The 141429-nt window shown below is 35.9% G+C and overlaps 5 protein-coding genes across 6 annotated transcripts; 2 read left to right on the forward strand and 3 right to left on the reverse strand.

Annotated features, from left to right (window-relative positions):
* The first annotated feature begins 2771 nt into the window (after positions 1 to 2771).
* On the forward strand, positions 2772 to 66682 carry LOC147066486 (NFX1-type zinc finger-containing protein 1-like). Its single transcript, XM_085956206.1, has 23 exons — positions 2772 to 2954; positions 4694 to 4935; positions 6276 to 6447; positions 10651 to 10659; positions 12247 to 12417; positions 13688 to 14665; positions 28596 to 28743; positions 28975 to 29058; positions 30568 to 30839; positions 32700 to 32843; positions 33040 to 33214; positions 36356 to 36498; positions 37094 to 37245; positions 40549 to 40726; positions 41532 to 41657; positions 41796 to 41897; positions 45576 to 45804; positions 46273 to 46392; positions 55554 to 55602; positions 56562 to 56673; positions 58601 to 58818; positions 59861 to 60153; positions 62528 to 66682. Exons 1-23 carry the CDS (start codon positions 2772 to 2774, stop codon positions 63298 to 63300), a joined length of 5073 nt encoding a protein of 1690 aa, XP_085812332.1. The 3' UTR covers positions 63301 to 66682.
* LOC147066487 (uncharacterized) lies at positions 46702 to 47826 on the reverse strand. The gene is made up of 2 exons (XM_085955444.1): positions 47356 to 47826; positions 46702 to 47319 (listed from the first exon to the last, which is right to left on the reverse strand). The coding sequence occupies exons 1-2, from the start codon at positions 47467 to 47469 to the stop codon at positions 46891 to 46893; spliced, it is 543 nt and encodes a 180-aa protein (XP_085811570.1). The 5' UTR covers positions 47470 to 47826; the 3' UTR covers positions 46702 to 46890.
* On the reverse strand, positions 54340 to 55459 carry LOC147066488 (uncharacterized). Its single transcript, XM_085955443.1, has 2 exons — positions 54989 to 55459; positions 54340 to 54952 (listed from the first exon to the last, which is right to left on the reverse strand). Exons 1-2 carry the CDS (start codon positions 55100 to 55102, stop codon positions 54524 to 54526), a joined length of 543 nt encoding a protein of 180 aa, XP_085811569.1. The 5' UTR covers positions 55103 to 55459; the 3' UTR covers positions 54340 to 54523.
* A 6088-nt stretch (positions 66683 to 72770) lies between the features above and the next one.
* Positions 72771 to 137103, forward strand: LOC147066489 (NFX1-type zinc finger-containing protein 1-like). 2 transcript variants are annotated; one of them, XM_085955490.1, is made up of 25 exons: positions 72771 to 72986; positions 84527 to 84575; positions 86462 to 87231; positions 94895 to 95139; positions 96395 to 96632; positions 97719 to 97889; positions 99416 to 100501; positions 100587 to 100742; positions 102501 to 102648; positions 105616 to 105699; positions 107392 to 107663; positions 108604 to 108747; positions 109837 to 110011; positions 111027 to 111169; positions 111880 to 112031; positions 116371 to 116554; positions 119316 to 119441; positions 119880 to 119981; positions 122439 to 122597; positions 122819 to 123047; positions 123506 to 123674; positions 126599 to 126710; positions 129560 to 129777; positions 131496 to 131788; positions 134324 to 137103. In XM_085955490.1, exons 2-25 carry the CDS (start codon positions 84536 to 84538, stop codon positions 135079 to 135081), a joined length of 6174 nt encoding a protein of 2057 aa, XP_085811616.1. In that variant the 5' UTR covers positions 72771 to 72986; positions 84527 to 84535; the 3' UTR covers positions 135082 to 137103. The 2 variants fall into 2 exon arrangements, with proteins under 2 accessions (XP_085811616.1, XP_085811617.1); XM_085955491.1 differs by lacking the exon at positions 72771 to 72986 and adding an exon at positions 83388 to 83799 and having other exon boundaries at positions 84022 to 84575.
* LOC147066490 (uncharacterized) lies at positions 77080 to 77499 on the reverse strand. The gene has a single exon (XM_085956207.1). It carries the CDS (start codon positions 77497 to 77499, stop codon positions 77080 to 77082), a length of 420 nt encoding a protein of 139 aa, XP_085812333.1.
* Positions 137104 to 141429: the final 4326 nt, after the last annotated feature.

Consider the following 141429-nt stretch of genomic DNA (forward strand, 5'->3'; position numbering starts at 1 on the left):
TAAATCCGTGTTATTATTTTACACTGCTGTCGGCAGTACTCCTGTTGGTACTTGCATGCGATGATCGAAGGAAGTAAAGAGGAAGATCAGTGCCACTCAGCCGGCCATTGTAAAGCACTACAATATGTCGATGGGTGGCATTGATCTTTGCGATCGGATAATTGCTTATTACAGGACTGCGATGAAGACATGCAAATGGCCTGTGAGGGTTTTTAACCACTTTGTGGACTTGGCGGTAGTAAACTGTTGGCTAATGTATATGCGGAATTGTAAACTAGAAAATGTACCCCGAAAGGATATTATGGGACTGTTGTCGTACTGAATCAGATTAGCGAAAGCTATGATTCGGTATGAAGATCGGGTAGCCAACATTTTAACACTGCCAGCACGAGGTCGGCCAAGAAACATGTCGACATCGCAGGTAGACACAGAGCCACCAGCTCGCAGGAGAACGGTTTTCCCCCAACCGATCGCTGAGGTACGTTTGGACAGCGTTGGCCACCATTCAGCATCCGTGTGCAGATACCCTGGATGCAAGTCCCGCACCAGTTATATTTGCATAAAATGCAATATATACGTGTGCACAAAATTTTGCTTTGAGCTGTATCACACAGTATAGGATGCAGCTCAAAGCAATTTTAAAGTAGATATTTAGGGTTTTATTTCATAATTTTAACTAATTTTAAGTGTAAATATATTTAATTATCCTATTTATAATGTTTTTGTATTGTTTTTATTGTGTAATGTTCTATTAAAATTGACCATTCCTATGACAAGTTGTTTTCTTTACCTTCCCTAAGTTTATAGAGTAGGTAATATTCATCTGCAGTGTGACCTGGTAGCATATATAGTACATTAGGATCGGACATGGTTGAAACGAAATGAATTGGGATGTCTATATAATATCGACATTGTCATAATTATAACTACAGTCGAACTCGGTTATTACAATCTCGGACATAGCGAGATCTCGGATGTAATGAGGAAACAGTCGTTGACATTTTGTATATGATTTTCTCCATACATTTTTATTCACTGTTATAACGAGATACTTATCGGATATACCGAGCTAAAATACTGGTAATGTGTTGATCGTTTAAAGACATTTCGACCCTAAGCAATAAAATCCGATCGGACAGGATGCCGCTGGGGACAGATTACGTTTATGACACTAGTTAAGTGTCTAATTGTTGTTTTCGCCGACAATAAAAATACCTATTCTCTGATATAACGAGTACCGCTTATAACGAGCAAATTCAGCCGGTCCAACCTTCCTAGTAATAACCAAGTACAACTGTATATTCCTTATTTTGTTTAATAATAATTCGAATGGCATTTGTTTTGCTATTCATTTCATATCATTCTTTTATTCCACCTCTAGTAGAAATTCGATGTAATTGTCAATTGTACAAGATTAAACTCAATCTTATAAACATTACTACTATAAATGAATTTTACTGTAGAAAAATATTTATATTAATTCGTATTGACAACGTAAAAAAATCTGGTTCATTGACTGGACAGGATACCTTGTATTGCCACTGTAAAAAAAACTACGGTAAACAAAATGTAAAAATCATAAACACTTTAAATCAAATCAAATAGACATGTTAGAATTGTAAATATTTTATGGGGGTAATATTAATTGTAAATATTTTTACATAGGTAAGTAAATATATAATAAATTTAAATGCATTTTTAAAAAGCTTATGATTTTTAATATGTGGCGACACACAATATTTTATTTTATATTTTATTGCCATCTGGTTGCGATCGACGAAAGTTTTTAGTAACACATTTTTAGAAATTCATGGTAGATGCCTGTAGATGCCTTTAGATGGCGTTGAAGTCACATTTGATCGTAAATTGAGGCAAAGAATTCGCCTTAAGTTGTTTTATAATGGCTTTAGTTAATACTAAGCGTTGGGTTCATTTTAAGTAAACAAAATATATTGCCGGGGCGCAAACGATTTCAGTGAGGATGACGTATACGTTGCATAGTGCCTGTATTATCGCCGATTGGGAATGTGGGCATGTCGGTTTATGGTTTGCATTACAATAAGTGAGCGATAATATTAAAAACCTATGAAGAAAAAATATGATTTACGATGTTGAACGATGTTTCATAGCAATGCAAGCAGTGCAGTGCACTTGCATGATGTTAGACCAGCCGCCGCTGGTTACATGTAGGTGTAATTTTTTTTCTAATACTGTCTTTAATTAATTTCATTTTAGGTTTACCATATCATCTAAGAAAAAAAATGGATAACATCCCAAATAAGAATTTGTGGAATAGAAATAAAAGGAATCTCACAAATGGTGTGCGAAAATCGCAAAGCGAAAACCACCACAATGTATCTCGGAAACTTTTTCTTCAGAGAATTGAAAATAATCTTATTGAAGTCCCGCAAAAGGTTCCTACACCCGTGAGTTATCAGAAACGAGGGTCTCATGTAATGAGTTTTAAGCGGCTTCTAAATATAGCCAACATGGATGCCAATCATACGTTGCTAACTCTGTTGCAATATTCAAAACAATTCCAAAGCTTGCTTACAGAAGATTCGGGACCGGATCATATTGTTTTAATAGTGAAGTGCTTGTCTAAGATATCCCAGTTGTGTTTTACTGAGAGTAAACATTCCATTTTGAAAATGGCGTTCGGCTGCAGCTTTAGCGACACGTTGCTTAAATATATTTTACATCTACCGTACGCTGAATCGAAAAATCGGAATACACTCTTTTGGTGCAACAAAGCTGAATTTTTTGATAATATGCTGCATCTATGTCGGGGTCTCATCGAAGTTACGTGCCTGCCGGTGGACACCAGAGTGTTTATAGATGTGGTTGGTTTGTGTATCAAAGGGTTGAAAAACATCGATAAGGAGTCTGAAGATGACACAAATGCTTATAAAGATTTGAAAGGATCTCTTGCCACCATAAAGAAGACATACACGGTGAGGCAATCTGATTTAATAGCTACATAACAGTTTAAAACTATTAATTCAATTATTTTTTATAGCTACACAACAATTTTTAGAATACAAACATTTGTAACAAAATACATAACTTAACACAAACAATATCTCTTCAAAATCAATTCAAATACATATATTTTACTTGCTAGACGATGCCTCTAACTACTAAACTATCGATCCAACTATCTTTCTTGCAGATATTTCTTTATACCTTTGATAATTGAGAATGTTTTTAAGTTCTGTCACGACAGCCAGTCAGTGCAACTCGACGCGACGGCCAGTTGGTAAGCATAACCACACGCAGTGAGTGTAGATTTTGTACTGTTTGAGTATGAGTAAAGCGTCAATTATATTGAGCTACTTTACAAGCTGTTTGTTTGTTGAATTTAAAAGCGGGCGATTCGATTGTGATGATGACACACAAAATTTTCCACTCGCTCAGAAGCCAACTAGTTAGCGAGTTGAAACCGTCATTTTCGGTACTAATTTAACAGGACGTATTGAGTAGTTCGTTTTTTTACCAGGAGGTCGCTACCATCGCTCTACTGCGCAGACGCAGTAGGCCCACACACCAGCATGTAGCGCGTAAAGTTGACCGGGTTTCAACTTTTGTCGGCAGATTATTTATAATCTGCTTGTTAGCTTGTTCGATGATGACACTGGGTGAGTTTACAACCAGATTGTAAATTCGCCAGCAAGCAGCTCGTAAAGCAGCTCAATGTCATTGACGCTTAAGGGAAGGTAAGGTACGCACAGGAGCAAGAGGGATCACTGTAAGTCGGAAATGTCTGACTGTTGCGTCGAGTTGCAGCGACTGGCCGGCTGATGGGCGAGCAAGCTAAGTAATAATCGTTATTAAATTTAATTCGCAGAGGACTCTAGATTACACCAAATTTTTGGTGACAAATCATGTACCTACTTGAGGTTTTCCAATGGAGTAGGTACATTTAATTCCCGGTTTTACATATTTCTTTCCCACAATTTATGTCTGAAATATTCAATATTCAATTTAAATTAAAAACCTAATTTCTTTACAACATATTCTATTCAATCCATGCCAAACATTGAAATGAATTGCAGATGCATGCATGCTGTGCGTTTCTATTTATGTCTATCTATCTCTGTGGAGCCCTAAACGAAAGTAGTTTTAAAGTTTTATAAATAACTTTGTAAAAATTCAATATTGTTATGTAGTTAGGTTATTGATGATATTATTAACAATGGTTTCAGGCCACAAACCCATTGTGAGAATGATAAAGTTCAACTTGTGGAGTGAGGTTTTATTTATAATATTGAACATTTAAAAAAAACCTTTGTTAAGTGTGTGCAGATCATAAATGTATTTGAGTAGTCAATTTTGTAAATAAAATAAATGTTGGTAAGTATGCAAATATTTACCATTTTTTACATAATATATTGTCATCAAAATATTATGCCATAAAAAAGTTCCTTTTTAAGGACCAAAATCTACTTACTAGAAAATATATGTGCAGAGGTTGGAAACATTTGTGTAGACAATTTTTTTGCAAGTGCACTCCTCAGATGAAATTGTTGTATCACTGCTGTCAGATTTGTTTCACTGCCACTGATCACATTACCTTCACGTGTACATTTTCCTGAATAACGGCTTATTGATGACATTCTTTGCTTCAGAACTTTATGGTGCTATTGGTTGTTGAATTGTAATTTATGTATCTAATAACTAAATTACTTTTTAGGAAGTGAACATGAAAGACTTGGATGACTTTCGCTACATAGCCATTATTCCGACAAGATTAGAACTGATAACTCGCGAGTTCGTTTTCTTGAGACCCATTATCGTAAACGGGGCGTATCCCAGCGTAGAGCATTACTTGGATGTCCAATTCCGGTTGCTGCGTGAGGATTTTGTTTCTCCTCTCCGTGAAGGTATTATTGATTACATGGAAGATCCTACCGCTAGGAAGTACAATAATATTAGGTGAGCTTTTTTCCTTCATTATTTCTCTATTTCTTTTAAGTTCGTCACAACTAGATTCAAATTCAAATTTTATTTATTTCTACATAATATAGTGAACATTACAAATTATTATTTTAAGACGTTCACAACATGACATTTAGAAACAAAGAAATATTATTAAAACAGTATTATATAAAAAAAGAAATATGTAGATCAGTACCTATTAAGTTATTAAACGGTAGGAAAGTGTAAATTTAAAAAAAGGAAGTACACCGAATGAGCTAAGCAGACCCTATTTTAAGAATTTATAAAACAACATCCACCTATACTCATCCTCACGTAGGTGGAATATATCAACATCCGAAGCGATTTGGTTGAACAGAATTATTGGCCTCTCAATTGGCATCACCAATGGCAGGTTAGTTCTGATGCTCCCGATTTCTAAGATAGTTATCAGGGACACACAAGTCAATACTACCAAGAATGGTAGAGTTCTCATTTACACCACGTATAAGTCGAAAAAAATACATGGCCAAATATTGGATAGGACACAGCTTAGCAGTCGAGGCACATGGGCGCGAATCCGAAGGACCGTGGGTTCGAATCCCACTGGGTGTCATATTTTTCAAAAAAGATTTTTTCTATTTATTAAATATTTCTCACAGGTATTATCAATAAAGCATGTTACATTTTTAAATCTTGTGAATTATTCATTGAATAAAAAAAAAATTCATTGTATCTTTGTTTCCTCATTCAGAGGTCTGTGATCTCTAATGAATTGAGTGATGCCAATTTTAGTCATGATGTCCGACCATTATTGATAACACGATATTTGGTCACTATATACAGTTGGCCCTTGATTTACCGGGTTTGTATTAACCGAGTAGCAGATTAACCGTTGTCAGAACGATTAAATTCGCAGTGCAATAGTCCAATTATGTGTAGCGTTTTTATGCATTGCGGAATGTCTGAAACTCTGCTTAAACCAAATGCTGCCTGTTTAATGTTTGTATTCTGGCAGTACTCTTTTACAGTAGCTGCATCATAGCTCCTTATGAAGGCTCAGAGCAACCATATACTAAGCTTTGAGAACAGATATTTGCGGTGGATACTGGGTGGGCGGTATAAACTTTTAAAGTTACAAGGGGTTGAGAGCGAACTATGCAGACTCTTATCACATTAAGAGTGAAAAAGCAATGTTGGACCAAACTCACTTTCAACATCACTTTCATAGTTTGGCTCTGTCTATTTTGTGTTGCAGGTGTTCATCTATGTTTTTAATTATGAAATTTTATTGTATACTTACACTTTATTTTTAGGTTCTATCAAAATGTCAAATTTATAAAATATTCATTCACAAGGGATAATGTCGGCGTAATGGTAAACTTTGACGGGAAATGGACAAGTAATAAAAATTACCGCAACCGCAAAACTGGGAGAGGACGCAAGATGTATAATTCCAAGAGGTTCTTGTATGGCTCTCTGCTCTGCTTCACAGACGATAGTTTCCAGAATATCATTTTCTCCACCGTTGTCAACAGGGATGACTTGGATTCAGGAATGGTAACAAATATTTATAATATACGCCTATCTGAAAATTTAATTTTAACTGAATACTAAAATCTGAGGAAAATGGTGTTACCTTACCTATCTTCTAGAGCAGCGGTTCTCAAACTTTTTTAAAATTTCCTGCGTGGCGGTCCCTTTAAAAATTGTTCGATGGCTCGCGGAGCCCTTTAATAAAAAAAGAAAATCGCCACGTATAATCTATTTCGAGATTGCGTCTTGATTGTAAGTAGTGTAGAAAAGGCCATATCATACTCATAGGTGATTGCGAATGGAATCAGCACTCTTACAGCCGTCTTTGCAACATCAGCATAGGACTGTGCCATTTCTCATCATTACAACACATTTCACTAAAATTGCACCCCCATCATTTATCAAATCAATAAACTGTTCTCCGAAGGCAGGTCACTAATGGAGAATACAAACGGGTTCTTGATAAAAAACAATAGTATTTTTCAAATTCTCTTTTTTGCATAACTCAGGAAACAAACAAAAGTTAAGTGCATTTGATTTAATGAAGTTAACTGCTGTAATCACATGGTTGAGAACATTACGCGATTTTTCTGGCTGGAGATGCTTGTAGCTTGGCGGGCTGCCGACGCGGGTTTTTCTCGCTGAAGATGCTTGCGGCTTGGCAGGCTGCCGACATGGTTTTTCTGGCTGGAGATGCTAGTTGTTCGACGTCCGAGGCAAGAGAGAGCATTCCGCGCGCATCAAAATGTGATACGCGGCGTCATGGCACTGTTGTTGGTCTCCGTTGTGAATCTCCCTGTTTTACCAACGGGTTGACTAGTGGCGGCGCTATCTCGTGTGGCCGTTTTCGACAGACCGCGTCTCTGTGTTTTGGCGGGAGCGCGGAAGAATTTTAAAGTCAGAAATTTCAGTGGAGGTGCGAAGAGTGGACGTATGCTGTGGTGTTTTGGGAAAGTTGACGGTTCGGTCCGCTCTTTGAGATGGTCTCCTGTGGGCGGCTTTCATCTGGTATCAATAGTACAATGTGTGCCAATAATATTTGGAGATTTTTGCTTAACCAAAGTTTGAAACCCAGAACGGCAACCAAGCATTGCTTACAAAACCCAAGAAATGTTACATGCTATAATTATAAAAATAAAAATAGTATAAATAATATGCGTTCATTTTTCGCGGTCCTACCGAAACCGCTTCCCCACTGCGACCCAGTTTGAGAACCGCTGTTCTAGAGGAATATCCATCCCCTGTTAGTCATTGTAGTGGCGAAGTGTGGAGGTAAGCTTAAGCGATCCGGCAAAAATAGCGCACACTTTGTCGGTCATACTTAAATATATGTTTTGATTGAACTTAAATTCAATTAAACCCTGCCTAAACCAAAATATGTAGATTAAAAATATTCTTCTATCTATAAAAAATCTAATTAAATATTCAATGGTATAATTTTAGTTATTTTATAGATGGAAGAATATTTTTTATCTCTTAACCCATTCCAGACAGAATTAATTTTTCAGGATCACTTAAAAAGGCACACTGATTACTAAAATTGATATAACTCATGTATTATTCATTCAATTCAAATAAATCTTTTAAATATTTATAGGTTTTGAATTTTTCTATTAAGTATTTACATTTTAAGTAAACTTTGTGTATAAGTGGAATGAAAAAAACATGTCAAATATAATTTTTTGGGTTTTTTAGTCTTTTTTTATACAAAATGACATAGATAAAAAGTCCATGATAGAAGTTAATAATAAAAGGAAGATATACTAAAACTGGAGCTAAATATAATACTCTTCAAGATATTTAGAAGATGGATGGCCATTTTATGTTTTTTACTGTCTCAAACACCTCATACCTAGCAAACTGATCATTATTTTGACAAATTTAAATAAAAATAGATTTTATAAATCAAATATTTCTAAAAAAATATATTGGACTGCATATAACTAACGTCATAAAATGATAGCTACATATATTATTAAGTTAAGGGGGATGCTTATACTATCAGAGGCGAAAAGAGGCACCTAACGGAAAAATACGAAGCTTGCAATTTGAGATTTTTTTTTGATAATTTACAATTTCAACTGTAGTAATTAATAATTATGTATCCGAAAACACTAAAAAGATTTTTAATTTTTTTTTTAATTTAAAGATAAACTGGAAATTGTAAAAAAATTTAATAAAATGTGAATTCGTTGTAGGGTCAAATCTTATTATTACATTATATTTTATGGCCATATTTATCATTAAAATTTAGTTTATTAAGTTTTAGATTTTTTGTCGTTTAGATTTTTGACTAATTCATCGTTTTAATATTTTTTATATATATTTTAAAAATATCGATTTTTATAAAAATATAAATGTGTATAACTTGAAATCCTTTTTATTTATATCAAATTTTATTTTAGGCATGGTCACAATATTGAAGCTCGAGTTGATATAAATAAAAAGGATTTCAAGTTATACACATTTATCTCTATATATATAAAAATCTCGTGTCACGATGTTTGTGGTCGAACTCCTCCGAAATGGCTCGACCGATTTTTATGGTTTTTTTTATGTATATTTGTTAGGTATGAGAATAGGTCAACAAGTATATTTTATACCGCTAGGTGATTAAGGTATCTCTATCCAGAAAAATTTTCTTTTATTTTTTTGACAATTTTTTTTTTGTATTTTTTTTATTATTTGGCATAAAAAAATACCTATAACCTCAAATTTTCACTTTCCTACCCCCATCCTCCCATTTTTTAATCGCGATTTTATTATTTTTGTATGAACAAATTTAACCGTCGTTCGTATTTCAAACAGAACGAAATTATTTATGTGGTTGAATAACAGATGGCACTACGTCCAAGAAGAATTCAAGAGAAGCGTCGCGTCATTTTGACATTTCATTCGGCAAATCACAACGCAGTGCGTGCAAAATTTTGTACGATTTATTTTAATTTATCTATTTTTATGTGCGTGTATTACAGTGCACAATGCCAGCAAGACGCAAGGGGGGCCATTTGGGCCGTCGAACGAATAAAGCAACAAACATGCGAAATAGTAGAGTAGAAAGAACAGACGAACAAATCCAACAAGATAACAAAAACGTGCGTGTAAGCATGTCGCAATTGCGTGCATCTCAATCACAAGAGGCACGAGCTGAACGAAATCAACAACGACAATTGGAACGGAGCCAAGCGCGCCGGTTCGTAGTTAACACACGCAGAGCAAATGACCGACAACGCCAACAAGTACATCGAACATTTACATCCGCTTCGTTCCTTCGTCTCGCATTCGAGTACGAGCCAGATATTGAAAATTCCGCTCATCCGAAAGTACTGATTGGTGCTATGGACAAAGAATGTCCCCATTGTCATGCGCTCAAATTCAAACATGAGTCAGCCGGGATGTGTTGCGCATCAGGAAAAGTGCAACTACCAGAAATTGAGATACCACCAGAACCATTGAATAGCTTGCTCATTGGCACGGTTCCAGATTCAAACCTGTTCCTGTGGGTCTATTCTATGCTTATCGACCGCTAAAGTGATAAAGTAAAAAATATTATCAAACTTAGGGTAGGTTTGTATCAAAATATTAGCACTTATTGTAACAATTACACGAAGCCGGTTTTTATTGTTGCAATAAGTGCTATATTTTAACAGCACCTATCTTGCTGCTGTTAAAATATCGCACTTATTGCAACAATAAAAACCGGCTTCGTGTAATTGTTACAATAAGTGCTAATATTTTGATACAAACCTACCCTAAGTTTGATACTATTTATCAATTTAGTGTTCGATAAGTATAGAATAGACCCACTGAAGTCCATTCGCACATTCAATTCATGCTTCCAAATGACTTCGTCCGGAGCAACAGAAATAGTTCACAATACTGCGGCAAATGGTCAACAATTCCATTCTACGTTCAAAAACAAAGGTCAAGTATACCACAAAGTAGGCTCATTGCTGCTAATGCCAAACGAACCACATACATTTTTACAAATCTACTTCATTGGCGGTGAGGACATCAATCGTGTGGATGCACGTTGCGGCTACAATAGCCTCAATTCGCCTAATGCCAGGCGCATCGTCGGCAAACTGGACGCCCTGTTGAATGAGCACAATGAATTATTGAAATTCTTCAAAGCACACATGCACGAATTGTAAAGTGACAATCACGCTATTGTCATCAATCCTGATAAAACACCAGCTGGAGAGCACGTACGTCGATTCAATGCGACTGTTGTTGACGACATTGCTGGAATCATGGTTGGCGACCGCACATCGACGCGAGAAATCGTGATTCGAAGAAGAAACAATAATCTGGAGTTCATCGCTGACACACACCGTTCATAGGACGTTCTCCAATATCCGTTTATTTTCTGGAAGGGACAAGACGGATATTGCATAAACATTAAACAACGAGATCCTGTCACAGGTAATTCATTCATTATGAACATCATTACTCATTTTGAATTGAGAAAATGAAAGGTTGATGTTTTTTTGTTTTTATTGGTGGTCATCGTCTACAGTGCTCTATTCCTCCTTCTGTCATAGATCCCATCCCCACACACTTACGATACATTCGTTACTTTTTATTTAACAACCAAAATATTCACTAGAAATAATTTATATGGCAGAACAACGTTTGCCTGGTCAGCTAGTATTTTTATAAAAATCGATGTTTTTAAAAATAAATATAAAAAATATTAAAACGATGAATTAGTCAAAAATCTAAAACTTAATAAACTAAATTATAATGATAATTATGACCGTAAAATATAATGCAGTAATAAGATTTGACCTTGCGACGAATTCACATTTTATTACATTTTTTTACAATTGTAAGTTTATCTTTAAGTTTAAAAAAAAATAAAAAATCTTTTTAATGTTTTCGGATACATAATTATTAATTAATACAGTTGAAATTGTAAATTATCAAAAAAAAATCTAGAATTGCAAGCTTCGTATATTTCCGCTAGGTTCTCTGCTGGCATGCGTCTCCCCCTTAATTCAACTTTAAAAAAATCAAAATATGATTATTTTTTTTTTGATTTTCATCATGTCCTGGATCCTGTAACACCGGCGCCGATAGGGCGCGATGGGTTAATAAATTATTATGGTTTAGTTTCGATAGGGTTTAATTGAATTTAAAAAATTAACCAACACCATCTGCAATTTGTTGTCTTAGTTCAATGAATACAAATAAGTATGACTGACTGACCGAGTTTAGTGTGTACTATTTATCTCCACAGCCCTTAACCACTGAACCATTGAATAGCTGTGTTACCACTATGGTAAACCCTCTATTTAAAAAAAACTTACCTGTTCACTGTGATGTTGAATAAAATCAATACTCACAGGACTTTATATTGTGTATTAACTTTATTTATATGGTGTTTGCTTTGGAATTTTTTGAATAATTGATGTTTCCAGCCAATTAAAGGCGTTACACCAGTGGATTTTAAGGTTTCTCGCAGAACTACGTATGTTGGGAGTCAGGTTGTGTGATCGAAGTAGCGAATGAAAAATACAATGATTACATTTGATGCTCGAAGTATTTTTGATTCATTTTGTAGCTAAAACACTAGATGGCGTTGGTAATGTAGTGTCACTGTTGGCGTGAGTGGCCTCCTTTTTCTTTCACTGTCTATAAAATCTGGATTATTCTGCAGTAGTGAGTGGCCATACCAGTCATGTCATTCCATACATACCGCAAAGAAAGACAGTTCTATATCAACAAAACAATACATGCATTTGACTGAGCCTTTTATTACATTATTAACTTTTCGTCAATTGTTTACAGGTAACAGTAGCCATGGATGGGATTTCCCCGTCAAGCGATATGTTTAAAAAGACTTATTTAATGGTGGAGAGTGAAATTTATTTCTTACCCTATCAGTATATCCTGAAAACATTAAAAGACAGATCCCTTCTCGAGAAATTTCCAATGAAAAAATACATTATTGATGTTAAGGTAAGATAATTGAAAATAAACAGTTATCACATGTAAACTAACAGCCAACTCATTAGTAACTTTATCTAGTTTTGTAGACGTTTACAAAACAATATACAAAAAATAACGGCAGTTAGTTTCAATGTCGGTAATGTCCATATTCTGCCATTTTGAGACTTCCGTCAAACACATTATTTAGGACTTCAAAATAAATAGAATATTTTCATTTTGAAAACATATTACTTAGTAAACAATTTGAAATAGCGAATAGCAAAATAAAATGTCCTTAACCCTTTCACTAGGTACCACGGCAATTTGAAAAAGTACTTTGTCAAATACCACACTGTTTTATACCATTTTTTGGAGTTTTGTTAAAATAATAATCTTTCTTAAAAATAAGAAGAAAGTTACAGTTACAATTATTACAGTTACAAATAAATTCCCTCACTAAATACTATGGAATGGTGTTTTGTAAAAAGGGCGAATTAACCAAAATGCTATTTTACAGGAGGATTTTCAACTTTTGACATTTATTTATTAATTACCTGTGGATGTTTATAAATGTTTATAACTTTGAAAGAATACTGTTTTTATGATAGATAGATAGATAGATATTTTAAAAGGCCTAATATGTCACATTCGCTTTTTATTCGTGCTAAGTGGATATTTGCCCTCACGATTATCATTTTTAAGTACTTTCCTGTGGAGATACAAATTCACAAGAAAGCAAGCTAGTGAGGTAGATATTGTTTTTTCATTAAACTCTCGATTTCGCCCTTTTTACAAAACACTGAAGATTTCTTATTTTAGAGAAAAATATATCTAAAAATTCTTAATTATATATAACATTTATTACAAATTGTCTTTTGCCATTTTCGGGTATCCTAATATGGCAAATATTAAATATTTCAGAATAAAAAAATATCAACTTTATCAATGCCTGCTGCACTATCTGATGTCATAATTGAGAATGCATCACACAATACCCCATATTTTACTCATAACATATACTATGACATGGCTCAAGTATTAAAATAATGAGAACAATAAGATACTTGTTTCACGTGTGCTCCAGTTTATCAAGGACAATAAACATCAAAAATACCCACGCCCACCAAATTGAGCTACGGGCGCGATACCCGAGAGATGCAGGTTCGATTCCTGCGGGGTCTTACTTTTTTCAAAATTATGTATGTTCAATAATTAGAATGTTACATTCTTAAATCTTGTGTATTAATTGTTGAAAAAAAAAATAGTTAATTATTCTAATAAAGATTTTCATTTCTTCTAGGCGTGTGAAGTGATCCCGAAATGTTTGTCTAAATCGTCTAATTACAGTTTGCTAGATGTCGAATCAAACTCTTTACAAATAAGTGTTCTAGATGACAACTGGCCGTCCGTTGAAACATTGGGTCTTGACGATTCCCAATATGGGGCATTCAAAATGGCACTCACCAGAGAATTCGTAACTATCCAAGGCCCGCCGGGTACTGGCAAAACTTTTCTCGCTCTGAAAGTGGCCGAGACACTTCTACAAAATGACGAATGCATGAAAAAGTCTCCAATGTTAATCGTATGCTATACCAATCATGCGTTGGATCAATTTCTCGAAGGTATTTTACAAGCTTTCAATAAAATACCTGGCTGGGATGATCCCAATCAATTTAAATTGGTGCGTATCGGCGGTCAATCAAAAAGCGAAGTCTTGAGTCAGTATAATTTGAACAGCCTGCGGCGTAACAGCAACAATTTTAGATTTAGAAGAAATCTCATAGAAATATCCGTGGCTCTAAACACCTTCCAGTCAACAATCGATTTCATCGATAATCGTGAAGGAATTTTAAATGTTGCTCAGTTCTCCGAACATTTAAATTTTGATATAAATAAATTTCTCCACAATTACACATATGAAAGTCACAGCGGAAGTTGTCCAATTGTTTCGTGGCTTTTGATGCACGACGATAATAACCGAGTTTCTGGATCGTCTTGGGCCAAGACTCGCAACGATGAATCTGATGAAGACAATGACAGCGATGATTACGAGGAGCAAAGTGATTATGTGCACCGGCCTATGATCGATGACGATTGTGATTTGTTTAAATTAAAAAATACCGATAATTTCTATTATCCCAAGACTTTATCTGACCAATTGGAACGGTGCACGCAAGAATATGATGATATGTTAAAAGACAGGGAGATTTCGTCTGAAAGTCTCCATAATCAATTATATCACATAAAAAAACTTCAAATAGATTTGGATATACTGAAGGTTGGAAATTTCATTTATTGCATAATTTTTGAAATTTTGGAATTTTCATCAGTGATCTGTTAACAATTGTAAACACTAATTTCAAGGCAGATAATGATATGTATAATCATTATGAATTAATATTTTAATTACCAACTTTTTGAATGGACATTGATTTTATTTAGATTTTTAATCCTATTAAGTCATGAGCTACAATCAATTTCTCATTTGCACTCCCTTTAAAAGTTTACAGTGCACAAGTTAGGACTAAAGCGCATTGGAAATGGCGCCCGTGGCATATTATGTTAGACTGAATAGGATTCATACAGTTACATCTTTTTTATTTTAATCCTGGTTGGTGGAATTTAATGTACCTCAGTTAGAATAAAATTATTATGTTATAATAAAGAATCTGACATTCTTAAAACCTTGTGTGTACCTTCCATATTCAATAAAAAAAAAAAATTTCATTACCTACAGTAGTTCTGCCATGTAAAAACCATTTTATTTATTAACAAATAATTCATCTAACTGGCGATATGGTATTTGCAGCTTCAATTGAAAACTTCTTGGACTACATCAGAAGCGTCAATGACAGTTCCAAGTGAGCCACCAGAATATTACTCCTGCAAAGAAAGGTGGATGCTTTATCGGCAATGGATAAATGCTCTGAAGGATCCGCTAAATGAAGCTCTCATGGCAAAGATGGTAGGTCTTATTGAACCTTTTACTTTATACCCTTAGGATTTGCTATCCCAAGAGTCTGAAATTTTCGTTTGGTCTACATCAGGGGTAGTCAACCTTTTTATACCTACCGCCCACTTCTGTATCTCTGTTAGTAGTAAAATTTTCTAACTGCTCACCGGCTCCACAGTAATGGTGATTTATAAAGTAGGGAAATAACTTTACTTAATAAAATATATAAAACAGTTACAGCAAGTTATAGCATATAATAATAATTACTTACCAAATACTTAATGTCGAACTTTCGCTAAGTTCAATCAATATCAATAAACTGAATATCACTTTCCACATATTTGGATATAAAACAGGCATAATGTGAACTAAACTTATGCGAGGGCGATACAAATAGTATATTTTCTGAAATTTAAATTGTCACGGGGAATTTCATGAAAACATGAAAATGTTTTTAACCCGATCGCCGCGGATGGGACATATGTTGTTTTCTACATAAGCTCTGATACTGGGCGGATGTCGTAACTGTTGATATCGAAAATTGAAATGTCGGTAAAGTAGGAAATACTTCACGCATAGTATTGATTTTTGTATTGAAAGATGCTCTGATTCGTGTTCGTACCGCCATATCAATAACTTTGTCAAAAATATGTTGTTTTAATTTCATAAACATCGATCTTTCGAACCCCCTCGATCTATCGAGATTCGCCGGTACGATTGCATCAGTTCAAATCTACGCGGTATTTTTCGCGGCTGCGCAGTAGGTATACAAAATATATTTCATTCGAGTTGAGTGTGCGCCGAGTATTTACCGTGTAAAGTTAAATTCACCGCGATTTTTACATCATGTGCGGGAATACGAAAAAGACAACCAAAAAACGAAAAGAAATTTGTCGTAATATTTCTAAAAATGTACTTGAACTTGTGTTCAGGATTATGTCATTTATTACTCATGTGTAGACACCGGACATCTGGAGTCCTTTTTTTTTTGGGACGGACTCGAATATTACAACATTTTTTAATTAAAAAATGCGTTAATAATTTATGGAACCTATGTTTTTCAGAAAAATAAGTTGTACGATGTAGTAGGTACAATGAAATATGAAATAAATGATATTGATAATATGTGCAAGAGACTTTATCGATACTTAATTATATAGAAACGCTGCTATTAGTAGATATACTATACTATTTAGAGAATTTAATGAAGCGCTTACGTATAGAGTGGAAGAATTAGGTGTTAATAGTAATATCTATAATATTTAATAATATTCCACTTTTTATATACCTATTATTGAAATCAAAGTTTAAAATTTCCACTAAACTACTTCTATTTTCACTATCAAATAACAAATCAAACTTGCTCCCATGATGAGAAGGACCGGACAGCTAGTGTATTATTAAAATCGTACCAAATCTGAATGATTTCGTATATTATGTTGATACTACGAAAATATATAATAAAAAACATATTATTATATTATTGTAAAACCAATTCAACGAGGATTCAAATCAATGCTTATCAGCTCGGAGTAAGGACAGATTTTTACACAATGCACAACAGCGGTCACTTGAGAATATCAAGATACGTCTGTTATATTTACCATAACTACTTAAGTACTTAAGCCAAACTAGTAATTATTTTTGTATACTTCACATATAATACGTTTCTTGTGATACGAGAATGCAACAGCTGGATTTAGGGATGGGTAAAATGGAGAATATCGGACCTACGTGGTTAATGAAACCATTTAGAAAAAGTTTCGTACGAAAGATACTTCAAATCGTACTTTTGTGTTTCAAGCAAGTGGTTGGACATGTTGAGATATTCAATTTTAATATATAGGTACTGATGTTGTAATGTTTTTTTTGACATTTTGATAGGCCATTTTCAAACACTTTATATTCATCATGCAAAATATGTAAGTATATGCGTTTTCTGTTAATTGCTACTCCCTAATACTATAAATTATATATCATAGTATTATTTCAATGAATTGTTTCGGAAGTTATCAAAATGATACAATCATAATTAGTCGACATTGACACATTGTGTATATATAGTACCTAATACCATTGATAATAAATTATTTTATCAAGAAATATTAGATATAAATAGGTATAACACAGTTGCAGTGCCTACCATTTCTTAACAAGTTGACCTTCCCTAATAGCTCATTGCTTTATCCAATCTGGGAGTTCACACATGAAACTATAATTTGATGTTATAGTAATATGGTAGAAAAAACAAAAAAAACTAAACCTGCGCGCTTGTTAACTGATCTACGTATTTTCTTAAAATCCGACATCACTTCAGTTTTGACGATTATGGATAATAGCTTAAAATTGTTGATTTGTTTTGTATTTAGTGAGTAGGTATATTTCGTGATATTTCACATTAGCTGGTTCCATTGTTTACGGGAAATGACGATTTAACGGGCTTACATATTGAATGTATTAATAGTATGTAAGATATTCATTACGGGTTTTCACAAACACTTCAGATAATCAAAATTAGTTATTTACTTGATCCTTTATTAATAGGTAAGAAGGTTTTCACATTCTTTTATTATATTAAATTACTATATAAACGAAAATTAGCTTTTTTCGATGTCAATGTGCATTTACGATCGGTGAGTGCGCATAGTCCACGAAGAAGGCATACGCCGGGTCGTAAATAATGACTTAAATAGAATACCTAGTACAAAACATAAATCAATTAGAATTTATTGATTAATGTTTTTGCCACTCGTACCCGTTCGATATAGGGACCATTATACCACGTTTTCCTCTAGAAGGTATATAAGGTACTTTTAAACACTTTTGAACTGATTTTTTGTCCACAAAATCGCTTTATATTGAGACGTCACACAACTATCACAACTTACGATGGTTATTGTACATTTTGCATTTTTGTTTATTGTTATTAAATCTTAGTTGATATTATTCTTTTGACTTATTAACCTAAAAATAACAATAATGGATGAAATATAATATTCCTAAAAATTATAATATGGCACATACAATATATAATTGTCAAGCCTCGATAGCGAAAGCTGCGTGACTATCAAATGCACTATTTAAACCTGCTATTAATATTGTTTTAAAAGCACATTGCATTGTTATTTTTTTAAGATTATCCTTTGCTTTGTAATTTTATTCTTGTAAATCCACGGTAAACATAAATTTATATACAATATTGGTATATACTACAGCTGATGATGATACATACTATCGTATGGAAAATAACTCATTCTTAACACGTTGATCGCCATGGGGGTCACCGGTGACCGGCATTGGATTACGTTCAGGGGGCCATGGGGGTCACCGGTGACCGGCAAAGAAGACCTGCCTTAGAGTTGTTCTACAGCGCCGGTGGGCACGCTCGCAGTGCATTTTTCGATACGCGGTGACCGGCATGGCCCTTCTGTATATTACTGCCACTTGGCCTGAAAATATGTCTTCCCAGTCACAAAATATAGGCTCACTAATGTAAAGAATGTACATAATGAAAAAAAAAGTTTTCCTTTTAAATTGTAAATGTGTTTTTATTGATATAAAAATAAAAATTAAATAGATTATAAAAATGTAAGTTATAAAAAATATGTAAATAATAAAAAAATAGAATAACAAAAATGATTATAAGGTATGTATACGTATATTTCCAGTTTATGTGTATCCAGGTATTATACTACCCAATTTGAAAACTTTTATTCCGTATTTGTGCCTTTTCTGTTTATTATACTATCTAAATCTAAATATAATTCGACCGCGAAATGGCACCATGCTCTCGTCAACACATATGGACAGGTGACCGGCGAAATGGCCGGCACGGCGCAATAGAATAAATTAACTTGTTGGCGCCGCGACGGACACATGTGGCCGGCACATCATAAAAACCAATATTTACGTAGAAAAATCATGAAAATGAAAAAAAAACATTATATTTTTTCATAACCTATCAAATAATACCTTAAAAACAAATAATCATTTTTTAACTATTTTATGTAAAACTAGTTGGCGATCAATGTGTTAAGTAGTGGACTTTTTGTATTCATCATGCGATTGAAAACAATAAAACCACATTCAAAATATGTCATTGGTAGGGAACCTTTTTTAATATCTGAGGTAGGTGAATTTTAAACACAGAAAATTTTTCAGTGATGAATTTGCGCTATTTCATAATGTATATAAATCAGTCATTTAATAAATAAGGACAAATATCACCAACAAGTTAGTTCAAGTAAACAACGACTCCCACGTTATCTATACTTACTTAATTGACTTTTTATGCAATAATATGTACCTACCTATATTTTGTAATGTTATTCAATTGAAAATGTCCATTAGGATAAAATCGGTTAAATATCAAAATTATGAAATAAATGTGGAAAAAGTACGAAAGTACATATAAAGTGTTTTAATGAAATATGTATCTAGGTACCAGTCGTTTTATGTGATGAATAGTTCTTTACACTTTATAATATCTAAGTATTTAAATCAAATACATAATATAATCATATATCAGATAATTACTTTTTAATTACAACATTTAAATATAAAAATATAATGCTAATTTTGTCGAATGGCCATCTAATCGGCGCGCCTTTAGCGTACAATGTATTAAATGGGACGGCAGGACTTTTTTAACGTTACACACCTACAAACTTACCTGTAGAATGAACAAAAATGGAACTACGAACTACCATAGGACGCCATTTTGAAAATTTCATTCGAATGTCAGATTTTGTCCAGTTACGAATCTTGATTGCGTAGTTTTCGACAATGGCTCCATTTTTTTTTGTAGTACTTATTCCACTTTTAATCAATAAATTAGGACCGGTTTCGTCAACCTCAGAGGGACATTTTCAACTGAATCTTCCCTTGTTCAGTTGAAAATGTCCCTCTGATGCGAACGAAACCGGTCCTAATTTATTGATTAAAAGTGGAATAAGTACTACAAAAAAATGCGTTTTATTAAATTAAACAACAATAAATATTAACGTAATACAATGACTAAGTGAAAATCTGAAGCAATATTATATTGCAAAACCTTTAGAAGAATGCAATTACGGCTTACGCAATACATAATATTATAATAGTAGGTTCAAACGAATATTTTCAGGGATGTTTCGCATCTACAGATGTACGCCACTGGTATTTTGAAGATGAAATTTCTTACGATCGATTTGATGAAATTCTTCAATGTCAATAGTTTATAATCAAATAGACCAGTTTGGGCAGAGCATCCTCAAAATACTTAAATATCTAAAGAAATAAACAAGTAGGTATGTGACTTTTTTATCGATATGTAGGTACGGTATTGTTGCTTGGTAATACTAATAGGTATCAATATGATACACTTAGAACATAAAACGGGTCAGCGGACAAAATCTTTCAATATTTGTATTTATATTAGTGGTAGGTACGCAAAAGCTATTCGATATTTAATTATGAAAAAACATATTCTACACGCATTTTATAAAAACGGTTTACCATTACTTACCTGCAATAAAACAAACCATCAATTTTGTAATGCGACCTTTTTAATTACAGTTTGCGAATTTGAATTCGTTTGAGTCGCCCGCACGTCGCGTTAAAATATTGGCAAGACGATTATTTTAATTACAATAATTACCATCACACCTGTAGGCCTATTCTTAACAATTATCACTTTAGCACATTTACGATGTTACCATTGGTCCAAGTTAACACATTTGTTATTCAGGCACACTGTCAGATATTATCACTTTAGCGGCAGTTAACTTTCATATCCGGTTTAAACGGCTAACTACGGCGTGAAGTACGTACGTTATTTGCTGGTATATTATCTATGATTTTCTGACTTCGGTTAAAATCGGTCATGCTCGTGCCGCGTTGTCTCTGGTACCCGAACGGCGCGAGCTTTGTTTATATAAATGTCAAACGTCAAACGTAACCAAACTTAACCTACAATTTTGCCACTCATGTCAATTGCATAAAATATAGATAATATACGTAAAGTCAATTGTCAACCGGACAAAGATTTTGACGGTAAGAATATATAATTTAAATATTACAATATTGTTTGTGTGTATGGAACAGTAGGTATATTATTTTCTTTGGGATTATTATGCAACTATAGTACAAAACTTTTTTATATTCCAGCACGTAAAATATCAAGGCGTCATCCTGTGGAAGAAGCCGAGAGCACACCATTGCAACCCCGGCCTAGAGGTAATAGTTAAATATTGTTTGTTTCATATTTGTTTATATAAAAAATATTGAAGAAAACCTTGGTGTAGGAAAATGATTGAAAAAACACCGCAAACATACAGCTTGTCTTATATTTTTTCCATCAATGTTGCCGGCCATGAATAGGGATGTTTCCAACCTTTTATTGGAGAATAACCAGACGAAAGTACTATTACCATACAATAATTATATAATATCTATATATTTTAATTATATCAAAATAGCATTCACCTAGACTAGGTCATCATGACTAATTGACTGCATTCATACTTGCTTTACACTAATATAATATTATGTATGCAGTATGTAAACAAACAATATTTATTTAGTAAGTAAGTAGTACATACGCCTGCCATATCTATACTTAATACATGTGGCCCTCGACTTTCACACGTAATTAGTTCCTCAGAAAGTGTACATTAAAATATTATTTATTTATCAATGGGTGTAATAAAGTTAACGGGTGTTTCTTTAGAAACTTGTTAAATATATATAAATAGTCGAATACCACCCTTTTATATATTTGAGAAGGTGACAGGGAACGGAGGAGAGAGTAGCAACTGCGTGGTAGATTACAGTTTTTGCATTATCAACAAGAATCTACATTGTAAGAAATGTACGAAATAACGAATTATTTTAAAGTCGAGGGCCACCCTACTACGATATCAAAAGAGAGTATTGTATCAGGAGAAATTATGTATATGTGTTGTAAAAAAAATAATCCAAGTATAAAACCATTACTAACAATTTTTATTAATGTTAATATAATACAATATAATTATTATATATAAAAGTATAAAACAGAATAAGTACATAATAGTATGTGCATTATGATAAATTTGGCATATTTCAGTCATTTGTCGATAATATATTGGATAAAAGGTTAGTTATTTATTACGCCGCATTTATTTAATTAATTATTGGCACCAAAATATCTGTTGACAATTCTCTGTTGAGCAGAATACGCCTGCCTTATCCTATTGGCATTCCAAGTGTCAGTATATACAAATTCAGATGGGACAGGGTCATCTACAAGTTAGATTCGGTATCCTGAAAAAAAAGAGATTTGTTAGCACAATACATGACATACTCAATCCAATGTCACATCTATTTAAGTACCTATTGTTTTCATTTACTTGAACTTAAATTACCTAAATTCTTGTATCACGTTGTGCAGAATACAATATGCATATATTTTTTTTATTTTTGTTGCTTTTTGTTCGCTCGTAGGCATCTAAATTTTGTTTTAAGTACACCGTTGAGTCTCTCTACCATATTCGTTGAACAGTGGGTTTCTCAACCGCATAACCTAATTTGCCTGAAATGTTTTTAGATCAGTCAATACCAAGAAAACCAAAAGGAAACAAGAGAATAACGAAGATGACCGAGAGAGAAGACGAAAGCTGCAACCGACTACATTATCTGCTTCACGTTCGTCAGCTGAATGCAGAACTAAGATTTCAATGATCACAATCTGTTTTTTGAATATGTTTTCGATTAAATAAATTTGAAACGTTATACATTGTTGTTTCATTAAATACCCACTCATAACTATGCAAAATTTTGATTCCTTTGATGTCTACGGAATACGGGTAAATGTAAAACGAAACGAAAATGTTTGTTACTGGCAGTGCCAGTGGCGAAGGGTGGAGGTAGGCTGTTAAGATCCGCCATAAATAGTGCACACTAAACTTTAAGTTAAAACTCTTTCGTTATGCAATCGTTCCATTTCCAATTTGACCAGTGATTCGTTAAATAATAAATGTCATCTCATAAGCAACAATAACGACCTCGACACGTTCGCTACCAGTCGAATTTGAATAAAAATGGGGGCCCTGAAAAGGGCCTTTTGTACGACGATAGATGGATTATTGCATGTAATCATAGACGATAAGATTTTTTTTCACGCCTTCTCAGTCTTCTTGGGCAAGAGCACCGCCTGGATATTGGGCAGCACTCCACCCTGGGCTATAGTGACGCCGGAGAGCAGCTTGTTCAGCTCCTCGTTGCGGATGGCGAGCTGCAAATGACGAGGGATGATGCTGGTTTTCTTGTTGTCCAACATTAGCTGCATCTCCTTCGTATATCATATATACGTTTGAATACAGGCTAAATTATTTGGCACATACATGTGGAACGGTGTCGAATGAGTTATTGAGCGCTGAAAATGAGCCTGTCCATTAGATACTGGTATAGTGATTGTGTTAATCGTCACCAAAATAGATGTCAACAATTCGTTGACGAGTAGCATATGCCTCCCTTAATCTATTTTGATTCCGCGTCTCATTATACACGAATTCCGATAGGACAGGCTCATCAACAGGTTCTAGATTCGGTATCCTGAAAAAGAAAGAATAAGAGATGTGTTAGCACATGACAGACTCAGTCCAATGTCACATCTATTTAAGTAATGTTTTCATTTACTTGAAACTTCAATAATTACCTATAATGTTGCATCATGTTATGCAGAATACAACACGCATATATTATCTTGGTTGCCTTCTCAGGTTTATAATGGAGGGCTCTATCCCCTCGAAGTCATCTAAATTTTGCTTTCAACACACCGTTCAGTCTCTCTATGACATTCCTTGTTGAGCAGTGGGCAGCCGTATAGCGAGCTTCAGGTGAATCTACCTCGGCACGTAGAATCGGAATGAGCATATATTTTTCTACCGCATACCCTGAATCACCTGAAATGTTTTTTGGATCAATCAATAACAAGAGGAAATGAAGAAGGACAATGAACAATGACAATCTGTTAATTTTAATATGTTTTCGACTGAAATCAGGATTTAAATAAATTTGAAATGTTTGTTAAGATCCGCCATAAATAGTGCACACTAGTAAAGTTCGACATACCCAAGAGAACAAAATTTCCAACTCTTTCGTTGTGCAATCGTTCCATTTCCACTTTGACCATCGATTGATTGAATATAAATTGGTCATGAACACTGCCTGGGAATCTTGCACTCACTGCCAGAATGTTCATGTCCATATCACATACCTGCATAAAAATAAATGTCGTGTTAATGAATTGTTTGTTTGAGTTATTCGTAATGAAAGTATGGTACTGTTCGGTTAAAGCGGATACAGCGGAAAACACATTTTGAAAATAGCCGATAAACTGGATTATTTGTTAGGTTAACCTAACCTAACCGAACCCAACCTAAACTAATCCAAACTGACAAATAATCCAGTTTATCCAGCTGTATCCGCTTTAACCGAACAGTACCGAAAGTATTAAACAACATAGTAAAATTAATGATTTGTTACCAATTGCACATTTACAGTAAAATTTCCACGGTAATTTTTAAATGATTCTGTCTCCAAGTGTGGCGGGAAAATGCGCACATGAGTGCAGTCAATGCATCCGATGATGCCTGGGAAATGAGCCTTTTCTTGGAATCTGAAATAAAAACAAAGTTTTACCGACACATAATATTGCAGTTCAATCATTATTTGCTTTTTTACTCATAATGTGTATGTTGTTGGTACTCTAGTTATATGTAAAATTGTATAAATTGGTCAGAGGGTATCAACACGACACTAAAAATAATGCATTGGTTGGTAAGTACCTACCTCCTTTGAATTCTGTCACGAGAGTCAGCACTGTTCGGAAACTTCAGGTAAGTACTGCCAAGCACTGATATTATAGCATCGGATACATTTCCAATGCATCTGCTCACTGATGGCTGGCTCATTGTGCAGAAGAAGTCTTGGCCAACCCCTTTTTGGTAACCTCCCTCTGCGTAAAAACGCAAAGTAGCCAAAACCTAAAATTCAAGTAAAGGAAACAAGTTTTTTCAATAACATAATATTCAAATCTTGTTAATCTGTCGTGGTGAATGCTTAATGATGAAGTAGGTAGGTATTTACATGTGCTGTTGTCAAACTGAGTAAATGTATCTTACCCATGTTATCTTCCGCTGTCATAAAGTAGGGTTAAGTATAGCTACTAAATGTCGAAGTAATTTGTGACTTTAATTACCTGAATTTGGACAGGAATTCCTTTGGGTATGCCTCTCATCAACACGGAGTCCAATTTGGTCACTATCTCGATCACCATTTCTTTCGACAGTCTGTATAATTGTCGAAAGAACGTGTCCGTTACATCAAAAGGATTCTGACTATCGCGTATCCTCCTTCGCTCTATATTCAGCGCGCGTATCTCTTGTACACGCTGTCTTCTTACTTCCTCGGCGTGCAAATGAATCGCAAGAATAAATGCCATTGCGGTAGAATGTAGAAAAAAGATAAAAAAATATTACGAACGTTATTTGACATCCGCGAAACGAACATCTATGATTCTAACCATAGAATCCGTAGAACCGAACCACAAATTGTGGTTTGAAACTTTGCATATTATCTTGCATCTCAATTTTCAATATGTAAAATTGACATATTTTCTCTCGTTCTCGCAGTAGCACGGCACATCGAGGTGCCGCTAACTTTGACAGGGATATCGGTTAACTTTCTTACGCAAATGACCGCGAGAATAGCAAATGTGTTAATTTTGATAATTTTATCATAATTAGCCGTTTTAACCTTTTAACACATCCGTTTGGATACGTTAGAATAGCCCCGCTGAGCTGCCAGAAAAAACAACTGACTAATTGTAGAAATCCATACTAAGAATCATTTGGGCAAAAGTCTCCTTAGGATATTGGATTCGTCCACCATTTTAATGTGTTTTTTTATGGGTTGACGGTTAAAGACTCGAAAGATCCGGTCTTTACTCATGTGTCTCCCCAATTGTTTCAAAGTCATAAATCGAGTTCATTATTGAAAGTCGTAAATATTTAGTAAAGATGCGTCCACACGGAATGAAAAAATATATATTATTATATTTTAGAGGATTGCAAGTTTTACCAATAAATTACGAATTACTATGAAGGAATATATAAAACGTATAAATTTTTGATAAAAAAACACACGGGTAGGTATACAATATAATATAAAATATAAATCATGGAATATTGACTTTTCAACTATATTACATATATCTTCGCGTACAATTAAATGCTTGTAAATTTTTAAAACCTTACCCAAAAAAAAGTTTTTATAGCACTTGGAAAAATTTACGCAATTTAAAAAATAAATATTGTTTTTTTTACAAAACATAAAATGACAATCACTAACATAACACAATGCTCAATAAAACTGAAAAGTAATCTACAAAATCCAAGTTTCACTAAAAAAAAAAATAACAAAAAAATTATTATAATATTTTCAACCAGTGTGGACTCACCTTTAACGCTTAAATTAGAATGGCCCATAAAACATGTAAAATGCTGACACAATCTATGCCACGAAATAAAACTGGGGACTACCATCCAATTTTAATGGATTTGTCATCAATAAAACTTACACTAATTAACAATAATTCATAAGTCACCAATAAAAGCTATTATTTTCAATAATTTTTATGGCATTTTTAAGTGTTTTTAACACGAGTAAAATAAAATTAGTCAGTGATTAATTGTCTTCATCGGAGCACTTGTTTTGAAGTCGAGTGTTATGTCATCGAAAATGGCTACAGAGTTTATCAGAACAAAGCAATACGGTAGTTTTGTTAAAGTAAACATAGCTAAATTCAACACTCCATTATGTGTTTTAGTGTGGCACTTGGATCCTTATGTATCTAGGCATGATAACAGTTGTAGCCACAATTTTTAACTGCCGTATTTATTATAATACAGCGAAGAATAACATTTCGAAAAACCGACCGCGGACAGTACATCTTTTGTATGGAAACTTTACGCGCCGATCGGGTTAAAACCCCTACCGCCCACCATGAAAGCTGGAACACCCACTAGTGGGCGGTAGGGACCCGGTTGACTACCCCTGGTCTAAATAATTTTAATGACACGTGATGTATATACCTACAGTCGAACTTGGTTATTACGAGGAAGATGAGACCGACTGAATTTGCTCATTATAAGCGTTTCTCATTATATTTGAGAATAGGTATTTTTAAATGAGCGGTGTCACATAACACAAAAAGTCGCAATTCAAACAAAAATACACAATTAGAATTTTTCCCTGAAACAAGCGACATTCATAAACTACAAAAGAAGTTGTTTATTGTAATGAATGCTGGCAGGTACTTAGTGACTTCACAAACCTTGGATTTTTTAAATGCAATTTCAACCATATGCGTGTACATATACTTTTTCATTATTGTCGTCAAAACCACCAATTAGGTAGGTACATAGACACTTAACTAGTGTCATAAACGTAATCCGAGAGAAGCACATTATAAAAGTGAATAAATGTATGGAGAAAATCATAAACTAAAATGTCAACGAATGTTTCCTCATTACATCCGAGATCTCACTATATCCGTGATCGTAATAAGCGAGTGTGACTGTAGTTTACGACTTCTAGCCCCTATTCTAGCAGTAGTGTTTACCGCACAAAATTCAGCATCTGCATGCACATAAAAAATGTATGCCCATTGTTATTCCATAGGCAAAATCATGCGCGCACAAGTGTTGAATATTATGGTAACAGTAAACACAATTACTACAACGGCTGCTGGATGCCACAATTTTAAGCCATATAAGCCAATTACCTGGTAAGCCATGTTTGTAGAGTGCATAAAGAATATAGTTCAATTAGCCATTAAATTTCGTTATTCAAAATCCCGCAGACTATTTAGTTACATAATATGCCCCAGAACTATATGGATATGATCAACATTCACTTCTAATTTTTCTATTTTGTATGTGGGTCATCACTTTTTGCGAATGCATTGAAGATGGCATTTCTGTTTCAGCGATTTCAGAGAGCCATTCCAATTTAAATTTATCGCAGGATTTCTTTCGAGAATTGAGTCGAAGAATTGTGCATGTGATGGTTTTGTGCATTCGAGCGAAACTAAAATCTGGCAAAGGAAACTTTTACAATATTTTTGTGTGAGGACTGTGCGGTGGATGAAAACATGTGTGCGGACACATTTTGGTAGGTAATTTTTGAAAAAACATTAAATTGGTTGGTAATTTTTTGTTTTATCTTGCAGGTCGAATTTCAGAAAGAGAAAACTGTGTGCGATGAGTTATTAATGGCTGCTGATTATGATATTCTGCATAAAGCTCGGGTGATTGGAATCACTACAACGGGTGCTGCTCGTCAGCAGTCTCTGCTAAAAGCCCTCCATTCTCATATAGGTAAGCCCCGCATCTGACATTTCCTTTCCAAGCCATCGACTAATAAGCCAAAATATAAAATTTAATATAATTTATAATATCACTATGTAAAATGCCCGAGAGAAAGTCAATTGGATAATTCCATGGACAATAATGTTTCATAAATTTCTTGTCAAACAAATCTTCCCAAATTTTAAAATATTTATTGTTTCTCATTGTAATCTGAATAATTATTGATCGCTATTTTTACAGTAATTGTGGAGGAAGCTGCAGAAGTATTGGAGAGTCACATAATTGCATCGTTGTCGAGTGCTTGTAAGCACCTAATTCTAATAGGTAATAATAATTTAGATTTTGCTTTTGAATACTATTTTGTTGAATAAACAATATCTTTTATTTTACGAATAATCCACAAGATTTGAGAATGTAACATTTTTTATATTGAAGATACATAATTTGATTACTAACAAGTGCAAGTACGTTATATCTAAAATTTATAGTGTTCTGGGCCTCGTTTAGTAATTAGAGAACTTAGTTTGATACTTGATTTTAAATATAAAAACCGATAGCCAAAATTAACGCAATATGATAAGCAGGATGCCCGTATCTTAATTGGTAAAGCACATTGGCGTGAATTCAGTGGCTACAGGTTCAAGTCCCGTCAGGAATCATATTTTTTTCAAAAAAAGATTTTTTTAGGTATATAGTATATACATCATTTTCAAATGATGTATATACTATTTTATTTAGTTACTGAATTGATTGTATTAACCGGAGCAGTGGAGCAATGGGGTTTTACCCGGAGCAAGAGCACTGAAAATTTGTAATGCTCCACTACACTGGATGTTTTTTTTATTATTAAAGTTTCGTCCTAAAATCCAATGAATATATTATATTTGATACTTCATAATAATGGAATTATTTGTAGAGTGCTGAGTGATAAATAATCTCACTTTTTTGACAGAAGAGGCAAATAATGAATTACGATTTGCTGTCGGCTTAAGAGAAACGGCAAATAATTTTCAACAGTAGATGGAACGAAATTTCGCAGTCATCGCCAATCGGAGACTGACAGTTGAGGTGTGAACACGTCAATTTGTTATGTGATGGCGTCGTAGGAATATATTCTTAAATCGTGTAAAGATGACTAAAAAACGTTCCGCATGTACTTGAAAAAGAAAACATGTCAATGAATATACTATTATTATTACGAATATAATAATAAACATGACATTAAAAGGACGCATGTTGAATTTTTATGACAAATTATATTTCGTTCTGCTCGCGTCATTTGCACAATCCGCGTGTCGCCTAGTCACGATCTTTTTAGACCATGCCTCAGCTGAAGTATAGCCTTAATGAAAATGACGATTACTTTAAAACTACATTTTGTATTTTTTTAAATTGTATACATATAATACATAATAATACTTTTAACCTGGATTGGAGCTGGAGCATGTATTAGGCCCGGAGCGGAGCAACTCAAAAAAGGTTCCGCTCCAACCCTCTGGAATATTAACTGTAAAACTCATTAAGTGCAATAGTTTAACATTGTCCTTGATGAGTTTTACCTTTGCATTTCAATATTATAATATAGTGGCAGTTTGTCAGTGATAAAAGAACACACCAAAAATAAATGCTTTTGTGCCTGGAGCTTTATGGAGACATATTATGAATAAGTCCTTCGACGTTGGCGGCAGATTATGAACTGTTTTGATGCTAAGCGTCATTTTGATAAGCAATAGTTTATGTTTCGTGAGTTGCTCAATAGAGTCTATGACAGATTTAAAATTACTATTATTGTACCGTAAAATATTGTTTGATGTTAAATGGTGAACATTCCAGGCGACCACCTTCAGTTGAAACCAATGACCGCGACGTACCGCCTAGCGAAGCGTTTCAATTTGGATCTCTCTCTGTTCGAGCGCATGGTGAAGAATGGCAGCCATTGCCACCAACTCAATGTGCAGCATCGCATGAGGCCGGAGTTTGCGAATCTCATCACTCCCACCATATACTCAAACCTCCTCAATGACCCCTGTGTCGAGAAATATGAACCCATTCTTGGAACCGCCAAGAATTTGTATTTTATCGACCATCAATTTCCTGAGACTTCGGTATGAATAAAAAGTTTTTTTTTTTTTACTACAGAAAATTAATACATGGGGTACTTGAAATTTATAAAAGTTTTCCATAATGATCGATTTTAGCAACCCTGGTTTTGCTTTCACTTGCCGGAGACATTCCTTAGTATTTCAAATAATCTCATTTTTACAATCATTTATTTAGTATGGCACATATTAACTTTTATCAGCTCATGGTTTTCAAATTGTATTTATTGGGAGTGCAGTGAGAACTTTGCTTAATTTAAAAGTAGATTTATTCAGTGTTGTTTTTTTATAACTTTCTCACTGGTGTTAGGAATTGCCTATAAGATGATTTAACATAGATAGTAAATCAAACCTTTCTTGGTTAATTCTGTTTTTAGTGTAGAAAACACCTTTAAATTTCCATGGATGTCACTGGAATCAAGACATCATTTTTAGCTAATCATTATATCATATAAATGTGATGATATCACATATTATTATAAAACTGTTGGCAGAATAATAACTATATTATCATTATCCACGTTTTTTTTTTAAATACACTTACTTCACCATGTTCGATCCGGAGAGGATCATATGGGTTTCCACAGAGTGGAAGTGTATTGACAGATTTTTGTGTTTTTACACTTGCCACTTGCTCAACCTATTCGGTCCATGCTCTTGACTCCAAACAAACATTGAAAAACAATGTGTATTTGCCAGACCCTGGATTCAAACCTGGGACGTGTGAGATTATGCCAACGCTTATGCTGCTTTACTATAATTAATATCTGATTGTTCATGTTTAAATATAATTAACACACTTGGGGCCGAATTTAACCGGAGAGGCCCCAGGCTAACACTATAAACATGCTACATTAGAGTGAAGTTCGATAGTTTTGACAGAAATCAAGACATACTCGGAGTGACCCTGAGCGAGAGAGAGAGAGATGCAATAGGTCTGGCGTAAATGCACCAGAATAGCAACCGTAACAGTCATCACATCTGCGCATGTTCAAAGTTAAATTGTTTCACTATAATGATGTTAGACCAGCCTCCGCTGGTAGATAGACACAGTGCCTGAAGATGCCGAAAAGTGAAACCCGGATGACTTAAATAGATCTTCATGGAATAATATTCTTCTTGTCGTACACTCGTGGTTGAGGATCGTGATCATTTTTTAATTTTGCCATCCTTTGAGCGACCAAGACTTTCTTTCCATCCTTCTCGATCTTCCGCTTTTCTCAGGGCAGAATGAATGGTGAAGGAATCAGCTCTTTCACTTGGTCGCTCAGGCGCTCTTCCTCTGCTTCGCCTTCCCTGGAGGCCACCCTAAACCACCAGTCTCTCCAGGATGTCTGGTCGAAGCCAGACAATATCTCCAAAAAACTGCAGAATGCATCTTTGACATACTGTCGATAGCCGTTCCTTTATCTGCAGTCTCTGGATGATTGACTGGTTCGTCCTGTGTTCCGTCCAAGAAATACGAAGCATTCGGCGCCAACACCACATCTTAAAGGCATTGATTGCCTTCCGCTCCCTTGCCTTCAGGGTCCATGACGCGACTCCATATAAAAATATAGAGAACACTAATGTTTGCACAAGCATTATTTTTGTGGCAATTGAAATTCCCCGATCCTTCCATATAGTGGTAAGATGTGTCATCGCATTTTTTTCAATCTATGTGTGCCTTCTTATTTCTGCTTCACATCCGCCCTTTCCACTGATGGTCGATCCCAGATATACAAACTCGTCCACTTCTTGTGTACTTGCTGTTGGTAGAAGGTTAGCCCGATCGACAACCATTAACTTGGTCTTATTCCTATTAATAAGGAAGAATAATATAAATTGTTTTAAATTAAAGTCATATGAATAAGTTGTTATTTTCAGGGAGATGAACAATCCAGCAAACTGAATACGCACGAATGTGACTTCCTTCTTAGTCTGGCCAGGTACTTCATCCATAACCAGTACCAACCCAATGACATTACTATTCTTGTCACTTACACGGGACAGATGTTTCACATGAGACGGGTAAGACTGTATGCACGTTTACATTTCTAATTAAGGTGCTGTTAATATTTATAATTAAATCAATATAGGTTTAACTAAAACTGACTTGAAGATGTATGTAATGTAAAGTTTGTAATGTTTTTTTCCAATACAGTCATATAAATCAATATTAGTTAAGTCCAAACATTAATATCATTTATGTTACCTTTACATCTAGGAGAAATTGAATTATCCCGAGTTGCATTCAGTTCGCATTATCAACGTGGACAATTTCCAAGGAGAGGAAAGTAAAATAATTTTACTATCGCTAGTAAGGAGCAACGAAGAAGCGAAGATTGGATTCCTTTCTACGCCTAATCGTGTTTGCGTCGCTTTGTCCAGAGCCAAAGAAGGTTATCATACTTTTTATGTGCATCCCATTCATTATATTCCATATGCCTGAAGCATGCCTATGACAATATACCTATGGAGAGAATTTCTCCTGAGGTGACGTACAATTAGCTGCCTGTTTCATTATTAATTATAATGCTTGGACCTGATTTTATGTGTCCGAAATTCATGTTTTCCTGCTATTTGCGTCTTGTTGCATTAGTAAATTTTAATTTTTTCAGTCTTCTATAATAAAGAATCTAACATTCTTAATTTTATATATCGTGGGTTACTGCCGAAAGTTGGTAAATCTCGAAATCATGTTATGAGAGTAATTGCATTTTGAAGTTTGACATGCGCTATAAAATCAGGCATAATGCTAATTTCTTTGTATTTTATGTGCATGTTCTATATCGGATGACCTTGAATTTTTTTCTAGCATACCTATTTATATAAAGACATAATCTGTTGTTAACTCTAAATACCGAAATTATTGTTTTACCAACTTTTAGCAGCAACTCCACTCCATTCAGTACTGAATACAATAAATAATAATTTCATTATTCATTAGTACAAGAACGCCAATAGAGCCAATTGATTAGTGTCAGACGTCTGTTATGAAAATGTTAATAATGTCATTTACGCACATTGCCTCCTGATTAGTGTAATTTGTAGTACTTCAGTTTAAATTTAGATATAAGAAATAATTCGCATAAACCATAGACAGATCGATAGATTAGAGATCAAAGCACTCACCCGGAAAGTGAAAGACGTGAGTTTTAGTCCCACTCGGTCCATCTTTTTTCCTGATCTTATGTATGTTTCTGATGTTTTTCAAAATTGTGTTTTTTGTATATTCATATTATGCTGTGAAAACACATTAAGCGAGATTCATTAGGTTATTCCAAATTATATAAGGAATTTCAAGGGACCGTCAAAAATGATCAGTTATATCTGAAATTCATTATAAGTTATCAGTGAAAAACAACCTTCCATTTTTAATTAAACCATTTGTGAGCTCATCACAGAACACTTTTAGTTACTTGTGTATATTATGTTTATGTACGAGTAGGTGGTATGTACATAGAACTTTGTTATAGCAATGTCTATTTAAGATGTCATTTATTTCAGTTGATTCGAATTTATTTTATTTGTATATAGTCTCTGTTCTGGCAGAACACACTAACTGGAGAATACTAGTTTTGAGTAGTTTGACTTTGAAGTTGTTAAAAAGTTTGAAATAATGGTCTATCATGTGAGTTTATTAAGTAATCGTAAAAAGGATGACTTTAAAATAAAGACTGTTTATTTATTAAGAAGGTTTCCAGACGGTAAACTTTGAAATAAGGAACATTTTGGTACTAACTCAATATGTCATTTTTTCGAATTAGTGTCTTCTGCCAGAACAGTGACGATATAATCTCACTACAGTCGGTTTTTATTGAAAACTGGAGTATTTCGTGTCTGAAGAGAAATTGTTTCCGACGTAGTGGGAACTGGAGCTGCTTACATTCACTCTCACAGTCACTCTCATGTGTGAACACATTACCATCACGTCATGTGTTGTCATGATAAGCTCACGCTCCAGGAAAAAGATGTGCAATGTCGTTTTTTTTTGTATTTAAAATGTTATCAGACTATTGCTCCCATCGCATAGCACATTTTGAACCATAAACTAATATTGGCAGTTAGCAAAATCTACCAAATGGCCAGAACAACAATGAGGTCACCTCACGCATATCATGCTGCATCATGTCAGTGAAGGTTTTTTTTATTTTCTGCATGTTTATACATTTTCGTCTCATTCCAAAACTACATGTTCTATGTTTTAGTGGTTTGCTCTATGGATTTTCTATTAGATTATTATCTATGTCTGGTATTTACGCATATTATCTATGGTCTGCTGGTTGTTGGTTTTTCAAAATAATTATTATCTATGCATGCAATATCGCAAGTAATTTTGACATACACACACGTAGAAATTGTTTAAATTAATTATAATTACCACGAATCATGAGTAATAATTCAAAATGACAAATGTAAAGCATTGTTATTGGTGCCTTATAGAATTTATTTTTTCGTTATTTTCGACAAGACATCGATAAAATTAAAGACCGAAAATGTCATTGTCGGTTTGGGTAATCGAGAGTGCATTTATCTACCAAGCAAGAATTCTTGAATGTTTTTTGTAAAAATTAATGGATAACATTTTATAAAAACGGAAATTGCCACACCTACGTAATTTGACTGCCATTAATTGCTTAACCCAATGCTTTGTGTTTGCTATTAATTTATACCATGAAGCCATGCTTTTTTACCCTTTTTTTATTTTGTCGATCAATCACTGCGAAAGCTATAACATTTTCAATATCCTCTTTCCAATCCGAGGAATATGTACTCAAGTTCACACTTTCCATGCTTGGTTTTATAGAGATAGTGATCATTCAAAATATATAAATGTATCAGCATGACAATATGTGACAGTACGTGACGTGATGGTAATATGTTTGCCCCATAAATTTCATCATATTCTTCAAATTCGACTTCATTCTCATCAACTGCTAACACTTCCAGAACCTATAATTTTATCATCAAAAAGATCTACGCTATAAGTTTTATACGTTATATACTCGTCCTCGTATAACGCCCACGACGGCTGAGCGGCTTAATCGTCAGCTTACAATGTTGTGGGTCCCAGGTTTAAACTCTGGGTCTGGCAAATGCACATTGTTTTTCAATTTGTGTTTGGAGTCAGAGGATGGACCCAATAGGTTGAGCAAGTGGCTAACATCCATTTCTCATAAAAATGTGTTAATACAACCTCCATGATGATCGAACATGGTGAAGTAATAGTAGTAGTAGTACACCTACTCGTATGCGTTTATTTTTGATTACTTATTATCGGAAAGTTTGGAAACCTTACATGCAAAGACGGTTCGTTATATCCTCAAGTTTGCTTTCACTGGGTTCGCTACAAATGAACAAACTTTACACAGTTCTTTTGTAACTTTTATCTGGTCTTTTCAAATGGGTATGGTATAACTGTGCTTTAGTCAGATTTACTATAAATAAGCGAATGTACTGTACATCTAATATAATGTTGGTTAGTAGAATCAACAGTACGCCATATTCTATTCAATTTAATACAATGTGTTTTGTTTCAGGATTCTTCATCATCGGCAACATGAGTAATCTCACTCAAAGTAGTGACATTTGGAAGCAGATTAACAATACTCTCATTAAACAAGAAGCTATTGGACCTTCGCTGATTTTGCCATGCAGAATCCATTCTGATATCATAACGGAAGTATGGATCTTTTTATTTTACTAATAGGGCTCATTTGGCTTTTAAAAAGGTTAAGAATATTTGAGGTGGACGCCAGGGTGGGTCCTAAAGGTAACTTGTTGACCGCGGAGCATTTAATTACCATATTTAAACAACATGCTAATGTGCCGTCCGCGTTGAAAAGATTAAAGTATAGGAACTTTGGGGGTGGTAAACCGCCCATGCCCCAGAACGTCCAGGTGAATGTCAGACACCTGTAATGTTGGGCATGTCCAGGATCGAATATACACTAGTTATTTGTAACATGTGGATTCGGTCAAAGGCGGAATCTGAACCCCTGCAGACAATCCCATCCCATTTCAATAATATAAAACAACTGACCTTTCACGGATAAGGTTTAAATTTAAACTTTTAAAATTGTGTGGTAGATATGATTTATAATATGGAGATTAAAATGATATTGGCAAACCTTCATTCAAATTGAAGAACCCTGTTACCGTTATTTCTCGACAGATCTCTTCCTCTGCTGGTGTCTCTGATGTGCTGGACACAGCCTAGCCAGTGTAGCCGTTGGTGCTTTGCATGGATACATTAATTTCAGTAAATATATTTTCAGGTTAAGAGCAAAGAGGATTTTAAACTCGTTCCATATGGTGGCTGCAATAAACAATGCAATACCCTCCTCGAATGTGGCCATCATTGTAAGATGATATGCCATATTGCCAATGCTGACCATGGCTCATACAAATGCGTTGAGGAATGTAACCAGTAAGCCAACATAATATACTCATATTTATATTATTATCTTAGAAGATTTCGCAACCCAACGAATCTCGACTAAACACCACTTCTATTGATTTTTTAATATTTTCACTTCAACTTATACATTCCTGAGAAATTTGAATTTCCGTTTGAATTGAGCATATTTTTAACAAATTAACACTTTCACAGAAATTGCATTTTTAAAATCATATTTTCTCCATAATGCTGTAGTTTTAGCAACTTTCGTCTGAACTATCACAAATTAATTCCAATGTAAAGTAATATTATATGACAGGGATGGCGAACCTTTTTAAGAAAATTACTTATTACTTTGTATTGACAATAGATACAATATAAAAAATAAAGATTTAAGCAGATAATTAAAACTAAAACATTATTCTGAATAATATGCCCAAAGTAATACCAAAGCATGAGGTGTTAGTTTTTCTAGTTTTTTCTGATGTTACGATTGCGTAAGGCAGCAAAAAATGGTTATTTATTATCCGGAGATTCCCCCTGTGACCAGTGGGTCTCCAGATCATCATTTTCTGGTAGAAACGTCTAACTAAATGTTTCTTGATTTATTTATTCCATTTCTCAAATTCATATCACGGATGTTACCAGAATCATACATATGTGGAATTTTTAATTTATGTTAAACTATTTACAAATCTAAACGATTTTAATTTATAAAATTTCGAGGAATCAATATTGTGTTTAGTGTTTACATTTATTATATGAGATTGCTGTTTCTGATAGTAAAGCGAAGCATTTTTTTTTTCCAATCTTTCTCACTTTTATTAACCCGATCGCCGCGGATGGGACATATGTTGTTTTTTACATAAGCTCTGATACTGGGCGGATGTCGCAACTGTTGATATCGAAAATTGAAATGTCGGTAAAGTAGGAAATACTTCACGCATAGTATTAATTTTTGTATTGAAAAATGCTCTGATTCGTGTTCGTACCGCCATATCTATAACTTTGTCAAAAATATGTTGTTTTAATTTCATAAACATCGATCTTTCGAACCCCCTCGATCTATCGAGATTCGCCGGTACGATTGTATCAGTTCAAATCTACGCTGTATTTTTCGCGGCTGCGCAGTAGGTATACAAAATATATTTCATTCGAGTTGAGTGTGCGCCGAGTATTTACCGTGTAAAGTTGAGTTCACCGCGTTTTTTACATCATGTGCGGGAATACGAAAAAGACAACCAAAAAACGAAAAGAAATTTGTCGTAATATTTCTAAAAATGTACTTGAACTTGTGTTCTGGATTATGTCATTTATTACTCATGTGTCTCCCTAATTGTTTCAAAGTCATAAATCGAGCTCATTATTGAAAGTCGTAAATATTTAGTAAAGATGCGTCCACACGGAATGAAAAAATATATATTATTATATTTTAGAGGATTGCAAGTTTTACCAATAAATTACGAATTACTATGAAGGAATATATAAAACGTATAAATTTTTGCTAAAAAAACACACACGGGTAGGTATAAAATATAATATAAAATATAAATCATGGAATATTGACTTTTCAACTATATTACATATTATCTTCGCGTACAATTTAATGCTTATAAATTTTTCAAACCTTACCCAAAAAAAAGTTTTTATAGCACTTGGAAAAATTTACGCAATTTAAAAAATAAATATTGTTTTTTTTAAAAAACATAAAATGACAATCACTAACATAACACAATGCTCAATAAAACTGAAAAGTAATCTACAAAATCCAAGTTTCACTAAAAAAAAAACAAAAAAATTATTATAATATTTTCAACCAGTGTGGACTCACCTTTACGCTTAAATTAGAATGGCCCATAAAACATGTAAAATGCTGACACAATCTATGCCACGAAATAAAACTGGTGACTACCATCCAATTTTAACAGATTTGTCATCAATAAAACTTACACTAATTAACAATAATTCATAAGTCACCAATAAAAGCTATTATTTTCAATAATTTTTATGACATTTTTAAGTGTTTTTAACACGAGTAAAATAAAATTAGTCAGTTATTAATTGTCTTCATCGGCGCACTTGTTTTGAAGTCGAGTGCTTTGTCATCGAAAATGGCTACAGAGTTTATCCGAACAAAGCAATACGGTAGTTTTGTTAAAGTAAACACAGCGAAATTCAACACTCCATTATGTGTTTTAGTGTGGCACTTGGATCCTTATGTATCTAGGCATGATAACAGTTGTAGCCACAATTTTTAACTGCCGTATTTATTATAATACAGCGAAGAATAACATTTCGAAAAACCTACCGCGGACAGCACATCTTTTGTATGGAAACTTAACGCGCCGATCGGGTTAATTTATGTGAAAAAATAAAATGAATTGGCAATACATAAACTTCATTCAAACTCAGTTTAAAGTATTTTTTCTGTTATATTTTCGTTTTTATTTTATTTTCCATAAAAATTGATAAAAAAATCAATCCCGAAATTATGTTTACCAATCCCGGGAATCATAGGTATTGAAAATAGTTCCGGATCCCGGGATTGGAATCCCTAGTGGGTAGCACTGACGAAGGGTGGAAGTTGATCCGATATAAATAGTGCATACTAAACATTGTCAGTCAAACGTATTTGTTTTCATTGAATTAAGAATACATATTATTATAGATTAGTTAGATTTTTTTAAATTCATTAATTCCTACCTAATTAAACCATAATAGATAAAAAATATTCTTCTATCTATAAAATATCTAAAATCATGTATGGCCTTAATGCCACAGTTTCAGATTTATAGATAAACAAATATTTTCATTGCTTATGTCAGATCTTAACAGCCTACCTCCACAATTCGCCATTGGTGGGTAGAGTAAGTCTTCCAGGACTCCTGGATTTCAGGTTTCTCGCTTGCACACTTGTTATGTTTATATGGTTGGATCGGCACTTATTCACTCACGTGTGCGTACTCACCCTGTTTTGTTGGTGTGAATTGGTTTGTAATTGATATTAATCTGATGGCGGTTTCTACACTGGTTGTAAAGTGCCCGGGACGTATATAAGTTTGGAAGGGATTCCGGGAAGAGGGACATAATTGGCGCAAACATATTAAACCTAACAGGTATAGAAGATTAAAATTACTTGCGTTGTTTTATTAATATCAACAGAATAATACAATAATCATATTAAATGGACTTAACCACTGTTACGCCAGCAGCTCACTCAATGCAGGTATCTTCTTTAGTTAGCGGTGGACTTATATAACTGTATGTGTCGCTGATAGATAATTATTATGTGTATGTTTAATTTATATTACGGTAAATAATTAATATTTTCAGATTATGTCCGGCTGGTCACAGGTGTTTGCTGATATGTGAGGATGAATGCAATCCATGCGATGTGGCTGTTATAAAAACTTTATCATGCGGTCATGAAAAACAAATGCTATGCCACGAAGACCCAACTGAAGTAAAATGTCGTGTTAAGGTTGATGTAACACTGCGTTGCATGCATGACGTAAGTTAGTTTATAATTTATCACGTTTTGGCGCTTGTTCTCGTGGAAGTTATAAATTTTATAAAAAACATTGAAGAAAATCTTTTTTTGAAGGTGGAGTATTATTTTATTTTGTCTTGATTTATCTGTCTGTAATACAAACACACACACTCTCTCTCTCTCTTTGTCACGCATTACACATTAAACGCATTGAATATATCGATTAGAATGTCAAGAGCGTCAGCGCATAAACCGAGAGCAGTTATCAGAACGAAGGACAAGCGTATTCTTTACATGTGTTTAAGTTTATCCCATATTCTTCCACGCTCGAGATCAGTTGTCTGTTACTCCACATCCGTTAGGTATTTCAGTTCCCATTATTTCTGAGTTCCCTGATTATGCCTGATGTTATAGGGCATGTCATACTTTCAAATTGCTATGAGGTACTCCAGAACATGACTTCAAGAATTATCAACTTTTGGCAGTAACCCCACGTATATTTTTTCACACAGCAACAGGCCATGAGACCCAATAACAGTAGTGTAGTACATAATAGAAGAGAAACTATCACAAACACCCAGGCTTACAACAATAATATTGTGACCTCACGGGGAATCGAACCCGGTGCACTCCGAATGAAGGGCCAGCACCTTATGCACTGGACTACGAGGGTCGCTCACTTGACTCATTTTCGAGTTATGTGCTTGCCCATTTCCAAATTGAAAATATACTAATCCCAATATGCTAGGATTAATAAAATAAATTGGATTTCAATTCATGGTATTGTCTTCATTCAAAATTCATGTATTCTGTATCATTGTTTCAGACGAAAAAATTTTGTTACATGGATACACTTCAAGTTTCATGTGAAGTAAACTGTTTGTACCGACTGCAGTGTGGACATGTGTGCACTCGAAAGTGTCACAAGGAAGATGATCCCGACCATGAAAGCGTAAGAAATCTTTTTATTCTTTTACTAAGTGCCAGCCAATTTTTCAATTAATAAGAACTGAACTAACGCATAACGATCAAGGGGCACCACTAAACAAAACTGAAAATAGAAAATGATTTTATGAATATTAATTTTCAGTTCATGTGTAATATGCCGTGCACTCTCAACAACAAGGATTGCATCGCCGACCATCCTTGCACCAAGAAATGTCACCAAGAATGTGACCCTTGTAATGGCGTGGTAAGATTTTTTTTATTTTTTATTAATAACATCCTAGCGTTGCATCACAAAATATTACGAAATACGCAGCACTAAACCCATATTCTCTATAGCACATATCCATTTTGTAGCAGACATAGTGATTTACCTTATATTTATTTTGGCCACTTCACAAAAAGGTTTAGTAAATTTTTTTTATGAGAAAATTCATAAAATCTCTTTATAGCGATTTCGAAAAAGTTTTGCTGTCTTGCCATACATTTTTTGTAATTTGATTTTTTTTTTTCTGTCTCTTTGATTTCGAATTAACAGGGTTTTACTATAGTATTAATTTTTCAATATCAAGTGAACTGTAAAATAACTTGACTTTACCTATATAACGTATATCATAATCCCAGATTTACTGTTTGTAATTATTATTAACACCATCAATGCTTGATTTCGAATTTTAATTCTAATTGCTTTATGTTTTGTACTGGTGTCATTTTTAGCAACCTGGGATTTACCTTTTGGAATTTTCTGACTCAACTGACACGAATTTAATTTACTTAAGGGCGGTCATGCTCACCGTAGGTCAAAATGGAGCTTTTATTGTATTTTCAAAGCATGATCCTGGACATTCCTTAAACGTTATAGATAATCTATTTATATAATTTTGAAGCCTTATTATCCTTTATATTTATTTTAAACATTTGATGACTGCATAAAGTATTTTTATTACATAAAATAGTATTCTTTTAAACCTCTCGCTCTAATGTTTTAGAATATAGTCATATTTCAGTACATGCATGTGCAGTGGTGCTAAGATTCTTTACATTTATTAATTTTTAAACGCATTTATAAAACCATTAGTATAATTTATGTCGACATTATTGTAGTGAAATATTTACGATAAAAAATTATATTGATAATCTCTGTGATCCCAAATTTGACAAGAATTAGGCATTTTATTATTCAAAAAATGGGCAAGAGTAACACATTTGAAGATAATTCTAAAGATACTAATTATAAGCAATGTCTTTGACCATTCAAGTGTGATACACATCCTACGAATAATGATTGCTTTATAATAATTATTGACATAAGAATAAGGTAGTGTTTTTTTGAAATACACCATTTTTTTGGCATTCCCCAGTGGTTAAGCTATAACATACGGCCGTAGCCATAAATTGACAAACTATAATTGAAGTAGGGAGTAAAATGATGTTAACGTGCGTGTTTGAACATGTACCTAACCGTTTTTTTTTTTTTTTTTTTTAAACGGTACATATACATATAATTGTATAGTGTTGATCTGTGTGTCCCTGATAACTATCTTAGAATAGAGTTGTTTTTTCTCCCAAAGTGCAGAACCAACCTGCCACTGGTAATGCCAATTGGGAGGGCATTAACTATATTCAACCAAATTGCTACGGGTGATGATATATTCCACTTGCATGAGGTTGAGTTTAGGCGGACGCTATTTTATAAATTCTTAAAATAGGGTCTCCTTAACAAACTCGGTGTACTTCTTTGAATTTATATATGTATAATTGAGGAGCTCATTATCAAACACGGCCAAGTCATGTTCACTTTTTTTCAGGAGAGGCGAAAGTTTGTTTGACTACCTTTTCATGACGTTTTATGTTTTCATGCAATCTATACAGACAGCTTCTTATACTCCCAATAAGACAATTGAAAAGATAAAATTTTATTGAAGAATACATGACTTGGCTGTGTTTGATACTAAGGTGTTGACTTGGCCATGTTTGATACTAAGGTGTCCACTTGGCCGCTTTTGAAACTAAAATGACTTGAAACGGCATTTAAAATTAAAAATGACGTAGGGAATTCAGTCTTACCGCGTTGACACGGTCCAAGCACCATCCAAGTACACTTGGATCGAGTGCCATCCAAGTGACAGCTTCATACTATTTATTCCTATCCAAGTGCACTCGTATGAGACATCTTCATACTAATTATTCCTATCCAAGTCCACTTGGATCCTACTTGGACCGTGTCAACGCGGCTTTACAGCAGTTATTTTAGCTCATTATCAATCATTTGTTTATTCTTATTAATTAAAAATAAATATATTCAAATGCTTGATCAAACAAAAGAATAATTATGTATTATTCATAATAAATAATAAAATTGCTATGCTTCACTTTTATTATCCTTATAATAAAATTATTATTTCTTGAGCAAAGAATGGAATTGGATAGTAAAGGCTAAACATAATAAAATACCGAATTGTCACAATACAAGGGTCCTTGTTCATAATAATAACACAAACGATTAAAAATAAAATAAACATAAATTATAAAAATAGGGTGCATTCAATTTCATTTCATTTTAAATGGCATCTTATCCATTTACTATGGAACTAATTATAATCTACACTCGTCTCTTCTTTGCGGATATGACTATTCGTAAAGCACTCCGGAAGGTTATCATTTACCTCGGGTAAAGCAGAATTTTTATCGAAGACATCTTTATACCACGTCAATTAAATTGGTAAATATTATCTCAACTACATAACAAGTTGCAAGTTAATGGATTGCCATTATAAACTATTAAAATGGCATATAATTTAACTCATAAATGTATCAATTATCATTTATATTGTAAAATAAATACAAAGGCATGATTTAATTAGGTATTTTTGATTAATGTTATTTAATGTTGTTAGAAGAGGCGTGGTTTGACATTACACTAAAATTGCAGTGTTAAATAATTCCTTTTTTTTGCTATTCCAATGTTCTTTTCCATTGAGATGGGCTTTGTAATCACTTCCGTGCTTTGTCAAGAGTAACTTCTGCAACATCTTGTTGCATTTTAATACTAATTAACTGTAATAATTACGAAACAGGCAGGCACTAAATTTTAATTCGCTAAACATCAGGCAAACATAACTCCATACAAAAGATTGCCCGGTTGCAAACACCTGATTGAAATCCTGCAATCTGATTGGCTCCTTGATGACTTGGCTGCGTTGATAACAAGATGCCTCTGACTTGGCCGTTTTTGATATTGAGAGCACATGAGCACGTTAGTCCGAATTTTAATACTGAAATATATATTGAATTGTGGGCATTGAAGTTCCCTACCGGAATCAATCAAAAAATTAACATCAGCCAAAACATGACTTGGCCGTGTTTGATAATGAGCTCCTCAATTGTATTTTCACTGTTTTTGTATGTTTATATTACGTTCTCTTTTTATATTTTCATTTTTATCCCTTTTATTGCTTTTGTTGCTTTTGTTTTTCTTTCTTTATAATGTTTTATATCATGTTGTGAACGTCCTGAACTTATAATTTGTAATGTCCACAATATGTAAACATAAATAAATTGAATTGAATAACATTTTACAACTAATTTAAAAGACATTACTTAATGACATTTTGTTTCACTATTCGCATTTCCAAAAAGAAAATATTCTTTTAACAGTCCTAAATAGGATTGACAGTTTTTGGCGATTATTTCAAAATAGTGGGATATAAAGGTTACATACTTTGAACCTCATAGTCTGATTTATAAGCCCTAAGTAACTATAAGTTGCATATTTTCCACAGGTAAAACATGTATCCCGTAACTAAAAATGATTCAAATGGAATAGTAAAAAGCTGCAATCAATTAGGATTTCCCCGTAATGACATATCAGCCAAAATATAGAAGTTGCACAGTATTTAGATCTTTCTGTTTTGTTAAATTTTAGGTTATGAAATCTCGGTCATGTGGCCATATGGTTTCAACGACATGCATTGGGAATGTCGAATTGTTGTTCTGTGAATCGATCTGCGGACGACTACTGGAATGCGGGCACCCGTGCGAAAGACTCTGCAGTTCCTCTTGTGATGCTAAAGTTTGCAAAAACCTCGTGACCAATCCCTTCCGATCACTATGCGGGCACAATTTCCTCATACCATGCAACAGAGCCAAAATGGGTAAGGGAACAATGGATTAACATTTTCTGTGCACTCAGAAAAAATATAATATATAACAAAATATTTAAATAAATTCTACCTTCATTTCATTAGAATGATCGTGTGGATGTGTTTCCGTTTTGATACATTGTTAATAAAATCAGTGAAGTTTTACGCAATCAGTCTATAAATATCTTAGTAGTTTGAATCAGGCCTCTCCTAAACCAAACAGATGTTGTATATTTTTTTTTTATATGCAGTGAATACTAGGTATTATAATAATCTTAAAAATTGTATTAATTCAATTGGCGTAGAACTCAATTATAATGCTTTTGATTTTGAAGTTATGGTTAACTACATTTTTTCAGTGTATACAAATTATACAAAAGGTTTGTTTGAATGAATTACCACCGAATTCACGATGAATCTCTTAAAAACAAATAATTATGAATGTTGTAGATTCATTTCCACCTATTTTTTATGTTATAGAAAATGACAAAGCATCATTTTTACTGATGAAGTATTGTGAAGAAGAGTGCGGTCATGTGCTGAAGGGGTGTGAACACAAATGCAAAGGGACTTGCGGGCAATGCTTCGGTGGTCGCTTACACATTGATACCAGATAAAGGTATCCCCTGGGATACTACCGCAGCTGACCGAAGCATCAGTTTTCCCAAAAGGACACCTCAGCCTACCTCAGCCTAAAATTGTCCTTATGCAGTCCATTTCAGTCAAATAGCCATTGCCAATACCATTTAGATGACAACATTCTTTTTGCCATAAGTTCTCTCTGGGTACGAACTATGGCAATACAGAAACCGGATGGCCGCAACCGCCGCCATCAGAGAGAGAGTTCCGCGGAAAGAGAGAGATGACCACTGACGCGTGGGTGGGCAATATAACCGGCCGGCGCCAGCCGGCTCGCTCTCTTGCCGCCAGCCCGTTGCCCCGAAAGGTCCTCGCAGAACCTCGCCGTGTCCCGCCATCTTGTTATTATTTAGTACGCCGCGAGTTGCCGATCCCGCCGTGTCCGCTATTTTCCGAGTTGAGATATATCGCTGTACGCCGCGAGTTGTCGATATCGCCGTGTTCCGCCGCCTGGTGAGTTCAGTTATCTATAACGGTACGCCGCGAGTGCCAATACCGCCGTATTCGCCATTTGTCGAGTTTGGATATATCGCTGCACGCCGCTAGTTGTCGATATCGCCGTGTTCCGCCATCTTGTGGAATCGACAGTGTACAAGCTCGTCGCCTCGTGCCTGTCACCTCGTGACCACCGAGTCTGCGCCCCTCGCTGTTACCTCGTGCCCACAGAGCCTGCGCCCCGGGCTTGCCACTCGGTCCATCGAGTCTGCGCTCCAGCCGCCACCACGTGCTCGTCGCCTCGTGCCCCCGCCGGCGCCCGTGACCACCGATTCTGCGCCCCGGGCTTGCCACTCGGTCCATCGAGTCTGCGCTCCAGCCGCCACCACGTGCTCGTCGCCTCGTGCCCCCGCCGGCGCCCGTGACCACCGATTCTGCGCCCCGTGCTGCTGCCTCGTGCCCTCGGGAGTCTGCGCCCCTCGCTGTTACCTCGTGCCCACAGAGCCTGCGCCCCGGGCTTGCCACTCGGTCCATCGAGTCTGCGCTCCAGCCGCCACCACGTGCTCGTCGCCTCGTGCCCCCGCCGGCGCTCGTGCCTGTCATCTCGTGACCACCGATTCTGCGCCCCGTGCTGCTGCCTCGTGCCCTCGGGAGTCGGCGCCCCTCGCTGTTACCTCGTGCCTCCAGAGCCTGCGCCCCGTGCTGGCTCACGCTTAATCTCAATTATATCAGTCCATGTCCTTACAGTTAATACAACCAGCCGGCGCTCGTGCCTGTCATCTCGTGACCACCGATTCTGCGCCCCGTGCTGCTGCCTCGTGCCCTCGGAAGCCTGCGCCCCTCGCTGTTACCTCGTGCCCACAGAGCCTGCGCCCCGTGCTGGCTCTCGCTTAATCTCAATTATATCAGTCCATGTTAATACAGTTAATACAATAGTAATCTATCAATAAATGCCGACCTAACAATCCGTGTTTCAGTCTCCTGCCCCTCACTCTTGCCCTAAGCCCTGTGTCACGGCCCGCCGAATTCGTCTCACCAACGAAGGCCGGTGACATACTGGCGCAAGTACAACGTGAGGCTTGCGGGCAGAACTGTGTCCGCCGAATCCACAGCGACCCTGAGATCAGCGGCAGATAAACGTGAGTGAGTACCTTGACAATTATTAAGTGACGCAGTGCCAAGGACTCACTCTCAAGAGACAAAAATACCGTGCGGGCCTGGTTCATGATAACCAGGTCGAAATCTGGGAAACTGCACGCCCAGTGGCGCCCGACCAACCAACTAATTGACCAGCAAGACACACCAATCATGGAAGACGAGCAGACCAACACACCCTTGGAAGCCCGGTTCCAAGATTCGCCGGCTGGAGAATCCGTTGCTCCAAGTCTTCCATCGGCAGGGACTCGGACCGTTAGTCCCGCACCAGACGCCCACGCAACCACGACGGCGAAGTCCTTCAAGCCCTGGGGACACAAACCAGAGCTGGAAGTAGAATACAGCGGCGCCCCCCACCAGGACGTTAGTGAGTTCCTGCGGGAGTGCGAGAAATACTTCGAAAAGGCCTTCACCCCGGCGGCAAACTGGAGCACCGTGGCAAACCGCCAGCTGCGGGGAGAGGCGGCTCGTTGGGCAACGACACTTCCACACGCATGTGAGTGGCAACTCTACGTGTGGGAGATAAAACGTTTTTTTAACTCCCGCACGAGACGAGAGGAGCAAGAGGCCGATCTCCGCCAGCTACGTCAGGGCCCACGGGAGGAAGCGTATAGGTTCCTCATGCAGAAGCGGCAGCTGGCCGCTGTCTTGCGACCTGGAGCAAGATCGGAAGACTTGGCCGAAGGGTTCTATTCCCTGATGACGGGCCGCGACCAGGCCCGAGTGGACCGCCGCCCGTGGACCACCTTGGAAGAACTCCTGGCCATCGCCGAGCAACTCCGGCCGCAAGCAATGCCAGTATTTGACCTAGCGCCGGTCAACCGAAAGCCAGTTCCCGAAAAAGCAACTGGTTGTTGCAAAGGCAGCAACTGCCCCTGCCAGCAGGGTAACGGCCGAGGAAGCCAGCGACCCCGGGAGGACAGCCGTCGCTCGCCGAAATTTAATCCGAGTCTCCCCAACCTTAACAATGACTCCGCCACCTCCCAACCAAACCCTCAAGCTTTCATGGGAGCCCCGACCAACACTCCGACGGGGGAAGCAGGGACGGGCCGCGGTCAGCCCGACCGCGCCCGCGACGACAGTGGCCCCAGCGCACGCGGTTTCAATCCCCGTGGGCGTGGCGGCCACAACTCATCGGGGGAGCAAAGGAGAGTCATCAGAGACGCCAACGGCCAACGCCAATGTTGGCATTGTCCCGGCTTTCACGAGAACCGGGACTGCGAATACAGGCCGAGGAATCCCCGCGAGTCTGAATGAAGAGCCCGCGCGGCCCCCACGTTCTCCGCAAGGCTCACGGAGAAGACAGGGGTAGCCGCGATGCGGGTACTCGAGGAACATACAGTGCCAGTGACCTCGCCTCGCATGGCAGTGCGATCGCAAGGCCCGGTCATGGCAAGAGACCCCTCACTAGACAAAGTGCCCGATACCCTCTACCTTAATGAACATTCTTCAAATGCCATAATGTGTGAAAATTTTAATGAACATTCTTCAAATGCCAAATTGCGTGAATATTTTAATGAACATTCTTCAAATGCCATATGTGAACTTATTAATGAACATTCTTCAAATGACATATGTGAAACTTTTAATGAACATTCTTCCAATGCGAACCCGGACCATCTCAATGAGCTTACGGCCATACTAGCCAATAGATTAGATAGACATTTACTTATAATTACCGCCGATCCTGGCCATGTAAATGACGTTTCAGGTGACCAGGACGATGGAGCGAGGAAGACAAGCGGTCCGCCGAATCCTGCGGCCGTCCATGACACGACTTCCGCGGCCATTTTCAGCGCATGGGAGTTGCGAGGTGCCAGTCCAACCGGGAGTCACCTGCTGAAGATACCCCTCCGGATCAGCGGGTGCCCGATGGCATTGGAAGCCATCGTGGATAGCGGCGCCACGCACACCTTGGTGCGGAGCGCACTCGTCTGCCCACCACTCGTCCCAAGAGGACCACTGCTGTCGCTCACTGCCGCTGGAGGTCACACCCTGCCAACTCGAGGTGAAGTCATCGTACGTGGATATCTTCGCGACGATCCCCTTGAGGTACGTGCTCTCGCCTTAGACAGCCTTCACGTCGATCTCATTCTTGGCCTGGATTGGCTGGACGCAGAAGAAGTAGTCATCGACATGAAGCGCCGCTGTCTTCACTACGGAGTCATTAAACGCCAGACGCTGCACTGTTCGCCATCAGTGCCTCGAACTCCGTGCGGGCCGGTCACCTTGGCAGAACTCGACCAAACCATCCCGGAAGCCGCGCGCTTATCGCTACAGAGGGTCTTAGAAGAGTTCTCAGGCTGCTTTGCTAAGACTGGACCCCCCTGTCGAACCACGGAATTCCGCATCTACCTGACCGACGACACGCCCTTCCGCATTGCACCCTATCGGCAGTCCGAGCCAAAGCGGAAGAAAATCCAAGAGGAGGTCGAGAAGATGCTAGCGGAGGGCATCCTCGAACCAAGCCGCTCGTCTTATAGCTCCCCCATCGTAATGGTCCCGAAGAAAGACGGTACCAGCCGCTTTTGTGTGGACTACAGGCGACTGAACGCAGTTACGAAGGACGAGGCGACGACGCTGCCACTCATTCTCGAGACCCTCAAGGACCTTGGAACAGCACGGATCTTCAGCTCCCTCGATTTGAAGCATGGATACTGGCAAGTTCCACTACACCCGACGACGAAGCCATTGACAGCATTCACCACCGCGGACGGAGGATGCTACCAGTTCCGTGTTCTCCCCTTTGGCCTCCGTGGAGCCCCAGGGAGTTTTCAGCGCCTCATGAGCCAGGAGGTGCTGGTCGGCCTGGTAAACAAGATCTGCCTGGTATATCTGGATGATATAATTGTCTATAGCCGGACTTGGGAAGATCACGAGTTGCATTTGCGACTCGTGCTGGAACGCCTGCAACGCCACGACTTGCGGGTGGCCGCCGCCAAATGCCAGATTGGCAGGACAGAAGTGAATTACCTGGGGCATCGCATCACCGCGACGGGAAACGAGCCTCAAGAGCATCACCTCACCGGCCTGGAGGCCGCCACCGTTCCGACCACCCGTCGCGAAGTTCGCGCGTTCCTCGGCCTGTGCAATTGGCTACGCGAATATGTACCACGATTCGCCGACCTGGCCGTCCCGTTAACGGAGCTGTTGCGAACCACTGTGCGTTTCAAATGGACCCCCGCAGCCGACCAAGCCTTCAGAAATATAAAAAACGCCATGTCACAACCCCTGCGCCTCTCACGACCAGACTTCGAGCGCCCCTTCTGCATACAAACGGACGCCAGTGGCCATGGTATCGCCGCCGTCCTCTTCCAACCTCGCGAGGACGCCGGGCGAGATGTTATCGCTTACGCCAGTAGGCGTCTGACAGAACCTGAACGACGGTACCATTCGAACGAGCAGGAGACGCTCGCAGCTGTTTGGGGCATCAATAAGTACCGAGGGTATTTAGAGGGTCGTCGCTTCAGGCTCATCACGGACAATCAGGCGCTTACCTGGCTAAACACGGCCAAAGACCAAAAGGGCAAGCTCGCTAGATGGGCCATTCTCCTGAGCGAGTTTTCCTTCACCACCGAACACTGCCCCGGGGAAGAGAACCAGCTAGCCGACCTTCTCTCCCGGAACCCACATGCTGACGTCTTCCCACCTGCAGAGGACAAGGAAGAGGAAGAGAGACTAGGCGTCCCAACGCTCCGCGCTACACCGACCGCCTACCTTGTCACGTTTTCTGACTTAGCCACGACCATCCTTGCCAGACAGAAAACCGACCCTGACACAGCCAGCCACATCGCTCGTCTATCACAACCCGCTATAGATAACCAGCACGCTGGGTGCTTCACGTTGCAAGACGGTATTCTCCTACATGCACGAGCTCAGCAAGACCCCCGCCTCGTCGTGCCCGGAAGTTTGAGGGAAGACGTCATCCGGTTGCATCATGAGCGCGGCCACCCAGGTGCCGAGGAAACTATGAACGCTCTTAGCCAGCGCTACTACTGGCATAGACAGCGCCATGACGTCAAGGCATATGTCCGTGGCTGCGCTGTTTGTGCCACTCGGAAGCGAGGAAGCCTCCAAGCCCCCGCACAACAGACGTCACATACGGAGGCACGCAAACCTTGGGAGGTGCTGGCACTCGACCTCATGGGTCCATACCCCCGAAGCCGACGAGGAAAAAAATATCTCCTGGTGGTCACCGATCTCTTTTCACGGTGGATCGAAGCTTTCGCCATGTCAGCCGGCACGACTGTCAAGATAATTTCAGTCTTGCAGGAGCAAGTACTCGCTCGGTTCGGTTATCCTCGCGCCATCCTAACTGATAACGGACCGCAGTTCGCTCATCCGCAATGGCTGTCGGCGCTCGACTCGTGGGGTACTGCGCATTGGACTACGCCAATATATACCCCACGAGCTAACCCAACAGAGCGCCGCAACCAGGAGATCAAGAAGGGACTGCGGATCCGCATTAAGCCCAATCAGCAGGATAGGTGGGATGAACACCTCCCAGATGTTCTTGAAGACTTGCGTTGCCGCCGTAATGCCGCTACCGGCTTCTCACCGGGGAGAGTGGTTCTCTGCCAGGAGATATCACGCCCAGGAGATTACCTCCACCCGGTAATTCTCGACGCACCCCGACCTCAAAACTACAACCGAGACGCCCTCGACGCCGCAGTCCTGGGAAATCAGCAAGCTTACATCCAGAAACGTCGACGCCAACCCGGCGTAGGCCCTCCAGCATACGAGACCGGCGAGAAGGTTTACATAAAAACACACCTACTTACGCGCGACGGAGTTTGCGGGGGGCTACAGCCGCGATGGTCAGGCCCGCACGACGTACTGAAGAGGGCCGGGAAGAGCTCCTACTGGATTGATCGACGGGGACGGCCATGCAAGGTCCACGTCGACCAGATCCGGAAGTGCCATCCACGCGCCTTCCCGCAGGCCGCAGACGAACCGGTGCCCGGCGTCCCAGACACCGAGCCAACCAGCGAAGCATCCGTCTCCGGCACGAATGCTCCACGGCCAAACGACGCCCCGGACATCGGCTCCGCCGTCGACCAGCCAGATATGACGCCTGACAGCGGCTTCGACGTCAGATCTGCAGCGGACGCTCCGGCCACCGGCGCCGACGTCCAGACTACCCGCGAAGCATTCGTCTCCGGCACGAATGCTCCACGGCCCAACGACGCCCCGGACATCGGCTCCGCCGTCGACCAGCCAGATATGACGCCTGACAGCGGCTTCGACGTCAGATCTGCAGCGGGCGCTCCGGCCACCGGCGCCGACGTCCAGACTACCAGCGAAGCATTCGTCTCCGGCACGAATGCTCCACGGCCCAACGACGCCCCGGACATCGGCTCCGCCGTCGACCAGCCAGATATGACGCCTGACAGCGGCTTCGACGTCAGATCTGCAGCGGGCGCTCCGGCCACCGGCGCCGACGACCAGCCAGATATGACGCCTGACAACGGCTTCGACGTCAGATCAGACCAGCCTACGCCCAGCCACGACAACACATCCGGCGTCAGCCACAATGCCTCGCCAGAGAACCAACCAAGACGCCTACGGCTAAAGACGCGCCCACTTCGATGCCTCGGCTGCACCGAGAAACATCGCCTCCCGCAAGGAAAGGGGGGTTCCACTTCCAGCCACCTCGCTCGACGCCTATTCTTTGGAGCCGGCACCCCCACAGAATGGCCAATCTCCGTGAAGTCCCTTATGAACCAGATAAGATGGGTACCCTGGTCCCTAGTCGCGAGACGGAGGCGACTAGCAGGTGCAACAGGCCCAACCCCACACCTCTACAGCCCACGGAAACGACGGACTGGGATACCCGAAGGACTTCACGAAGGGAGCTGGAAACCCCTGAAGCGGGGACGCGCAGGAATCCGACACACGCCGAGGAACTTGGGTACCACAGGCCGCACTTAGGTGAACTGGTCCACAAGGACAAGGCCGGCAGGCTGATGGAAAGACCGACGCTTCGGTCGTTCCCCGGAGGGAGCGTTTGATACCAGATAAAGGTATCCCCTGGGATACTACCGCAGCTGACCGAAGCATCAGTTTTCCCAAAAGGACACCTCAGCCTACCTCAGCCTAAAATTGTCCTTATGCAGTCCATTTCAGTCAAATAGCCATTGCCAATACCATTTAGATGACAACATTCTTTTTGCCATAAGTTCTCTCTGGGTACGAACTATGGCAATACAGAAACCGGATGGCCGCAACCGCCGCCATCAGAGAGAGAGTTCCGCGGAAAGAGAGAGATGACCACTGACGCGTGGGTGGGCAATATAACCGGCCGGCGCCAGCCGGCTCGCTCTCTTGCCGCCAGCCCGTTGCCCCGAAAGGTCCTCGCAGAACCTCGCCGTGTCCCGCCATCTTGTTATTATTTAGTACGCCGCGAGTTGCCGATCCCGCCGTGTCCGCTATTTTCCGAGTTGAGATATATCGCTGTACGCCGCGAGTTGTCGATATCGCCGTGTTCCGCCGCCTGGTGAGTTCAGTTATCTATAACGGTACGCCGCGAGTGCCAATACCGCCGTATTCGCCATTTGTCGAGTTTGGATATATCGCTGCACGCCGCTAGTTGTCGATATCGCCGTGTTCCGCCATCTTGTGGAATCGACAGTGTACAAGCTCGTCGCCTCGTGCCTGTCACCTCGTGACCACCGAGTCTGCGCCCCTCGCTGTTACCTCGTGCCCACAGAGCCTGCGCCCCGGGCTTGCCACTCGGTCCATCGAGTCTGCGCTCCAGCCGCCACCACGTGCTCGTCGCCTCGTGCCCCCGCCGGCGCCCGTGACCACCGATTCTGCGCCCCGGGCTTGCCACTCGGTCCATCGAGTCTGCGCTCCAGCCGCCACCACGTGCTCGTCGCCTCGTGCCCCCGCCGGCGCCCGTGACCACCGATTCTGCGCCCCGTGCTGCTGCCTCGTGCCCTCGGGAGTCTGCGCCCCTCGCTGTTACCTCGTGCCCACAGAGCCTGCGCCCCGGGCTTGCCACTCGGTCCATCGAGTCTGCGCTCCAGCCGCCACCACGTGCTCGTCGCCTCGTGCCCCCGCCGGCGCTCGTGCCTGTCATCTCGTGACCACCGATTCTGCGCCCCGTGCTGCTGCCTCGTGCCCTCGGGAGTCGGCGCCCCTCGCTGTTACCTCGTGCCTCCAGAGCCTGCGCCCCGTGCTGGCTCACGCTTAATCTCAATTATATCAGTCCATGTCCTTACAGTTAATACAACCAGCCGGCGCTCGTGCCTGTCATCTCGTGACCACCGATTCTGCGCCCCGTGCTGCTGCCTCGTGCCCTCGGAAGCCTGCGCCCCTCGCTGTTACCTCGTGCCCACAGAGCCTGCGCCCCGTGCTGGCTCTCGCTTAATCTCAATTATATCAGTCCATGTTAATACAGTTAATACAATAGTAATCTATCAATAAATGCCGACCTAACAATCCGTGTTTCAGTCTCCTGCCCCTCACTCTTGCCCTAAGCCCTGTGTCACGGCCCGCCGAATTCGTCTCACCAACGAAGGCCGGTGACAACATGCCATGTCAAGAAAATTGTGGCCACATTCTCGTGTGCGGTCACGGGTACATAATATGTTTTATCATCTTTACCCACTCTATTTTTTATTTTTTTTATTACATACCCCGCAAATGACTGCTTCTGGTTTTGTTCTAATTTACAAAAATTTCCAATTTTTGTAAATTAGAACAAAAAGTTACATATTAAACTAAAGCAGTGCCGTGTTTGCAAACAGTAAATATTTTATTTGCAGTCTTTACTGTGTTTGACAGTTTTTTGTGATTATCTCAAAGTGATGGAATATTGACATACTCAGAGATCATCCTCTGATACCTACATATTCTGAACCTCCTTTCTTAAACTTTTACTATTTATTTTTTAATCTAAGTTTATTTTCTTATAGAACATTGGTAATCAGTCATGCCGTTTATTGTGACCTTCTGACTATATTAACAATATAAAAAACATTTTCTGTACATATCCAAATAATTACCTAGCTCTGTCTGTGAAACATTGTAAAATGCCATTATCAGTTAATTAGAACTTTAAACCCATAACAGATCCTTTCAAAAAATGGGGATTCAAACAGCTCTGGTTCTGCTGCTCTACCATATGATTGAAATTATCAAAATATGTGCCCACGGTAGAAGCACAAGTATGTGTTTACCTCCAAAGCTGTTGATAACGGGTTCGAATCCCACGTATGGAAAATTCACATACTTTTTTCCGATGTGTGTTTGAATGAATGTAACAAGACAAACCGTATTAATGTTGTACATAGAAACGGTTGCCAAATGATTGAACTATAATTATTCAGAATATTATGTAGATCAAAGAACCAAACTGTGTTATCATTACATCAACTGCCAAAGGTAAAAAAAAAATCTCCCATCTTGTTTCAACAAGCCAAGAATATTTTTTGTGCCTATCAGTTCTAATACACTAAAAACTTATGACACGAAAGTTCTGTAAGGCCCCTAGTATGGTCCAAGTTTTATGATTTTTATCATGATTTGATTTTCAGATGTGAAGAGCCTTGCCGCGAATCTTGTCCGCCATGTAAGCGCTCGTGCTCTGTAAAGTGCCAGCATTCCGAGTGCCCTCTGTCCTGCGGAGTCCCCTGTCGACCGTGTAAGGTACATAAATGAACCCAAATTTTCTTCTCAGGTTATGTCAGCATCTCGTATCTGCACCTTATACACTCTGTCGATGGTATTAAGGTCGGCTTGACGAAAGGGTAGATCAGGTTGAGAATTTCTTGAGGCAACCGTACTATGTCGCTAATCCACGTCCAATGTCACTTTCTCAACTTTTTAACGTGACGAGAGGCTGAATGGTCCACCCTTTAATCTCTTCATTACTCATAAAGTCATACTACTGCACACTCAATATTCTCCGCAAGTAGCTGGTGTCGAAGCTCAGTAACCATTTGAGCATTTGTAAGGCGCCATGACCACTTCCGTAAAGCAACACTGTCAGAATGGAAACAACAAACAGGCGGCTTTTGTTTTAACTGGAGATATTGAAAAAACTTTCTTCTTTAGAGATGGAACTTCAATGTATGAAATTGAATCAAAAAAAGGATTTCAACCTGCTGGCCTCTATCCAGCGCTGATGACACATAATCAGTGAATTCCATCAGGTTGATGTTAATGATAAGTTGCATGATTAATTATATAATAAACGATCTCATATTACTTTGAGGCATTTGTACATGTTATCTAAAAATAAAACAAAATATAAATCTCAAATAAGTTCACACAATACCCTAAATCCGGCCCATCATACTTCACTGCACATACCATTTGAGGCTCGCGCGCGCGCGTATGCATGCTTGCTGCATAATTTACTGTGTTTCAATACAGTGGTATGTTTGTTTTTAAACTTCTAACATTTATTGCTAAGCAATAAATAAACAAGCTGGAGTTTTGAAATGCAGCAGATTTTTTCCGATAATAAATATGATTTTTTCGATTTATGGAATGTTGAATTGTTTTCTGGATCAAAAACCATTTCGTATTACGAAATTTGTATTATCGGTATGATTTTATATGAAAATTGCGTCGGCAGGATAATATTTCGGCGAAAATTTTGTATTATGACGAATTTCGAATTAACCGTTTAAAAGGTTTATGGCCCACTTCTCAAAAAAGGTTCGCTTTTGCAAAGGTGGCCAGCGGTTGTGATAACTATTTTAGGGAAACCATTATATAAAACTTAAACAAATGAATCAATCAACACAAAATGCTTATCATCTTTTATGACACTACAACCCTTGGTGGGTCTTAGCCTCCTTCAAAAACTTCGTCCATCCTGGACGATCCAGCACTCTCCAATTGCTTTGACTGACCATTTTTAAATCTCACGTGGCACAGTCCGGCCATCCAGGTCTTCTCTTGCCATCGGGGGTTGCATAAATAGCCCGCCTCACCGGTATATCCTTCGTCATTCTATGCACCTTGCCGATCCAGCGCAGTCTCTGCATTTTCATATGCATATTAATCCACTATAATATACTAAGTTTGTATACTTATAACTAGAATTACATAGGTAAACAATTATAAACATTTATTTTATTCAAGACAGAATAGACATGAGATTTAAGAATGCAAGATACTTTATTACAAAAAACATATCTCGAATCCTACTCAGTCCATCTTTTTTTTTCTTCAATTTTTCAATCATTGTGGTTTGATATTTCACACCGATATATTATAATAACATAGTTTTACATATCCCGCAAACATAGAATTTTCACATGTCCCGCTTTCTACCTATAAATATGCGGAAAATGTAATTTTATGTGTCCCGGCGAGAATGTGTTTATTTCTCAATAACAAAATCATCATTATTGTCAAATTTTCCATCCAAAACTGCCATTTAAAGTTTTACATACTATTTTTTTCAGTACCAACAGAATTTTCATGCGTGCCATTGATTCGCCATTACTGTTTGGCTTCAAGCTTGGCTGCTGTTACTTTGTGACATAGTGTTTCTGTTCTGTGTACAACCTGCCGCCATATGTATTCACTAGGTAAAGATAATTTTATTTATTTTATTCAGATGAAATGCGAGCGACGCTGTTACCATGGAAAATGTACTAGACTTTGCTGGGAGACTTGCAATTGGCCACCCTGTTCGGAGCCCTGTCGCCGTTTCTTGAAATGTAAACATCTGTGTCGTGGCCTCTGCGGGGAATTGTGTCCTCCCATCTGCATCTATTGTGACCCCAAGTCGGTACCCGAATTGCTTTTCGGTAATGAGGACGATGTAGACGCCAGGTCAGTACATATTGGGATTTGTCATCCCATTCGCTGTTTTAATTAACCATAAAGTTTTAAACATAAGGTTTTTAGATTAATTTGTGAGTGATATTTTTTGTTAAAAAAAATTTCAATTACTAGAGCTGATGGCAGTTCGTTTACTATGTATTTATATACAATATGTAATTATCAAAAACAACTATACAAACTATTTGCACACCTAAATCAAAAAAAGATAGAACTATTTACTAATTAATGTGAATTTTTTTATGTGCGTTTATTTTTATTAGTATAATTTTGTAATATGGTATACCAGAAAATTATAATTTTTGTTACATTTTATTTGTTTTTGTCTAATCCCATAAGCTCATGATTGAAAATCAGTCAAGCGAGACGACCAATCTCAGCCACCGTCTTCAAAACAGAGAGTCCATATGTCTTGAAACTCAGGGGACAGACAATATAAATAGGTGATAAACAGTCATATTTTTTGACTTTGTTAGACTCGGCTAAAAGAGCCACCCACGGTGGCCAAGCGTTGGACTATCACGCCGTGTGTCCCAGGTTCGAATCCTGGGTCTGGCAAGTACACATATTGTTTTTCAATTTGTGTGTGAGTCAGGGTATGGACCTAATAGGTTGAGCAAGTGGCTGACATCCATTTCTCGTAAAAAAACAAAATCTGTTAATACAAACCTCTACTCTGTAGAGGCCCATATGATCCTATTTGGATCGGACATGGTCGAAAAAAAAAAAAAGCTGCTGAATATGACAGTGACATCCGAAACCATAAATTTCACTTCTCTCCATGGATTCATTGTTCACTGAAATTTACTTCAAATTCACATAAAAACATCTATCTGTGGCGACACTGGCTATGTTATTTCATAACGGTGCAAAAAGAGAATCAAGCCTAAAAGAATAAGAATTTTGATCTGGCAATGTATGATCTCTGGATTATAACAGTATGACTGTTTTTCAAGATATTATTGGGTGAGTAAAAATGTGTATTGTTTACTTCTTAAATCTGTTCTGAATTCATGTATACTTTATATTTCAGGTTTGTGAAGTTGGTAGACTGTCCGCACAGCGTGGAGGTGAATGGTCTGGACACTTGGGTGATGGATGTGACCGAGAACGAATCCCAAAAGATCTCCGTACGGCCATGCCCTTATTGCAGCACACCCATCGTCAATACACCTCGCTATTTGGATATAGTGAGGAAATCCCTACGTCAAATAGGATCTGTGAAAACTAAAACATTTGGCGACATTGACAAAATTTCTGAAAAATTGGTTGCTGTCAAAAACGATGTTCAACACTTGCTGAAACAAGAAAATAACATGTCGAAGGGTGAATTAATTTTGCACTATTAATTCCTTATACAGTAAAACCTCGTTAATACGAATTCCACGGGACCGAAAATCGAAAAAAAATTCGAATTACGAATTATGCAATGTATGGGGGAAAAATATTACAATTTAAAATAAAAAAAAACCATTTTGATCAATATCGTTTACGATCATAGATGTGCCTACCAAATTTCCGGTGCCGTGTGTGGTAATGGGTCATAAAATGTCAGGATTATTTTTATTACCTTCTTAAAATAAGTAATTTATGATGTTTTACGAAAAGTCTGTCACAATTTTCAATGACTGGCTCATGTAATATTGTACTTTATTACGATTTATTGAATATTTTTATATCCCAGGACTTTGAAATCATTTCGAATTGTGAAATTCGAATTAAAGGTATGGTTTTATATGTAAATAATGTTCAAGGGACTTTTTTTCGTGAAAATTTCGAATTACGGCGAATTTCGAATTATCTATGTTCTTATTAACGAGGTTCTACTGTACCAATGCATAAAATGTCAACGTTATGTAAAACTAACATGGCAACATCATAGCCATTTTTTCTGTAATTCATTAAAATATTTTCAATTTGTCATAATTGGTAAAAATATGAAAACTGTACAATATACTAATTGAGCAATTTTAATTATATTATATAGCTCCACAGAGCTTTTCTTAACAGGTAACACGTTTCCGTTATTTTCATTAGTCCAAAATAACACGGGAGCAATTCCATAAACATTGTTATCTACAATCTACAATAATTTGTACATAACACAGTGATAATTTCGTAACATGGGGAAAGTTTTATTTGGTACTCAAGTCATGTGAAATACGTCTCTTTTTTGCGGACCTCTGTCAACTTTGTGTGCATCTATGATTTTCCTGCCCAAAGTGAAATTTGTATACAAAAATCTAGCAAGAAATCGATCATAACCTACAATTTGACAGCTTGTGGGTAACTATAAGTTGAGGTGGCTGCCGTGACATAGGTACATAGTATAATAGCGCCTGTACACATGCATGGATATACTGGCGGCAATAGTGCGTATTTTAAACTATCGCTCTGTTTACATGTAAAAGTGCTGACTGTCTCTCCAATCTCATTTTTAAGAGTGAGCAAGACACGATGTTGTCATTTTATGGTACTATTTGACAGGTAGTGAAAATTCGTTCGTAGTTGGTTTTTTTGCCAGCTGGTTCGCCACTATTGTTCTGATAAATTATGTTGTACAGTTTGATACTACAATATGAATAAACTTTTATGTTGTTGGACGTCGTCTTGGAAAATGGTTTCCAAGATTTCTCCACTATTATTATGGTAGTGACAATGTACGTCATTTCATTGACCATAATCGTATACAAATGAGTGATAATAAACTAAAATAAAGCAACACTCATTGTATAACAGTTTTTGTTGTGATGGAAAGTTTATCTTTAAATTTTATTCAATATTAATTATAAATCAATTCTATTATTGCACATGCAATAGTTGCGAAATCATTGAAATTTTTATCCCTTCTAAAAATGTAATAAATTGACATTTCCTTTATTTGGTGTGATCCTTGAGACTGATTCAAACAATCAAGTTTTTTAATATCTCGTTGCAATGTTGCAACGAAGATCTCTTCTATTCAGGCCATTAACCCATTGGTGACATATTAAAAAGGGGGGAAAATAGACCAACAGTCACAGATCTAATTTTGTAGTTAATTTGACAAGACGCGAGTGGAGAACTACAAGGTTCTAAGTGTTTGTCCTTGGAGAAACAAAAGTAACAATGAGGCAGCTTAGAATACTACTTCATTGTTGGGTTTGTTTTTTCAAGGACGAACACTTAGAACCTTGTAGTATTAGGCTCGCGAAGAGTTTACTAAAACTGCTACAACTTATTAATTTGTATGTTTGATTACGCCAAATTAACCAGTTGTCCAGAATCACTTGGTCAACAGCGATGTCAATTGTCTCCAATGGGTTTAAATCGTTTGGAGCTGTAGATTTCACCCAATCCGGGATATTTATATCTATCATATCACTGAATCAGCCTTGCAGTCACCGATGGTGGAAATTGCATTCCACCTTCCAATATTATTTTTAAGTTTTCGAGAAAAATTATACATTATGAGATTACAATTTTCAACCGTATTATTTATGATCACAACTGTATGTTTAAGTTTTTCTGTTACGCATTGGCTTATAATGTCGTGGGTCCTGAGTTTGAATCCCGGTTCTAGCAAATTCATGTGTGTTTGGGACTTTGGCCCCCGAAAGTGGATTTTTAGCCAATGGTCACAAGGGGGTGTTGAAAAATATGTGACCTAGGCCAGCTTGGGTGAACAAATTATTTATTATCTCTTTAACTTATATTGCAGTTCCTGGATGGAAAAAGATTGTTGATAATATACAGAAAGCAGTCAATGATAAGAATTTACCATATATGAAAACTGGAAGGAGCAAACTTAAAAGATTCAGACCTGAGATACGTATCAGCCTCCAGGATGTGAAGAAATATTCCACCGTGGTTAATATTCTGGACAGGATATCGGCTTTATGTATTAAGTCAAAAGATATATTTACGTCCGATGTGTTTATGTTGCAAATCAATGATTTGATAACATGTATTCAAAGATCGAAAACAAGTATATCTCTTCAACAATGTGAAGATTTTACCAACGAATTTCTCAGAACAGAGCGCATCATTCAAGGTGTGTCTGTAGAAATAGCATGCAAAACACAATTGAAGGCCCGAAAAAAGGCTGATATGGAGGTATCATTTGCTACAATTAACGACATATTGTTTTCTGCTCAAGTGTACAATGATGATCTGGATTATATAGTTAAAGGAGAATTCAAAAAGTTGAAAGATTGTGTTGATGTTCAATTAACTGCAGTTGAAAAAAAGATAATTGTAGCGGCTATTGGCTTAAGACAGGGACATTGGTATTCTTGTCCAAATGGACACATATACTGCATAGGGGAATGCGGGGGAGCCAATCAAGAAGCAGTTTGTCCTGAGTGCAAAGCAAAAATTGGTGGAACAAGTCACAGGCTTGTCAGTGGCAATAGACTGGCACCAGAAATGGACGGAGCAAGACATAGCGCATGGTCTGATGCGGCGCAACTCGGTAACTATGACCTACAATAAGTAACATACTTATGGTAATATTTGCTTTCCTGAATATAAATATTATAATAAATCACAAAATTTGAATGTTCGGTTTGGTGGTTAGTTTTTTTTATCAAACTACCCACTCTTGAGATGCCAAATTTTATAAATAGATATTGTAGTATTTTGATGTGAATAATATTTTTATTAAAATTTCAAAAGGATCTGATTTACAATGTTATAATATTATATGTGTTTGTTAAAATTTAAAATTTTCAAATGACCATACCTCTGAATTTTGCAGATATGAGTCTACTATTATTTGCAAACACGGCTAATTCCCAAAAACATATGCGGCAAAATGCAATAAACTGTTTAACAGACTAATTATTTGTATGTTTTAATTCATTTGTAGTATAGTATATTTAAAATAGAAAACAAATGGAAAGTTATTCATTTCAATAATTATAATGAATCCATTTACATTAAATTTAATGTTTGTATCAAGCCGGGTTTGAATATGAAGGTTGAATCGAGCTGTTTTGTAATTTGGATTGATTCGTTTGGATTATGGAATAAGCCGCATTTGAAAGTTTCGCATTATTTTATTTTAATATTTTGTATGTAATAACACCGGTTTTCTTAAAATGTATTTTTCTTTACAAAATGTTATTTAAGGTTTATTTTTCAATAATATTGGAACAATCAGTGTTTGCAAATACATAGTAGCGTTATATGGTCTATTCATGACCAAAGTGATAGTGCTTTTCTTTCACCTAATTATATAAGTATCCACTGAATTTAGAGTCAGTGATCAATAATTATTATTGTTACTATTTTCTTTTTAAGATTTTCATAAATTTTACTTTCAATAATTAATATAAGTATATCTCAGTTAAATATGAGATAATAATTTTTTTTAAAAATGCGATGATCATATTATGTAATGTATCTGTATGACATAATAAGGAGACAACTCAGCATAGCAATGTTTTTCTCAGGGTATATTAAGCAGACAGAACATAGTCAATGTAACCGACATGAATACTGAATCAGTGATACTGACAGTATTCATGAAAATAGCGTCCATGTTTAAACAGCCCTACACAATATGTATTACTGTCGGAATCTACCGAAAATCTCTTATCTTTGAAAACGTGTTTTAATTATATAACGATAATAATAAAGATTAGACCAATATAAGTACATACTTTAAATTAGTGGTGCACAACCTATTTGAAAGATGAGCCAATTTATCTTTTTTCTAATTTTTCACGGGCCGCAGTGGGTAAAATTGTTGAAAAATAATGATACATTATACTAAACGAGACATATATTTTATTATTTTAATAGTTAAAAATCAGCTACTCGAATCACTCTCAACTCTGGATTATGTATGTATGTATTTGGACAACAGAACATAGTATATAGGAAATTATAATTTTATCGTATTTAATGAAATATTTGATGATGAAGTACTTGTTATTTTGTGCTGCAACAAATGCCATGTTGGGCAACACAGGCCGCGGTTTGTGCATCACTGCTTTAAATGCCACCTATCCAATTTTCGAGTTTTTCCAATTTCACTGATATTTTGTATGAATGTTTAATTTCATCCAGCAGGAACTATCAATATGTTGGTAGTCTATGTTTTCTCATGGCAACCCACCATCGATCGAAATAAAAAAATGCTCAAAAGTATGTTTGGCTATTATTTTAGCATTCTCAATTTCAAATAGACAAGTCAATCGTAGAAAGTCAACGAAAAATACCGAAGACAACGAGTAAATTATACTCATCTCAATTTATTTCATATTATTTATGGTACGGCCAATACTGAAGGTCAAATGTCAACATATTCAAATATTCTTCAGTTCATTCCACTCTTTACAAAAATGATAAATATTTATTTTTTTGATACGACAGTGACAGTAAGTAATAATGGTTATGTACGGCTAGCTTTAGGAAAGCAAAAAAATACTGCTGACTCGTTAACTTATCTACCATTGAATGGTGGTTAGCGTACATACCCAATTTCAGATTTTTATTTCCTTATATTGCAATGATATTGCGAATTACTATCTTGCCAAACATACCAAAAAAAATAGTCAAAAGTGTGCTAACTAGCATTATTGATTTTCAGCTAGTTTAGAGAAGCAGTGATATGCAATCTACTCTGAAAATGTATGTCTAAGTATTCATTATTTTTTTTTACATAGGTAAATAAACTCACTATTTTCACTCTCTGCGAATGTATCGAAGATGGTATTTTTTTTTTTTTGGAAAATTTCGGAGAGCTATTCAACTTTGAATAAATTAATTGTAGGATTTCTTTTTATCACATTCACTCCTTTTCGACATTTTCAGGGGGTGACTTTTTAGTTATTTAATCTGGCTCTTGTGATAACAATGGTTATTCATCGCTGGTTTTAAGTATATGTTTTTATTATATTAAGCATTTCTAATTCTAATTGTAATTCTAATTTAAATATACCATTTTAATTTAATTTCAAAGTGACTGACAGTGCTCTGTTAAAGCATTTGTATAAAAATTATAAAGTTTTAATTAACCCGTATTACATAGGTAATAGATTTTAAGATTTGAACTATTTCTTAGTAAGTAAGTAAAAGTGTTGTGTATTTATCTCATGAAGGTGTATCGTATCCTCTGTGCATAATCCTATCTCTTGTTTGAATTTTAAAACTGCATCCAACCTAGTAGAGTAGGGGTGCACCAAAGAAGTATTTAGGAGCCTAAATGTATGAAATTGAAGCAAAAAAAGGACACTGTTTAAGCCGCGTTGATACAGTCCAAGTATGATCCAAGTACACTTGAACCGAGTGCAATCCAAGCGACAGCCTCATACTAATTATTCCTATCCAATCTACCCGGACCGCGTCCTACTCATCATCCAAGTTAGCTTGGATAGGAATAATTAATATGAAGATTTCTCATACGAGTGCGCTTGGATGGCACTCGGTCCAAGTGTACTTGGATCGTACTTGGACCGTGTCAACGCGGCTTTACTGATTAAGTTAGCCACAAGTGATTTTGCATTACAGTTTCATTTGATTCAATTTCTACTAGGTATGACATTTATTTACCAGTTTGCAGGGCTACCCTGCCCTTAGGCATGAAAACACCTTGTGTAAAGATTTTTATCTTTATGTAGATGGCAAATACTAATACATCACCATTTTTAACTGTTAAATTTACTGAGAAATATAAACAAAACAAACGTGAGTTTCTAGAGTCCAAATTCTTTGGGGTACACCTTTGTCAGATGGATACCCACCCATATCTAATATAATTTTATTAATATAATAATTTTCAATACATTTATGTTTTTTTACATTTCTTAAAAAGTTATGTATTCATTCAAAAAGTGCCTTTGTTATTCCTTCATTTAATATATTATTAAAATCATAAAAAGATGTTTTATTAACACACCTAATCCTATACAAAATAATTATATGATCATAAGCCACCTATCTCTTAATTACCACCTTTGCACATATGGTAATTTCGCTAAAGACTAGATATTTGTATCACGTAAAATTAAAAAGAACAATAGTTTGTGAATATCTGATTTTTTGTGTCAGGATAGGGACAGACAAGGGGCTTTCGGGTCCGGACCCCCCAAGAATCAAAAAAATATGAATTATTTAGGTAAATGGCATATTATTTGTCTTCTTCGTCAGGACTTCATGACTGGGGTCGTGACCCGGGTGATTTTACTGTCAAACAGCCTTCTCAACGAGTCAGCATTCTATGACACAAGGATATTTAAAGACCTGTGGCTCTCATAAACTCTCTGGGGCATCCAATGTTTGCTTTAATATTCTTATGTGACATGTCTTAAAAGACACGATACACGGATGACACAAATGGATACCAACTATCTTAATAATTGACACTTGTGGATGCGAATGCTAGGTGAACACCCTTAGTTATATTTTCAGACTAGGTATTCATCGCTAGACTCAAAGTGTGGAGTGTCTGAGTATGTAGAATGTACCTGGAAAATTTTGGTATTCTGCGGTGGAAGTGGACGAAATGTGGAAATTGCTAGATTGTGTTAATACCACCACCTTCAAATTCAATAAAAAATATATATATTATATATAAATATTCAAAATGGACCCCCCCCAAACCATTTTCCTGCCTGAGTCAGTAAGTCCATTATTTTTTTAATTGTAATTTTCAGAGTAGCCAACCATCAAAATGTTAACTAACAAAAATCTGTTAATACAAACCTCCACTCTGTGGGGGGCCGTATGATTTACTTAGGATCGGACATAGTCAAAAAAAAATGTAGCCACAATATTAATTGTTACAATAAGTGCTAATGCTTTGATACAAACCTACCCTAAGTTTAATAATATTTATCACTTTAGCGGTCGATGAGTATAGAATAGACCCAATCTAGATATGTATCATCACTACTTTTTATCTTACATACTACATGAGCAAAAAATAAAATGTGCACAAACGTAATAAATAAACGTATTCACTAAAAAAAAGTTGATAATTTTTAAACATTAAAATAGGTAGTTACCTAACTTTTATTATGTGTTTAACCTAATTATTTATACCTACCTACGTACATAATTTAATTAATTCAACTTATTGTGATTATAATAAACTATTTCTTTTATTCAACAAATAATTTACAAGATTTAAGAATGTAAGATTAAATAATTGAACAGACATAATTTGAAAACATCCTGTAGTTGTTAAACTATTAACTTTACATTTTTGATTAACCAATACACAAGATAGATTTCTGATTGATGTTTACTGTTGAACAGTCAAAGTTAAAATGCGACTGAAGATTACAATGTAATATTTATTAGTAGAAATTATAATGCTAGTGTTAGTAAAATTTCTTGATGATAGATGTTACTATAATATGAATTTCTTTCCTTAATGAAAAAAAATATATAAAATAATTTTGTGTTATGTATTTAATTTATATTGGTTTTGATATACTAAGATTTATCATTGTGATAATATTTATGTATTATGACATCTTGTCATGCTTAATTTTGTACAATGGTATCGAATAATAATTGTTGAAATCCTGCCAAATTGGTAATTTGATTGATTGTTACATACCTAATATTGTGTAATTTTCGTTTGCTGATTACTGTATTCATTTGCACTGAAAATATAATAAATTGGTAGATGGAAATCTGATAGTAGTAATACAGTATAGGTATATTTTTGATATTTGAATTAAAAATTATTATTCTAGACAACAAAAAAAAATTTGAAACAAGATTTTTTTATTTGTTTTGGTTCTTTTTGTATAAAACTTTTTGTTTTTAATTTGTGTAGGACTTTTGGTTTGAATTTCCACTGATTGGCTTTTCACTTGTTTTTATTTTCATTGTGTAGAAAGTGATGTTGAAAGCTGGTGTTGTTGGTGACCTGTTTGTGTTGTGTTGGATTTGTGGTTCCAACGTGGACTTGTATGCGTATCTCGGAGAATTGGTATCCGCAACCGAGGGCATTTATTTTGTGGTGGCAAAAACGTTTTAGCGCGGGGGAACAAGTGTTCAGCTGCTCGTGAGTGAATTTGCTTATCTTTTTCGACTCGTACAGTAAGTCAGTTACGTAGAAGTGGGAGAAGTATATCTAGATGTGATTGATAGAGTCCACAATATCTAGAGGGGTTGTTGATTAATATTATATGCTACCTAGTGAGTTTTGACTTTAGCTTCAATTACATTGAGCTTCTTTACGAGCTGTTTGTTGGCGAATTTATAATCTGCCTGTAAAGTCGCCCAGTGTAATCATCGAACATGTTAGCTTGTTCGATGATTACACTGGGCGACTTTACAGGCAGATTATAAATTCGCCAACAAACAGCTCGTAAAGAAGCTCAATGTAATTGACGCTTTACCTAATAAAAGCTTGTAAGTATGCAAGATGAGTTTATGATTCTATTGGAATGTTTAGCATAGGGAACTTCGCATTTTTTTATCAACCTTTTAAGCACCTCGGAGACGATCAATAAAATTTTTCCTATTTACAAAATTTTATCCGATTTGGATTGATCTACTCGTCACAATTTTAATAATTTGAAAATAAATAAAAAAATTTACGAATAATAATAATTTATTAACATAGTTCTCAAATTTTATAAAAATAAATATGAAGATTTTGTGTTATATGGACTATCTAGGTAAGATGGTTAAATTATTTTCGGAGAGACGGATCGATAATTTTTCTGATTTCATGAACCGGAACGTTCAACCAGCTATTGGGCCCATCGGACCGTCCGACCTGGTCACCACAGAGGCCAATTTTGTTTTCGAAAATTTGTGGCCTCATATTGCCAACGTGATCTCTTCACTTAAGATTGTTCGGCAGTTTTGTATTAGTTTTTGTTATTTACTAGGTACATACAATTTTTAATTTTGCCTCTACATGCTCCTCTCTCCCATGCGTACTCTCAACTTAAAGTCATGTAAATTCTGTCAAATCACATAGGGCATGGAGACCTCAGTCTTGGGTAACTTGGGAGACATTCCAAGTTATAAAAAAGTGATGCTTCACTCCAAGTCCCATGACACGCCCGATTAAGACCAGGTGTGGTTTGGTGGGGTCATTAACTCAAATGTGCAGCCCGTAAGTTCAGCTGTAAATTTAGGCTCTAGTGACTTGTCCGCCCACGGTGGCCACGCGGCTTAAGCGTTGGACTATAACGCCGTGGGTCCCAGGTTCGAATAATGGGTCTGGCAAGTACACATATTGTTTTTCAATTTGTGTGAGTCAGGGTATGGACCTAATAGGTTGAGCAAGTGGCTGACATCCATTTCTCGTAAAAAACAAAATCTGTTAATACAAACCTCTACTCTAGAGACCCATAATATGATCCTATTAGGATCGGACATGGTCGGAAAAAAAAAGTGACTGTCGATTTGGGCGAATCCTCCACCTACCAGAGGCACTTAGCGGAAAAATACGAAGCTTGCTTTTAAATTTAATTTTTGATAATTTACAATTATTTAAAGTGTACCTATTAAGTAATTATTAAATATGTAGGTATATCATTTAGCGATTAAAATCTCACCGGATAATAAATAATTATAGTAAAGTATTTGTGTATCAGTTGGGGTGGGGGTAGGTACCTAGTTATTAAAAATCAATGTAAATAATTATTGGTAAAAATGCGATTGAAGTTTTGCAAGTTAACTAATGATTATTTTAATAATAAAATTGAAATAATTTATACACTCCGTTTTTTAGTATGGATTAAAAATACCAAGAGCACCATTTTACCCATCTGACATTATCATTGTTAAAATTAATATTAAGTGTTACCTACTTATATAATACAATCTACGTAAGACCATATTCTGAAGTTCATCAATGTCGTTATCTGCACAAGGTGAGTTGTTCTGTCATTTTTTTTTAAAATCATATCTAATATTTTAATTGCTTTTTCCAAAATCTATTGACATTTTGTCGAATCTACTGATTTTTTTTGTTAAAATCTGAAATTTTAAATTTTGACTTTGCCACACTGTATTAGTCTATGGACAGAAGCATAGACTAATAATGGATTTATGTTGCCAACCGTACTATAATTATAGTATATGTACATAACTTCAGCCCGCTATAAAAGTCGGAAAATACTATAATTTTGAAATTTGGAGAAAAAATTGCTTGTAAGAGCTAAAAACAAAGCTCTCGACCCTGAGTTCAAATGGAATTTTAAAAATTGGCAAATAAGTGACTCATTTTGGCTAGAAGACGTAAAAAAAAGGTCTCGACTTTCATTTTCAATTGAATTTTTTGAAATTGCAGGAAAATATTCATCATTCAACGTGTACTATATTTTTTGGCAAAATACCTTCGTTATATATCCAATATTTTTCGTCCGCGTTTTATAATATTTCGGTAACAACACTAATAATTAATTATTGATACATGCCCCTCGACAGAAGGAAGAATGGACCAGTATTTTATGTACTATTTATTATAGCATGTATACTATAACTTTGGTCTACGTACTATGTACGATATTAAAAATATAGGTATAGTACGCCCAAAATACTATAATTTTGAATATCAGTAAAATACGCAAAAAGTACTGAAATTTAGATATTTCCGTACTATCTACTGTAAATTGGTGAAAAGTACTATAATTTTGCAATAGAAGAAAATTTGGCAAAGGTTAAGCCGCGTTGACACGGTCCAAGTACGATCCAAGTACACTTGAACCGAGCGCCATCCAAGCGCACTCGTACGGTACATCTTCATTCAAATTACTCCTATACAAGCTACTTGGACCGCGTCCTACTCATCCAAGCTAGCTTGGATAGGAATAATTAGTATGAAGATGTCTCGTACAAGTACGCTCGGTCCAAGTCAACTTGGACCGTGTCAACGCGGCTTTAAAAAGAAGCATTTGACTTCGATTTCAAATAAAATTATTTATTGAATTTGCCGGTAAGCATTTATGGTCAAAAGAAGTATCTAAATAAATAAAGGCCCCGGAATTTCTCAAATTTTCCATTATTTTTTTTGATGAAAAAAAAAAACATTTTCAACAGCTGATGACAAGGCGTACTATAATTTTGGCGGAAATACTATAATTTCTTGGACCGCGTACTATAATAATTCGATGACAAAAAGACGGCAACACTGAAAAGTATATTAGTCAGATTTTATAAGTGTTGCCAACCGTACTATAATTATAGTATTTATACTATAATTTTGGTCTGCGTACTATGTACGATATAAAACAGGTATAGTACGCCTAAAATACTATAATTTTGAATATCGGAAAAAATATATAAAAAGTAGGTACTAAAATTTCGTTATTTCCATTAGATAAATTGGTGCAAAGTACTATAATTTCGCAATATAAGTAGATTTGGAGAAATACGTAAAAAAAATGCTCGACAAACGTAAAAAAATCCCTTGACTTTGGTAAAAAATGAAATTTCTTGAATTCTTCGGTAAGCATTTTTGGTTGGAAGAGGTAGGTACCTAAATAAAAAGGGGTCTCGGAGTTTTTGAAATTCTCCGTTATTTTTTTCTGAGAAACAAAATACCTATACATTTTCAACAGATGACAACGCGTAGTATATTTTTCCCTCAAATACTATAATTTTGGATTCTCTGTACTATAATTCCACTTTGAAAAGATGGCAGTGTTGCCAACCGTACTATAATTATAGTATTTGTACTATAATTTTGGTCCACGTACTATGTACGATGTAAAATAGGTATAGTACGCCCAAAATACTATAATTTTGAATATCGTACTATAATTTAATATAAAAGTACTATAATTTCGCATTTGCCATTTCGCAATCGAGTGGTCTTCGAAAATTTGGAAATCTAATATTTTTCCTAAAAAAACGAGCCGACAATATTATAAATATTTTATCCCCAAATACTATAATTTTGGAGGCTCTGTACTATAATTCCACTTTCAAAATATGGCAACACTGAAAGATGGCAACACTGGATTTTATCTATGGTTATTATTAGTCTATCTTTGGTCGTTTGGCTTGCCGGCCGCCTGCCGCGTGTGACGATTTTGCGTACCTATTGGTTTGTTCCCATTGCTAAATTAGTACTTGCTTAGGTTATCTATGCGCAAGCTGTGACACTTTTGTCTCTTGTTTATTTGATTTTGTGAGTGAAATATAGTTTAATCACTGCTTTCCAAACTGACACGTAAACAAATCTTCATAAAACTGTGAGTCATACTAACATCCAACAATGTAATCAGTAGATTCATGGAGCTGGAATTGCAAAATACTTATGCTGTTTAATCCGAAATATTAATTGACTTTTAATATTTTCTACCATGCATTCAATTCTTCTTTTAATAGTATCTATTATTTTCGGTCAATATAAATATTTTAATAAAAAGTTTGCATTATATATTCTAAGTAGGTAGGTACTAGGTTTTGCATCCAGTTTCGGCCGGGTTTCCCCTCTGGTCTTTTGTATTTCTTACTCTATATTGCATAATGGTTGTCAATCGTCTCACCTCTAGCAACCAATAATTTATAACTTTATCAGCCGGTTTTTTCAACCTTATAATTTTAAATGAGTTCGCAACACCCTAAAAATAACCCTTGCATTTTTTTTATCTTCATTTATATTTATTTTATCATTTAGGATCTGTTTTTAACCACAGCACTTTTGAAAAACTGTAGCGAATCTAATTTCGGAAGTAAAATTTTTCATTAGTGTTATCAAATCTATAGGTATACGGACATACGGTACGGTCACATTCCTAATATTAGAAATGGCCGAGCGGCGAACGCGTCGGCTTATAATGTCGTGGGTTCCAGGTTTGAATCCCGAGTCTGGTGAATATACAATATTTTTTCAATGTACGTTTGGAGTCGGAGTATTGATAATAGGTTGAGCAAGTGGCTGACACCTATTTCTTGTAAAACAAAAATCTGTAACAATAATAATAATACAAACTTGCATTCTGAGGTCCATACGATCTTCTTAGGATCGGACATGTTATAACTGTGTCAAGCCATTACAATTACACCATCATTACAATATCATTTTTACTTCTGACGTGTGCTTACGCCGTAGGCCGCAGGCGACTATTTTTACTTACCCACCGTCCTATCTTTAGATATTTTGTGATAAACTTGATTATATACCTATTGTTGTTTCAAAACAAATAGGTATTGTATTATTGAATATTGATTAATCATAAATATTTGTTTGGTGATATACCTATTGAAATGTGTTTGGTATTGTTAGTGCTTATTGCTTCATATTTTGTTTTATGTTAATAATTTAGAGTATTTAAATGGTTGAAATATTAATATCAAATTTTATTAATTTAAATTGAATTGTTATTTACAAAGTAGATATTATTGGATGGATAATTCAATGTATTGTTAGATTATTTGTGTCACCTTTTGAATTTGTTTTGATAAATGCCTGTGAAATAAAGCGTGTCCGGGAACTTGTTCGTATGCAGTTGGCCGTATCACACTTCACCGTGAAATACTGTATCGGAAATATATTACCGTCCAACCTCTTTAGGTCGTATAGTACTTACATTAAACCATGTCTAAATAAAACGCGGTTCTTATCGGTTTTCACTTTGCATGAAGCCAGCAGCAAACAAATTTAGTTAGGTTAGATTTTCATTCTTGAATTCATGAATTTTTCCAAAATCAGCTATGAAATTTGAATTAATGTTCATATTGAATCTAATATAATTAGAGACCGTTTATTATATGGTCATCTCTTTCCGACAGCAAGCTCACGGCGAACTGTGCCACGGTGAAATGTTTTACGTACAATTTACATGTAACCGAATTATAGATTATACAGTTGAAAATGTCCCTCTGAGGCGGTCGAAAACGGTACAGATTTATTTATTAAAAGTGGAATATGTACTGAAATTTAGTCGGTACTTAAGGTGATACATCAGTGAAACGGCAAATAATTTTAAACTATAGGCGCGACGAAATTTTGGACTCGCTCGCATTCTGAGAGAGAACGTCGAGCTGGAAACACGTCACTTTGTTTCGTGATGGCGACGGGCGTATTAATTCTTAAATCGTGTAAAGATGACTAAAAACGTTACCCATTTACTTTAAAAAGAAAACATGTCAATGAATATATCATTATTGTTACTAATAGAACAAAAAACAGAACATAAAATGGACGTATGTTGGATTTATATGACAAATTATATTTCGTTTGGCATGCGTCATTTACACCCGCAATCCGCGCATCGCCTTACCACGATCTTTTTAGACCGTGCCTCAACTGAGGTACAACCTTAAGTTAATGTCCACGTGCACTGTTAGGTAACTAGCCTGAGGCATTTATATTACGACTCCGCTATTGTCACTTCCCTCGGTCCATCGCCAACTCTTGCGCCTCCCGCTATGTCAGACCTGCAGCACGTAGGTCGATTTTGTGGCATCGCTGCACGATAAGGGAGGGCCGGCCACGACGACGGAACCCTTGAGGCTGTGCCATAAGGGTACGAAGTGTCACACTCTTTGGCGGCTTCCGTCCCAGCCACGTAAAGCGTCTCTTCGTGATTACCTCAATCACCGAAGCTTTCACTCAAACTTTGTTAGACATACGGATTTGTCTTTATTGAACCAAGACTACAATTACAGATGGTAGGTATTAGTTAGTTTTTAAAAATCAATTAAACCCTGCCCAACCAAACCATAATAGTTTTTGTTCAACCAAAATATTCAAAGTTATGTATGATATAATTGCATAATTTTAGATATTTTACGAGTATTTTTTTTACTATTATCTATTATGGCTTGGTTTCGCAAGTTTTAATTGAATTTAAACAACTAACCAACACCAATTGTAAATTGTAGTCTTATTTCAATGGAAACAACTACCTACGTATGACTGACAAAGTTTAGTGTGCACCATTTATGGCGGATCTCAACAGCCTACCTCCACCCTTCGCCACATATATAATATATATTTGTGTTCTTGTTTATCGTGTCGTTCTCAGTGAATTCAATGAATATAACAATTCAACAGGATAATAGATGTTTTACCTCCATACTAGTAACAAGTAGGTACCAAGGTATTAGTCTTTTTTGGTGCCGTTCGCAATCTACTTGGATAGATATTATGCTGAATACAATAATTTATAATTACATATTACTAAATTTTTTGTTAAATTGAGAGTGGGCTGCCATTTTGGAATTTAGGGGATTACGAATAACTTTTAGAAAGTTCCTATTCATCGTGTCAAAGTACATGCTTTTATACAAAAGTGAATGCTAGATTTTCCAAGCTATGCCACTAAACTACTGAGGGCTCAGACACTCGGCACCAGCGTTGCACAATTTAGTGTTTTTTGATGCCTCCAACAGCTTTAAATGTGTTAAAAAAAACGCTAGATATTTAGTTTATTTATTTTCATGTGCATCAAATTTATGACTATCGGATACTTGATGCATATTTTAGTGAGAAATAAAACACGATGAAACAATGTCATGCACTAGGTCCCTATTTAATGTTTTTGTATATTATTATTTCGAATATCCGCGTAAGTAGGTATATAAAATAATAATTTAACAGTCATTATTCATCTAAAAGGTACCTATGTTCTTTTATCTATGTCCGTCCAACAAGAAAGAAGCTCTCGTCTTCAAACATGAAAACTTGAACGCCATTGACACAATATAGGTGTTTTTTTGTTGTCAATTTTGAAATATTATATTTCTATTAAAATATGTTGTTTTTACACGTATTGACATTTTTTCGGTTTTTGCCCTTTTTTCGATCCGCGAAAGCAAAGGTATTGACTTCGTTCTTGGTAGAATAAATAAATGTACTTGTAATTATCTTTCTCGGCACTACATCCCGGGGCGGGATTTGGCCTCCTCCACAATTGTCCTCCACACGCTCCTTTCCCTGGCTGCTCCTCTCACGTCTCCAGCCCTCCCCATCTTTCTCCAGTCCTCTTCGATACAGTCAGCCCACCTCTTCTTTGGTCTGCCCCTAGACCGTTTCCACTGTGGGATCCACTTGGTCATGATTTTTGGCGTCCTGTGCTCAGGCATTCTCTCAACGTGTCCAGCCCACCTTAGTTTTTGGGATCGACAGAATTTCACCACCGTTTCATGTTTTATTAACACTTCTAACTCATGGTTCATTTTTATCCTGTAACTTCCATTTTCCAATGTGGGCCCGAAAATTCTCCTGAGGATCTTTCTTTCGAATATGGCCAGTTTATGTTCTTCCCTTTGAATGAGGCACCATGTCTCACAGCCATAGGTAGCTACTGGTCGAATAACTGTTTTGTAGATAAGCAGTTAGCTATTCTTGCTTAGGATTTTCGAACTCAGTAGACCCTTACAGGCGTAGAAGCACTTATTAGCAGCTATGAGTCGTATGTTCACCTCTTCTGTTGTTTTATTGAGTGTGTTTAGGTTAGAGCCCAGGTACGTGAAGCTCTGAACCGCTTCCCATACCTGCTGCTCCACACAGATATTTCGAGGTGGACCCTGCTCTCGCGTGGATACCATGTATTTTGTTTTGCAGGCGTTTATTTCTAATCCAAGCTTTTCCGCTTCCTTTTTCAATGTTGTGGCATGGTCGATCAGTCTTTGTTTGGATCGGCTGGTTATGACTATGTCGTCAGCATAGGCGCACATCTGGGATGTGTTAGAGTTAACACAACCCCTTATGTCAACATTACGGGCTATGGCCTCGAGAACCAGGTTGAACATCATGGTGGAGAGTGCGTCACCCTGCCTTACACCAGACTTAATCACAATATGGTCCGTTAGCTCATTTTGTAAGTTTATGACGGCCTTTGACTCAGTTAGGGAGACATGTATCAGTCTTCCAAGCTTTGAGGGGATTCCTAGTAATTTTAGTGCATGCAACATTTTTTCTCTGTTGATACTGTCAAAAGCTTGTTTGAAGTCGATAGAGACATGATACAAAATCATATTATACTCATACGCCTTTTCCATAGTTTGCCGCATCAGGTGAATATGATCAATGGTGGATCGATTAGGGCGGAATCCGCACTGGTATTCTCCCAAGATACTCTCAGTATACCTTAGTAATCTTGCATATAGAATACTGGAAAAACTTTGTACGCTGTGTTAAGGAGAATGATACCTCTGTAGTTCTCACATTTAGTCTTATCCCCCTTTTTAAGTATAGGTACTATAATACCCAACTTCCATTCTTCGGGGAGTGTTTCCTTTTTCCATATATTGAGAATTAATTGGTACAGATGTTCTTCCAGCTTTGGTCCCCCCTTTTTGATTAATTCAGCAGCTATCATATCAACAAACACCAGGAGGTTTATTATTTTTTAACCCCCTTAGTGCCTGCTTTACTTCATTCAGCGTAGGTTCTTCAATGATTTCTTCCGCTGTATGATATACCATTTCATCGTCATGTTCTCCTTGTTCATTGCCAGCATGATTTAACAGTGAATAGAAATATTCTCTCCATCTTGCCATGATATCTTCTTTTTCAGTTAAAATTTTTCCATTTGAGTCTCGGCAAATGTTCATTCTGGGTTGGTATGATTTAGTTAGATCCCGGAAAGTTTTGTAGAATTTTCTAGTTTCATTGCACCTTCTCTGAGATTCCATACCCTCCACCATTTTCCTCAACATTTCGCGTTTTAGTTCACGGCAGAGTTTTGTTGCATATCCTCTTTTTTCTTTATAAATTTCCGCATTTTGGCGTGTTTCTCTTTGTAGGCATTTTTTTCTTGCATTATTTTTTTCTATAATTGCCTGTTTGCAAGCATCATCGAACCAGCCGTTATTTGCTTGTACTTTTCTTTCCCCTAGTACTTCAGTGGCACTCGCTATTATGCAGCTTTTAGTGTTTTCCCAATCATCATTTACGTCATCAGTAATTGGTGTCACTTGTAATTTGCTATCTAGCTAGCACTTGTTGGTATTTTTTCAGGGGGTCTGAATTCATAAGTTTTTCCAGATTCCATTTTATTCTTTTCTTTCCATCGCTTTTTTGAGCTCTTGATATTTTTTGCTTCAATTTCGCTTTCACAAGAAAATGATCCGAATCACAGTTGGCCCCCCTGCAAGAGCGTACATCTTCAACTGTTGTGGCTCTTCTTTTAGATATAAGTAAATGATCAATTTGGTTACACTCCGTGATTCCTGGGATTCTCCAAGTGCCTTTATGTATAATTTTATGTGGATAACAGGTGCTACTAATTACTAGATTGTTAGCCGCTGCAAAGCCGCACAAACGCTCTCCATTTTCGCTGGTTGTTTCATGCATGCTATGTTTTCCAGCAATTTCTGCGTATATTTGTTCTTTTCCAATTTTGGCATTGAAGTCTCCCATTACAATGAATGCATCATGCGCTGAGACAGCTTCACATGCACTTTGTATGTCGTCATAAAATTTATCTTTGATTTCTTCTGTTGCATCCTCGGTTGGAGCATAGGCGTTTATGAAAGTAATATTATAAAATATGCCTTTTATTCTGAGTTTACAAAGTCGCTCATTTATTGGCTCAAACCCCAGCACGGATTTCCGTATATTAGCATTGATAATAAATCCAGTTCCATTATGCCCTTGTGTATTCAGTGCTCCACTAAAGTACAGAGAATATTTCCTTTTATTAAGGCCTATGGGTTCATTCGTAAGAATCAAATTTGACGTAAGCGCCTCAACAATTAGCCATAAGCTTCAGCGCATATCAAAGTAAAAAAACAAAAATCGCTTCGCTCGGCGTCTCCGGGAGTAGATACGAAATCAGAGGTTTTAAAAGTGTTGAATTAATAATATTTTTTTTTCTAACATATTTTATAAACATTTTTGTGGTAGGTATAATAAATTATAATAATAAAAATAGTAGACCTCCAAATAAGAACCTCTTATTATTGATATGCTGAATTTGTGAAGTGACACCTTTTCTTGAACCTATCATATTGTAGGTTCAAATTCAGTCCAAATATTTTTCAAAAAAAAATCTAATACTTATGTATGTTTCTGAGGTGTTTCAAATTGGTATATTATTTATATATATCGGTGTGTATGAATACAAAAGTTATTTATTTTTTCATGAGCTAACATTACAAATTATAAGTTTAAAACATTCACAAGATGGCATAAAAGATGTCTGTTATTATTGCGTTTTATTGAATTATAAAAACATGACTCATAAAAGAAAGCAATTCAATGAATATTTGTCGAGGCACAATTTTTTTTAAATTTAGTACGCAACAATCAAGATTTAAGAAACCATTATTATAATAATGTGTATTTGACGGCAGTACGTTTTGGTCGCCGCGGAGGATTTCGGAACATTAGTGTATAGAAAATTAATAATTGGTTCTTTAATTAGTGTACAGGCTTAACGGTATGTAATGTATTAGAATAACTATTATAAATTATTATTTTTAAATTTTTTTTCTTCTCTATTGATAGCATCTAATATAATTATTATATTGAGGGTTTCTTATATCCATCAACCGTGTTAGTCTAGGATCAACGAGTTCAGGCAATATACAATTCATATAAATCTTGTCAGTTGTGATGTAAAGAGTAATATTGTTTTTATTATTCAATGAACTAGGTTCTTACCTCATTATATTTTTTACTTGTGTTAAATAATTATTAATAAATGCCTAAGGTGATTCCATTCAATTCAACTCGGCATTAAATATATTAAATTCTAATGGATTTAAGTTTTGTACTATTTCATTTGAGTCGTTTTATGCGATCCTGGTTTCGCCTTTCGACATCGTCAGGCACTATGCGCACTCATCAAATACACACTGACAACGAAAGCAGCTAATTCTCACTTAACAATAAATTAATACAATAAAGTAAGGTAAAAACTTTATCACCTACCTATTAAGTCAAAGATCACTATGAAAAATTTAACAAACAATTAATTATGAATAGTTGAATTGTGGCAGTATGAAAAAAAAAGATTTTACCACAAACCATCTGAAAATACATATATCATAAAACATATACGTGATTTTGTGCCCCAAAAGACTTTTTTTATTATTATTTTAACTATTAATAAAATTGTGACACATGTTTCAGTGGCCATTACGATGACAGCATTCGAAAACGTATTTTACTTTAAATTTTCGGTACTGTTCGGTTAAAGCGGATACAGCGGAAAACGCATTTTGATAATGCCAATAAACATACTCCTGGATACGTACGTCCCTTTGAAAATAACAAAACATGGCCACCCAGGTACATAAAAACTGTATTAAGTACATGCAAAGTTTTTCAAATCGCTTAAAGCCTAACCAAGTAGGTACATATTTATCAAAACAATTAAAGTCCACCTATATTTTATCTAAACTGCTCAAGACCAAAATATTTTTTTTTATAAATGGGTCACCGAACGAATACCTTCAGTACTTCCTTGTAGCCATCGTGGTTGTTAGATTCAATTATCTTACAATATCTCACATGCTGCAACCATTTCAATTACAAGATAATAAATAATATAATAAATATAATAAAACTACATTTTTTTCAGTTTGACATTCAGTGGTACTATATGATGTTTGATATTTTAGTCAACACAAATTATAGCACCTGGCATGCGTCCTGTGTTCGGAATATAACGATACAAATAATTGCGACTTGCCAATTTGATTGTTACTGCAAAGAGAGTAGAGGTCATTTTTCCATGAGTCAAATAATATTGTTTCGGACTAAATTTTGGGAAAAAAAAGACGTCCTTACCCGTTGAAATTCCAGATCGTACTAACCATGTACTAACGTTAGAAATAAGAAATTAGAAAAACTGTATGGATTAATCGATCAAATGGTCTCTTTTTGTTAATTTTGCAAAATAATTATATTTCTAAATTGTCTGAAAACAGGATAAATACATGAAAATGTACGACGTGTTTTGGTAATATAGCGTCACTAATTGTACCGAATTTATGGGGTTTTATTTATTTTTTTATTATAAATTATTATTTATAGTATTACGGAAATGTTATATTATAATAAAAAAATATTTTTATTGTGCAGTATATATTATTTTGTGAGAAAAAATCATTCAAAATTGGCTGATGTATACTCAAACTAAAATGGCTTTAAAATCTTTATTTTTCTGAAATTAAAAAAAGTACGTGGGTTAATCAATGAAATGTATTGTTTTACCCATTTCTCTCATACAATATATACCTGCAAAACTATTATTAAGTTCAACATTCATTGTGGCGTGACAGTCGTTTTGACCAATTTCGAAAACAGGACTTACTATTTGTCATTTATTTTAAAAAGTAAAGCGATTCGAAAAATTTTAATGACACAGAACGTTTTAGTTGAATACTATTTATTAGATTTTAAATAAATAAAGAGTTTATTGTGTATCAATTCGTTTTAAACATGCTTATCATTTCCGCGATTCCGAGAAGACAGGAAAAAACGGGTCCAATGGCCTTAATGCAGCCACTGTCCTTCCACCTTATCTCCTGCAGAGCTGTTACGTCCATCTTATATTTATAAAGTTCGTTTGCAACTTCTTCCATCTTGTCTGCTTGCAACATTGTTCTTATGTTCCAAGTTCCGCAGTGTAAATAAAATCGTTTGTCCTTAATTTGTAGCCGAGGTCTTTTATTGATAGGGGTCCTGTGTTCCGAGGCGCTTGTGTTGGTGTTCGTAATCGGGTGTTTTTACCATGTAGGGTGATTAGCCCTACGATGAACCCTCCTCCTTCATCCGGGCTTGGAACCGGCAGCAACCTAGGTGAATCCTATGGCTACAGGCGGAGTTTACTATTATATTTATTGACTTCGTTCTTGGTAGAATAAATAAATTTACTTGTAATTATATTTTCACAAAATCTAGCGTTTTTTTCCTGCTATACCTATAGCTTGTTTTCGTACCCCGTCTGACATATTTTTGTCAACGACAGTTAAGTTGGTAACACTGCTCGATACTGCTTTTTGCGCGCGTTGACGCAGGTTTTACTTGATTCCAAATGCCCTAATATGGGTGATGGATGTAAACTGGTTGATTTTTACCTGTTCTAATGATGTCATACGTTTTTTTTTAACTACTATAACTGTACGAAATCCCGAAGGCCGAAATCCTTAATGTCGAAATACCGAATGCTGAAATCCCGAAAAATAAAAACAGCAACAATTGCGCAATCGCAACACTTTTTTACAACACAACACGCAAATTTTACAAGATAGACAAAAACCATTTTTGTAGAACAAGTGGGGTTTTGTCTATCCGAAAAAAAAATTGCGCAATTTTTACAAGAGAGACAAAACCCCATTTGTTCTACAAAAATGGTTTTTGTCTCTTGTAAAAATTGCGCAATTCAAGATAAGTGCCAAGATTGCGCAATTATTAATGATTGTATTTTTTTATTTTTCGGTATTTCGGCCATTCGGGGTTTCAGCCGGCACCCGGACTCTAGGTACCTAGGTATACATATATTGATTATTTATATTTGATCATGCATAGCTTCGGCCAAGAAAAATGTCATAACAATCAGTTCTAAAAGTAAAAGTAATAGTAAAAAATACTTGTATACAGTTATTATAACTATAATAGTAGTTAAAAAAAGGTATGACACCGTTAGAACAGTATAAAACAAATAAACAACTAAAGTTGTAAAAACATCATATATTTGAATGAATAAAAGTATATAGTTATTTCCATGGACCCCACATCCTGAAACGGTCCCCCAGTCCAGGATCTTTGGCGGGACCCCTACCAATCACTAAGGTTAAAGGCAGTGTGACGCTATATAGTAGCGTTTTTTAAATGATGTTTGAGGTAAAATTAAGGGTATTCAGTCTATTAACAATCATTAACCAAAAAATGCATTTACACAACCACATATTTTAAAATGTTAATACGCCTGAAGGAAATTAGCGCGATTTTTTTACTATTGAGAAAATTTGTGATGTGCGTTTACCTCTCTTATCTAGTCGATCCCCCAGGCTAGAGCCCTGTCAGCCCCTTTGTGGTGGCAATGGTGATTTCCAAAGTTCAGTCCAATTCTCGTCTGGCAAATTGTCCCGATTCCTTTTGTTAAGGCTCAAATAGACTATATGACGATCGGGCACATATATGCTAAGAGTGTTTTAGTGTCTATGATCAAATCTATGCCATTCCGACATTTATACATACATATTATATGACAGCTATGACAACGTATTTACACTCTGCGACACCCTGTGACACAGGACGCCAACATAAGAAACGGGTTTTTCGACATATATATGACCGATCGTCATAGAGTCTATTTGAAGCATTAGTGTTGGAGTCTATGGCCGAATGTCTTCTACTGAGTAGCCACCGATCAACGTATTTTGATAGGATCGAAAAGTGTTAGAGGTGGTCCGTCGAGTTTGATGAACAAAAATACCGAAACTGTTTTGGTCTTCAACGAAGCTCTTAATGGGGTAATAATTAGATTCATTTGCGAAATTTCGCATTCACATTCCCTTGAAGAAATGGTAATAGAATTCAATGCATATGTCAAACGAGATAGTTTTTCAGGATAGCGAACATTGTTTCGTCTAATTGCTTTTGAAACATTAAAAATACCGTGAAAAAAGATGCCGGAACGCCGTTCCACTGCGTTACATTACAAAAAAAGCCCTGGTTAAAGGTATAAATTTCATACCTACCTGCTTATTTTTTATTATTTCCCAATTAATTGATACAATAATATTTACTGTAATATTGTGTTATTACAGTCTGCATTGACGGTTTTTCCTGTGGTGTTAAACTAATGTTTTTTTTTAATTACAGATCCTTAGTATGGCGGAACAAAATCCTTTCAGACCGCGGCATTTACCAGGTACGATTTTTTTTATATTACTTCGAATGTATCAATAACATAATTGTGATAAAAATATTTGTTTACCATTATTGAGATCTGTCAACATCATATTTACCCAACGATAGCACCCAATAAATCACAAACACATTTACAGCTTAAGTGTGTCATATTTTTCATGTTTAAATGTGCTAAATGAAATATTAAGGTCCTTTTAGATGTCAGTCCTGTTGTCCGTTTAGTCGAGGTTTCCGTTTTCGTCTCCTCAGTTTTGAAACGACGGTGTATTTAGACCAGGGGTTCACAAACTTTTTCGTCAAAGGGACAATTATGAAATCAAAAATTTATGAAGGGCCGCCGTTTCTTTTGTAAATATTTTCTGTTTTTATTAAAAAAAGCAAGGCAAAAAAATAAAAAAATATTTCATTGTGTAAACATATATTTTTGACTAAATATACATTATTATTATTAATATGCTAAAAAATAATATTTAAATTTTTTCATTATGATTTATGCAATTGTTTGTTTGAAATTAAATCCTGCAATATAGGCTCATAATTTATGGTGTGAATACGCAAAACAGATGCGATTTGGTTGTCTGTTTTTTCTTCTTTTTTTTTCGTTTTTTAATTTTGTTCTTAAGTTTGATTTATTGTAGAAAATGTATTTTCACAAATATAGGTACTTCCAAATAAAGAAGCCATTTGATGAGCATGTTTGACTATATTTGGAGAAAAACCAAGTGAAAGTCCTCATTCTTGCCAAAGGATATTTAATTTTAAACGTAATTTTTAATATTCTATATGAAGAAGAAAAATAATACAGATTTAACATAAATCTCGCGGGACACACTTTATGAACTCCTGATTTAGACAATTAGTTCAAGTTGTTCTTTCAGTTTTTTAATTGCGCGATCAATAAATTCATTTTGTTCGTCCTTGATTTGCTCAAGGAGTGTTTGTTTCATAATACCATTTTACTGTCTGAGAATACAAAATAATATATACCTACTGCTTTATTGCCTTCGTTAATCATGCCATAATCCTCAGTCCACCAACTTTGCAATTCTTTGCTGCTTGGTTCCAATATTTTTTGTTTTTTCCACTAGCCATGTCTAATAGGATTTATTAAATTTTAAAAAATGCATGCACCTGTCTTCACTGACACATACATAATAAAATTATTGTAACCAATAACAAACATAACCCTCCAATGATAACATAATGTGTTGGGTACATTGTCATTACAAAAAAAAAAAAATTTTTTTTTAATAAGTGCATATTTTAAATTTATTTTCTCCCTGTGCATTTTCTCTCCCTGGCACTTTCCATTAGAGTAAAATCAGTAAACGCAATCAGAGCTCACTAAGAGCGTGGCAACCTCACTCTTGGGTATCTGCTCCTGAGACATTACTAGGTGTAAACAACTGAGCGGATGCTTCACATCAAAACGTAGTGTCTCGTTATACGTTCGATCAAGACTGAGTGGTGCGGGGCGGGTTTGGTTTGGAGGGCGTGTTTGTGTTGTCATTGTTAATTAATTAAAGCCCAATGAATATAAATAAATTAAGAGTACGGAAATACTATGCATAAAAAATTGAGTTCGTAAATCATTTACGTGCCACCCCTGGCACGTGCGTCATATGTTCGCCAACCCTGTCCTGGACCTTAATGTGTGTGTGTGACCTTAATGTATTGGCGAAATATTTTAAGATTTAAAAAAATGTCTAACCAAAAACCAAAAAGGTTGAGAATCACAAAATAGTAGGTAGTAAAATAATTTCAATCAAATTAGTACGTAAATCCTACATATACCTACATTAGTGCAAATGTTTTATTATGAAAATATTATAATACCTAATGTTAATATTTGAAAACTACTACAATAGTATTTTTCGTTTTTTTTAGGGAATACCAAACAGCCAAGGACTGCGAGTTCCACTAATCCACCAGGAAACCAGGGCCGTGGAGGTTGGCATGGTTTACAATCTTCCAGACCAAGCCGGGGGCGAGGCTATGGCTCCCACAATAGCAATTCCATCACTCGTCACACAAATAAAAGTAATCCGGGTCACGGTTCAGCCCAACCACCTAGAACACATCACGCAAGAAGCGCCACCGTGACGTCATCTCCCCGGAATCCTGTTAATCAGGAACGCATAAACCGTGGAATTCATTTTAAGCATCTTCTGGAAATATCCAATATGGAGCCCAACGATATTCTGCTAAAGCTGTCGGAATACTCAAGAAATTTTCAAACTCTTCTCATCGGAAACACACATCCAAACTGTATAATTCTAATTGTAAAGTGTTTAACGAAAGTATGTCAAATAACTTTCGATGTGAGTAAAAATTCAATCTTAAAGAATGCATTCAATTCGATTTTTTCGAAGACGTTATTACAATACATCTTAAGTCTGCCGTATGCCACTAAAGAATCGAAAGTTGATAATAATCTTTTCTGGGATGATAGACAAGGATTTCTCTCCAATTTGCTGGACATAAGTGAAAATCTTTTCGATGTAACATGCCTGACGGTGGACCCCAGAGTGTTTATGGATGCGGTCAGTTTGTGTATCACCGGCTTACGGAAATACCATTCTGAATCTAAGGACGATGATTCGGAGGTTTATGACAAATTTAACAGTTCTCTTTCCACCATGAAACAAACTTATGAGGTGAGATCTCTTTCAGTTCTTAATGTATTATTTAAGCGTACATATGCAGGGCTGCACCAAGGTTGTTTGACGCGCGGGTGCCAATCCAAAACCCATGAAGTAAATTGCCCTTTCACGACCTTTTGTAGGTTTATGTCTCAGGTCATTTTGAAGGGTACCTACTTCATATATTTCGACACGAGGGTCATTTTATCGTATTGAATAATATAATATACAAAGGCTGATCCAATCTATCTTGTGGGAAAAGTCCCCATGACCACCGCCTTACACTAATTTAATTCTCAATACATATGCCAAACTGTTCATGTTGATATCACAGGAAAATTTTATTTTACTTAGTCCCTAAAAGTTATTGCCATAGGTAAATCATTCTATGGTGGCACCGTAAGCGATTCGCGGGTGTATTGGAATTGTTCGCTGCAAAGTCGGTTTTAATGCTAATAAACAATATGTACCGTTACAACTGCAAGCTCCTTTTACCATGCCCATGGTGCCACTATAAAGTGATTTACCTATGTCTGCGTAGGTACTATCAGGGATGCTCCAAGCGAGGCTGCAAAGGGTGCGCAGTACCCACTCGGCTAGATCCAGGGGGTGACATAATATTATCCGATTAAACATTTTTATTATAATTTTGGTAAAACATATTATGTAAAATAAATTATTTACATAAATTTGATATTATATTGTAATACAAGATGTTGGGCTTCTTCATGCATACTTCCCGGGTCTTTTCGGATGTCACGGTATTAAAACTTTTGTTTAAATCTTTAGTTCGAAGCAGGCTTGAGAGTCGGTCTATTGTTTGGGTACCGCATCAGTTGAAGTATGCCTTATGGTCGAGAGGGTTCAGAAGAAATTCTTGAGACTCCTTTACTTGAGGTTGTATGGATACTATCCATGGCTTTATCCAACTAACTTTCTCTTAGGTATGCTTACATACTGCAGTCTGCAATTTAGAAGAGATTTTTATTTAGCTACGTATTTTTTTCGACTTATACGAGGTATAAGTAAGAACTCTGCCATTCTGGGCAGTGTTGACCTGTGTGTCCCTGATAACTATCTTAGAAATAGGGAGCGTCAGTTATTTACTTTCCCAAGGTGCAGAACCAACCTGCCACTGGTAATGCCAATTGGGAGGGCGATAACTATGTTCAACCAAATTGTATAAGCTTGAAAGTACTTAACTTCTAGGTGCGTTAAAATATTACAGCTTGTCAAAACAATGGTTGATTCGAATTAAACACTTTTCTACACTTTTTAAACAATAATTCATTAAGTGTAATAACAATAATGAAGCCTTCTGACCTTCTTAAGATTTCATCCGGTTTCCTGATAAAAAGCCATATTTTCTTACATTTTTTCTATAAAATTGTTTCACGATATAGGAACTAATTGCAATGTAATGAATATTCATTTCATTCACAATCAGTGCAGTAATTGTGCATATTATGTCAATAAACAGCTGACCGCAAGTTATTAGATAAACATCCTTCCGCCGCACCTCGGACTACTAACATCGCTTTTGCGTTATTTAATCTTATACTACTGTTTTGTATACTGTCTAAACCTCTAAACAGCAGTAAATTCCCAGATCTCAATTCACTTGAACAGTCAACAAAAGTGTATTTATTCAATTACCACGCCTATCACGTCAAACCAGGGACTATCCTGCCCACCAGCATACACCTTTCATACCCCAAAGATAATGGTGCATTTTTATTTTTGGCAGACGGTATGCCACATGTAACGTACTTCGTGTATTTCAACGTACATAATTTGATTTTGATATATTTTTTTTTACCATGTCCAATCCTCAAGATCCTCAATCCGCAAGAAGATCATATGGGTCTACACAGGGTGGAGGTTATATTAACAATTTTTTTTTACAAGGGTCCTCTGGTCCGACTGGGTCCAAACACACATTGAAAAACAACATGTGATTTTTTTGCCAGACTCGGGATTCGAACCTGGGACCCACGACATTATAGGGTGATATTTTACCTGCTTTACCATCGTGGGCATTCATAACACTCAAGCATTATTATAGTCATTTTTCGGATAATTCACCGTCCCCTGAATCTTGCCGACCGAATGCTACGCACTCCCAATGCCTCCGCATGACACGCCCCTGTCTAGGTAAGTCGGTACACTGGATAGCCGTGTCTAGTTTAATTTCAAGATTTGACAAACTACGGTGAGCAACATGCTCACCCGTCCCCTTGACTGGTATTTTTAGTGTGCACAGAAAAAAGTTGTGGTACAGTGGTACACTAAGGGGGCACCGTGAAAGGATAAATTTTGAAAGCCCCTACGCTAGTGAACACATCACATGATATCACAATGCAACATAAAACTTGAATACTTATTAAAATCTCACTCCTGGGGCCTTATGTTATAACTTGCGAGTTGTAGTCGCCCGGTCGACATGACGTCATATGACATCATTGTGACGTACTACCGGAGTGATAATAGCATTCGAGAAATTAACGCTAGTCAAACACTGGCATTATTCATTGTCCCCATACACAAATAGGTGTTTCAGCATAATAATATCTATGGTGAGCAGTGTGTGTTGGGCGGCTTGCCTCACGTCACAATTACGTCATGTCGTCGGGTGACACACGAGTCGATAGTTAGGAAATCGCAGACCTGTAGCAGTTATCAGGTTGCTTATTATGCCTTATGTTTATGCAGTGGTTATCAAATATCATAAAAATATTACATTTATGTTTGAAAACAATGAGTCATATAAACATTCATGACTCGTGAGCATTGAACTGGAGACTATCTATAATTACATCATCGATGACAAACATCTACTCCCTGTACTGCAAGATGGTCTTCCAAGGCAACCATGCTATGGCCTAGCAGGGAGAGTTGTATAGAAATTCTGAAACTCCTTGTAGTCATATGGTTTTATCACTGTCTTCAAAAGTTTTAAATAAATAATTTGTAATTTCCTGATACCTACATATTTAAATTATAACCAACGTTATCTGAATCAATTATAACCACAACAGATTAAACTACAAAACCAATTATTAAACCACAAAAAAGAATAATTTACAACAAGTTACAGAACGGGGATTTCATGCAGGGGTGTCGCTTGTGCATCTTATCTAGAGCTGTCGTAAAAGTGTAAACTTTTCTGTCACTGTCAAATCATTCGATACTTTTCCCTAGTTCGACTATTTAAATGCTTATTGACAATAATTACAATGCATTAGAATGTGTATTATTTTAGCCATTATTTCCCCACAAAATCTGCATTTCAGGAATGTCAATCCTCTATTTGAAATTTTCCTTTGCTCCTTGATGCCAAAAATGATGTCATTCTATTCATGCATCATTAATGTTTTGGCTGGGCCATTTTCAGCTCTTCAATGACTTCCTGCAATGCACTTATGACTGGTTTATTATATTTTATAACCGTTATCAACCCTAATCACTCATATAATTCAAATATTCAACAACGCACTGTTCTTCTTCTGGCATAAATTTAGTGGGTGCACCAGGTTTATGTTGATGTTGCTCCTTTAAATTATTAAATATATATTTTTTTGTGGAATCGCATGTTTTGCTGCTCTTCTATGCGACATTACTCCAGTTATAACGGTTTGAAGACATTCATCTAATCTTAACCTTTCCTTTGAATAGTCAGCATACTTACGAGATCCTGGTTTTCTTATATAATTTTCGTGGCATTTTCCTTAAATTGAAATAAAATTAAATTTTTTGTTCAATTTAAATAGCAAATGTGTAATAAAGAAACCATTTAACAGTGATAATTGTTTATAACTGTTCAAATATTTACCGTTGGACATCATTACTCCAAGAAGTAAATTAACCCTAAAATGGCTGTTTTAGTAACCCTTCGAACAAAAAGTTATCTAAACCTCTGTTATGAAATTGAACCAAAAAAATTATAGTTGTTTTATATTACTGATTGAATGTTTAGTATATCTGAGGATTTTTACCTGATTCTGTTGGAAGATCTCTGAGATGGAGATAGGTTAACTTGAGACTTTTTTCAAGACAAAAACGCTAAATGTCAACTTAGAAAAAAATTAACCTAATTTAATATTATATTGGTGCTAATTAGCTCCAGTAGAGTCACCTTTGAATTAAAACTAATATTAGATTAGTATTAAATTGAGTATCATATTGACAGATGAAACATTTTTTACAATGTTTTTATTAGGTCGTATTCTTATTTGAGCGGTGGTTGTTTATCCGGTACAAATCTTGCAATCGATTTTTAACTAACTTCCTGACTAGCTAGACATTTAAAACTTTTAGAATATATCAGAACACGATGCCAATCCATTTTTAATACTTTTAGCCATCTTTAAGTAGAATTGAATTCATTTTCAGTTAATTCTGTTTTGTATGAAAAGTTATTTCGGAAGAAATCCGTAATCCAATCCACTATTATTGGTTGCTAAGGGGTCTGGGGGCTTAACAACGAAATTATTAATATATACGTGCGTTACTATGGAAATCAATGACATGTCAAAATGACATTTCAGTATTATTTCCATCAAGTACAAATTTTTTTGATCGTTTAAGTTTATATGATTCAACAGAAAATTTAAAAACGTTGTATGTAAAAAGTTCTTTTTATCTTGTAATTTTAACACTATACAGGCCTAGAGGCCCAATGACTGTAGTGTAGTTTAATAGAAGTGAAACAATCACAAACACCCATGCTTTGTGAAAATCACATAAATATATTGCGTCCTCCGGAATAAACGGCCAACGCCTTATGCACTGGACCTTCTAGGTGGTGACTGTAAGAAGGTATAAATCTCTCTTGTGGGGAACTATGGGGTAAACTTAAATATATGTTAATGAATATTATGTTATTTTCAATAGGGGAATAATATATATTTGTACAATAAAATAGACAACATTTCTTCTTAAATAAATGAAAGTCTCATTGGAAATGGATGATTTCTACAAATGAGTGACAACTGTTAAATGGTAGAATTTCACTATAGAAAGAAATAGTTCTCACTAATTAATTGTCAGTAGATTATTGTAACATTCAAAAATGAATAGGTGTATCGATGGAAAATACATTTTGCTCTTCTTTGCGGTTAGATTAATTATAAGAATATTTTTTTAACATCATAATGGTGTCATACAAATGTTATATTCAGATAATAAATATAAGTCTATGAATAAATTCATTCAAAAAGAAATGATTAATTTGATAAAAGGTGTTCTAATTATTATATAGATGGAGCAGATATAAATGGCATTTTGTATGTCTTAAAAATGTTATATTGTCATTTTTAATGTTAATAGCTAGGCAAAAACCACAGTTTTCTTTAATATTACAATCAATCCAAGGTAGACTCCGATTTCTATAAACTGTCGTAAACGTCATCGCGTTTCTAGCGTCGCATTGACGATGGAGTTGGCGGGGAGCGGACGTAATGCAGTGTTAAGATGCTGAAGCGGGGAGAATTTAGGAATTTAGTTCTACTAGTTCATAAAAGAACCATGATGACGTGTACGCCAGCTTACAGAAATCGGACTCTACCTACAAGTCAGACACATTGTTGGAAAAGATTTTCAGAAATTATTAATGATATTTCAGCCATTATAGTGGTTGCATTTTTATTTCTTATCTAACTTTTACACAATATTATAATGTCAAATGTTAAATTAATATTATGATAAGTAAAATAATAATATTATCAATTCATATTCTTATAATATCAATTTATCTGTTTCCTCGTATCACAACCTGTAGCTAAAAATAAAATTGTCATTAAAAATCAGATGATGAAAAATGATGACACTACTATTAGTGGTTAATTTTTGTATGTACTGGTTAATTTGTAAGTGGTTATTTTATAGGAGCTTTTATCTTAAAGATTTTGTTGTGCTTTTGGGTTATACATTATACTCAATTTGAAAGTAATATGCACCTTTTTAATATTTTGATATAATTTAATACTAATATATTTCGAGGCTTCTTTTAAATATTCTGACGATTCGATTGTGTCATCTGTGTCAAAGAAAATCAGCGCTGGTGTTTCTGCTTCATACCGAGCGGCTTCAGCATCGCTTCATAACGTTGTGGGTCCCAGGTTCGAATCCTAGGTTTGGTAAATACACTAACTTATTGTTTTTCAATTTGTGTTTGAATCAGAGTATGGACCTAATGGCCTAACAACCATGTCTTGTAAAAACAAAAATCTGTTAATACGAACCTCCACTCTGTGCAGGCCCGAAAGGTCAATGTCAAAAAATAAATAAAAACATTTATAACCATATCCGACCTCTTTTTACAAGAAATTCAAATTCAATTTTTTTTATTTTTACATATACTAGTGAACATTACAAATTATTAATTTAAGACATTCACAATGACATTTAGAAACAAAGAAATGTTATTAAAACAGTATTATATAAAAAAGAAATAGATCCGTATGAAGTTATTAAACAGTAGAAAACTGTAAATACAAAAAAATATAAATTAGATACAAGTACACCGAATGAGCTAAGCAGACCCTATTTTAAGAATTTATAATACAACGTCCACCTATACTCATCCTCACGTAGGTGTAATATATCAACATCCGAAGCGATTTGGTTGAACAGAGTTATTGCACTCTCGCCACTTGCTCGACCTATTAAGTCCATACTCTGTGTCCAAACACACATTGAAAATAACATGTGAATTTGCCAGACCCGTGATTTGAACCCGGGACCCCCGACATTATAGGCCTGACACGTAATACGTTGTGGGTATATAATATTATTACCTATGTAATATCAAAAGCGTATTGCGAAAAATTCTCAATTTATTATTATACACATCCATTTTTTAGATGTGAATAATGAGCCAGTTTCTTTGGCAAGATTCAGTCGAACTTGGTTATTACGAGGAAGATGAGACCGACTGAATTTGCTCGTTATAAGCGTTACTTGTTATAGATATCAGAATAGGTATTTTTAAATGAGCGGTCACATAACACAAAAAGTCGCAATTCAGACAAAAATACACAATTAGAATTTATTTACACCGTTACGCACATATTACATTTTTCTGTCAATCCACTTTTCTTATAAAATTTACAATTGATTCTTCATTGTTTCACTGTTTTCTCTCTCATTGTTCTTAAATTTCTCCTTAAAGCACTCGACCCATTCAGAGACTCTTGGGTGTTTGCTATGCATTGTCCAGATTAAGCATATATTATAGAACATAAAAAATCTGAAAACCATCGTAAAAATCCCAGAAATAAGCATGGCATTCATAAACTACAAAAGAAGTTGTTTATTGTAATGAACACTGGTAGGTACCTACTGACTTCAAAAACCTTGGATTTTTTACATGCAATTTCAACCATACGGCGGCATTCTGTCCGGTCTGATTTTATTGCTTATGGTCGAAATGTTTTTAAACGATCGACACATCACCGGTTTTAAGAAAATTTTTGACAATATTTTAGCTCCTCGGTATATCCGATAAGTAGCTCGTTATAAACGTGAATAAATGTATGGAGAAAATCATCAACTAAAAATGTCAATGAATGTTTCCTCATTACATCCGAGATCCGTGATCGTAATAACCAAGTTCGACTGTATTTATGTGAGGACGATTATGTTATTGATTTTTAATTATTTGTTAATTACATTTTAGGACGTGAACAAGCCGCTGTCTGCTCATGACTTTCGTAGAATTGACGTGATTCCTAAATATGGAGAATTGATAACTCGCGGACACGTCTTCTTGAGACCCATTATCGTAAACGGGGCATACCCCAGCGTCGATCATTACCTGGACGTCCAATTCCGGTTGATGCGAGAGGATTTTGTTTCCCCACTCCGCGAAGGCATCATCGACTACATTGAAGATCCTACTTCTAGAAAGTATAACAATATCAGGTGATCTTACAATTTATTACAAATCGCGTCTCAAGATCTTTATCATCATTGAATTTTTTTTTTTATTCCCGGATCCACGAAGTCACTAAAGTATGTTAATCTGAAAACACGTATTATTAATTGTTCAAGGTCCTTGTAACCGTCAGTTCTGTTATCCGTTCAGTCGAGGTTTCCGTTTTGGTCCGTTCAGTTTTGAAGCAGTGGTGTAACTGTGGCCGCACAATTGGCATTGACAGTTATATGGAAGCGTCTGGTGGCCGCACCAAATTTCACTTTTGTTGTGATTGAAAAAATTAAAGCTAAATAATTGTATTTACTAAAAAAATGGATCAATTTATTTATAGACAAGTCCATATAATAAAAGACATTTGAACATTTTAGTACATACATATTATTTAAAAATAATTACAAGATATAAAGAACTTTTTATACACTACGTTTTTAAATTTTCTATTGAATCATATAAACTTGACAATTCTATGTATTAATAAACACTTTTTTTTTGTACTTGATAGAAAAACTGAATAAATATAGAATACTGAAATGTCATTTTGACATTTCTTATTGATTTCCATAGTAACACACATATATATTAATAATTTAGTTGCTAGGAACCCCTTAGCAACCAACAATAATAACTTTCCATACAAAACAGAATTAATTGAAAATGAATTCAATTCTGCTTAAAAATGACTAATAGTATTAAAAGAATGCATTGTCGTCATGTTCTGATAAATATTCTTAAAGTTTTAAATGTCTAGCTAGTCAGGAAGTTAGTTAAAAATCTTCAATCGTCCAATACAAATCAAAGACAAACAAGAAAAAATTTACACTGGACACACAAGAAAAAGTCTGTACCGGACAAACAAGAATACGAGCTAATAAAAACGTGGTAAAAAATACCTACTCCTTTTCCTCATAAATCTTTGTTTTTTGCCCCCTTTTTAGTGGACGTAAAGAATTAACGTATTACTTCGTTCTTAGTAGATAAAAAACATGCGATTTTATTTTCATAAAATTATCTATCTTTCCTGCCATCAAATAGCTTGTTTTCATACACTTTATGTTACATTATTGTCAACGACAGTTGGCAAAATACTCTATGCTATGTCCAACACTATGTATGCATTTGGATCCACGGCATATTTTACTTTACTGAATTGTTCATAATCAATGTAAGTAGAAAAAATCAAGTCACCTCTTATATTGTGACAAATCTATTTATCCTTAATTGCTACATTTTTTTTATTTGTAGATTTTACCGAAGAGCTAAATTTCTGAAGTATTCTTTCTCAAGAGATAATGTCGGCGTGTTGGTGAATTTTGACGGCAAGTGGACTGGCAACCGAAACTTCCAGAAAAACCCTGCGGAGCGAAAAATGTACAACTCCAAGAGGTTCTTGTATGGCTCTCTGTTGTGCTTCACCGATGATAATTTTCAAAATATTATCTTCTCCACGGTAGTCAACAGGGACGACATCGATTTAGGACTGGTAAGACAATCCCAATGCTGAAATTATGCGATAGTGCGTGATCTCCGCTGACCGTATGTCCCGATGAATCTGTCACTTTGATTCTACTCGGATACGAAAATTATGATTTACTTGGTAATAATTAATATTATTTTTAAGTAATGTTTGAGACTTTCACGGTTGTTTTTTTTATCATAATAGATTCTTGGGCTTCCACCGCGTATACTTCTTCCTTATTTCCTCGAGGAGGACTTAAGACGTTTCGGGCTCGTTGCAGCGGCCATTATAAGAGATATGTTTGATAATGAAATGTAGTGTAGGTGTAGGAATGCAAACGGCGCTCTAAGAATGCCAAAAGGAATCCAATTAGAGCAAATGTTGCTCAGAGTAATGTGTCAATCGTTACGACCAGAGGTACCGGATCGAGTATTGGATTTTGCTGGCAGTGCCGGAAGCCATGATGTTTTTAACCGTAACCAAAAGAAAATGCAAAGGAAATTCAAATTCAAAGATCCTTAAAAGGACTTTATTCGTCGGAAAATTTTAGATTTAGCTGGGCAGGCATTAATAAATTCACCCGAGAATTAAATCTTCCAGAATTCTCAAATCTTTCAGAAAAAGTTCAGAGAAATATAGTAAGTCGAGGAGGTCATAACTCAAGGTTTTCATGTAACGCTATAAGTCGGTGGACTGCCTATATCTGAAGTCGCGGCTGCAGATCTGCATCTGGCAGAAACTGTTTTTTTTTTCAGCGTTTTATTTGATGCCAAACAAGGGCCCATCTAAAAGTTTGGGGGAACAGTATATACAAACATCTCATATAAACATTATAAGAAATGCAGTCCGCAATGTGTGGAAAACGCAGTTGGACGTTTTACATGATTCTGAGTGGCGCCTTCCTATTTACATACGTTTAAATGACACACTAATATACTCGACGTGCAAAAAAGTGACGCCACGGTTCTAGTCTCGCGTGTGTGCCAATGATTTGTGGCATGATTGATACTAATAAAAATTGAAACACTGGGGCGCTTTTAAAGAACACCGATGGGGAAGGGCTCTTAACCGCCAGTTTTGTAAGTAAAATCTGTTTATTTTTATTTTCAGATAACTGTAGCCATGGATGGATTTTACCCTACAGGTGATATGTTGAATAAAACATATTTGATGGTGGAAAGTGAAATTTATTTCTTGCCTTACCACCATATACTGAAAACGTTGAAGGATAGATCCCTTCAAAAAAATTTTCCGATGAAAAAATATATTATTGATGTGGAGGTGAGAAAATATGTATTATATACCAGTGGCGAAGGGTGGAGGTAGGCTGTTAAGCAGTCACGCACCCAGGGGGGGGCCAAGGGGCCCTGGCACCCCCCAAACATGAAAATTATCAGAATGATTTTAAACATTGAAACATAAAAACACGGCAAAAAATGATTTGTAATAATTCTCCAGCACCCTTTTTAGAAAAATTTCTTAGATTTTAATTTCTAACACAAAAATTTCGAAACACTAATGTCAGGTTTTTTTAGAAACCCAATCCCTAACGGAACTGTCAAAAAATTCTCGGTGTCCACCCGAATTCCGGAGTGGTGTAGGTCATGGCTGGGGAGGGCTGTCAGGGCTCTAGCCTGGGGGGCCCAGCGTGTCGGGTTGACCAGATAAGTGAGATAAACATATATCATAAATTAGCTTTAATAGTAAAAAAAGTCGCCTGCCCTATTATAGTTCATGGCCAGGAACATTTTCAGTTACATATATAATTGTGCAATATATTTTTTGATTATTATGTGTCGATACTCGACAGCTCCATTATTAAAGTAGATGTAATAAAAATCGTCAATAATTCACTGTATAATTACCCTTCATTATAAGCTATGTCTTTGACCATTCAAGTGTGATAAACATCTTATGAATAATGATTGCTTTATAATAATTATTGACCTAAGAATAAGGTAGTGTTTTTTTGAAATACGCCATTTCTTTTGTCATTCCCTAGTGGTTAAGCTACAACATACGGCCGTAGCCATAAATTGACAAACTATAATTAAAGTAGGGAGTAAAATTATGTTAACGCGCGTGTTTGAACATGTACCTAACCGAATTTTTTTTTATTTTTTTTTAAACGGTACATGTTCAAACACGCGCGTTAATATCATTTTACTCCCTACTTCAATTATAGTTTGTCAAATTATGGCTACGGCCGTAGGTTGTAGCGAGAGGTTTAAAAGAATACTATTTTATGTAACAAAAATACTTTATGCAGTCATCAAATGTTTAAAATAACTATAAAGGATAATAAGGCTTCAAAATTATATAAATAGATTATCTACAACGTTTAAGGAGTGTCCAGGATCATGGTTTGAAAATACAATAAAAACTCAATTTTGACCTTCGACGAGCATGTCCCCCCTTAATGAATTTAAAAAAAATGAACAAACAATATGTGTAATATATATTCTTAATCCAACTAAAACAAATAAGTATGAATGAAGAAGTGTGCACAATTTTGTCGTATCGCCCAAAATATACCAAAACTATTATGGTTTGGCTTAGGCAGGGTTTCATTGATTTTTAAAAACTAACCAACACCATCTGTAAATTGTAGTCTAAGTTCAATAAAAACAAATACGTATGACTAACAAAGTTTAATGTGCACTATTTTTGCAGATATTAACAGCCTACCTCCACCCTTCGCAACTGTGTTCAATATTTATAGATCATGCAATATTTTTTCGGCTAGATAAATGTTCCTAATAAGAATCTATGCGGTGATGATTTAAATGAACTATTTTCATTTCTAGCCCTGCGAAGTGAATCCTGAGTGCATATCGGCCACATCTAGTTACGATTTAAGATTACCAAAAACTTATAAACATGGCCGTAATATGGTCCGAAATATGGCCTATAATATGCTCGTACTCTCTGATACAGAAGAATCTGATGACTCTTCGAATGATATAACTGAAGAAGCTGACCATCGCAGATACATAGTTAGAGTGCCGGTTTTAACACATGACGAGTGGCCAACTGCACAAGTTTTAGGACTTGACAATACCCAATATGAAGCGTTAAAAATGGCGCTCACTAGAGAATTCGTGACTATCCAGGGTCCACCGGGGACGGGTAAAACTTTTCTCGCTCTAAAAGTAGCCGAGACTATGTTACGAAACGATGAATGCATGTCAACATCTCCAATGTTAGTCGTTTGTTACACAAACCACGCGTTGGACCAATTTCTCGAAGGAATATTAAAAGCTATGAATTGGACTCCGGGGAACCGGTATTCTTCTCGTTCTAAAATGGTGCGCATCGGGGGACAATCAAAAAGTGAAGTCTTAAGCCAGTTCAAATTGAGCGCTTTACGACGTAATAAAGATAATTTTCAATTTAGACGGAATCTCATCGAACTATCGGAAGGACTGAATAATCTCCAATCCACCATCGATTTTATCGATTCTAACGAGGGCATCTTGAATGTGGCGCAGTTTTCTGAATATTTGAACTTTGATGTCAATAAATTTTTGAGTGGCTACAATCGCGACGAGCATAGATTTCCAATCGCCTCTTGGCTTCTGATGGGTAACGACAGTAGCAGTGTTGCAGGATTTAAATGGGAAAATACTCCTGGTGATGAATCTGCCAAAGTAAATGGCGGTGACTACGATGAGAGTGATAATGTGCACCGGCCGATAATGGATGTCGATGAAGATTTGTTTGTGTCGAAGGATCCCAACAATTTCTTTAATGTCAGGACTTTAGCACATAATTTCTACAAATGCAGAGAACAATACCAAATTATGATACAAGATGAAAATGCACCACCCGAGGCAATCAATAATCAATTATATTGGATTAAAAAACTTGGCACTGAGCTTAATTTATTTAAGGTATGAAATATTATATAGAATGTAGATATTATATACAAAATCTGTTCGGTAAAATTTTACCCGGATGTTTAATTTAATTTTATAGGATCAACTTAGAAATTGTGTCAAGAAATTAACGTTTCCAATGAGCGTCCCGAACAAGTCGGCAAACCTCTATTCATGCGGAGAGCGTTGGATGTTTTATTGGCAATGGATAAATGCGCTGAAGCAACCTCTGAACAAGGCTCTCATGATGAAGATGGTAAGGGCGATAGCCTCGCAGATTTAGTATTCCCAAACAGTATTTATCTTTCTCGCTGTTTTGTAATATTTGTTTGACCTCAGAGACATACATATTAGAATAAATATGTTTACCGAGCGAGTCACGAACTTGCATCCGTTGGATTCCGGCCAATGTGCTTCACCTATTAAGCAACGGGTACAATACCAATCAAATTAAAATCTACTAATAACTATGCGTCCGAGGTGTTATCTGAAATCCAGTTAATATTGTCGTCGATCTTTAACTATAGGATATTTTGGTTTTTTTTATTCAATGATTTTATGACTAGATTTTAGAATCTACATATTTTATAGCATTCATAATAGAACATTCACAATTTAGAGTACCTCTTATGTGCAAAATTTCTCAAAAATAATGCTAAATACATTCTTAAATCTTGTGTAAAAAAATTAAATAATCCTCTTTGTCTATCAAATTGTGTTATTAGTGCCTATCGGTTTTTGTGTTTTAAATCAAGGAATATTAATTACCTTAAGTACTAACCAACGCCCGGCTCTCCCGAAATATTTTAGTTATTACGTCTACTTGAACTTATTAACAATTTTTAATAAATCATTTCTTTTATTCAACGAATAATTCAAAAGATTTGAGAATGTAACATTCCATATATTGAACATAATTATATATAACTTGAAACACCTCAGATTATAGGTATACACAGGGTTTTTTTTTTTTTTTTGAAAAAAAAAGGTGTCGGAACTCACTTCTTGCCAAACAATTTACCTATTGTAAAAAGTCATATATTTGAATAAAAGTATATAGTGATTTCCATGGTACCCACATCCTGAAGCGGGCCCCCTACCTATCACTAAGGTTAAAAGCAGTGTGATGCTCTATACTCTATAGTAGCGTATTTAAGGTAAAATTAAAGGTATTCAGTGTATCAACAAACATTAACCAAAAAATGTAATTACACAACCACATATATTAAAATGTTAATATGCCCGAAGGAAATTAGCGCCGCAGGCGATTTTTTATACGATTATAGCACATTTATTTCAATTATCTGGTCGATCCCCCAGGCTAAAGCCATCTGACAAATCGTCTCGATTCCTTTTCTTATAGTTAGAGCCTATGGCCGAATGTCTTCTTCCACTGAGTTACCTCTCCGATCAATGTATTTTGAATGATCGAAAAGTGTCAAATGTGGTCCGACGAGTTTGATGACCAAAAGTGCCGAAACTGTTTTGGTGCTTTAACGAAGCTCTTATTGGGGTGATAATTAAGATTCATTTGCGAAAATTTGCGTTCACATTCACTTGAAGAAATGGTAATAGAATTCAATGCACATATAAAACGCGATAGTTTTTCATGTCTTTTCATATGAGTTGATTCAGGAAAATTAACTTGTAATATGTAATCGCGAACAATGTTTCATCTAATTGCTTTTGAAACATTATAAATACCGTGAAAAAGGTGCCGGAACGCTGTTCCACCGCGTTACATTACAAAAAAAGCCCTGGGTATACCTACTAGAAAAAATCACATTTGAAAAATATACGATGCCTGACGGGATTTGAACACATATATCCACTGGTATCGCGCCAATATGCTTTAACCAATTAAGCTACAGGCCTCCTACTTAATTACTAACCGATAGCAATTTGATAAGCATTTCATGTAGGACCTACTAGTTTAAAACTCCTCTTTGTGTTGGTGCAAACGAATAATATATTCATTTTGACAGATAAGTAATATTCGATTCTTCTCTTGCAGGCTAAATTTCAGTCGGAAAAGACCGTGTGTGATGAGCTATTAATGGCCGCCGATTATGATATTCTACGTCACGCTAAGGTGATCGGAATCACAACCACTGGCGCCGCCCAACAACAGGCTCTTTTGAAAGCCCTCAAGTCGCGTATTGGTAAGTATTTTATTTTTTAATATTATTTAACCCCCTCTGATGTATATTGTGGACATTGATGTAGTAACAGAAATATTAGTGTTTCTCAACCTGTGGTCCGCAGAGGTTTTCTGATGGTCTGTGAATTTTTAGCGTCCGAATGTATAAGGTAAGTCGGGTGAATATGCCTAATTTTTACTTTGACGGATAACTGATTGTAAAATTATATATTTATATTTAAAATAAAAACATAGTTATATTAGAAAAACACTTTATGATAATATTTATTAAAAAATTAACTGGAACAATAAAAATATATAAAAACTAAAAAAACTAACTAAAAAATAAACCACTTTGTCGGGGAAGATGCCACAAACTAAAAAAAAATTGTACACAGGTCGCAAATGACCGGATTGGACATGCTTGTTGCATGTAGCCATTGTTGGCATCTTACACATGCAATCCAGTCAACCGTAGGGCCTTCTTTATCAAAGTAATAACTCTTGCAAATGGCGTAATAGTTTCCTTCATCACTCAATTCACTCACATCAGAAAGGCTAATTACGCTACAATACTACAATATAGAATTTTTATATTATTTTTTTCAATGACACGTTTTAATGTTAATGCAATAATGATTAAAGATGAGGCTTTGCAAAATACTAAAAACTGAGATAGTGAATGACCAAAAATATTCGAAATGGCATCTTCCCCCATTTGTAGGGGTAAGATGCCAAGGACAGAAATAAAATGGTGTGCAAGATAACCTCAAATAGTAAAATATGATGCCAAACATAGTGTATTATTCAATGAAACTGAACTTAACCATGATTCAAATCAAATCTGTATGCTGAGAATATTTTGAGTAAATGTGTAAATAAAGTACCACAAAAAAATGGGTACTTCCCTCGTTTTATAAGCGTATTGTTTTAATTTAAAATTTAACAGGACCAACATCCAGCATGTGCTCTCCGGTACTAATGACCGATCCTAAAAATGGTTACTGCACCAACATGTAGCGAAGGACGAATAAATTAATTGCCCAATCTTCCCCCATTAGGCATATTCCCCCGACTTACCTTATGCTAAAAATTCCAATATAATCTTCAAAACCCGTGCACCTGTAAGTGTTTATGCATTGTTTTTTTGTTCTTAAAATAGATTTATGGTTTTACGTGACGAAAGCAACCTCAATCGGACGTTATTTTACGTTACCATATAAATAATATTTTTTATTTCTGCGTGAGTGGTCCTCAAAATGTTCTCATTTTTTCAGTAGTCCACAGATGTAAAAGGACATTTTTAATTGTATTAAATTTTTAAGATAAAACAATGTCCATTCTTATTAGCCAAAAAACCTATAGAAGCAATATAAAATTAAAGATATCGGCATTTATTTGTATCGTTCTAATTAATCAGTTTCTTTAGATCAGGCATGTCCAATGCATCGATCGCGGAATGGACTTTGATCAATCGCACCATAGGCCCATAGAGATTGACTGAGAGATTAATGAAAAAGCGAGTACATTTAGTGGTAATAAAATATGATGTCATTGAGATTTTGAAGGGCAAACATTGATCATCTAACCAACTTATGTGAAAGTCATTTTCAAATTAACCATGAGAAGGCCCACGCAGGTGTTGTATCACTTGATTCATATTGCATCACCCATAGCCTGTCCCACGAGTTAAACAAAGAATAGATATAAATCCCCACGCTTTGAACTGATTGAACTGAACAACTATTCTCCTTACAGTCGCGCAGTAGGAGAATAGTTTGACGGTGAGTGTTGAAAAGAAGACAAACATCATTTTCATGAGTAATATCAATCGAGCATTTCTTTGTGATGGGGAGGGAGTGTTGCTGTTTAATAATTAATTATCCTCAGCCAAATACAATACGTGAGTTACCTCTCTACCTCTATACCTTTAACTATGCGGATGGTAAAATGCGGGGATCGTTGAAGAAACTATGACAGTTAAAAGAAATCACGATCCTCAGCAGTGACTTTTATGAAAACGAAGCCGATCCAGAATTCGTCAGTACCTATTTCAGGGTGATCACAATCACATACAGTAACTGTTTTAAGGCTATACTTCAGTTGAGGCATGGTCTAAAATGATCGTGACTAGGCGATGCGCGGATTGTGCAAATGACGCGAGCCGAATGAAATATAATTTGTCATAAAAATTCAACATGCGTCCATTTAATGTTATGTTTATTGTTAAATTTTAGTTTAGTGTTTTCTTTTTCAAGTACATGTGTAACGTTTTTTAGTCATCTTTACACGATTTAAGAATATATTCCTCCGACGCCATCACAAAACAAATTGACGTGCTTACACCTCGACTGTCGGTTTCCGATTGGCGACGAGTGAAAAATTTCGTCTCACCTGCTGTTGATAATTATTTACCGTTTCACTTATGTATCGTCGGTCCCTATCAAAAAAGTCGGATCTGAAATTTTGTCATTTTCGGATTATTACGTAAAAGTTATTTAAACACTTTAAACATTTATACCACAATCACAGTTTTTTTTGTTTGTTTGAAAAATTTAGAGATATTCAAGTTAAAAATGACGGATGTACCGAGAGTGTCCGAATAACAATGTCGGTTCTTACCAACCGACATTGTTGGCTGGGCGTGGGTGAGCAAGATGCATCGAATCTGACAGTTGCTGCTATGTTCACCGGACAGACAGATGTTTTTATAAACGTTTAGAAAAGTTTCTATAACCCGTATTTTTATTCATTATGGCAAGCAATAGGTCACAAAGGATATTTGATGAAACATCTTTGATTGCTCGTACTGAAAAATAGCATTTTGCAGATCCGACTTTTTTAATAGGGACCGACGGTATGCTCTTAAAGGTCTCCATTCCGACTTAGTTCATATCTACTTAATTTGACTAATGTGAAACAACATTATGACGTAACTTCGGGGTATTACCATGCTATTTACTCAATCATTTTTCATTTCTTCTTACAGTGATCGTGGAAGAAGCAGCGGAAGTTATGGAGAGTCACATTGTTGCATCATTGACGAGTGCTTGCAAGCACCTCATCCTTATAGGTGATTCTTTATTTATTCTTTGTCAATCATCAGGTCCACCCCTGTGTGAAATCAAAAAATACACAAAAAAATTTTAATTCTAATTTTTTAAATTCATTTCCCCAAGTACGAGGGTGGGTCAATAATTCCTTAGAAAAAAGCATTAAAACAGTTTTTATTTTTGTATTTTTTTTTTATTTCTCAACATAATCTCCTTGGAGCTCAATACACTTGGTTAGACGTTTCTCAATTTTTTTTAAACCGTCAGAAAAATAAGTTTTCGGAAGGTCCTCAAAATAAGCATTTGTCCGATCGATGACTTCTTCATTTGAAAAAAAACGTTGTCCACTTAGCCATTTTTTTAAGTTTGGGAAAAGGAAAAAGTCACTGGGGGCTAAATCTGGCGAATACGGTGGGTGGTCGACCAATTCGAACTTCAATTCTTCAATTTTAGCCATTGATTGTAAACATGTGTGAACACGGGCATTGTCCTGATGAAAGAGGATTTTTTTCCTGTTTAAATGAGGCCGTTTTTCTTCAATTTTGTTTTTTAGCTGGTCCAATAAAGATGCATAATAATCCCCTGTTATTGTTTTTCCTTTTTCCAAATAGTCAACGAAAATAATTCCACGTGCATCCCAAAATACAGTAGCCATAACCTTACCAGCTGATTTTACGGTTTTCGCCTTCTTTGGACATGGTTCGCCTTTCGCAATCCACTGCTTTGACTGTTCTTTCGTCTCGGGAGTATAGTGGTGTATCCATGTTTCATCTACAGTCACAAAGCGACGAAAAAATTCATCCGGATTGCGTTGCATGAGCGACAACAGGGCTTTAGAGGCCACCACCCTATTGCGTTTATTGTCGACTGTGAGCAAACGCGGCACCCATCTTGCAGAAATTTTTTTCATGCCCAATTTGTCATGTAAAATAGAAATGACGCTACCTTTTGAGATCCCTGTAACCTCAATTATCTCACTCAACTTTAATCTTCGGTCACTTAACACCATATCGTGGATTTTATTGATCATTTCTGGTGTAGTCACCTCTACAGGACGTCCTGAGCGTGGTTCATCCTTTGTTGATGTACGACCACGTTTAAATTCATTTAACCAGTTATAAATAGTTGCAAGTGAAGGAGCAGATATGCCGTGAACTAAATCCAACTCATTTTTTATTTCCTTTGCTGTTAACCCTTTTATATTAAAATGTTTAATAACAGCTCTAAACTCAATTTTCTCCATTTTCCATTTTTCCATTTTCCACAAGCAAATTTTTTTTTTAAATGTACGAGAAACACACAACAACCCGACCAATCTGATTGAAACTTCGCAGCATACTGAATCGGTAGTGCCGCTGCATGAAAACAAACCGCTTACAGTACTAGTCGCGCCACCTGTCGGCTTTTCTAAGGACTTATTGACCCACCCTCGTATTATAATTTGGTAATTAAATGAGTACACATCTAAAATATGGTATTGTGAAACATGGTTCATGTGGCGGGTAGCAAAAATGAGCTTATTCGATATAGCTACATGAAGACTTAATTGCGTAAGAAATATAAATCTGCAGTCAAAATAACTTTCAGGTAAATGTAATCATTAGCGTTTGTACAATTGTTATCAGAATCACATACATATAATCTTCTATGCAATGTTGTTTCTATCGTGTCGTAGATTATTGGTCGATGTCCGTAAATGTTATTCATTTCAGGCGACCACCTGCAGTTGAAACCGATGACGGCGACGTACCGCCTGGCCAAGCATTTCAATTTGGATCTGTCGCTATTCGAGCGAATGGTCAAAAACGGCAGCCATTGTTACCAACTCAACGTGCAGCATCGCATGAGGCCGGAGTTTGCGAATCTCAATACTCCCACCATTTACGCAAACCTCCTCAACGACCCCTGCGTTGAAATATATAAGCCCATCTGCGGAACCACCAAGAATTTGTATTTTATCGACCATCAGTTTCCCGAGACTTCGGTAAGAATGAAAATCTCCATTTTCCGAATTTTACTATGATCATCATGGCCCCCACATCTTGAAGTGGGCCTCCAGGCCAAGATCTTTATCGGGCCACCCTACCCAGTGGCGGCTCGACAACTTTTTAGGTGGTGGGGTTTAGCCATTTATTACTAATTGCCTACCTACTTTCTTACATTATATACCAAGATACTTATAATAATATGATATAATATAATCAGGAAATGGGTATTTTTTCAGAATAAATAAAATGATTATCTGAGTCGTCACTTAAAAAGCATGCTTAAAAATATTAACTTAATTAATACCGTGGGGCCATTTGATTCGCTCCACAGTATGATAAAATAAAAGAAATAGTTAATTTAATCATGTAATTAAGTACCTATGTATATTATGACAGTGATAAAATATCGAACGTGTATTTTTGACATAACGATGTGGGGATGGTCCCTACGAACCCTTAAGGTAGAGCCGCCCCTGACCCTACCCATCGCTAGAGTTAAAGGCGGTGGTTCGCTTTACAGAATAGTTTTCTAAATGTGGTGTCAGATAAAATTAAGGGTATAGTATAAGGTGTATTTTTAGGAATTTCTTTGTATTGTTGAATAAATTCACTTGAATTATGGAGTTGTCGAATATTGACATACAGTAGTCAAAAATTGCATCACAACTAGACATTGTTAAGATTTTACAAAGAAAATAGTGCCGCAGGCAACTTTTTTTCACATTAGGGTAAATCTGTGATGTATGTTTATCTCACTTATTAAGTCGACCCGTCATGCCGGCCCCCCAGGCTAGAGCCCTGTCAGCCCCACCCCTTGTGGGGGCCATGATCATCATTCATATAAACATCAGAAAAAGGAATGGATGGTGGAATTTTCATATAATGTTGTTTTTCTGTTATCCAGAATAATCATTATGTGATTATTGTTATTTTTAGGGAGATGAACAATCGAGCCGACTGAATACGCACGAATGTGACTTCCTTCTTAGTCTGGCCAGGTACTTCATCCATCACCAGTACCAACCCAATGACATCACCATTCTTGTCACTTACACTGGACAGATGTTTCACATGAGACGGGTAAGGCTACGTCCGCACATTTCAACTTTATTTAACATTTTCAGATAAAACAACATGAGGCAATAGCCAAAAATATTACCAAATAATACATTATGTTGAAATATTTGCATACACAATATCAATTTATTAGCTATCTATTTTTTTATTCAACGAATAATTCACAAGATTTAAGAATATAACATTCTAATTATTGAACATACTTAATTTTGAAAACACTTCTAAGAAAATATATTAGAACCAATAGAAAAATCTTTTTTGAAAGAAGTAAGACACCCAGCAGGAATCGGACCTGCATCTCTCGGGTTTCGCGCCCAATCACTGTAATTAACTATTTCTTTTATTCAACAAATATTTCACAAGATTTAAGAATGCAACATTCTTTATTTAACATACGTAATTTGGTAACCTCGGAAACATAACTATTATATTCTTAAATCTTGTGAATTACTCGTTGAATAAAAAAAATATTTTGGACACACTGGCTTTCAGGTACAGAACTGTAAAAAAATATATTTTATATGACATGTGTATAAAAAAATTACCACTAGACTTGTGAAGAAACTTATTAACATATTGTACACACCTAAGTATGTAATATAATAACTTTATGAAATGTACTATTTTGATTAGTCTTCGGAGATTAGGCCGGAACGAACTTCGGGTGTTCTTATAACAGTTAGCTTAAATTTAACATGTCATGATATTAATATTTAGTTGTAGATTTAAGAATAATTGTTTTAACAAGCATTTTACCTGCGCGACCACAGTCGATTCCGAGAAGACAGGGTCCTACGTGTGCATCAGGAAGCGGACCTCTCACCGGGCGGCCACTCCATATTACTCCTCTCATTTACCAAATAATATAGTACGCTGCAATCATCCTTTTTAGAAAAATACTTTTCTACCGCATGTTGTCGTTATTGAATTCGCCCACCCCCACCCTTAATCCTTTCAACGCGGACGGCACACCTGTTGTGCCCTCATTACTTGGCCATTTGATATAATTAGCATGTTATTTAAATGTTGTAATTAAATGCTCCGCGTTCAACAAGTTAACAGTATGTACCTACTAATAATTCCCTTTTTTAGGAAAAAAAACATTATCCTGAGTTGGATTCGGTTCGCATCATAAACGTGGACAATTTCCAAGGAGAGGAAAGTAAAATAATTTTACTATCTCTAGTAAGGAGCAACGAAGAAGCGAAGATTGGATTCCTTTCTACGCCTAATCGTGTTTGCGTCGCCTTGTCCAGAGCCAAAGAAGGTTACAATATTTTTCACTTATCTAAATTATTATATTAAATATGCATTACATAACAATTAAGTGTATTCTCTAGAGAATGTGTAATTTATTGATTACTTTGTCTTTTATTTTACGCATGTAAAATGTCTTGACCTCACATGGGACTGACGTTTAATACAAGGTGTAAATCAAGAGAAACCTGACGATTTTCTAAACGTAAGGAAGAATCCGGGTTAAACTTACACATGTGTCAAGAATATGTTTTGCGTCGAATACTGAAAACTGCTCTTGGTTTATGCATTTACGCTCATTTAATGTTGGTATATTACACACACCATTGCACGTGCATAATGCGTGCTTCATTTTCGTAGGACACTCACACATTCAAAAGCCTGCTTCACCATGCGGCGTATTGAATATAGCCTATCGGTATTCCATTTATTATCTGTTCTGTGGTAATTTCCTATTATCTTGAATTTGAAACTGCGTGCAAAATATGGTTTAAATCCTGAAGAAGCTTTAAAGTGACAACTGCACTTTTGACCGTTCCACCTGAAGAGTATCTACTGTCCGCTTAGGAAACAACTGGCCTCTGACGGTGTTGAAGATTGGGTAAAACTAGCAGATCATCACCTGCCCAGAGCCAGTCTTGAGTACTGAACATGGAAAGCCTTCAATATACTCAGAACCGTGGTAGGATTTACCTGCGACAATATAACGGGTTGTATGATAACCAAAATATCTAAAATGATGTATTTATTTTTTATCTGATATCTATTATGGTTTGGTTAGGCAGGGTTTAATTGAATTTTAAAAACAAGCAAATACCATCTGCAATTTGTATTCTTAGTTCAATTAAAACAAATAAGTATGTCTAACAATGTTTAGTGTGCTCTATTTATGTTGGATCACCACAATCACACAGCCTACCTCAACCCTTCGCCACTGTCTCGGACAGTATAGTTATTAGAAATATTTCACATATGTTATAGATGGATTAATAGAATTATATCTATATTTTTTAAATCTGATTCAGGGTTCTTCATCGTTGGCAATATGAGTAATCTGACTCAAAGCAGTGACATCTGGAAACAGATTAACAAAACTTTGGTTAACCAAGGAGCAGTTGGACCTTCGTTAACATTGAAATGCGAAAACCATTCTGGTGTTCTAACCCAAGTATGTTACAAATTACATTTAACCCATTGGAGACAATCGGCGCCAATTTGACGCCGCTGTTGACCAAGTCATTCTGGACAATCGGCATCAATTTGGCACTGCTTGTCCTTAGTAGTAATGTATTATTTTTAATTTTTAGATGTTTCTTAAAGCCCTATAAATATACCTTCATATTTAAAATAATAAGTTTAAATTGAAATATGTCAATACATACCTACAGTAAAAACGAAACAATGATACGGTTCGTTGATTGTATATGTACGTATACATACGAATACGCGGTCATCGGCTGCCAGGCATTAATGACGGCTCCCCATACGCACGCACACTATCGACCGACCACATTATTGTTTCGTTTTTATTGTACTTAAGTTTTAAAAAAATATTAAAATTAATCATATAATAAAAAAATTGTAGCAGATTTAGTAAACTGTTGTAATCTGGCTGTCTGTCAATGGATTAACAGTGTTACCAATATAAATCTTGCTGAGGCGACAGTACTGTGTGAGGAATGTTGCCAATCCAACCAAAAATCGTTAATTTATTCATAAATTTTAGTGGGTGAAATTACCATTTTTGTTTCCAGAGCTTTCAAATGCAGTGTGATCAACACATAAGCGAAAACACTACAAAATTATCTGGTCTGCCGAGGAAAGGCTACGTTGGCATGTTATATTTCTGTATAATAATGATTCTGTGATGTTTTGCAGGTTAAAAGCAAAAAGGATTTCGATCTAGTCAGTCTCGGCGGGTGTGATAAGGATTGCAACACTCTACTTGAATGCGGACACTATTGCAAGATGAAGTGTCATGTGCTTGATACTGAACACAAAAACTACATGTGTATGGAAAAATGTGAAAAGTGAGTCTGTTTGTATGTTATTGCTGTATATCTATTATTTCACACGCTATTTGTCGGCCTATAACGTCATGGGTCCCAGGTTCGAATCCTGGGTCTGGAAAGTTGTTTTTTGTTTTTCAATTTGTGTATGAGTCAGAGTATACCTAATAGGTTGAGCAATTGGCTAACATCCATTTCTCATAAAAAAAATCTTTTAATACAAACCTCCACTCTGTGGAGGCTATGATCTTATTAGGATCGGATATGGTCAAAAAAAATACAAAGATATTATCACCGGCCTTCTTCGCGCTTAGGCGGAGATGGCAGACCGTGATAATGTCATGGCCAAAGAAGCGGGGGTGGGAGACAGAAACGCACGGTGTATGCTGTTGTTACTGAATTATTATAAGTCATTGATACAGGGTATTGTCGTTGGCGGTGGGTTGGTAATGGCGATTTGGCGGGCTGCAGACGTGGTGTCGCGGGCTGGGCTGCTGATGCTTGGCATCCGAGGTGAGAGTCAGTGCTTGCGGCTTGGCGATGCGGTCTTTTTGGCGGGAGATGCTGGCTGGGCTGGAGATGCTTGTAGCTTCGCATCCGAGGCGAGAGAAGAGATGCTGGCTGTTTGGCGTCCGATGCGAGAGAGTCAGGTCTTGCGGCTTGGCATGCTGCCGATGCGGTCTTTTTGGCTGGACATCTTGTGGCTTATCTATGCTTGGGATGCTAGCTGTTGCCTGTTCGGCTTCCGATGCGTTCGTATTTCGAAGTTCGTATTTTCAGTGGAGGTAGGCTCCGCTGCTAGCTGTTGCCTGTTCGGCGTCCGATGCGTTCGTATTTCGAAGTTCGTATTTTCAGTGGAGGTAGGCTCCGCTCGGCCAGGGGCTGCGAGAGCCGCGAAGAGTGGACGTAGGCTGTGGTGTTATGGGAAAGTTGATGGTTCGGTCCGTCGTTTGAGGTGGTCTCCTGTGGGAGACTTCCATCTGGTATCAATATATATAACTATAATAACAAATCTGAACCCAAGATGTATGGTGAAGTATGTATGGTGAAGAAATTTATTGTTTCTTTGAAAGCGAAAATCTTATTTTCTTTTAGATATCTTAAAGGTATTTTTATGAGAGGTCTTTCTATGGATTTAAAAATTTGTTGCACTAACGACAATCTGTATACTCCATAGAACACCGAACAATCAAATCGCCACGTATAGATGTCAGAACTGCAAAATGGTAACTTTTCAGTAGAGCCATTTTAATATTGTGTTTGACACCGCAACGTTATTTTAAATGCGGGAATCGTAATTTTTTGTTAATTCTCTAAAATATATCAAAATCTGTGCGACAGTTTTGGGTATCTATATTGGTCGCCATTTTACTCATTTATATTGGACACATTTTGAATTTATGATAATGAGCATTAATTAACAGGGCTCTATTTGAAATCCTACTTAAAAATTGGTTATATTGAATGGCAGAATAGCTCAATAACTGCTGTTGAAACGTAAAACTTAGTCGTATGCAAGAGGTTGGTGTACAGTGTAGTATCTGACACATCCAATGTCATTCATAACATAGATAGATCGACACCTCCTACGTATAAGGTCGGAACTGCAAAATGTGAACTTTTCAGTAGTAGGATTTTTATAAATTTTAATGACACTACAACCAGTGGCGGCCGGTGACAAGAATATTAGGGAGTGCAAAAAAAGACTCACCTATATTTATGCAAGAAGTCTACCCTCTGATTTTTGGATTTTGAAAGCACATCAATTACACGAATATTGAACTCTAACACTGTCGATTTCATTTTTTTCCCGATACTTAACATCGCAAGAGCATCCTTGAGTTATGGTATTTCTCAAAAATTACTTAATTCTTTTTAAAGTTGAGAAGCAACGCTAACTTTCCACTAAAGTCATCGGTAATGTGCATTAGCCAATGCTTTCACTAAATACCTACTTCGAGTAAATTATTATTTGTGAATAGTTGTATTATGGATAATGCTCCATCAGTGAAGTAAAAATCTTCTTTACTAAAACAATTCCACCTTGATAAAAATATACCTATTATTATCTTCTTTTCTTTTGACCATGTCCGATCCTAATATGATCATATAGGCCTCCACAGAGTGGAGGTTTGTATTAACAGATTTTGTTTTTACGAGAAATGGATAAAATTAAAAAATCGTTAAAAAATTTCACTGAAAAACGATATGCGGCATCCAATTGAGAATGAATATTTAATTCTCCCAAGACTAGGAATATTTTATAAATTGATAGTTACAACCGTTAATAGCTTTGAAATAAAATATAATTTTACACAATTGATTTTATAAAAACGCATATTGTTTAAAATTATCTAATAAAGGGTACTCCACTTTACGTATTTAAATCAGCCAATAAGGGAACGTTCAATGTTGGAAATAGCGTCTCCCATGCTGTAGCATCCGTTAAACTAATGACAGTGCCACGGAAATATGTGCCTTATGCGGAATAAATTAAAAAGTGAGGTACACTACATCCAATTTTATTTTGCCTATATGTATTACATTTAAGAGTTTATCGGCTGAAACAAATTGCCATTTGGTTCTAATTTCGACATAGAATACAATGGAAAAAATAATCTCACGTTAATACAAATAATTGAAGCTTGAAACATAAAAATGTTGTTTCCCGAAAATATTGAATTGTGGACTTGTCACTTTTTGTAATTCATCATCATCATCAGGGGCGCGACAACCCGGTGTGGGTCCTGGCCTCCCCCAACAGCTCCCTCCACCTGTCCCTATCCAGTGTGGGCGCTTTCCAATTTGGTACACCCAGAATACGGCAGTCACTGGCAGCTCCATCCAACCAGCGAATCTTTGGCCTCCCTCTTCTACGTCCTATTGGATTGCTGGACATCACTCTCTTTGCCGGTTCATTGTCATTCATACGGTGCACATGACCTAGCCATCGCAGTCTCCCAATCTTAATTGATTGAACTGCGCTGCAATCTTCGTACAGCCCGTAGAGCTCAGCATTAGACGCCACATATCTTGAATTAAAGATTTTGCTGTTTTTAGATACATCAATAGCATGAATGTCAATTATATTTTCCATCCTTTTGATCTTCCAATCCTGTGAGTTTTTTTTATGGTTTTTGCAGCTTTCAACTAGGTAACCATAATGATATCAATCGTTATTTGCAGAGAGAAAACTTGAAAAAGAAATGATATGCTATGTATCACATATAAATACATTGCGCATTTTATAGCCTTCATGTTCTTTGGCGATGTTTCTTGGGTTACTAATCTCATAAAACTCTACTGTTGAGAATGAACCATGAATAGGTTCTGCATATGAGACGTCTAATTCCAAAAAGCGATAAGTCCACATTTGGACAAAATCGAGAAAAAAATACGCACGTATTCTTTGTATAATTTTACACAATATGTATTTTGATCTATAAATTCCAAAATGCGACATAACCCTACGAAAAAAAATATTTTAAGTTTCGATTTATTAAAAAAAGTGCCAAGTCCGTGTTTCATATTATTTAAAGCTTGGTTGATTTCGCGCGTGTTTAAGTCAACCAATAAGGGAACGTTCAATATTGAAAAGGGCGTCTCTCATGCTGTAGCATCTGGTAAACTCGTGACAGTGCCACGGAAATATGTGCCTTATGCGGAGTAAATTATAAAGTGAGATACAAATAGCGCTACGTCCAATTTTATTTTGCCTATATTTATTACATTTAAGAGTTTATCGGCTGAAACAAATTGCCATTTGGTTCTAATTTCGACATAGAATACAACAGAAAAAATAATCTCACGTTAAAACAAATAATTGAAGCTTGAAACATAAAAACGTTGTTTCCCGAAAATATTGAATTGTGGACTTGTCGCTTTTTGTAATTAGACGCCACATATCTTGAATTAAAGATTTTTCGGTTTTTAGATACATCTGCATGAATGTCAATTATATTTTCCATCCTTTTGATCTTCCAATCCTGTGAGTTTTTTTTTTTATGGTTTTTGCAGCTTTCAACTGGGTAACCATAATGATATCAATCGTTATTTGCAGAGAGAAAACTTGAAAAAGAAATGATATGCTATGTATCACATATAAATACATTGTGCATTTTATAGCCTTCATGTTCTTTGGCGATGTTTCTTGGGTTACTAATCTCATAAAACTGTACTGTTGAGAATAAACCATGAATAGGTTCTGAATATGATACGTTATACTGACAATCCCACATGCTTGCTGATGACCCAACAATCATCCGCAAAGAATACACTTTTGTTTTTATTACTCAAGTTTTTTTTTTTTATGTAATATCTACTAAACACTAATAAGCGTCTGTCTTATGTTTAAATCCAGGTCTTGTCCATTTGATCATCCGTGCTTGTTGCGATGCAATGAAAAGTGCCGTCCTTGTAGTGTGTTGGTTAAGAAAACTTTACCCTGTGGGCATGTGAAGAGTATCCAATGCTGCCAAAATCCTCTAGAGGCAAAATGTTTGATAACAGTAACTGATGTGACACTTCCCCTTTGCTCGCATAAGGTGAGTCGGTTCCTAGCCATTGAAACGATTATAATATTATGCTGTATCACACCACATCGTAAATACATATTTTATCATTGCTTAAATGGTTTATTTTCTGTCATAGTAGATGATTTATTATTTGTACCTTACCTAACCTAACCTAATCTACATTACTTTCCATGCTTTTCCGTAACTTTTAGTTTATGAAAATGTGTCATAAATGTGTTGAAAGAACAATTTTTATTTAATAAATACTAAAACAAAAAAGAACCCGCCTCCCTGACAGAAAGAGTGAGCTATTCTTCATAATACTTTGGTTAGAACAAATTGTTTCCGTAGTGATATCACTGTATAATAAAGTATTTATTTTATTTAACGAATAATTCACAAGATTTAAGAATGTAATATTCTTTATATTTAAATTGTAAACACCTCAAATATATACCTACCTATTATGTAGAGAAAATCTTTTTTGAAAAAATACGTCGCCCGGTGGGACTTAAACATGTAACCACTGGATTCGCGCCAATGTGCTTTACCAATTATTAAGCCACGGGCGTCTTACTTAATTATGATAAATTTAACTTGTAAAGTTGTTATTACAAGAAATGTTTATCAAATTGAGTTAATTTTTGGCTATCGGTTTTTGTGTTTTTAAATCAAGGTATCAATTAAGTGCCCTAACTATATGTATTGATGATGTGGTGTGATACGGCATATTATTTATCCAATTTTGACATTTTAGAAAGTTAAACAATTTCCTTATTCAACAAAAACTATACAAATTCAATTCAGCCGTCTAAAACTGTCTATCTCGCTTTAAAAGTTAACACAGCCAAGAGAGGTGCTGATAAAACATAGCACAACCACCAACGATTAACTGCCTCAATACATAATTATGATAAACTACCCTCCACAGCCGCCAATGGCAACGTGTATAGAATAGATGCGCATATTATGAAATTGGTTATCAATAGCCAGCCAATCATATTTTAACACTGAAATACTTAAACGATATCAAAAACAGGATCAAAATTTTTCATAGTTTGAAATGCAATTTTATTTCTATGTTCGGTTAAGTTAGAATCGCACCGAATATCTATGTGCAGGACACCTTAGAAAAATTCGTAAACAGCTCTTGACCTTTTCTTTGCTCAGGCCTACATCAGTGGATAATGAATGTTATGATATATTGAGGTGCTTTTAAACAATTAATTTTGTTGTCCAATCAGTCTCTGTTTCAGTTGAGCTGTCAGTTAAACTGATGTGTAAATGCAAAATTGAAGCGGATGACTGAAACTGAAACGGAGACCAGGCAGGATGGGTTTTCCATCAGTTATCGTATCCGTTTTTAGAGTTGCCAGTCAAATTGACGTGTAAATGACTTAATGAAAGATTTTATTGAGATTTATCGGGACTATTTATGGCTATGGAAGAAAAGTGATCACATCGTCAAAAAAAGACTAAAGCTTCCTACAATGTACAAATTAGAAAAAAAATCAGTATAATTCTTATATTTTCTTTATTTTTATTATTATAATTTATTTATAATATATTCTTTTGTAACTGAAAAAGTTGGTACCTACCTACCTACCTAATTAAAATAGGTAACTATTTAGCGATATTAATCTGAGCCTTTAGGCACGACCCTACTATTTAGTCAGGATGGCGAAGCGTTATTTTTATATATTTTTTTCTAATTTCTAATATCGTTTCTCAGCGTTGTTTTTATGTTTTCGTATTTTTCTAATTTCGATTAAAATATTATTATTTCTTCAAATATAAGTACTGCATTATACCAACCAATATGTGTAGAAAGTTATTAGTAATATTCATTTTTAGTGGATAAAAAATATGTAAATATACATCGCCGTTTCCCAATTGAACGGACAACAGAATTGACATCTAAAATGACCTTTTATAAGTGTATTTATTATGTATAGAAATATAATATAAATATTGCTGCTGGTGAAAGAGAACTCACAGAGCTGCTACACCGGGTAGAAGAAGAGAGTCGCAAATACGGCCTCCTTATTAATAGGAATAAGACCAAGTCAATGGTTGTTGATCGGGCCAACCTTCTACCAACACCAAGTACACTCCAAAACCTCGAAACAGTCGACGAGTTTGTATATCTGGGATCGACCATCAGTGGAAAGGGCGGATGCGAAGCAGAAATAAGAAGGCGCACACAGATTGCGAAAAATGCGATCACACGCCTTACTACTATATGGAAGGATCGGGGAATTTCGATTGCCACAAAAATGATGCTTGTGCAAACATTAGTGTTCTCGATATTTCTATACGGAGTCGAGTCGTGGACCCTGAAGGCAATTGATGTCTTTGAGATGTGGTGTTGGCGCCGAATGCTTTGCATTCCTTGGACGGAGCACAGGACGAACCAGTCAATCATCCAGAGATTGAAGATAAAGGAACGGCTCTCGACGATATGTCTGAGAAGAATTCTGCAGTTTTTTGGACATATTGTCAGGCGCAGACCGGACAACCTAGAGAGACTGGTAGTTTTGGGTAGCCTTCAGGGAAGGCGAAACAGAGGAAGAGCGTCTGCGCGATGGAGCGACCAAGTGAAAGAGCTGACTGGGGGCACCATCCATTCTGCCCTGAGAGAAGCGGAAGATCGAGAAGGATGGAAAGTCTTGGTCGCTCGAAGGATGGCGACATTTAAATGTGGTCACGATCCTCAGCCATGAGTGCACGACCAAGAAGAGAGATAATATAAATATTGCTGTGTTATTATAGTTTTCTTTATTTTTTTTAGACATCAAAGCTTTGTTATGAGGATATAGCTAATGTTCCTTGCGCAACAAAGTGTATTGACCGATTGCAATGTGGACATGTCTGTACTCGAAATTGCCACAAGAAAAGTGACCCTGACCATGAACAGGTGAGTCATCCTTCAATATTTTCATAGAAATACTTTAAAGTTTTCACCTCACCCCGGCAACAAAAATAGTAACATAATAATTGTACACTCATTTACACGAAAGTGGATTTGTATTTTCATAAATATGCGTACTATCGTGGATCCATGAGAGCATGGATCTCTATTTTTGGCTATTTAAATTTAATTTTTAAGGTTGTATTAGCACTTCTCTTCTATTAGTATATATCTCTTGTATTAGTCTTATTATGTTATGTAAACCATAAATTCATAATGTAAAGTCGTCCACATGGTGAGTCATTTAACGTGGGTTACATGATATATTATGACCGTTCGGCTTAAAACCCTTTACAGTGAAATATGTAAATAAAATTAACACTTGCACAGTGATTTATGCAAATGGTAGGCTTCAGTATGTAATGGTTTTAAATATATTTTTAGTTCATCTGTCATATGCCATGCACTCTTAAAAATGAGGGTTGCTCGATGGATCATCCTTGCCCCAAGGAATGTCACGAAAAGTGTGACACATGCACCATTGTGGTAAGATTTTACACATTTTTATTTGATTTTATAGATATCATGCAATCCAAAATATTGAAAAACTTTAATACCTACGTATCTTTCTACTCTGTATAAATAATTCTCTAAGAAGACAGGGTAAAAGTCTCTTTTCACCTGCAAAGTTTTCCAGAAGAAAAATGATCCATGAATTTGTGTTGTGTCACCAATAAATAATATGATTACGGCATTATCGAAACCGGTACTAACTCAAAACATCCATTTTTGTAGTTAGCCCCACCCCCTGTGATCCTAAAACCTTCGGTATATGACATATTGCAATTATTTAATTGGTCTTATATCGAATATGACAATTTGATTTTTTTAATCTAAAAGAAAACTATTCATCAAAACATGATATTTTACACAGATATGTATGCTAAAACTCCTCGTTCGAATGGCCAGAAATATCAATTAAATTGGTGGGTTACGACGACTGTTTGTCAAGTGAATACGTGTATTAATTAAGGCGCTAAGTACCAAAATAATAAAAACTGACATTTTTATAGAAAAATATTCTACATACCAACGTCAATAACTTTAACTATAGTCTAAGTGCCTCAAGCAAGTCAAAAAAACACAGCAAAATAATTAACCTGTCGACGTTGTAAGTTCGTTGGCGTGTTTTATTTATAATGGTGTAAGTAGCACTGCAGTGGTTAACGGCATTCAATATAAAATAGCTGACGATGGTGTGTTGACACTTGCGAGTTTTTAATACCTAAAATTATAGAAGCTGCCGTGATTGCTTCACACTGTAAAACTACATTTTTCAAAAGGTCTGCTTCATGAAATTTTACTGCAATGACTCGGTATTTTGTAACTACAGGCAATACTACTTTTTGGTACTTAGAGCCTTATTTAATACAAGTATTCGAGTGATATATGTATTTTTAATCTTTAATTTAACATACACGCGATCCTCTTTTTACACGGCTTTTTTTGCACGGTTTCGAAATAATACGTTTAAAAAAAGTATTTTTATTTTATTATTATTTTTTTTACACCGATTATTTTTTATTTACACTGATTTTTTTGCTTTAAAACTGTTTTAAAAAACCTAAAAAATAAAAAAAAATATGTATGTACATATTTATCAAAAAATTGCATTGCAATGGACCGCACGCCACTGGTGCATACATATGTTGTCACCAGATGCTGCCCAGACACACATACGTACATACATGGCGCCACTAGTCAGTTACTTCGGGTTCATTAAATATTTCCTGCGATGAGTAATTTTTCGTCAGCGAAAAACAGCAGTAAACAGGCACGTTTATTGTCAAGTAGCGACACAGAATGAATATATTTCATTTCTCTATGCTAAATTAAGTTCTCGACTAGCTAGACATTTGAAACTTTTGGAATATATCGGACCACGATGCCAATTCATTCTTTTAATACTTTTAGCCATCTTTAAGCAGAATTGAATTCATTTTCAGTTAATTCTGTTTTGTATGGAAAGTTATTTCAGAAAAATTCGTAAAAAGTAAAAGACTATTATTGGTTGCTAAGGAGGTGGTCCTAGCAACTAAATTATTAATATATACGTGCGTTACTATGGAAATCAAAATGAAATGTCAAAATGACATTTCAGTATTCTATATTCGTTTGTTTGTTTTTTATTTACTTCATATCAATTACAAGTTTGAGCATAATAATTCAACAGAAAATTTTAAAACGTTGTATATAAAAAGTTCTTTTCATCTTGTAATTATTTATGTATGAATATTCTTATGTATAAGTATAAATATAAATTTTGAGTTCAAGAATTTCGTAATTTGAGTTGGTTTTAAGTAATAGAACCTATCCACCATTTTTGTATGGACACCTTATCTTTTTTTACACGGTAGTCTTTGGAACATATCCCCTGTGCAAAAAGAGAATCGGGTGTAATATGACAATTTAAATAGTACAGTACATAAAGCCTGAAAATCTATGACGACTCAACAAAAGGTATTCTATATTAAATTTCTGTTACCCACTTGCTGTTGTCAAGTAGTAGGTAGACTATGTGTATTTTAAAATTTTTTTGATTCAGTGACGTCCCCAGACAAAATGCCACCCCATTTTTTTATACGGTATTTCATATCATCCGTGTCATTTATGTTCAAAATGGATGTCGAAGGGTGACGGATGTAGACTAGACGTCGCGAACCCGACAAAAAAAATACAGTCTTGTTAAACCTGTTCTGTTAATTAATACGTCAGTTTGTTTCCAACTAGTGAGTTGATTTTTTTAATGGAAAGATATTTTCCTTATTACTAAGTTTAGGTAGCTATTTCTTTATGTACCAAATGATTTGCCTCCCTTCGAGTAACTGCCGTCCCCAAGCGACGCTCAATCAGCCTAATCCTGTCATCCAGATGGCATTGAGGCTGTACCCTTACTGACCGCCATGTATGACAGACTGTAATATCTATCTATTTGTTTTTCAGGTTGATAAGAAGAGGGATAAATGTCCTCATTCTGATAAAACTGCTTGCAGTGTAGATATCAATGAAACTAAATGTATGAAGAAGTGCAGTAGAGTAATGAAATGTACTCATTTTTGCAAACAATTGTGCCATCAACCCTGCAATACGTGCGATGTTAAGGTGTGTAATAAAATAATTACTTAGTTCATTATAATGTTATGTACAATGTTATTTAGAAAAAGGTGTTTTTTTTTTATTTTTAGATTACGTTATTTTACATTCTCGGCAACATGATAGTCAACTTTATGTGTCAATCTTTTCTAGTTTCTTCTTAAATGGTCAGTAAAGTTACCCTCGTCATTTTTTGACATGTTATTTTTATCTAATTTAAAATATTTTAGGTTCCGAAACCTCGGTTTTGTGGTCATATCGTCAAAGCAGCGTGCAGTGGGAACGCCGACTCGGTGCCTTGCGAATCGAAATGTGAACGCATTTTGGCATGTGGCCATCCATGTAAAAAACTGTGCAGTGCCGAATGTGATGTCGCCGTTTGCCAAGCTCTAGTGGAAAATGTCTTTCAATCTCTATGTGGACACAAGTTCCTCGTACCGTGCAACCAAAGCAAAATCGGTAAGAAAATCTGTAATATCTCTAAGGCGGTTTTCTAACAATTCTTGATGGAAAACCTATATACATTGTGCTCTACCTTATAAAGCCTATATAATAGTAAAATCTATAAACAAGAATTGCAATAGCATAATTTTACATGATCTATTTACCAGTGTAAAAGGGTGGAGGAAGGTCATCCGATTCAGTAACTTGACAGTAAGATTGACAAAATTTTGCTTGAATTGTATGTTTGCATATACCATAAAAGTTTGCCGCATTTTATGGCGAGTGAGAAGGTCTTTTCTCATTGAGAATTGACCGTAATACATTGTATTAAAATAGGAATCACTCAGACTCTAGTGCACGCCAACTGAGGTCTTGGGAAGTGCTCCTGGGGCACTTTCAAGGGTGTCTGACATTCATTACGCCATGGTGGTGGTGGAGGGTAAAGCAACTAATAAATATAATTTTTTTCGCAGAATGTGAGAAGGCATCTTTCTTACTGATGATGTATTGCAAAGAAAAGTGCGATCATGTGTTGAAGGGATGCGATCACAAATGCAAAGGGACTTGCGGACAATGCCTCGGTGGACGTTTACATATGCCGTGTCAAGAAAATTGTGGCCACCTACTGGTGTGCGGCCATAGGTAATAAAAGCACTATAAAACCTCCATAATTCCAAATTGAACCATGTAATTTTTAAAAAATACTTCAATTACCATTTGATTTTAATAATCATTGAAAATTGTGGTATAACTGTTATCATTCATAGCACAGAAGCATCATCCAAAAGAATGGGCCAAAACAAAACCTTCTTCATTCTATAGAGATGGGATCCTAAATGTATGAAATCGAAGCAAAAAAGGACCACAGGTCTACTGATTAAGTCAACTACATGTGACTTCTCATTGCAGATTTATTTATAGAGAACTTCACATTAAATTTCTTCTATGACATCCACTATAATTTTGGATTTACCCAATTAGTTAATTATATACATGATTCTATGTGCATCTATTGCCAAAATAAGCCTTGAACACCTAAATCCATAAATTTGGATGGTATTTAATTAAATTCGATTTAAATTTGACATTCCATGCATCTCGCATACCTACCTACTATCGTATCACAACAAACATATTTTGAATATAAAATTCAACTATAAATATACCTGTAGAAAAATACTCCCTCGTCAATTTTGTGTAAGCAGCCAAAAGCAATGTATTGCAACTGCAAGAGACTTACAACTAGAATGCGAGGTGCCATTTTGTGTTTAGGGCTACTCGTAGAATCGTACGGAATGTGCAATTCTAGAGTCTAACTTCTTCGGTTTTTCATGAAAAACAAGTCATCTCTGAATGTTCATTTGCTAAAATTCACCGACTAGCTGAAGCTACCTAAAACTGCCATATAATTAGGATACCTACTGAATTTTTCCATATTTTGAGGGATGAAAAATCAAGGTACAACTAGGGTTTGCAATACCGGTATTTTAAAACCGGTATCCCAGTATTTTTTGATACTGAAATACTGGTTTTAAAAATCAGACAATACCGATATATTCGGTATTGAAAATGGATGTAAAATGTATTAATTAATATAAAAAGTTTAAACAGGACTATATTTTCTTGTCGGGTTAGTGTGTCTGGTTTATTTCCGTTGACCTTCGACTTTGGTGACCAGTAAGGACACGTGCAGAGTTGCGAAATATATTTACAGTAGGTAATTGCTTCCCTAGTTTTAAATTTATCCAAATATTTTCGCCAGTCGCCCGCGGGTCTTGGACTTGTCAGGTCTATTTTTAGATGCATATGAAATTGCGCTTAAATATCTACATACTGTTTGTTTGTATAATCATTACTAACCTTAGCCCTAATGGCGAATATTTATATTATAATATAATATACATAATTATTCTATTATAATGTACTCGCCTGTGCCTAATTGTTTGATGTTTATCTACTCAATAGTAGTTTATAGAATAATTGAGAAATAATTTTTTTTTTAACAAAAAAATGGGCAATTTGTGTTTGGAAAAGTAAAGAAGTTGCCAAGTGTAAAAAATGCAATAAAACATTAGGTGGAGTTGCCAGTGGGGCACATACACATTTAAGAACACAATACATTTATTGAAAGATCATTCGAAGAAGAAAGTGCCAATGGTTCAACTATAAATATACTATATTTATGTAGGTATTTGTAAACATCAGCATCTCTACTATATCTTACCTTTACCTATTTTAAAAGTTACATAATAATATATCGTCACCGTTCAGGCAAAAGTCACCAACCCTGAAAATGGCAGTTTTGAGTTGAGTATGTCACATGAAGCGTAAAATTCTGTTCTTTAAGATGCAAAAGTCACCACGGTACATTAGTTAGTAAAATGTAGCTTAAATCCGAATTATTTGTTTTCCACTAAATGACTTTCGATAAAATCTTAACAAGCAAAAGTCATTATAGGTGAATAGACATTATTGACTCTAAAAAAATAAATTCTTCGTTATAAATATACAAGCAAAAGTCACTATACTATGGATGGTGAGTTTTACTGATTTGTCATTTGAAAACTTCTATCACTTGTCTGAAATACGCAAAAATAACCAAACAGGAATAGTTTACCTTAGCTTGTTATAATAAGATCGCTTTGGTCAGATTATTAACAAGCAAAAGTCACCAAACCATAATTGAGCTACTTTACCTCCTTCAAAACCTTCTAGATGTTTTAATTAGCATCAAAAAGTAAAAGTACCTTAAAGAAATTATTAAGAACACATGAGAAAATAATGTAATGTAGATAAAACCTTAAAAACATTTAAATCTGATTTTTCCTGCATTTTCAAACTTTCAAATTGCGATATCTCAAAACTATGTTTTTAGGGTTGGTGACTTTTGCCTGAACGGTGACGATATTATGTACTATGTAGGTACTTATTTAGATATTTTTGCTATAAAATATTAATATTTTAAAGAGACTTTTATATCTATTTTTATTGGTTTCTGTTTTTTTTTATTTTTCACGAATACCGGTATTTAATTGGAAATACCGGTATTGGAATTTTCATTCGGTATTGCAGTCCCTAGTTACAACTAATTTCAAATTATAGTTTTAAAAAATTTTGAATTAAAATTTTCCCGGATCTCTCCATTGACGCTGTTACAACACGGCACAGTCTTCGTACTCCAATGCGTAAAGCCTCAATTACATTAAGCTTCTTTACGAGCTGTTTGTTGGCGAATTTATAATCTGTCTGTAAAGTCGCCCAGTGTAATCATCGAACATGTTAGCTTGTTCGATGATTACACTGGGCGACTTTACAGGCAGATTATACATTCGCCAACACACAGCTCGTAAAGAAGCTCAATGTAATTGAGGCTTAAGGCACTGGCTTCACTGATTCTTCATTTTGTTTCCAGGTGAAGTCACAACACATTGTCTATAATTTTCTCGAATCCTGGGTATTGCTGTAATTGGGTCGCATGGCCTGGCCTATTGTGTTTAAAGAAGAGAAATGAATACCTACCTTCCTTCGAATATTATGAAATTGAAATATTTTTTTCGTATTTCCAGCTGTAAACAGCCTTGCCGAGAATCGTGTCCACCATGTAAGCAGATGTGTGAAGTTAAGTGCGAACACTCAAAGTGTCCTTTGCCCTGTGGAGTACAATGTCGCCCCTGCAAGGTATTGTGATCAATAGCCACTAACTAATAAGAAATCAAGTCTTAACATATTATGTTATTGGAATATTCTAATATACGAGGGAAGTTCCATAAATTCGCAGAATGGCGGTGAAAGATGCAAGTATTGGGATTAAAATTATTTTTTTATTGTTAGGTTATTAGGATCGGACATGGTCCAAAGAAAAGATAGAAGAATCCTTTCTAGGTATACTTGTGCAATTTCAAGTTGATTGATCCATCAAATGGCTTCCAATATTCAAACTAACAATTTAAAGTCAATGATCATTTTTAAAATGTCAAATATTGAGCTCCGTGCGGTAATTAAATTTCTCACAAAACGGAAAAAGTGTGGAAACCATCCAAAACTAAATGAAATTGGTTTATGGCACTCTTTATTGCTGAAAACCATGATTTACAAATGGTCACGTTTCTTTAAACGACGTAGAGTCATTAGAAGGTGATGAACGTTGTGGAAGGCCAAGTGACGTCACTACATATGAAATAGTATTAAAATTCAAATATGCCCTTATGGTAAATGGTCAGCTAAAACTAATCGAAATCGCAGAAAGGTTCAATCTATCAAAAACAATAGGTTCCAGAATTATACATAAAAATTTTGGGATGTCAAAGGTAAACGCAAGATGCGTGCCACGAATGCGTATGCCACATCAAAAAAGTTACCGTGTGGAATGTTCTAGACGGTTTTTAAAACTGTCTGTCGTCAATCACGAAGAACTTATCAACAAAATTGTTACGGGAGACGAAAAATGGGTTCATCATTATAACCCTGAGTCATAACAGGAGTCCATGCAGTGGCATAAAAAGGGTGGTTCAGCCCCCAAGAAGTTTAATGTCGTACCATCGGCTGGGATGGTGATGGCAACAGTGTTTTGGGATTCACCAGGATTCCTGTTAATAAATTATAAACGACTACACACCAACATCACAGGACAGTACTACGCTAATATTCTAAGTCGCTTTAAAGAATCTATTAAAGTAAAAAGGAGGGGAAAATTAACAAAAGGCTTGTTCTTACTTCATGACAACGCACCTACTCGTAAGGCTCAAATTGCAATGGCTGCTATGAGAAAATTCGGCTTCCAGGAATTGCCTCACCCACCTTACAGTTCTGATCTGGCACCTAGTGATTATTACCTGTTTCCAAATTTTAAGAAAGACTCACATGGAAAACATTTTGATGATGATGAGTCCCTACAGGCAGCAGTAAACGAGCATTTTGAAGGCAAATCGGAAAATTATTTTTATGAAGGTTTAGAAAAATTAATCGATCGATCTAAGAAGTGTATTCATGTCCGAGGAGATTATATTGAAAAATGAAAGTATAAAAGATATATAATTATTTCTTTTCTTTCTGTCCCATTCCGCGAACTTATGGAACTCCCCCTCGTATTTGGTGGTTGATATCTAAAACACTACTCAAAAACTACAGTGGAACCCCGATTTTATGTGCCCGAAATTTACGTTTTCCCACTATTTGCACTAATTTCTGCAGTCCCATTTTATATTGGTACATACATTTAATTCTCGGTTGTATGTTTTTATTTCCCGCAGTGTATGCCTTCTTACACAATCTACGTTTAATTAACTTTTTTTTCGAACCTATTCACAACTTTCATAATAATGACTATATTATGTTAGGCTATCAGTTTCAAAGTTGGTAATGTCCATTTTTTGTTGATATTTTTATTGATTTTGATTCTGTAAGTACTCTTCCATCATTTATGTAAGTATATTCATAAAATATCAAATTCATCTCAGTTTGTTAGCTGCTGAGCATTTAATTACTATTTAATTACCACATTTAAATAACGTGCTAATTATATCTACTGGTCCCCTAATGAGGGCACAACAGCTGTGCCGTCAGCGGTGAATGGGATTTATAGGGTGGCACAACAAGAACTGCATTAGGTACTATTTAGGAATTTGCTGCTATTCTACAGCTGTCAATCGTATAACATTTATATTTATACATCATCTACATAACCTATAAATTAATCATGCAGTGGTACACAATCACAGAACACCTTAAATTATTAAAATTTATTATAAAAATGTTGAAAACATCCAAGTACAATGCATTACGTAAAATTTGTGCTGTTTTCCCGCGAAATCGTGTGAGAACGTACAATGCAGTGAAGAATTATTTAATCTAGAAATTCGAAGAAAGTGGTTCTATTCAAAACAAACCAACAGCAATTCGTCATCGTCCAGTTAATTCAAGGGGAAATATTGATGCCGTAAGAGATATTGTCATCAATGATCCAAGCACTTCAAATCATCATGATTCTAACTTTTTTAAGCATCAATTGGACAATTTGAACTTGAAATCCAGCAAGATGGTCATTCTGTTGATGAAAAAATGGCTTTATTGTACGAAAAGATTTAAACTTACAGTTATTGTTCCGCCACCCGATAGAATTAAACCGGATCTTGATTCCAAAGTTATTTACATTTATCAGCTGCCATTTTATAAATCTTACAACTAACATTAAACATGGTTTTTGATTAATTTAAATGACAGTAATAACATTTTATTTCACTGTTCGCTTTTTCAAATTGTTATCTAATAATATGTTTACAAAAGGAAAATATTCTATATGCAGTCTTAAAAGTGCTTGGTGGTTTTTTGGGATTACGTCAAAATGGCAGAATATGGAGGTTATCTACTTTGAAACCAACAGCCCCATGTATGAATTCATTTCAAAAACGCTTGTACATATATCTGCTATGTCAAATTAATACTACAGTGATTCCAAATTTCATTAATTGAAATATTTGTTAGTGCCTATTATCCGGAAATATACTACGAACCAATTTTTTTTTACTTAGATGAAATGTGGGCGCCGATGTGAGCACGGTAAGTGCAGTAAACTGTGTGGCGAGACTTGCAATTGGGCGCCCTGCTCGGAGCCCTGCAAGCAGACGCTGAAATGTCAACACCCTTGCCGCGGTCTCTGCGGGGAATTGTGTCCTCCTGTATGCAAAATTTGCGACCCCAAATCGGTACCTGAGATTCTTTTCGGCAACGAAGATGACGAAGACGCCAGGTCAGTGAAAAATCGGCAGACACCTTGCCATTCTTGATCGACATATTCCAAATATTTTTGTTTTCCTAATAAATTGTATTGTAATATAATTGTGTACAATTCAATTGATTGTTTTCACCAAGTGACATGACACCACGAAGAAAGAGTGATCACATTACACCAGTGGTTTCCAAACTTTACGTTATTACGCCTCCCTTTGAAAATATCTAATCTTGGCGCCTCCCCCCCTTTATTTCATTAAATAATACAGACACCTTTTTAAATAGTCCATAATATACTAATACAATAAATATACTAATACAAAAATGAAAAAAAAAAATTATAAAAATAAACTTTTACTACATACATACTTAGGTATACTATATTAATTTTTAAATTAATTTGTTTTTCATGCGATGAATGTGCTTGTTTATTAGCACAATCAATTTCAATAGTAGTCAATCCAAATTCATCATCCTTCATTGACAAATGGATTCTATCATGGGCCCCACATCCTAAAGCGGGCCCCCAGGCCAGGATCTTTGGCCGGCTTTGGGCCTGCGCTGAGGTTAAGGGCAGTGTGGTTCTATAATGTAGTGTTTCGTAAATTATACACTGGAGTTATCATTTAAGTATATCAAACATCATATATCACATCAAATTGCAACGCACAAGCATATATTTAAAATATTTAATAGCATTGAAACACAGGCCGCAAGCGACTTTTTTTCAGCACGAAAAGTGCTTTAGCAAACTAACCAAGAACTCAGTAAATATATTTTTGTTTGCTTCAATATATCTGGTGCAGAAATCATTTAAAAGTGGAAACATGGCGAACTTATTTTTTTTGTAATCTTGATTTCCAAAGCTCCATTTTTTATGAATGCCTTCACTTTGTCTTTTTAAATCAGTGAATACATTAGTAGTCCTTGCCCTTGCATTGATTTATTCATTATTTTAAATTTCAACCAAATAGGCAAGTATTATCATTCCTAAACTAATTTTTCTCAAATTTTAACATTATGATTTGACCCTTTTATTTAATTTTTTCACGAGATAGCCAGCGCGCTTCACAATAGTATAGAAAAAGGGTATTATAAAATTAGTTTCCATATTTTCAGACAGGTTTGCAAACAACCTTTTATAAGACTGATTTTTTGTGTAGTTTATAATTAGCGGCCATTTTATAAACTATGCATTTGCAAACCTTTTTGTATATTAATTGTGTTAAACTTTTCGCGCCTCCCAGTTTGGAAATCGCTGCATTACACTATGGAAAGAAATAATTTATTAACATTTGTGAATAGATTATTATGACAAGTGTTACCAACACAATATCACTTCATTCAGACGTATACGTATGACACGTTGTAATATTGACCAAAACATTCCATATTATTGTCGTGGTTTTGTAACAATAAGTTTTAAAAGAAAACCAACATGCATCCACCGATCACAAAGGATTGATTTTGTAGGATACCCGAAACTCTCCTTTTGTTAGTTGTGATATATAATAGAAATTTGTATGTATATTATGTAGGTAGACTATCACTATCCTGCCATTTTGTAGGGTAGGGTGCGCCTGGGGCTAGCAGAAATATTCGATCTTGTACTTATGAATTTTTTTATTATGAATTTTGTGAACACCCATTAAAAATGATTTCACTTCTCATGATTTTGTATTTATATCAATACTGACTATTAATTCCCCTTTCTTCGACGTTCTATGTTTCTGTCAGATTCATAAAGTTGGTGGACTGCCCGCACAGTGTGGAGGTGGATGGTCTGGACACCTGGGTGATGGACGTGAAACCGAACGAATCCCAAAAGATCTCCATCCGGCCGTGCCCGTATTGCAGCACGCCCATCGTCAATACGCCTCGCTATCTGGATCTAGTGAGGAAGTCACTACGCCAAATAGGATCTGTGAAAACTAAAACGTTTGGCAATGTCAAAACTATTGAGGCAAAGTTAACTAATCTCAGGACAAATTTTAATCACTTACTTCAACAAGGAAAAGCCATGGAAAAAGGTATACAATTTTTAATTATAATATCCTAGCTTGATAATCTAAGTATATCAGTGATACACTCGACTGCCCTCGTGGTGCAGTGGCCTTTCATCCGGAAACTCTGGGTTCGATTTCCGGTGAGGTCACAATATATTTGTGTGATTTTCTCAAAGCCTGATTGTTTCACTTTGTTACACTACTATTTCACTACACTACAGTCATTGGGCCTCTTGTCAATGACATTAATATGGACGAAGCATCTGGAAAAAAAAATGACACTCACTTTTTTGTCGGGTCTGCCAAATGGCATAATCTGTTCTAACGCCATTGCAATAAAGGTGATATTGCTATAAATTCCCGATGCTTTTTGTCGGGTCTGCCGAATGGCTCGGTTCGAACGGCTTCGCTCAAATGAACATTGACAATAGAAATACTGTTCTAACACCATTACAATAAAGGTGATATTGCTATAAATTCCCGATGCGTGATATCGCATAATGGAAATTGCGTGACGTCTACCTATACATGTGCGAATGTCGCTATGCGCGAATTTACTTGCTAGCTACTGTATTGAGTGCGTTGTCCATTAATAATGTCATTGCCTGTTGTAGTGTTATAAAGAATATAATACATATCCACCTAAGTATAGTTTTTTTATACATATGAAATAAAATAGAATAATACATTAGGTTTCAAAAATGTTGCCTGTAGATAACGTTCTCTTTAATTTTTCTGTTGTGTGTTAGGATTATAAACTCTTCTTGAGTATAAAACTCAACTTTTGTACAAAAAAAAATTACAGTGGAACCCCGATTTCACGTGCCTGAAATTCACGTTCTCCTGCTATTTGCGTGTAGTTTCTGCAGTCCTCTTTCATTTTAGTACATTTAATTATCGATTTTACATTTTTATTTTCCGCAATTTACGTCTGAAATTTTCAAAATACAATTAAAATTAAATAAAAAAATTTAAAACCCAATTTATTTGAACACAATATGACTTCAGGTTACCTTTGTAAGGGTGACAGTGGGTCAAGCCGCAGTATTTTTTTTAGAGGTAAGTTAGATATATTAATTAAAAACAGAACTAACCACGTGGTCATGTTTCCATTTGAACACAGAATTTACATTATACATTTAACATCACGAATACAATTTGTTATAATCATACAATACAAAACGACAAGCAGGACAGCTGACTAACTTCTCATCTTCGCCATCCGCTGTCTCGGCCAGTCAGCGGTGCTAGCATCACTAGAAACACGCGCCTGTATTGCTTTTTTGCACTGTGTGCCTGAATGGCGCACTATTTTGAAATCTGTAGGAACTTGAACTTGACCTGTTTGGTTTAAATGATTATTCCAACTGAAATAATACATCAGATTACAAATCTCAATCCATGTTCAGGATGGCCACTAAATATTGATATTTTTCGTGGTACACAATTACACTGGTGGTGCCTAGAGGGAGAGCGCGCAATTTGTAATTTCGGTGCGGCAAGCTTTCTTTAAGTACAATTTGGAAACTCGTTACACACCAAATTTTGTTTTAAATTATTTGAGTAGGTACCTAGATGTTGACAAAAAAAGGTGACAACTCCGCATTACGTTTAGTCGAGGTAGGTCTTGTCTATAAACGTATTCTATATTAAAAAGTAGATTACCATGTTGACTCCCGAGTCAAACGAATGTGCCTTCACAGAGTGGAGGTTATATTAATAGATTTTTTTATGAGGAATGATTGTTAACCATTTGCCCAACCCATGGAGGGGGGAGGATTCCTTGAAAAACATTATTTTTTAAATTAGATGTACATTAAATTAAAATCTTAGAATGGTTCCTACAAATGAGTGGAAAAAGTTAAATTCTAACTGTTCTTTTATAAAGTCATTATTTATTCTAGTTTATTCATTTTACTTTATAGTGATACTTAGATAAGATGTATCTATCTAATAAATAATTACAAGATAAAAAGAACTTTTTATATACATTTTTAAATTTTTTGTTGAATCATATTAACTTGACTTGACTAGCTTTACGATCAAAAAAAATTGTATTTGATAGAAATAATACTGAAATGTCATTTTGACATTCATATTCATTTCCATAGTAACGCACGTATATATTAATAATTTCGTTGCTAGGACCCCAGACCCCTAGCAACCAATAATAGTGGATTGGATTATGGATTTCTTCCGAAATAACTTTTCATACATAACAGAATTAACTGAAAATGAATTCAATTCTATTTAAAGATGGCTAAAAGTATTAAAAAAATGCATTGGGATTGTGTTTTGATATATTCTAAAAGTTTCAAATGTCTAGCTAGTCGGGAAGTTTGTTAAAAATCGATTGCAAGACTTGTACCGGATAAACAACCACCGGACAAATAAGAATACGATCTAATAAAAACGTTGTGAAATAGAGTTTTCAAAGAGGGTACATTGAAATGTAATAAAATAACCCACCTATCCCATACCAGAGTCATGTTATCTGGTTAGTTGCTATGTATAGTTTTAATATTTTCAATATAGCTATTTTCTTCAATTTGGTTTCAGTCACTCGATGGAGAAACCTTATTCTTGATATTCAAGATAAAATTAAGAAAAACATGCCTCTTAAATTGAATAAATTTTACAAGAAACGTGATATTCGTATCAGCCTACAAGATGTTGAGAAATATTCCTCAGTGGTACACATTTTGGGCAGGATTGCAGCCTTGTTTCAGAAGTCGGAAAATGCACTGACATCTCCTGTAGTTATGTTTCAAATCAATAATTTGATTACATGTATTGAAAAGACTGGAACGACTATATCTCTTCAACAAGGTGAAGATTTTACCAACGAACTTCTAAGAACCGAACACATCCTCCAAGGTCTATCAGTAGAAATAGCCTGCAAAACACAAATGAAGGAGGGAAAAGAGGCAGATGTGAAGTCATCTTTCGCTGTTATTAATGATATGCTGTTTTCGGCTCAAGTGTACACTGACGTTCTGGATCATATAGTCAATGAAGAATTCGAAAAGTTGAAAGGCTGTGTTAGTATACAATTAACCCAAGTTGAGAGAAAGGCAATTGTAGCCGCTATGGGCCTAAAACAGGGCCACTGGTATGCTTGTCCAAATGGACACTTTTACTGCATAGGGGATTGCGGAGGAGCCAATCAAGAAGCAGTTTGTCCTGAGTGCAAAGCAAAAATTGGTGGAACAAGCCACAGACTTATCAGTAGCAATAGACTGGCGCCAGAAATGGACGGAGCAAAACATAGCGCATGGTCTGATGCGGCGCAACTCGGTAACTATGACCTTCAATAAATACTACCAACATCATCACTACACTACAAATGTCTATAATGGTAACATTTTATATTCCAGTAAGTGTTATGTACAATATTGTATTGTCCGATTTTGAAACAAAGAATATGATAAGAAATTTTATTTCATTTGATTTAGGGTTAAAGGTACAAAAATTGATAAATCGATTTGCAAAACAATTGAAACGTACTTATTAGTTTTTTTTACTAAATTGTGTAGAGTTTTTTTGCTTTGATTGCTTGTACCAACTCAATCTAACGCAGGGGTTAAAAGTAAGTACCAATAATGATGACAAAATATTTTTATGATCGATTTACATAGTTTTTTTACATTAATATAAGACAAGTATATTATGTACCATCTTGTGGACCTTTGACAAAGTAAAAAAAATGTTGGAACAAAAAATATCAGGTCCTTAGTATTCTTAGATTATTTTAAAACATACCGAAATTTTAAAGAAAGAGACCGATAAATGAGTAACTTGGTATCATACTCCGACAAACGCCATGAATTTTTTTTTTAATACAAAAAATATTTCTTTTAATTTTTCAATATCCACATTTATATTTTCTCGCTATTTTTGTTATTTTTTGTCAGTCCCTTCAAAAATGTAAAATCTGGGTTTGAAAACAAAGTAAATAACAGAAAGGATTACAAAATCGTTGAGAAAATTAAATTAAATTCTAATGCAATAAAGGTGCTTTTGTAAGGTGGCTCTACCGCCATACCAAGAAAATATCCTCGGGTGATCACATTATGAATGAGGGTATTTTTAAGACAAGAGAAGTCAAAGCTATTACAAAGAACAGAAAAGATGCAATTAGAAAGATCCATAATGTAGGGAACGCGTAGGCGGAGGCAGATTCTGTTAGCTCGTGGCTCAATGTCCAAATGTTGGTGACCTGATACGACTCACACAGGGTAGAGAGGTGTACTGCAATTTGGTCGCCAACATTTGATATAAGAACAACCAAAAGAAGATGTATCAATAAAACTAATGCTGCTACCAAAAGATTCTGGAACATCAATCCTGATTTCACAAAGGGTGCGTCTCGTTCAATATCACTGTTTTGTCTAATATTCTAAACAAAACATGTAGGAGTGTTGGCAATTTTTAATTGGTTGTCATTATTACCTTACCACTAATTTAAACTCGCTTCATGATAATAATTTCATTTCAATGTGAATACTCTATGTTGAACCTTCTTGTCAAATTTCCAATTGTATTCCAACAAATGTCACAAAGGTTTTAATGAATCTGTATTAGGTTTTAACTGTTTGTCGTTGTTTTTAAAGCAGACATTGACAAATACTGATATGATATTGTGTTTCAAGTGTTACACTAAAACCTCGTTAATAAGAACATGGATAAAAAAAGTCCCTTGAACATTATTTTCATATAAAACCATACCTTTAATTCGAAATGATTTCAGAGACCTGGCATACAAAAATATTCAATAAATCGTAATAAAGTACACTATTTCATGAGCCTGTCATTGTGAAAATTGTGACAGATTTTTCTTAAAGCATAAATTGCTTATTTTAAGAAGGTAATATAAATAATCCTGACATTTTATGACCCATTGACACACACGGAATCGGAAATTTCGTAGGCGCATGATCGTAAACGAAATTAATAAAATTCAAAAAAAATAAAAATTCAAAATGTTTATATTTTTCCCCCATACATTTCGTAATTTGAATTTTTTTTCGATTTTTGGTACCATAAAATTAACGAGGTTTTACTGTAGTTGGATTATATTGGTTTTTTTTTTCAATAAGTATAAGCAAAATATATTTGGATGTATCAGAATTTATTTGTATTAATTTAAGTAATTGTTTTTCAACATTTTTTAATATCGGGTTTTGGCAGTTAGATCATTACATATTATTTGAAAATAAACATAAAATAATATGTCCATATTTTTAGTTGGATTATGACCAAATGTGAATATCAGTTTTCCTCAATTTCTTGTTATGTCTTAATTTTATATAATATTATAACCAAATAAATATTTTTTATCGACTACACGACATTTTAATTTCACTACACATCAATTAATGAATTTTAAAAACTAACCGGCACCATTTGCAGTTTATATTCTTAGTTCAATGAAAACAAATAGTGTGACTGACATAGTTTAATGTGCACTATCTATGTCAGATCTTGACAGCCTACCTTCACTCCTTGCCACTGGTATGCATGGATCATAAACAAAATGTAAGCCACTCGCATTTTTAATCTGTTCATATAATAGCCAACGGTGATTTTAGATTAGTAGATTATAGAAGATTTCACATAAAATATTAGTTATTAAAAGATAGGTAATGAAAATAGACAGCGCTCGAAATGGAAAAGTTTACGAACAGGAGCGCTCGAAAAATTATCTGAAGATATTTACATAGTCATCAAATCATATGTATATTTTATGAAAATAAGTGTGTCAGATTTTCTATTCTATGGCCTATCTAGTTCAGACGGTCAACATATTTTTCCCACGAGACGGAGCGATAATTTTACAAATTTCACGAGCCGGAACGGCACTCCGGTGCGTTCCGTTCCATTTCGAGACCTGAAAATAGAATGAAGCCACAATATTCTTTGAATGTGTCGGTGGTGGGTGTTGACATGTTTTCGATATATATACAGTAAACTCTCAGTAATCCGACATCTCCTATAATCCGCCGTTATTTTTACTAGTTGAAAGCACAAAATCAAGCTCTATAATTCGCCGGTATTCGGTTGTCAAATTCAGTAGTCCGCCGCGTACAAGTGTACAATGCAGATGAGACAGGTTGATTTTTTAAACTTCTCCTTCGTAAAACGTACGTTCATCGTGAAGAAGGTAATGTACCAGGGAGGAAAGTGCCCAAGGATCACATCACAATTATGACGTGCTGCAATGCAACCGGGACACACAAAATGAAGCTTTTGGTCATAGGGATTTATATTACCATATTTTTACCATATTCTGTATGTATGCACTATAATTTACCGCTTTCACTAATTGGACACTTATCTGGTTTTTGGGGTGGCGGATTACTGAGAGAGTACTGTATACTGAATAAGGACATTAATCGTTAAAAAAATTATGTCGTGAAACTGAACTATTATGGTTCTCTCGAAGGATGATTTTAATGCAAATAATGTAAACATATGGATAGTAGTTTTGATAACACCTCTGAACTAAATGATTCAGATTTGTACAAATACATATTGAAATTTTTATAAAATTTATCTAAATCGAGGTAAGTACCTAATTGAATAAAATTGTAATGAAGAACTACCTAGGTTTAGTGTTTTTATAAAAAAATTATATGTATTGATTTTTATTTCGATGAAAAATATATTTTACTAGAATGATCAAAATACTTTCTATTGTAATTCATTGACATATCAGGAGGTAATTTTCAACTTTTGGTCAAATCCACTTTTTGATAATTGTGATGAAAGTGTGTTATTTTCATTTCTCTTTCCTAAACAATAATTTGTGTATACTAGCATCCATAGAGGTATTAGCTAGCATCATAACAAAGATGTCGTCTTTCTAATCACCTCCGTGAAGTTGACATTCGTCAAGATGTTAACTGCCTTTGCGATGACATGATTGGATTAAATGGATTTGACTAGCATTGCTAAGAAAAAAATTTTTTTTTTAGAGTTGACTTAAAAATTACCTCTTGGTGTGTTCAAATGTTGTCATACAGTGGTACCCAAGGCGCACTAAAACCCACTGGATCAACAAACTAATAGTGTTCGGTGGATGTACATGGCAACGAAGAACTAGGGACCGAGTAAAGTGGAAGGAGCTAGGGGGGAGACTTTCATTCAGCAGTCGATCGCTCCCGGCTGATAATAATGATGTCTATAATAGTATGGTTGGCAACACTGCCTTCATATCAATTACGTCATGCGCCGAGATTACCGCTAGTCACTGCAACATGTTGCAACGGCCAATAGGTGGACATAGAACGTATATTGTCCATGTATGAAGAAGAATGAAGCAGGGGTACCGCTGTGGAAGTAGTAAGGCGAAGTGAGGTTTCATGGGAGGATGTGGATATCATTGCATCAAAAACGTCTCGTGGTTAAGCTCACTCAACAGCTGTGGCGACGTGTGATATTGAATAGTTCCTCTGTTTGCGGTTGGTCTTAGTCCCGACAATAGAGGTTCTATAGCATCTAGTTTTCATAGTAAATTAATACACATAGAAAACAGTCGTGGTAAAGCACACATTCCCAACATTTTTCGACTCGTGACTCCATTTTATTGAAGCCACGTGACTGATAAATTCTATAAAGCCTTTTTAATAAGGTAAAGAAAACATAATGAAATTAGATTTTTCAGTATAATTTTAGCTTTAAGCTCAAATTACATTGGTAGATATCATCTGCCACGACTGTCAAATTTTATTCTCTATGGATTGCAAGGATCGTGAGCGATCGAGACAAAAGTGGAAAATTTTCTATTATTCCGTCGTGCGATCCATTCAGCAAGCGAAGATTGCCGAATACACGCCCGCTCGCGAGTCACGCAAACGGTCGTCACTCTATTGCTCGATTTCAACAATTACAAGATGGCGAGATCTCACGATTTGGTTCAAAATCAATATTTTTTTGTTTACTGTTTCAGCCGGTGACCCATAGGTTGGGACCCGTGCGGTAAAGCTATAGTACTCTATATCGTCATCGTAGTTAAGGTGTTTTGAGACCAAAAACCGAACACAAAGTACTTATTTTTGGGTTACAGTAGGTTTTTGATCTCAAAAGACCTCGATCACAAAAGCAACATGGAGTGCTATAGCTTTACCACGGCTGTACCTATATAGCCTTCATATCTACACTAATTTCTTATGAAAAGCATCTTTGCTGTAGGAATATACATTTCAAACTAATATATAAAAGAATCTATCCAAACTTTGCAAACATTTATTATTATTAATGTCAATTTGACGTTTACGATAATAAATTATTGCCATGTCATCAGTGTTGCCAACAGTCATTCACAAAAATATATGCGATACCTAAAGACATTGCACGGTGCCTAGAGTGCCTAGTGGCAGAGTCTAATCTCTTTGGCGATACCAAATTTACGATACATGGTAAAAGCTAGAGAAGAATGAGCTAAGAAATGCGAGGTAGCTTTTCTCAAAATAAAAAAAATATCTGGGAACTAGATACCATTTAAAAAATTAGTCATTATTACAGCACTCGAAAGGGAGAATTTTACGAACCGGAGCGCTCGGTAATTTTATGAAAATATTAACATAGTCATCTAATTTTATGTGTTTTATAAAAAATAAGTGTGATTTATTGTTATATTATGGCCATTCTAGCTCAAATGGTAAAATTACTTGTTCCATGAGATGGAACGACAATGTTGCTGATTTTACGACCCGGAACGGCGCTCTGGTGCGTTCCGGTCCACTTCGAGCCCTGCATTATTATCAACATTGTCACACGAGATCAAAGAATAATTTATAAAGTATCACCAGTAATCTATCATTTAAAAATTGTATGTAATAATATGTACCTAGGTACCTATTTTATTGGTAAAGTTTATGATATAAAAAACCATTGTGCTAATTTCCAAACTAATCTTGTCTAATGTTCCACCTTTTTTTGAGCTTTCTGGATTATCAAAAAATGTTATACTTTTATTAATATAAATATCGCCATACGCCAAACAAGAATTTTGTAACCTAGGTAGATTTTTCAAATACGGTCAGAAAATGTCCAGGCCCAAGGCCCTCCCTGCATGATATTAGTAACAGTGTCTAATAATTTTCTTTAAGGAATGCATTAGGTAAGAAGTTTGCAACACTACAACTCATTCGGTTAGAGATGGCTTTTTAGAAAAATGTATCGATATTCGGTAACTCCTCAAGAAACTATGAATACCTACTGTTACAGCTCAATACTTAGCTAGATTACATGTGGGAAAGGGAATTAATGTACTCGCAAGACCCAACCCTTGAAATAATAGTCAGGAAACCGAGGTCTGCCTCTCAGACCTCACAAGGTCTCAGTTTGTTAAAAGAAAAGGTAGGAAAAAAATATAGGTAGTTAGTGTACGATATTAACAGTATGGGTTTTTTATATTACTAATAATGTCCTATATATTATTATGTCTACGGAGTCGGGGTTTCCGGTTATTTGGTATCAGCTGATACATTGCCGACTCAAGTAGAAAGCCGTTACATTCGCAACGACTGGTCCCACCTTTTCCACCCCTCCCGTTGTTGTCTATGGATGACCTGTCATTGTTCTATATAGTGCTCATACTGACGCGTCTGTCATGTTCACTTGTCAGAGTATTCTTAGTATTAGATTTCTTTCAGATTATT

The sequence above is a fragment of the Rhyacophila brunnea genome, unplaced genomic scaffold, assembly GCF_057557595.1.
Source record: "Rhyacophila brunnea isolate RB1 unplaced genomic scaffold, BYU_Rbru_1.0 scaffold_5, whole genome shotgun sequence".
In the NCBI taxonomy this organism is placed as follows: domain Eukaryota; kingdom Metazoa; phylum Arthropoda; class Insecta; order Trichoptera; family Rhyacophilidae; genus Rhyacophila; species Rhyacophila brunnea.

What these genes read in the sequence shown, in the direction of transcription:
- LOC147066490 (XM_085956207.1), bottom strand. Translation starts at nt 77,499, where the DNA reads ATGATGTTCAACCTGGTTCTCGAGGCCATAGCCCGTAATGTTGACATA.
- LOC147066487 (XM_085955444.1), bottom strand. Translation starts at nt 47,469, where the DNA reads ATGACAGGCACGAGCGCCGGCGGGGGCACGAGGCGACGAGCACGTGGT. An exon ending in GCAGGCTCTGTGGGCACGAG is followed by an intron (nt 47,320 to 47,355) that starts GTAACAGCGAGG and finishes CGAGGGCACGAG; the next exon opens with GCAGCAGCACGGGGCGCAGA.
- LOC147066488 (XM_085955443.1), bottom strand. Translation starts at nt 55,102, where the DNA reads ATGACAGGCACGAGCGCCGGCGGGGGCACGAGGCGACGAGCACGTGGT. An exon ending in GCAGGCTCTGTGGGCACGAG is followed by an intron (nt 54,953 to 54,988) that starts GTAACAGCGAGG and finishes CGAGGGCACGAG; the next exon opens with GCAGCAGCACGGGGCGCAGA.
- LOC147066489 (XM_085955490.1), top strand. Translation starts at nt 84,536, where the DNA reads ATGGCGGAACAAAATCCTTTCAGACCGCGGCATTTACCAG. An exon ending in AGGCTCTCATGATGAAGATG is followed by an intron (nt 100,743 to 102,500) that starts GTAAGGGCGATA and finishes CTTCTCTTGCAG; the next exon opens with GCTAAATTTCAGTCGGAAAA. An exon ending in GCAATACGTGCGATGTTAAG is followed by an intron (nt 122,598 to 122,818) that starts GTGTGTAATAAA and finishes AAAATATTTTAG; the next exon opens with GTTCCGAAACCTCGGTTTTG.
- LOC147066486 (XM_085956206.1), top strand. Translation starts at nt 2,772, where the DNA reads ATGCTGCATCTATGTCGGGGTCTCATCGAAGTTACGTGCCTGCCGGTG. An exon ending in ATCAATTTCCTGAGACTTCG is followed by an intron (nt 30,840 to 32,699) that starts GTATGAATAAAA and finishes TGTTATTTTCAG; the next exon opens with GGAGATGAACAATCCAGCAA. An exon ending in AGATGTTTCACATGAGACGG is followed by an intron (nt 32,844 to 33,039) that starts GTAAGACTGTAT and finishes CTTTACATCTAG; the next exon opens with GAGAAATTGAATTATCCCGA.